Here is a 144,179-nt window from a genome sequence, read left to right as displayed (position 1 = left end):
TCACATCAACCTTGGAAACACTTAATCACATATCGTCACCTCGCCTTTAGCTAGTCTCTGTTTATTCTGTAGCTTTTATTTTGAGTTACTAACACTTAGCATCCGAACCGGTATCTAATACCCTGATGCTACTAGGAGTACTAGTAAAGCACACATCAATATCATGTATATCCAATATACATTTGTCAACTTTGCCAGCCTTCTCATCTACCAAGTATCTAGGGTAGTTCCTCTTCAGTGACTATTCCCCTCATTACAGAAGCACTTAGTGTCGGGTTTGGGGTTCAACCTTGGGTCTCTTCACTAGAGCAGCAACTGGTTTGCCGTTTCATGAAGTATCCCTTCTTGCCCTTGCCCTTCTTGAAACCAGTGGTTTTACTAGCCATCATCAATTGATGCTCCTACTTGATTTCTACTTTCGCGGTGTCAAACATCGCGAATAGCTCAAGGATCATCATATCTATCCTTGATATGTTATAGTTCATCACGAAGCTCTAGTAGCTTGGTGGCAGTGACTTTGGAGAACAATCACTATCTCATCTGGAACATCAACTCCCACTCGATTCAAGCGATCTTAGCACTCAAACAATCTAAGCACATGCTCAACGATTGAGCTTTTCTCCCTTAATTTGTAGACAAAAAATCTTGTTGGAGGTCTCATACCTCTCAACAAGGGCACGAGCATGAAATCCCAATTTCATCTATTGGAACATCCCAGATGTTCCATGACGTTCAAAACATCTTCGACGCCTTAATTCTAAGTCGTTAAGCATTACACACTGAACTATCACGTAGTCATCAAAAACGTGTATGTCAGATGTTCGCAACATCCAAAGACGACGCTCGAGGTTCAACACACCGAGCGGTGCATTAAGGACATAAGCCTTCTGCGCAGCAATGAGGACAATCCTCAGTTTACGGACCCAGTCTGCATAATTGCTACTATCAACTTTCAAGTAAATTTTCTCTAGGAACATATCTAAAACAGTAGAGCTACAGCGCAAGCTACAACATAATTTGCAAAGACCTTTTGACTATGTTCATGATAATGAGTTCAATTAATCATATTACTTAAGAACTCCCACTCAAATAGACATCCCTCTAGACATTCGAGTGACGCACGATCCAAATCCACTAACTGAAGTCCGATCATCACGTGAGTTGAGTTTAGCTTCAAAGGTGAACATCTCCATGTTGATCATATCAACTATATGATTCATGCTCGACCTTTCGGTCTCTTGTGTTCCGAGGCGATGTCTGTACATGCTAGGCTCGTCAAGTTTAACCCAAGTGTTCTGCCTGTGCAACTGTTTTGCACCCGTTGTATGTGATCGTTGAGTCTATCACACCCAATCATCACGTCGTGTCTCAAAATGATGAACTTTCGCAACGGTGCATAGTCGGGGAGAACACAATTTTATCTTGAAACTTTAGTGAGGGGTCACCTTATAATGCTACCGCCGTCCTAAGAAAAACAAGGTGCATAAAAGGATTAACATCACATGCAAATCATAAGTGACATGATATGGCCATGAACTTGTGCTTCTTGATCTCCATCACCAAAGCACCGGCATGATCTCCATCGTCACCAGCGCCGCACCATGATCTCCATCATCGTGCCGCCATCGAGGTTGTCGCGCTATCTATGCTATCACTACTAAAGCTACAACCTAGTGATATAGTAAATGCATCTGCAAGCACAAACGTTAGTTTAAAGACAACCCTATGGCTCTTGCCGGTTGCCGTAGCATCAACGTGCAAGCCGATATTTAACTATTACAACATGATCATATCATACATCCAATATATCATATCATGTCTTTGGCCATATTACATCACATTCATACCGTGCAAAAACAAGTTAGACGTCCTTTAACTTGTTGTTGCATCTTTTACGTGGCTGCTATGGGTATCTAGTATGATCGCATCTTACTTACGCAAAGCCACAATGGTGATATGCAAATTGCTATTTAACCATCTCCAAGGACCAGCTCAGTCAAATCCGATTCAACTAAAGTTGAAGAAACAAACACCCGCCAGTCATATTTATGCAACAAGTTGCATGTCAGTTGATGAAACCGGTCTCTTGTAAGCATACGAGTAAAGTTGGTCTGGGCCGCTTCAATCCAACAATGTCGTTGAATCAAGAAAAGACTAAGGAGGTCAGCAAATTGAACATCAAAGCCCACAAACTCTTTTGTGTTCTACTCGAGATATCATCTACGCATGAGCCTAGCTCATGATGCCACTGTTGGGGAACGTTGCATGGGAAACAAAAAATTTCCTACGCACACGCAATACATATCCATGGTGATAATCATCTACGAGAGGGGAGAGTGAATCTACATACCCTTGTAGATCGCTAAGCGTAAGCGTATATAACACGGTTGATGTAGTGTAACATTTTCTCGATCCAAATTGCAACCCGTCCCGCGATCTCATCACGATCCGTCCCGTGATCCCATCACGATCCATCCCGATCTAGTGCTGAATGGACGACACCTCCGCGTCAAGCACATGTACAGCTCGATGACGACCCCCGCCTTCTTGATACAGCAAGAGGGGCGGAGAGGTAGATGAGTTCTCTAGCACGACGGCATGGTGGTGGTGGTGGTGGATCTATTCAAGCAGGGCTTTGCCTAAGCGATGCTGAAAACCGATCTAGAGGAGAGGGTAGCACGTGGCTGAAAATTATGTGTAAAAACCCTCAAAAACTCTAGTATATATAGGAGAGGAAGGAGGGAGGAGGCTTGCCCACCAAGGGAAGCCTCCCTTGGCTCACCCGAAGCAAGGAGGGAAGAGTCCTCCTCCAATTCCACTTGGAGGAGGACTCCTCTCCCATTTGTCCACCTTTTTTGGATTTTCCACCTTTTTCCTCATGGTCCTTGTTTGGTTGATTGGCCAGTCCACCAGGGGCTGTTGCGCCACCCCAGAGTTCATGTGGCCCACTCCGGGAGTGGTGGTCCCACTAGGTGGACCCCCGAAACCCATTCGTCACTCCCGACACATTGTCGGTAATGCCCGAAACCTTCCTGGAATCCGAATACCAACTTCCTATATATCAATCCTCGTTTCTGGACCATTCAGGAACTTCTCGTGACATCCTGGATCTCATCCGGGACTCTGAGAAACCTTCAGTCACCAACACCTATAACTCAACTATACCAAAACGTCACTGAACCTTAACTGTGCAGACCCTGCGAGTTCGAGAACTATGTAGACATGACCTGAGACACTCCCCGGTCAATAACCAATAGCGGGTCCTGGATGTCCATATTGGCTCCTACATATTCTACGAAGATCTCTATCGGTTGAACCTCTATGTCAAGGATTCAGATAATCCCGTATGCAGTTCCCTTTCTCCTTCGGTATGTTACTTGCCCGTTATTCGATCGTCGATATCTCTATACCTAGTTCAATCTCGTTACTCGCAAGTCTATTTACTCGTTCCGTAATACAAGATCACATGACTAACTTCTTAGTCACATTGCTTGCAAGGCTTATTGTGATGTTGTATTACCGAGTGGGCCCTGAGATACCTCTCCGTCACACGGAGTGACAAATCCCAGTCCTGATCCATGCCAACCCAACATACACCTTTGGAGATACTTGCAGAGCACCTTTATACTCACCGAGTGACGTTGCGACGTTTGATAACACACAAGGTATTCCCCGTTGTCCGAGAGTTGCATGATCTCATGGTCATAGGAACAGATACATTGACATGCAGAAAACAGTAGCAATAAACTTACACGATCATATGCTACATTTATAGTTTGGGTCTTGTCCATCACATCATTCTCCTAATGATGTGATCCCGTTATCAAGTGACAACACTTGTCTATGGCCAAGAAACCTTGACCGCCTTTGATCAACGAGCTAGTTAACTAGAGGCTCACTAGGGACAGTGTTTTGTCTAGGTATCCACACATGTATTTGAGTTTCAGTTCAATACAATTATTGCATGGATAATCAAGGATTATCATGAACAAAGAAATGTAATAATAACTAATTTATTATCGCCACTAGGGCATATTTCCAACACCCGGCGGTTCCTTGCGCCCGCAGCTCCAAGGCGACTACCTTGACACATGCCACCCCGACTCGGCATCGACCACGGCTACACCATCCACACTCTCGGCCACCTTGACAATGGCACAAAGGGCTATCACCTCGCTTGAGAAACTCACCAGCTTCCTCTACAGTCCATGCGTCCGTGACATGACGTCGTACCTGACACTCCCAGTGCGATTGCGTGGGGATGTAATCCTGTCGGCTGTTATCTGCTATTGCAACAAAAGACCTTCCAACGGTGCCAGAAACATGTGCTGACGGGAGACTGTTCTTGTCATGATACTCCTCAGCAACGGCACCAGGAATCCTTCTGCTACGGCTAAGCCTTAAGGGACTTCCTAGGCAAATATGCAAAGGATTTCCCCCCGTGGCCTTGGAGCCTTGCGTTGGTGTTCCCTCGAAGCGGAAAGGGTGATGTAGCACAGCGGTGGTAAGTATTTCCCTCAGTTTTGAGAACCAAGGTATCGATCCAATGAAGGAGTATCACAAGTACCTGCACAAACACAAAAAGCTTGCTCCCAGCACTATGAAGGGGTTGTCAATCCCTTGTAGATTGTTTGCCAAGTGAGAACTGAAAGCAACAAAGTAACAAAGCAAAGTAAAAGCGAAAGTGGAAACGATAGGTGTGAATAGACCCGAGGGCCATAGTGTTTACTAGTGGCTTCTCTCATGAAAGAAAGTAGACGGTGGGTGAACAAATTACTGTCGAGCAATTGATAGAACCGCGCAAAGTCGTGACGTCATCTATGGCAATGATTATATCTATAGGCATCACATCCAAAACAAGTAGACCGATACTTTCTGCATCTACTACTATTACTCCACACGTCAACCGCTATCCAGCATGCATCTAGTGTATTAAGTCCAAAAGAACAAAGTAACGCCTTAAGAAAGATGACATGATGTAGATGGACAATCTCATATCTATGACAAATCCCACCTTGTTACCCTTGATGGAAACTACACGATGTGTGCCTTGCTGCCCCTACTATCACTAGGAAAGGTCACCACACGGTAAGAACCCAAAACCAAGCACTTCTCCCATTGCAAGAATCATAGATCTAGTTGGCCAAACAAAACCCAAGACTCGGAGAGACTTACAAGGATATCAAATCATGCATATAAGAAATCAGCAATGACTCAAATATATATCATAGATAATCTGATCACAAATCCACAATTCATCGGATCTCGACAAACACACCGCCAAAGAGGATTACATCGGATAGATATCCATGAAGATCATGGAGGACTTTGTATTGAAGATCCAAGAGAGAGAAGAAGCCATCTAGCTACTAACTACGGACCCATAGGTCTGAAGTGAACTACTCACGAGTCATTGGAGGGGCGATGATGTTGATGTAGAAGCCCTCCAACTCCAAAGTCCCCTCCGGCACGGCACCAGGAAGGGTCTCCAGATGAGATCTCGCGGAAACGGAAGTTTGCGGTGGCGGAAAAGTGTTTTCGTGGATTCCCTGATTTTTTTCCTGTATTTTAGGGATTATATAGGCGAAGGAGCTAGGTCAGGGGGGCTCTAGGGAGGCCACAAGCCTGCTAGCCACCGCCCCCTGGTGGCGGCTACCTGGCTTGTGGGCCCCGTGTAGCTCTCCTGGCTTAGCCCTCAAGCCCCCTGATCTTCTTCCGTTCGGGAAAAAATCATTTCGGGGATTTTATTTCGTTTGGACTCCGTTCTAAAATCAGATCTGAAAAGAGCCAAAAACACAGAAAAACAAGAACTGGCACTTGGCACTGAATTAATAAGTTAGTCCCAAAAAAGATATAAAAGGTACATAAAACATCCAAAGATGACAAGATAACAGCATGAAACCATCAAAAATTATAGATACGTTTAAGACGTGTCAAGCATCCCCAAGCTTAACTCCTGCTCGTCCTCGAGTAGGGAAGTGATAAAGAATGAATTTTTGATGCTTTCATGCTACCTAGCATAGATGTCCTTTGTAACTCCTCTTAGGTGACGTGAATGTTCAGATCCATTAGATTCAAAACAATAGTTTGCTATTGATGTGGAAACAATAATACTTCAAGCAAACTAGCAAGGTAATCATGAACTTTCAAAATAACAAGGCCAAAAGAAAGTTATCCCTACAAAAGCATATAGTCTGGCTATGCTCTATCATCATTGCACAACAAATTTAAATCATGCACAACCCCGACATTGGCCAAGTAATTGTTTTCACACCTTTACTTTCTCAAACCTTTTCAACTCTCACGCAATACATGAGAGTGATCCATGGTTTTAGCACTATAAGTGGTGTGGAATGTGGTGGAGGTTGCAAGACAAACAAGGAGAAGATGATCACATTAACTAGGCATATCAATGAGCTGTGGAGATGCTCATCAATAGATATCAATGTGAATGAGTAGGGATTTCCATACAAATGATGCACTAGAGCTAAGAGTATGTGAAAGCTCTTAAAGAAAACTAGTGGGTGTGCATCCAACTTGCTTGCTCACGAAGACCTAAGGCAATTTTGAGAAACCTATCATTGGAATATACAAGCCAAGTTATATAATGAAAATTTCCCACTAGCTATATGGTGGTGACAAAACGAGAGAATATCAATCATGAAGATCGCGGTGCTTAATAAGCACAAGTCTGGAAGGATAGTAGCATTGTCCCTTCTCTCTTTTTCTCTCATTTTTTTTGGTGGGTCTTGGCCTCTTTTTTTGGTGGGCATCTTTGGCCTCTTTTTGTATATGGGCTTCGCTGGCCTCTTTTATTTCCCCACATGGGACAATGCTCCATCAATGATGATAATCACACTTACAACTCAAAACTTAGAGCAATGATGACTCTATAAGGAATGCCTTCGGTAGTGTACCGTGACAATGATCTAGCATGGCATAGACATTAATGGGAACATCATGCTAGCTATCTTACGATCATGCAATGGCAATGTAGAAGTGGTGGCACATGTCATGGTGGTAGTTGCATGGAAATATATCTCGGAATGACTTTGAAAAAGCCATAGTAGGTAGGTATGGTGGCTGTTTTGAGGGAGGCTAATGGTGGATTTTGTGCACCGGCGAAAGTTGCACGGCACTAAGAAGATAGTGATGGTGGAAGGTGAAAGTGCATCTAAACCATGGACTCAACATTAGTCATGAAGAACTCATATACTTGTTGCAAAAGTTTTATTAGTAATCGAAACAAAGCATTCAATGCATACCCCTAGGGGAAGGGTTGGTAAGTATAAACCATCGCGCGATCCCGACCGCCACACAAAGGATGACAATCAATAGACTAATCATGCTCAGACTTCATCACATAGCGGTTCACCATACATGCATGCTACGGGAATCACTAACTTCAACACAAGTATTTCTAGATCCACAACACCTTACTAGCATAACTTCAATATTACCACAACCACAACTCAAAACTAATTGAGATGAATCAAACTTCTCTAACTATTCAATGCACATGAAGGTGGAAGTTTTCGTATCCCTTTGGATAACTACCCCTTTTGAGACTACTTTGAAAGCATAGATCAACTACCAAGCCACGCACCGCTGTGCTCTAAAATATATAAGTGAAGCACATAGAGCAAAATCAATTAGCTCAAAAGATATAAGTGAAGCACATGTGAGCTGAATTGTCCACCAAAGGATATAAGTGAAGCTCGACAAAATCACGATGAGTGCATGTCTCTCTCTCTCTAGGTGTGCAGCAAGGATGACTGTGACACAACAAAAATAAAAGACTCCTATGATACAAGACGCTCCAAGCAAAACACATAACATGTGGTGAATAAAAATATAGCCCCAAGTAACGTTACCGATGGATTGAAGACGAGAGGGGGGATGCCTTCCCGGGGCATCCCCAAGCTTAGGCTTTTACGGTATCCTTGAATCTCTTGGGGTGCCTTGGGCATCCCCAAGCTTGAGCTCTTGCCACTCTTTATCTCTTTGTCCATAAGAACTTCACCCAAAACTTGAAAACTTCACAACACGAAACTTAAACAGAAACTCGTGATAACATTAGTATGAGAAAGCAAACCACCACTTCCTTAGGTACTGTAGAAAACTTAAATTATACTTTTGCTGATGTTGGGTTACTGTATTTTCAATCTTCCATGGCTAATACCCCCGATACTATCCATAGTTTCATCAAAATAAGCAACCAACACAACAAAAACATAATCTGTTAACAGCAGACCAGTCTGTAGAAATCTGTATATTTCATATACTTCTGGTACTTCAAAACTTCTGAACAATTACGACAGTCTTAAGAATTTGCGTAGAAATCAGCAGCAAGAAGAATCAACTCAAACTCTCTTACAGAAAAAAAAATGAAAATTCATTTCGTGAGCAGAAAGTTTCTGTCTTTTCCAGCATGACCTAACGATCATCCCCAAGACTAATAATAACAGATTTGCTTGGCACAAACGCAAAAAGAAACACAAAACACACAATCATAACAGAATTATGGAAGTGTGGAAAACACAAAACAGAAAGAAAAAAGATAGATTCATTGGGTTGCCTCCCAACAAGCGCTACTGTTTAACGCGCTTAGCTAGGCATTCAAGGATGCTCTCACAAAAGACAAGAATTGAAACACAACGAGAGCATCCTAAAGCATGTGAAAATCACATCTAACTCTAACATACTTCCTATGCATAGGCGTTTTATAGGAAAACAGATTGTCAAGACAACCAATAGTTGCCATATGCAAGGAAGAAGAAAGAGACAGTAGCAATATCCACATAACGAGAGGTAATTTGGTAACATGAAAGTTTCTACCACAATATTTTCCTTTCTCATAGCAATTACATGTGGGATCATATTCGAATTCAATGATATAGCTATCACATAGGATATTCTTTTCATGACCCACATGCATGCAAAGTTGACGCTCTTCAAAAATAGTGGGATTATCATCTAAAGTCATGACTTCTCCCAACCCACTTTCAATAATATTGCAAATATCATAATCATCATGAGGCTTGAACAAATTTTCAAGATCATAAGAAAGATCATCACCCCAATCATGATTATTGCAACAAGTAGGGGACATACCAAAACTAGCATCCCCAAGCTTAGGGTTTTGCATATTTTTAGCATGATTGTCACTAATAGGATTTATAGTGAAACCATTGCAATCATGCTTTTCATTCAAGGAGCCCTCGTGAATCACTTCATAAGTTTCTTCATCACGATTTTCAGATTCACGCATCTCAAGCAAAACTCCATAAAGATAGTCAAGTGCACTCAATTCACTAGCAATTGGTTCCACATAAGTGGATCTCTTAAAGAGATTAGCAAGTGGATGAGGATCCATATCACTAGATTTTCAGCAAGCGAATATGCAAGCATAATGAAGGCACATAGCACACAAGCAACGGAAAGGCAAACGAGAGAAAAGGGCGAACGAAAAAGGCAAACGAAAAAGGCAAATGTGAAGTGGGGGAGAGGAAAACGAGAGGCAACTGGCAAAAAAGTAAATGCAAGAGATGAGTTTGTGAGACCTACTTGGATATATATCTCCTTCCCCGGCAACGACGCCAGAAATACTTCTGCTACTGCAACAAAAGACCTTCCAACGGCGCCAGAAACACGTGCTGACGGGAGACTGTTCTTGTCTTGATACTCCTCAGCAACGACACCAGGAATCCTTATGCTACGGCTACGCCTTAAGGGACTTCCTAGGCAAATATGCAAAGGATTTCCCCCGTGGCCTTGGAGCCTTGCGTTGGTGTTCCCTCGAAGCGGAAAGGGTGATGTAGCGCAGCGGTGGTAAGTATTTCCCTCAGTTTTGAGAACCAAGGTATCGATCCAGTGAAGGAGTATCACAAGTACCTCCACAAACACAAAAAGCTTGCTCCCAACGCTATGAAGGGGTTGTCAATCCCTTATAGATTGTTTGCCAAGTGAGAACTGAAAGCAACAAAGTAACAAAGCAAAGTAAAAGCGAAAGTGGAAACGATAGGTGTGAATAGACCCGGGGGCCGTAGTCTTTACTAGTGGCTTCTCTCATGAAAGCAAGTAGACAGTGGGTGAACAAATTACTGTCGAGCAATTGATAGAACCGCGCAAAGTCATGACGTCATCTATGGCAATGATTATATCTATAGGCATCACGTCCAAAACAAGTAGACCGATATTTTCTGCATCTACTACTATTACTCCACACGTCGACCGCTATCCAGCATGCATCTAGTGTATTAAGTCCATAAGAACAGAGTAACGCCTTAAGCAAGATGACATAATGTAGATGGACAATCTCATATCTACGACAAAGCCCACCTTGTTACCCTTGATGGCAACTACACAATGTGTGCCTTGCTGCCCCTACTATCACTAGGAAAGGTCACCACACGGTAAGAACCCAAAACCAAGCACTTCTCCCATTGCAAGAATCATAGATCTAGTTGGCCAAACAAAACCCAAGACTCGGAGAGACTTACAAGGATATCAAATCATGCATATAAGAAATCAACAAAGACTCAAATATATATCATAGATAATCTGATCACAAATCCACAATTCATCGGATCTCGACAAACACACCGCCAAAGAGGATTACATCGGATAGATATCCATGAAGATCATGGAGGACTTTGTATTGAAGATCCAAGAGAGAGAAGAAGCCATGTAGCTACTAACTACGGACCCATAGGTCTGAAGTGAACTACTCACGAGTCATTGGAGGGGCGATGATGTTGATGTAGAAGCCCTCCAACTCCAAAGTCCCCTCTGGCAGGGCACCGGGAAGGGTCTCCAAATGAGATCTCGCGGAAACGGAAGTTTGCGGCGGCGGAAAAGTGTTTTCGTGGATTCCATGATTTTTTTTTCTGTATTTTAGGGAATATATAGGCGAAGGAGCTAGGTCAGGGGGGCGCCAGGGAGGCCACAAGCCTGCTAGCCACCTCCCCCAGGTGGTGGCTACAGGGCTTGTGGGCCCCCTGTAGCTCTCCTGGCTTGGCCCTCAAGCCCCCTGATCTTCTTCCATTCGGGAAAGTTTTATTTTGGGGATTTTATTCCGTTTGGACTCCGTTCCAAAATCAGATCTGAAAAGAGCCAAAAACACAGAAAAAACAAGAACTGGCACTTGGCACTGAATTAGTAAGTTAGTCCCAAAAAAGATATAAAAGGTACGTAAAACATCCAAAGATGACAAGATAACAGCATGAAACCATCAAAAATTATAGATTTGTTTGAGATGTATCATTATCCTCTCCAGTCTAACCATGTGCGACGCTCTTGTTGTTTGCAACGCTGCTCCTACGACTGCGGGGATGTTAGAGATATATTTGCTTTACATGTATTGGTAGTTTATGATTTTAATCCTTCTCCTACCTTATCTCTAGGAGAGGCTTCTTGTCCTCCAAGTCTGTACTCCTATATATACTTGTCCGTGAGGCTCAATACAACATACACCAATAGCAAAACCTTTTCCATTGAGTTTTATTAATTCTTTTGGTTTTGCCTTATGTTTTCCTTGATTGTTTTATTATTAGTTTTACTTGGTGTTATTCATTGTTGTGGTTATGTTATGCTTATTGTGTGAATTGTTTGTCTCGTTAGATCATCTGGAGTGCAAGGTTTGCTACTTAGAGTCACTTGAGTTCGAAGATTGTCAATGATACGTCTCCAAAGTATCTACTTGTCCAAACTCTTTTTCCCTTGTCTTGGACTCTAATTTGCATGATTTGAATGAAACTAACCCGGACTAACGCTGTTTTCAGCAAAACTTCCATGGTGTTTTTTTTGTGTAGAAATAATAGTTCTCGGAATGACCTGGAAACTTATGAGGATTTTTATGGAATATATAAAAATATCAGAGAAAAAATCAACTAAAGATACGCTGCCAGTGGGCCACGAGCCCTGCAGGCACGCCCCCCTCCTAGGGAGCGCCTAGCAGGCTCGTGCGGCCCACGTGGCTCCTCCGACTTCATCTCCAACTCCATATAACCTCTCTCGCCCAGAAAAAATAGGAGAGAAGAGTTCATCGCGTTTCACGATACGGAGCTACCACCACCGCCTGTTCTTCCTTGGAAGGGCAGATCTGGAGTCCGTTCTGGGCTCCGAAGAGGGGAAATCGACGCCGTCGTCATCATCAACCATCCTCCATCGCCAATTCCATGATGATGTCCATCGTTTGTGAGTAATCTTATCGTAGGCTTGCTGGACGGTGATGGGTTGGATGAGATCTATCATGTAATCGAGTTAGTTTTGATGGGGTTTGATCACTAGTATCCACTATGTTCTAAGATTGATGTCACTACTACTTTGCTATGCTTAATGCTTGTCACTAGGGCCCGAGTGCCATGATTTCAGATCTGAACCTATTATGTTTTCATCAATATATGTGTGTTCTTGATCCTATCTTGCAAGTTGTAGTCACCTACTATGTGTTATGACCCGACAACCCCGGAGTGACAATAGCCGGAACCACTCCCGAAGATGACCATAGTATGAGGATCCCATGTATTCACCATGTGCTAATGCTTTGTTCCAGTTCTCTATTAAACGGAGACCTTAATATCCCTTAGTTTCCATAAGGACCCCGCTGCCACGGGAGGGTAGGACAAAAGATGTCATGCAAGTTCTTTTCCATAAGCATGTATGACTAAATACGGAATACATGCCTACATTACATTGACGAACTGGAGCTAGTTACATATCACCCTATGTTATAACTGTTACATGATGAATGCCATCCGACATAATTATACATCACCGATCCAATGCCTATGATCTTTTCCTATACTGGTCCTTGCTAAGTTACTTTACCGCCGCTACCGTTACTATCACACTACTTTGCTACTAAAACTTTGTTGTAGATACTAAGTCTTTCAGGAGTGGTTGAATTGACAACTCAACTGCTAATACTCGAGAGTATTCTTTGGCTCCCCTTGGGTCGAATCAATAAATTTGGGTTGAATACTTTACCCTCGAAAACTGTTGCGATCCCCTATACTTGTGGGTTATCAAGACCTTTTTCTGGCGCCGTTGCCAGGGAGCATAGCTCTATTCTCTGAGCCACTTGGGATTTATATCTGTTCATCACTATGAGGAATCCGAGAGATCCAAGAACTAAAGTCTTGGCCTCAACTACGAGGACAGGTAAGGAACTACCATCTAGCTCTGCACTTGATTCACCTTCTCTTATGAGTAAATTTGCGACACCACCACCTACTAGTAATTATGATATGTCGCCTGTGCTCGATGATGCTACTTCTGCTATCCATGATGCTTATGATGATGCTTTGCTTGATAATGATCTGCCACTCGGTGAATTTCTTGATGCACAAATTGCTAGAGTTACTGCTGAATCTGATGATACTTTTGAAACTGATGAAATTATTGAAGTTGAACCTGCTATGACACCTGTTAGACCTAGTTCTCCTAGATATGAATTTCCTAATATACCTAAGGGTTATGTTATGGAGGGAGAGGTAGCTGAAGACTTTCTTGCCTGTAAGGATAGTTATGATCTTGAGAATTTATTACGCAAGTGGAAAGAAAAATCTCTGAATGCTAGAATGAAATATGATCCTAAGTTTGCTACTTCACCCATCTTTGTTACTGACAAGGATTATGAATTCTCTGTCGATCCTGAGTTAATCGCTTTGGTTGAATCTGATCCTTTTCATGGTTATGAATCTAAAACTGTTGTAGCACATATTGTTGGAAATATGCCCTAGAGGAAATAATAAATTAGTTATTATTATATTTCTTTGTTCATGATAATCGTTTATTATCCATGCTATAATTGTATTGATTGGAAACACAGTGCATGTGTGGATACATAGACAAAACACTGTCCCTAGTAAGCCTCTAGTTGACTAGCTCGTTGATCAAAGATGGTCAAGGTTTCCTAACCATAGGCAAGTGTTGTCACTTGATAACGGGATCAAATCATTAGGAGAATCATGTGATGGACTAGACCCAAACTAATAGACGTAACATGTTGATCGTGTCATTTTGTTGCTACTGTTTTCTGCGTGTCAAGTATTTGTTCCTATGACCATGAGATCATATAACTCGATGACACCGGAGGAATACTTTATGTGTATCAAACATCGCAACGTAACTGGGTGACTATAAAGATGCTCTACAGGTATCTCCGAAGGTGTTCGTTGAGTTAGTATGGATCGAGACTGGGATTTGTCACTCCGTGTGACGGAGAGGTATCTCGGGGCCCGCTCGGTAATACAACATCACACACAAGCCTTGCAAGCAATGTGACTTAGTGTAAGTTGCGGGATCTTGTATTACGAAACGAGTAAAGAGACTTGCCGGTAAACGAGATTGAAATAGGTATGCGGATATTGACGATCGAATCTCGGGCAAGTAAAATACCGAAGGACAAAGGGAATGACATACGGGATTATATGAATCCTTGGCACTGAGGTTCAAACGATAAGATCTTCGTAGAATATGTAGGATCCAATATGGGCATCCAGGTCCCGCTATTGGATATTGACCGAGGAGTCGCTCGGGTCATGTCTACATAGTTCTCGAACCCGCAGGGTCTGCACACTTAAGGTTCGACGTTGTTTTATGCGTATTTGAGTTATATGGTTGGTTACCGAATGTTGTTCGGAGTCCCGGATGAGATCACGGACGTCATGAGGGTTTCCGGAATGGTCCGGAATTGAAGATTGATATATAGGATGACCTCATTTGATTACCGGAAGGTTTTCGGAGTTACCGGGAATGACGAATGGGTTCCGGGTGTTCACCGGGGGGGGGGGGCAACCCACCTCGGGGAAGCCCATAGGCCTTGGGGGTGGCGCACCAGCCCTTAGTGGGCTGGTGGGACAGCCCAAGAAGGCCGTATGCGCCATAGGAAGAAAATCAAAGAGAAAAGAAAAAAAAGGAGGAGGTCGGAAAGGGAAGAAGGACTCCACCTTCCAAACGAAGTTGGATTCGGTTTGGAAGGGGAGACCTTCCCCCCTTGGCTCGGCCGACCCCCTTGGGGCCTCTTGAGCCCCAAGGCAAGGCTCCCCCTCTTCCCCCTATATATACGGAGGTTTTAGGGCTGATTTGGGACAACTTTGCCACGGCAGCCCGACCACATATCTCCACGGTTTTACCTCTAGATCGCATTTCTGCGGAGCTCGGGCGGAGCCCTGCTGAGATAAGATCATCACCAACCTCCGGAGCGCCGTCACGCTGCCGGAGAACTCATCTACCTCTCCGTCTCTCTTGCTGGATCAAGAAGGCAGAGATCATCGTCGAGCTGTACGTGTGCTGAATGCGGAGGTGATCGTGGGACTGATCGCGGGATGGTTCGCGGGGCGGATCGAGGGACGTGAGGACGTTCCACTACATCAACCACGTTTCTTAACGCTTCTGCTGTCCGGTCTACATGGGTATGTAGATCAAATACCCCCTCTCGTAGATGGACATCACCATGATAGGTCTTCGTGCGCGTAGAAAATTTTTGTTTCCCACAAGACGTTCCCCAACAGTGGCATCATGAGCTAGGTTCATGCGTAGATGTCTTCTCGAGTAGAACACAAAAGTTTTTGTGGGCGGTGATGTGCGTTTTGCTGCCCTCCTTAGTCTTTTCTTGATTCCGCGGTATTGTTGGATTGAAGCGGCTTGGACCGACATTACTCGTACGCTTACGAGAGACTGGTTTCATCACTACGAGTAACCCCGTTGCTCAAAGATGACTGGCAAGTGTCAGTTTCTCCAACTTTAGTTGAATCGGATTTGACCGAGGAGGTCCTTGTATAAGGTTAAATAGCAATTCATATATCTCCGTTGTGGTGTTTGCGTAAGTAAGATGCGATCCTACTAGATACCCATGGTCACCACATAAAATATGCAACAACAAAATTAGAGGACGTCTAACTTGTTTTTGCACGGTATGCTTGTGATGTGATATGGCCAACGATGTGATGTGATATATTGGATGTATGAGATGATCATGTTGTAATAGATAATATTGACTTGCACGTCGATGGTACGACAACCGGCAGGAGCCATAGGGTTGTCTTTAAACTAACGTTTGTGCTTGCAGATGCGTTTACTATTTTGCTAGGATGTAGCTTTAGTAGTAATAGCATGAGTAGCACGACAACCCTGATGGCGACACGTTGATGGAGATCATGATGATGGAGATCATGGTGTGACGCTGGTCGTAAGTAAGTTCATGCCGGTGCTTTGGTGATGGAGATCAAGAAGCACGTGATGATGGCCATATCATGTCACTTATGAATTGCATGTGATGTTAATCCTTTTTTGCACCTTATCTTGCTTAGAACGACGGTAGCATTATGAGGTGATCTCTCACTAAAATTTCAAGACGAAATTGTGTTCTCCCCGACTGTGCACCGTTGCGACAGTTCTTCGTTTCGAGACACCACGTGATTATCGGGTGTGATAGACTCAACGTTCACATACAACGGGTGCAAAACAGTTGCACACGCGGAACACTCGGGTTGAGCTTGACGAGCCTAGCATGTGCAGACATGGCCTCGGAACACATGAGACCGAAAGGTCGAGCATGAATCGTATAGTTGATATGATTAGCATAGAGATGCTTACCAGTGAAACTATTCTCAACTCACATGATGATCGAACTTGAGATAGTGGATTTGGATCATGTACCACTCAAATGACTAGAGAGATGTACTTTTTGGGTGGGAGTTCTTAAGTAATATGATTAATTGAACTAATTGTCATGAACATAGTCTAATGGTCTTTGCAAATTATGATTTAGCTTGCGCTATAGCTCTACTGTTTTTATATGTTCCTAGAGAAAATCCAGTTGAAAGTTGATAGTAGCAAACTTTGCAGAGGAGTGTCCTCGTTGCTGCGCAGAAGGCTTATGTCCTTAATGCACCACTCGGTGTGCTGCACCTCGAGCGTCGTCTGTGGATGCTGTGAACATCCGACATACACGTTTCTGATGACTACACGATAGTTCAGTGCAAAATACTTAATGTCTTAGAAGCAAGGCGCCGAAGATGTTTTGAGACGTCACGGAACATAAGTGATGTTCTAAAGAGATGAAATTGTGATTTCATGCTTGTGCCCTTGTTAAGAGGTACGAGACCTCCGACAAGATTCTTTGTCCACAAAGTAAAGGAGAAAAGCTCAATCGTTGAGCGTGTGCTCAGATTGTCTGAGTACGACAATCGCTTGAATCAAGTGGGAGTTAATCTTACAGATGAGATAGTGATGGTTCTCCAAAATCACTGCCACCAAGCTGTGAGAGCTTCGTGATGAACTATGACATATCAAGGATAGATACAATGATCCTTGAGCGATTCGCGATGTTTGACACTGCGAAAGTAGAAATCAAGAAGAAGCATCAATAGTTGATGGTTAGTAAAACCACTAAGTTTCAAGAAAGGCAAGGGCTAGAAGGGATACTTCGTGAAACGGCAAAACAGTTGCTGCACTAATGAAGAGACCCAAGATTAAACCCAAACCCGAGACTAAGTGCTTCTGTAATGAGGGGAACAGTCACTGAGTCGGAGCAACTCTAGATACTTGGTAGATAAGAAGGCTGGCAAAAGTCGAAAGAAGTATATTTGATATACATGATGTTGATGTGTACTTTACTAGTACTCCTAGTAGCACGAGGGTATTGCATACTGGTTCGGTTGCTAAGTGATTAGTAACACGAAATGAAAGCTACGACATAAACGGAGACTAGCTAAAGGCGAGGTGATGATACGTGTTGGAAGTGTTTCCAAGGTTGATATGATCAAACGTCGCACGCTCCCTCTACCATCGGGATTGGTGTCAAACCTAAATAATTGTTATTTGGTGCTTGCATTAAGCATGAACATGATTGGATCGTGTTTATTGCAATACGATTATTCATTTAAAGAGAATAATGGTTACTCTATTTGCTTGAATGATCACCTTCAATGGTTTATTGAATCTCGATTGTAGTGTTACACATGTTCATGATATTGGTGCCAAAAAGATACGAGGTAATGATGATAGTACCACTTACTTGTGGCACTGCCGCTTGAGTCATGTTGGTATAAATTGCATGAAGAGGCTCCATGCTGATGGATCTTTATACTCACTTGATTTTTAATCACTAGTGACATGCAGATCATACCACATGAGCAAAGCCTTGTTTTCATTGAGATGAAGCAAGATAGTAACTTGTTGGAAGTGATACATTTTGATGTATGCAGTCCAATGGGTGCTGAGACACGCAGTGGATGTCATTATGTTCTTACTTCAATGACGATTTGAGTAGATACAAGAGTATTTACTTAATGAATCACAAGTCTAAAATATTGAAAAGTTCAATTCTGTTTCGGAGTGAAGTTCGTCGTAACAAGAGGATAAACTGTCTACGATATGATCATAGAAATGAATATCTGAGTTACGAGTTTTGGTACACAGTTAAGACAATGTGGAAATTGTTTCGCAGTTCATGCCACCTGGAACATGATAGTGTGATGATGTGTCTGAACGTCATAGCCACGCATTATTTGGTATGGTGCATGCTGTGATGTCTCTTATCGAATTACCACTATCGTTTATGGGTTATGCATTAGGGACAACCGCATTCACTTTAAATAGGGCACCGCGTATTTCCGTTGAGATGACACAGTATAGACTGAGGTTTAGAGAAATCTAAACTATCGTTTCTTGAAAGTTTGGGGCTTCGACACTTATGTGAAAAAGTTTCAGTCTGATAAGCTCGAACCCAAAGCGGATAAATGCATCTTCATAGGATATCTAAAACAGTTGGGTACATCTCCTATCTCAGATCCGAAAGCAAAGTGTTTGTTTCTTGAAACGGATCCTTTCTCGAGGAAAGGTTTCTCTCGAAAGAATTGAGTGGGAGGGTGGTAGAACTTGATGAGGTTATTGAACCATCACTTCAACCAGTGTGTAGCAGGGCGCAGGAAGTTGTTCCTGTGGCGCCTACACCAATTGAAGTGGAAGCTAATGATGGTGATCATTGAGCATCGGATCAAGTTACTACAAGCCTCGTAGGTTGACAAGGTCACGTACTACTGCAGAGTGGTACGGTAACCCTGTCGTGGAATTCATGTTGTTGAGCAACAGTGAACCTACGAGTTATGAAGAAAGCAATGGTGGGCCCGGATTCCGACAAATGGCTGGAGGCCATGAAATCCGAGAGAGGATCCATGTATGAAAACAAAGTGTAGACTTTGGAAGAACTACTTGATGGTCGTAGGACTATTGAGTAAGGATGGATCTTTAAAAGGAAGACAGACGATGATGGTGATAAGTCACTATTAAGAAAAGCTCGACTTGTCGCAAAGATGTTTCTGAAAAGATCAAACAGTTGACTATGATGAGACTTTCTCACTCGTAGCGATGCTAAAAGTTTGTTAGAATTATGTTAGTAGTTGATGCATTATTTATGAAATATTGCACATAGGATGTCAAAACATTGTTTCTTGGACGGTTTCCTTGAGCAAACATTGTATGTGATACAACCAGGAGGTTTTGTCGATCCTAGAGATACTAGCAAGTATGCAAGCTCCAGCGATCCTTCAATGGACTGGTGCAAGCATCTCGGAGTTGGAATATACACTTTGATGAGATGATCAAAGATTTTGGGTTTGTACAAGGTTTATGAGAAACTTGTATTTCCAAAGAAGTGAGTGGGAGCACTATAGAATTTCTGATAAGTATATGTGGTTGACATATTGTGGATCAGAAGTAATGTAGAATTTCTGTAAAGCATACAAGGTTGTTTGAAAGGAGTTTTCAAAGGAATACCTGGATTGCGCTACTTGAACGTTAAGCATCAAAGATCTATGGTGATAGATCGAAAGCACTTGATAGAAGTTTCAACAAGATGCATGCCTTGACAAGTTTTTGAAGGAGTTCAAAATGGATCAGCAAAGAAGGAGTTCTTGGTTGCGTTGTAAGGTGTGAATTTGAGTAAGACTCAAAACCCGACCATGGCAGAATAAAGAGAATAGACGAAGGTCGTTTTCTATGCCTTAGCCGTAGACTCTAAAGTATGCCATGCTGAGTACCGCACCTGATGTGTGCATTGCAGCAAGTCTGTTAAGAGGTACACAGAGTGATCCAGGATTGAATCACTGATCAGCGGTCAAAGTTATCCTTGGTAACTAAATAGACTAAGGAATTTTTCTCGATTATGGAGATGGTTAAAGAGTTCGTCGTAAAGGGTTACGTCGATGCAAGCTTTGACACTAATCCGAATAACTATGAGTAGTGAAACGGATTCGTATAGTAGAGTAGATATTTGGAGCATTTCCGAATAGCACGTAGTAGCAGCATCTATAAGATGACATAAAGATTTGTAAAGATCGCACGGATCTGAAAGTTCCAGAACCGTTGACTAAAACCTCTCTCACGAGAAAGACGTGATCGGACCCCATAACTATACAGGTGTTGGATTCGTTGGAATCACATGGTGATGTGAACTAGATTATTGACTCTAGTGCAAGTGGGAGAGTGTTGGAAATATGCCCTAGAGGCAATAATAAATTAGTTATTATTATATTTCTTTGTTCATGATAATCGTTTATTATCCATGCTATAATTGTATTGATTGGAAACACAGTGCATGTGTGGATACATAGACAAAACACTGTCCCTAGTAAGCCTCTAGTTGACTAGCTCGTTGATCAAATATGGTCAAGGTTTCCTGACCATAGGCAAGTGTTGTCACTTGATAACGGGATCACATCATTAGGAGAATCATGTGATGGACTAGACCCAAACTAATAGATGTAGCATGTTGATCCTGTCATTTTGTTGCTACTGTTTTCTGCGTGTCAAGTATTTGTTCCTATGACCATGAGATCATATAACTCACTGACACCGGAGGAATACTTATCTCCTATGACCATGCTCTACAGGTATCTCCGAAGGTGTTCATTGAGTTAGTATGGATCAAGACCTGGATTTGTCACTCCGTGTGACGGAGAGGTATCTCGGGGCCCACTCGGTAATACAACATCACACACAAGCCTTGCAAGCAATGTGACTTAGTGTAAGTTGCGGGATCTTGTATTACGGAACGAGTAAAGAGACTTGCCGTAAACGAGATTGAAGCGGATACTGACGATCGAATCTCGGGCAAGTAACATACCGAAGGACAAAGGGAATGACATACGGGATTATATGAATCCTTGGCACTGAGGTTCAAACGATAAGATCTTCATAGAATATGTAGGATCCAATATGGGCATCCAGGTCCCGCTATTGGATATTGACCGAGGAGTCGCTCGGGTCATGTCTACATAGTTCTCGAACCCGCAGGGTCTGCACACTTAAGGTTCGACGTTGTTTTATGCGTATTTGAGTTATATGGTTGGTTACCGAATGTTGTTCGGAGTCCCGGATGAGATCACAGACGTCACGAGGGTTTGCGGAATGGTCCGGAAATGAAGATTGATATATAGGATGACCTCATTTGATTACCGGAAGGTTTTCGGAGTTACCGGGAATGTACCGGGAATGGCGAATGGGTTCCGGGTGTTCACCGGGGGGGCAACCCACCTCGGGGAAGCCCATAGGCCTTGGGGGTGGCGCACCAGCCCTTAGTGGGCTGGTGGGACAGACCAAGAAGGCCGTATGCGCCATAGGAAGAAAATCAAAGAGAAAAGAAAAAAAAGGAGGAGGTCGGAAAGGGAAGAAGGACTCCACCTTCCAAATGAAGTTGGATTCGGTTTGGAAGGGGAGACCTTCCCCCCTTGGCTCGGCCGACCCCCTTGGGGACTCTTGAGCCCCAAGGCAAGGCCCCCCCTCTTCCCCCTATATATACGGAGGTTTTAGGGCTGATTTGGGACAACTTTGCCACGGCAGCCCGACCACATATCTCCACGGGTTTACCTCTAGATCGCGTTTCTGCGGAGCTCAGGCGGAGCCCTGCTGAGATAAGATCATCACCAACCTCCGGAGCGCCGTCACGCTGCTGGAGAACTCATCTACCTCTCTTTCTCTCTTGCTGGATCAAGAAGGCCGAGATCATCGTCGAGCTGTACGTGTGCTGAACGCGGAGGTGCCGTCCGTTCGGCACTAGATCGTGGGACTGATCGCGGGACGGTTCGCGGGGCGGATCGAGGGACGTGAGGACGTTCCACTACATCAACCGCGTTTCTTAACGCTTCTGCTGTGTGGTCTACAAGGGTACGTAGATCAAATATCCCCTCTCGTAGATGGACATCACCATGATAGGTCTTCGTGCGCGTAGAAAATTTTTGTTTCCCACGCGACGTTCCCCGACACATCTTACTAAACTGAATGATATAGCCACCCTATTCACTAATGAGGAAAAAATTCGCTATTAATATATCCTTAAGTTGTTTCCTTTCTCACTAAAGGGTGATGCTAATACTTGGTTTACTTCTCTTGCTCCTCGTTGTGTGGGTAGTCCCCAGGATATGATATACTACTACTTTGAGAAATATTTTCCTGCCCATCAGAAAGAAGTTGCCTTGCAGGATATATATAACTTTGTGCAAATTGAAGAAGAGAGTCTCCCACAAGCTTGGGGGAGGCTTGTCCAATTACTTATTGCTTTTCCTGATCACCCTCTTAAGAAAAATGAAATACTTGATATCTTTTATAATGGACTAACCGATGCTTCTAGGAACCACCTAGATAGTTGTGCTGGTTGTGTTTTGAGGGAACGAACTGTGGAATAAGCTGAAATTCTATTGAATAATATCTTGAGCAATGATAATGCTTGGACTATTCCTGAACCACCTCCGAAGCCAACTCCGAAGAAAAGAGGTATTCTATTCCTGAGTCCTAAAGATATGCAAGAAGCCAAGAAATCTATGCAAGAGAAAGGTATTAAATATGAAGATATTAAGAATCTACCACCTATTGAAGAAATACATGGTCTTGATAACCCGACACAGGTAGTAGAGGTAAATTCTCTCCGTAGATTCAATGAGAACGATATTCCTTATGATAAACCTGCTAGCTTATGCTTAGATGAATTTGATAACTTTGTTGCCAAACAACAAAGTTTTAATGATTATGTTAGCAGACAACTGAAACAAAATGCTCGTATGATTAATCATATAAGTGCTTGTGTGGATAGAAATGTTAATGATCTTAAGCTTACTGGTAAACATGCTTCTATGGTCACTACTCAAGTAGAACAAGTACTTAAGGCTCAAAATGACTTGCTTAATGAATTGAATGATAATTCTGTTAGAGTTTTTACTAGAGGTGGTAGAATGACTCAGGAACCCTTGTATCCCGAGGGCCATCCTAATAGAATTGAACAAGATTCTCAAGTATTTAATACTGATGCACCTAGTCATCCTGGTAATAGGAAGAAAAAGAAAGATGATAGGAACTTGCATGCTAGTAAACCTGTTGCTTTTACACATGAGAATCCAAATGATGTTTCTATTTCTGATACCGAAACACAATCTCGTGATGAACATGAGCCTAGTGATACTATTGATAATGGTGTTCATGTTGATGCTCAACCTAGTAATGATAATGATGTGGAGATTGAACCTGCTGTTGATCTTGATAACCCAAAACCTAAGAACAAGAGATATGATAAGAATTATTTTATTGCTAGGAAGCATGGTAAAGAAAGAGAACCATGAGTTTAGAAACCCATGCCCTTTCCTCCCAAACCATCCAAGAAAAAGGATGATGAGGATTTTGAGCGCTTTGTTGAAATGATTAGACCTATCTTTTTGCAAATGCGTTTGACTGATATGCTTAAAATGTCTCCTTATGCTAAGTACATGAAATATATTGTGACTAATAAAAGAAAGATACCTCATGTTGAGATTTGCACCATGCTTGCTAATTACACTTTTAAGGGTGGGACTCCTAAGAAACTAGGTGATCCCGGAGTGCCCACTATACCTTGCTCCATTAAAGGAAATTATGTTAGAACTGCTTTATGTGATCTTGGAGCCGGTGTTAGTGTTATGCCTCTCTCTTTATATCGTAGAATTCAATTGGATAAGTTGACACCTACTGAAATTTATTTGCAAATGGCTCACAAATCAACTGCTTTACCTATCGGCATTTGCGAGGATGTGCCTGTTGTGGTTGCAAACGTTACTATCTTAACGGACTTTGTTATTCTTGATATTCCCGAGGATGATGCCATGGCGGTCATCCTTGGAAGACCCTTTTTAAACACTACAGGGGCTGTTATTGATTGCAACAAAGGCAATGTCACTTTCATGTTAATGGTAATGGGCACACGGTGCACTTTCCAAAGAAACAATATCGAGTTCATTGCAATAATGCTATTGAAAAATCTTCATCAATTATTATTGGAAGCTTTGAATTCCCTATACCTACTGTCAAGATGTAATATGACATACTTTTTATTGGGGATATGCACACCCCCGTTGAGGTAACCTAGTGATTATTCGAAAATTCTCCGGTTTTATGTGATTCGAAAAAAAGTTTTGTCAAGGAGACTTGATCAACCTCATTGAAGGATTTCTTTTGATGACCATGAGATGGATGAATCTAGAAGTCACAACCTTCTGTTTCCAACTTTTACTTTGTGTTATTTAGTAGAAAAATAATAAATATAGCATTATTTTCCTGTTTTTTGCATTATCCGTTCAATAAAAAATGACCTGAAAATAAAAGTTCTCCAAATGCCGTGAAATTCAAGTATGATTTTTTTCTAGAATATTTACGAATTTCTGAGATAGATAACTAGTGAGGGGGATGCACCAGTGGGCCACGAGCCGAGGAGGCGCGCCCACCCCCTGGGCGCGCCTGACAGGCTCATGGGTCCCACGTGGCCCCCCTCCACTTATTCCAGCACCCATCTTCTTCATCTACATCCAGAAAAAATCATTCAACAGCTCAAACCCGTGTTCTTGCTCATTTTGCTGCATTTTTCGATCTCGTTGTGCAAAGCCCCATTCACCAAACTGTTTTGGGGAATTGTTCCTTGGTATGTGACCCCTCCATTGGTCCAATTAGTTTTTATTCTAGTGCTTTATTCATTGCATATTATTGCTACCTTGGTGACCCTGTTCTTGAGCTTTGCATGTTAATTTTAGTTGGTCCCAAGTAGTTTTGATGCATGATATGGCCTCTAGGCACTTGTAGGAGTAGTTGCTATGAGTTTTGTTAAGCTTTGTTCACTTTTATTTTGAGTCACTAAAAATTTCAGAAATTTTCAGAGAAAGAAAAAGGAAAAGATGAGGAGGTTTCTAAGAGGCTCTTCGAGCCGTGACCCCAAAGAAGATGAAAATGAGAAGAAGAAACCCAAGTACCGGTCCCCCGAGTTGCAGAAGTTTGAGCATGCGAGTGGCCAAGCGATGAGTTCTTACACCCCGCCGGTCTTTATGAGGATTTTTATTACTTGGTGGAGAATGCAGGCCTTACCGCATTTGTCGAAGATAAGTGTTCACAATACCTCCTCCTCACTTATACTTTCGTGCAAAGCTTTAATTTTTATCCAAGGAAGAGTCCTCCTATGGTTTAGTTCAAGTTATATGATATCCCCCAGCGCATGTCACTTCAGGATTTCTGCAATGTTTGCAAGTTACCTTATGTTGGGGATATTCATGAACCTCGTCCACGGGACTTGGAGGCTTTCATTGATACTATTGCTGTAGGAGAGGAGAGAGGGGTGTCTGGCGCTAGAGTTGCTAGTGTACATTTTCCCGTGCTTCGGTATTTCTCATTATTCGTGGGAAAATGTTTGATTGGCCGTGGGAAAGCTGGGGCTCTTAGCTCCCCAGATCTTGCGGTTTTGCGCGAAGCTCTTTATAATGATAGAACTTATAGCTTGGGCGCTATAGTGGCTCAACGGTTGAACACGAACCGACCAAGGGCGCTGTTTATGGAGGTATCTATGGTACCCATCTTGCTAAACGTTTTGAGATACCTATTAGACTGTACGACGAAGAAGATATGCTTCTTCCTAAGAAATATTTAGATTATGATAGCATGGTTCGCCATGATTTTCTTGATAAAGATAATGACAAGAGGATGATTTATAACTTGGTATTTAGCCAGGGTACTCGCGAGACTATTACTTTGCCTGCTCCTTCTTTGTTCAACCTTCATCTAGGCAGGTACATTATTATGCCCTCATACATCCATGCATACTGGGGCATGGCGCCACCACAGGCGCCCGTGCCCGAGCCACCAGTCGAGTGCCAGACGCCAGTTTATCAGTGGGAGCCAGAGGAGCTCACCCAGCAGTGGCACCCTCAGTACACTCCGGAGTACCCGGGAGACGGTTAGTTCCCTCCTTGGGAGTAGACCAACTTAGGCCAAAAACCTAAGCTTGGGGGAGTACGTGTTTCTCATCGACTTTATATTCATGCTCACACATTCATTTTGATAGTCGGTGTTCACACTCTTCCATTGTATCATCCATGCTAGTTTATTTCTTTTTCTTGCATTCTTCTCATGTGTTTGTTTAAAAATGAGAAAAACAAAAAAAACTAGTTCTAAGTATACTTTCGAGCATGCTTACTGGTAATTAAAAAGAAAACACAAAAAGATTTCCCGTTCTTCTTTTGCTTGTTGGGAGCTTTCCCGTGTAAATAGTTTTCTTTTTCTTTGGGTCGAGGTAGAAGACCATGATTAAAATGATTAGTGGCTCTCATATGCATTATTGTTTATCCATCAAAGAGCCATATTACTTTGTCTTCTCCTCTGAATTTGGTTGCAGATTCTAGCTTAGTCCAATGCACGAACACTCTTATTATTATTCACATCATTCGGTCGTGCAAGTGAAAGGCAATAATGACGATATATGATGTAGTGACTGAGCTTGGAAAAGCTGGTATGAACTCGACCTATTTTGTTTTTGTAAATATGACTAGATCATTGTTCCTAATTCAGCATTTTTATGAGAGAAACATGTTTGCAATGACAACTTAGAGATCATAGTTTCTGATGCCATGCTTAATTAGCTAGGAGCTTATAATGCTTTGTCTTGGATGCCAACATGAATTTCAAGATGATTATGATGTAGTATGATAGGATGGTATCCTCCTTTGAATGATTCAAGTGGCTTGACTTGGCACATGTTCACGCATGTAGTTGAAATAAATCAACATAGCCTCTACGATATTCATGTTTATGGTGATTTATATCCTACTCATGCTTGCACTCAACATTGGTTAATTTCAATGCATATGGATGACTGTTGTTGCTCTCTAGTTGGTCGCTTCCCAGTCTTTTGCTAGCCTTCACTTGCACTAAGCGGGAATACTTCTTGTGCATTCACTTCCATAAACTCAAAGTTGTCCCATATGAGCCCAAGATACCTACCTATATGCGGTATCTACCTGCCGTTCCAAGTAAATATGCATGTGCCACTCTCTAAATCTTCAAATAATAATCTGTTTTGTATGCCCGAACCGCTCATGTGGTGACAAGGGGTGGTCAGTATCTTCCATGCTAGGCGTGTTATCCTCAATACGTGTTTATTCACTATCACTCACGAGAAAGGGGCCGGTAATCGGAATGCCCAGTTCCATGCTCAAATCAAATCAAAAATATAATTCCAAACAAAACTCCCCTTGGATTGTTGTTGGTATGGACGGCACCCTAGGATTCGGCTAGTCATGGAGTGTGATTGATCGGTGGTGGGGGAGTCAAAACTTTACTATTCTGTTTGGGAACCGCCTATAATATGTGTAGCATGGAAGATGGTGAAAACTCTTGGTCATCGCGTTGACAATGAAAGCATGCCACCCAAAAATTTTTATCTCTGTGTTAAAAAGCTTGAGCTCTGGCACCTCTGCAAATCAATGCTTCCCTCTGCGAAGGGCCTATCTATTTATGTTTCTGTTGAGTCATCCTCTTCTTATTAAAAAGCACCAGTTAGAGAGCACCTCCATCATTTATATGCTTTGCTATTAATTGATATTGAGTATGACTATGACCGGATCTTCTTTGCCATGAATTAGAATTTCCAGTCGGCCTTTGGTCTTTGAAGGTGCTCTGCATTTATGTTTTGCGGTCTCAGAAAGGGCTAGCGAGATACCATTTGTTCATATTGTATCATGATTATTATGATTGAGGTGTTGACGTTTGAAAATTATTATTATTGCTCGCTAGTTAATTACGCCATTGATATGAGTATACCATGAGACCTAAATGTCATTGCTTATGTGGTTAGCTTATGATCTTGCTGAAAATCTGAATATGAGTTAGATCAAACAGAGTTCGTAAAAGTTTTTCTTTTGTCTTTTTCAGTTTATCAACCGAATTGCTTGAGGACAAGCAAGGCTTTAAGCTTTGGGGAGTTGATATGTCTCCAACGTATCTACTTTTCCAAACTCTTTTGCCGTTGTCTTGGACTCTAATTTGCATGATTTGAATGAAACTAACCCGGACTGACGCTCTTTTCAGCAAAACTGCCATGGTGTTGTTTTTGTGCAGAAATAAAAGTTCTCGGAATGACCTGGAAACTTACGAGGATTTTTTATGGAATATATAAAAAATATCAGAGAAAGAATCAACTGAAGATACGCTGCCAGTGGGCCACGAGCCCTGCAGGTGCGCCCCCCTCCTAGAGCGCGCCTAGCAGGCTCGTGGGGCCCACGTGGCTCCTCCGACTTCATCTCCAACTCCATATAACCTCTCTCGCCCAGAAAAAAATAGGAGAGAAGAGTTCATCGCGTTTCACGATACTAGGTTTGATCCCTAGTATCCACTATGTTCTAAGATTGATGTTGCTACTACTTTGCTATGCTTAATGCTTGTCACTAGGGCCCGAGTGCCATGATTTAAGATCTGAACCTATTATGTTTTCATGAATATATGTGTGTTCTTGATCCTATCTTGCAAGTTGTAGTCACCTACTATGTCTTATGACCCGGCAACCCCGGAGTGACAATAGCCGGAACCACTCCCGAAGATGACCATAGTATGAGGATCCCATGTATTCACCATGTGCTAATGCTTTGTTCTGGTTCTCTATTAAAAGGGGACCTTAGTATCCCTTAGTTTCCATTAGGACCCCGCTGCCACGGGAGGGTAGGACAAAATATGTCATGCAAGTTCTTTTCCATAAGCACGTATGACTAAATACGGAATACATGCCTACATTACATTGACGAACTGGAGCTAGTTACATATCACCCTATGTTATAAGTGTTACATGATGAATGACATCCGACATAATTATCCATCACCGATCCAATGCCTATGATCTTTTCCTATACTGGTCCTTGCTAAGTTACTTTACCGCTACTGTTGTCACACTTGCTATACAAATTACTACTGCTACTGTTACCGCCGTTACCGTTACTATTATACTACTTTGCTACTAAAACTTTGTTGCAGATACTAAGTCTTTCAGGTGTGGTTGAATTGACAACTCAACTGCTAATACTCGAGAGTATTCTTTGGCTCCCCTTGTGTCGAATCAATAAATTTGGGTTGAATACTCTACCCTCGTAAACTGTTGCGATCCCCTATACTTGTGGGTTATCAGTCAAAAAGGCAAGTCATTCGATCATGTTTTTAAGTATGATTTTTATTGCATTAGTCCAACTTGTTCCACCATTGCATCCAAAGTAGGTAATTTGAAACTTGGATCTCCAGTAGTATCATGTGTTTGGCACCCCCACAAACCCTTGTCACTTTTGAACCTGGCAGACGATATTTCATTTTTTCTATGCTTTTAGTAGATAGGGTTGATTGAGTGTTTTCATGAGAGTTGTGAGAATTAAATTATGATCAAGACCTCAAGAATTCAAGATTTTGAAGACCTGATGATGCAATTTACCTCTGGGTGGAAAGGTTGAACGACACCCTCGAGGTCCGAGTGGAGCCTAGGTGTTGCTGGAGAAATGCTAATATTTACGCGGAAAGTTCTACCCTGGCACGCGGAGACGGATGGATACTTCAAGACCCGAGGTTTACCTGCAGAGCCACAAGCCATTATGGGCTCTGGCTTAGTTGGACATCATGGCGACTCTAGATGGACAGTGCTACAAGATGTAGAAGAACGGTAGGATTGGATGGGCACCGATAGTGACCCACACGAACCCTTTTGAAGACCATATTTCGATCATCCAGTTCTCAAACACCATCCAGTGTAAGGACTTCAAAGCAGGCGATCGAATCTTGTGGGGAAAGTGTGCAAGACTCTGCCGAATCTAATCGATTAGCCGTGTCCCCGGTTACACACAAGTTGAGCCTTTGGAACTGAAATTGCAGGAAATCTCGAAACATTTAATATAAATGAACTGGGTCTTGATATTTTTTGGGTATGAGAATTGGTTGGCGGAACCTTCTCATTAACAACCAACTTATAGTAATAATTTAGCTTTTGCCCCTTTGTTGTAGGAAAAATTAGCTTTTCACTGAACTTAAACTTACAGCCCCACCTGCCATATATGCATATAATATAGAAAATGATTTTTACCAGCTCTCTCTTGTGAGTTGTGGGCATATTCAAAATGCTGACCTACATGGCTGCAACGTCTCATGTTGGAGAGTATTGTTCCGACCAGGAGTGAGGACACGTTCTATGCTTGGTGATATGCCCTTGGAGTCGGATGGACTTGCTAGCGTCTACATCTTCCACGGTAGTTTTATCTCATAATTGGCCTTCAACCACTTTATTGTAATAAAAAACTCTATATGAGATTTCGATGTAATCAAGCATTTGTGATTGTACTTTGATATATACGTTGATGTACCCTGTGTGCTAGCATGGTCTTGGGATGGTATAGATACACAGATACTTAACCGTTTTGGGTCGGGTGGCTACATATATGGTATTATAAACATGCTGACCGTAGGACGTAACCTCTAGGATAGGAAAAGCCCTTAGGAAGAAATCATATTACTCTACATTTAAATTCTTATTTTTCTCGTCTGTTCACTTTATGACTCTTCTCCAACTTTCAATCATTTAGATGGTCATCTTCACCCGAGTCCTGAGCACAGAGTTCTGCCAGCCTAATGAGACGATGCCCTCGGGCAAGTGACTCGTGCCGATTGTTAAGGAGTTGAGGATTGCTCTGTCGACAATCACCGGGAGTCCTGTTATGGCTCTACCGACAAACGCTCGCTACAAGGTTGAGGTGCACATACCTCGAAGGACCTTCGGACAACGCACGGAGCCCATCACCTTCACGTTTGTTTCTCCCAACTGGATTATTGGGAGGAACATGGCAGTTCATCGTGCACTTGGATACATCTGGGAGACGTACAAAGGCGACCCATCGGATCAACCATTACCATGATCTCCTGCAAGTGTGCAGATGGAGGGGTCGTGCACACCGTGAACCAGTACTCCATCTGTTCTTTCCTCTAAGACTTGGAGGTGCACATCAGAGCCCTAGAGACGGAGTTGCGCAGGAGCACAAAGAGGATTAGACTGATGTTTCTTGAACATGAATTGGAGGATGCAACCCGCGAAGCCCGCCATGAGCACGAAGATGAAGTGAATGACCTTCTTAATAGGATCAAGCACCTGAAGACTTATGTTGCAACTCTGGAGGAGAAATTGGACCATGGAGAAAACCTTCACCTGGTGGGCGACATCGGCCCCTTCATGAGCAACGAGGATGACTACCAAGAGAGCACCACAGGAGGAAGCACCACCATGAAGTTCTAAGGAGAACCCTTAGTCATCCTCGTTGGTGTGTCCTGCTATGGTGCTCTCCTTGTAGTCATCCTCGTTGCTCATGAAGGGGCTGATGTCACCCTCCAGGTGAAGGTTTTCTCCCTGGTGAGTTTCTTCTCCAGAGTTGCAGCATAAGTCTTCAGGTTCTTGATCCTCTCAAGAAGGTCCTTGACTTCATCTTCGTGCTCATTGTGGGCTTCGCGGGCTGCATCCTCCAGTTCTAGTTCATGAAACATCAGTTGTTTGACCGGCTTCATGCTCTTGCGGAACTCTGTCTCTTAGGTCGTGATGTGCACCTCCAAGTCTTGGACGAAAGAACGAATGGAGTCGTCGTTCACGGTGCACATGATCTCTCCATCTGCACACCTGTGGGAGACCATGGTGAGGGTTCATCCGATGGGGTCGCCTTTATACGTCTCCTTGATGTATCCAAGTGCACGATGAACTGCCATGTTCCTCCAAATAATCCAGTAGGGAGAAATAAACTTGAAGGTGATGTCTCTGTAATGTCAGAAGGTCTTTCCACGTATGTGCACCTCAATCTTGTAGTATGTGTATGTTGGAAGAGCCATAATAGGAGTCCCTATGGAGTCCCGGTGATAGTCAGTAAAGTAAACCTCAACTCCTTGATGATCTGCACCAGCCACTTGCTGAAGCGCATCATCTCTTCACGCTGGCAAAACTCCGTGATCAGGACTGGGGTGAAGGTAGCCATCTAAAAGATTAAAAGTCGGAGAAGAGTCATAAAATGAATAGATGAGAAAAATAAGAATTAAAACATATAGTAAGATGATTTCTTCCTAAGGGCTTTTCCTATCCTAGAGGTTAAGTCCTACGGTCAGCATGTGCTCTAATACCACATATGTAGCGACCCGACCCAAAACGAGCAAGCCTCCGTGTATATGTATGATACGTCTCCGTCGTATCTACTTTTTCGAACTCTTTTGCCCTTGTTTTGGAATTTAATTTGCATGATTTGAATGGAACTAACCCGGACTGACGCAGTTTTCAGTAGAATTGCCATGGTGTTGTTTTTGTGCAGAAATGAAAGTTCTCGGAATGTCCTAAAAATTTACGGAGATTTTTTCTGGAATAAAATAAAAATACCTACGCAAAGATCCACCAGAGGAGGCGTGCCAGTGGGCCACAAGCCCAGAGGACACGGCCACCCCCTATGGCTGCGCCATGCAGGATTCTGGGGCCCACGTGGCACCACCGCCCCCAATCTCAGCTCTATATCTTCCGTTTTGCTTGGAAAAAACGCAGAGAGAAGGTTTCATCGCGTTTTGCGATACGGAGGCGCCGCCACATCCTGTTCTTCATCTGGAGGGCAGATCTGGAGTCCGTTTCGGGCTCCGGAGAGGGGAAATCGTCGCCATCGTCATCATCAACCTTTCTCCATCGACAATTCCATGATTCTCTTCATCGTTCGTGAGTAATCTCATCGTAGGCTTGCTAGACGGTGATGAGTTGGATGAGATCTATCATGTAATCGAGTTAGTTCTTGACGGAGATTGATCCCTAGTATCCACTATGTTCTAGATTGATGTTGCAACTACTTGGCTATGCTTAATGCTTGTCACTAGGGCCCGAGTGCCATGATTTCAGATCTAAACCTATTATGTTGTCGCCAATATATGTGTGTTGTAGATCCTATCTTGCAAGTTGTAGTCACCTACTATGTGTTATGACCCGGCAACCCCGGAGTGACAATAGCCGGAACCACTCCTGGAGATGACCATAGTATGAGGAGTTCATGTATTCACTGCGTGTTAATGCGTTGGTCCGATTCTTTATTAAAAGGAGAACCTTAATATCCCGTAGTTTCCATTAGGACCCCGCTACCACAGGAGGGATGGACAATAGATGTCATGCAAGTTCTTTTCCCTAAGCACGTATGACTACATACAGAATACATGCCTACATTAGATTGACGAACGGGAGCTAGTCACTTATCTCTCCGTGTTATAGCTGTTACATGATGAATCACATCCGTCACACTCATCCATCACCGATCCAATGCCTACGAGTCTTTTACTACTGGTCCTTGATCTGTTACTTTGTCTAGGCTTGTCCCTTGCTACAAAAGGGATTGGGCCACTTTGTGACTAATGTTGCTATTGTTGTCACTGCTGCTGTTACTTGTTACTTTGCTGCTGCTGCTACTACTGTTCCTTACTACCCCGCTGTTACTTTTTGCAAGACTTTGTTGGCGCCGTTGCCGAGGCTAGGTAAGCGGTACTAACATCCCGTCAACCAAGGCTTTTTTCTAGCACCGTTGCTATCATACAACCTTGCTACTGATACTTTGATTGCACACACTAATCTTTCAGGTGTGGTTGAATCTGACACATTCAGCTGCTAATACTTGAGAATATTCTTTCGCTTCCCGTCTTGGCGAATCAACAAATTTGGGTTGAATACTCTACCATCAAAAACTGCTGCGATCCCATACGCTTGTGGGACATCAAGGCTTTTTCTGGCGCCGTTGCCGGGGAAGCACAACTATATTCCCTGAGTCACTTGGGATTGACGTCTGCTGATCACTATGAGGAATCCGAAAGATCCAAGAACTAAAATCCTACCTTCCACTACGAGGAGAGGTAAGGAATTGCCATCTAGCTCTGCACTTGATTCACCTTCAGTTTTGAGTAAGTTTGCGACATCACCTCCTGCTAGAAATCTTGATATGTCGCATGTGCTTAATGATGCTACTTCTGCTGCCCATGATGCTATGCTTGATACTATGCCTGCTATTCCTGATACTGCTTTGCCACTTGGTGCATTTCTTGATGCACATATTGCTAGAGCTGCTGTTAGATGTGATGATACTTCTGAAACTGTTGATACTATTGAAGTAGAACCTGCTACTATGCCTGAATTGCCTGTTATGCCTGATACACGCTATGTTATGGAGGGAGAGATAGATGAGGACTTTCTTGCGTGTAAGGATAGCTATGATGTTGAGAAACTTCTGCGCAAGTGGAAGGAAAAATCTCTGAACGCTAGGATGAAATACGACCCGAAGTTTGCCACTTCGCCTATCTTTGTGACCGATAAGGATTATGAATTCTCTGTCGACCCTGATTTAATCACTCTGGTCGAATCTGATCCTTTTCACGGTTATGAGTCTGAAACGGTTGTAGCCCATCTTACCAAACTGCACGATGTAGCCACCCTATTCACCAGTGAGGAAAAGATCCGCCACTACTATATGCTCAAGATGTTTCCTTTCTCGCTAAAGGATGATGCTAAGACCTGGTTCACTTCTCTTGCTCCTGGTTGTGTGCGTAGCCCCCAGGATATGGTCTACTACTTCTCTGAGAAATATTTCCCTGCCCATAAGAAGCAAGCTGCCTTGCAGGAAATATACAACTTTGCTCAAGTTGAGGAAGAGAGTCTCCCACAAGCTTGGGGGAGGCTCATCCAGCTACTGAATGCTTTGCCTGATCACCCTCTTGAGAAGAATGAGATACTTGATATCTTCTATAATGGACTTACCGATGCTTCCAAAGACCACCTAGATAGTTGTGCCGGTAGTGTTTTTAAGGAACGAACCGTAGAACAAGTTGAGATTCTATTGAATAACATCTTGGGAAATGAGAATGCTTGGACTATTCCCGAACCTCCTCCTAAGCCAACTCCGAAGAAAAGAGGTATTCTATTCCTCAGTCCTGAAGATATGCAAGAAGCCAAGAAATCTATGCGAGAGAAAGGCATTAAATCTGAATATGTCAAAAATCAACCACCTATCGAAGAGATCCGTGGTCTCGATAACCCGATACAGGTAGTAGAAGTAAATTCTCTGCGCAGGCTTGATGAGAGTTATATTCCTTTTGATAAACCTGCTAGCTTATGCATGGATGAATTTGATAACTTTGTTGCCAAACAACAAAGTTTCAATGATTATGTTAGCAGACAATTGGAACATAATGCTCATATGCTTAGTCATTTAAGTGCTTGTGTGGACAGAAATGTCAATGATCTTAAAACTTCTGAGTAAGCATGCCTCTATGGTTACTACTCAGGTCGAACAAGTACTTAAAGCTCAGAATGACTTGCTCAATGAGTTGAATGACAATTCCGTCAGAGTCTTTACTAGAGGCGGTAGAATGACTCAGGAACCTTTGTATCCTGAGGGTCATCTGAAGAGAATTGAACAAGATTCTCATGGAGTTAGCACTGATGCACCTAGTCATCCTAGAAAGAAGAAGAAAGATGATAGGAACCTGCACGCTAGCAACCTTGTTGCTGCTACACCTGAGAATCCAAACGATGCCTCGGTCTCTCATGCTGAAACACAATCTGGGGATGAACATGAGCCTAATGATAATATCAATAGTGATGTTCATGAAGATGCTCAACCTATCAATGAGAAGGATGTGGAGATTGAACCTGTTGATCTTGATAACCCACAGCCTAAGAATAGAAGATATGATAAGAATGACTTCGCTGCTAGGAAGCATGGTAAAGAAAGGGAACCATGGGTTCAGAAACCTATGCCCTTTCCTCCCAAACCATCCAAGAAAAAGGATGATGAGGATTTTGAGCGATTCGTTGAAATGATCAGACCTGTCTTTCTGCAAATGCGTTTGACATATATGCTCAAGATGTCTCCGTATGCTAACTACATGAAAGATATTGTGACTAATAAGAGGAGGATACCTGATCTTGAGATCTCCGCCATGCTTGCTAACTATACCTTCAAGGGTGGAACTCCTAAGAAACTAGGTGATCCCGGTGTGCCCACTATACCTTGCTCCATTAAAGGTAACTATGTTATAAATGCTTCATGCGACCTTGCTGCCGGTGTTAGTGTTATGCTTATCTCTCTTTATTGTAGACTTGAACTGGATAAGTTGACACCCACTAAAATCTCTCTGCAAATGGCCGACAAATCAACCGCTTTCCCTATCGGCATTTGTAAGGATGTCCCTGTTGTGGTTGCTAACACCACTATCTTAACAGACTTTGTTATCTTGGATATTCCCGAGGACGATGCCATGGCTGTCATCCTTGGAAGACCCTTTTTAAACACTACAGGGGCTGTTATAGATTGCACCAAAGGCAATGTCACTTTTCATGTCAACGGTAATGAGCATACGGTGCACATTCAGAAGAAACAATATCGAGTACATTGCATCAATGCTATCGAAAAAACTTCATCGATTCTTTTTGGGAGCTTTGAATGCCCTATTCCTCGTGTCAAGATGAAGTATGATTTGCTTGTTGGGTAGATACACATCCCCATTGAGGTGACCAAGTGACTATTCGAAAATTCTCCGTCTTCTTTTGCGATTCGAAAAAGTTTTGTCGAGGGGATTTGACGAACCCCATTGACGGATTTCTTTCGTTGACCATGAGATGGATGAATCGAGGAGTCACAAACCTCTGTTCCAAGCTTTCACTTTAGGTTGCTTAGAAGAAAAATGATAGATTTAGTTTAGTTTTCCCTGTTTTTTGTTTTAGCGTCCGGTAGAAAAATACCCCGAAAATATAAGTTCTCCGAACGCTGTGAAAATCTAGTATGATTTTTTGTGGAATATTTGAAAAATAATGGGACAAAGAGTCTGTCTGGTGGCCACTCCAGTGGGCCACAAGCCCTAGGGGCGCGGGCACCCCCCTGGCCGCGCCACCCAGGCTTGTGGGGCCCAGAGGCACCCCCTCCACTCATTCTTGCTCTCATCCGCTTCTCCTTCCTCCAGAAAAAATCGTTTCGCAGCTCAAACCCGTGTTCTTGCTCCTCTTGCTGGGATTTTCGATCTCTTTGCTCAAATCACCGTTCTCCGAACTGTTTTGGGGAAATTTCTCCTTGGTAAATGACTCCTCCATTGGTCCAATTAGTTTTTGCTCTAGTGCCTTCTACTCCGCGTATTTTTGCTGCCGTGGTGACCATGTTCTTGAGCTTTGCATGCTGATTCTAGCTGGTCCCAAGTAGTTTTGATGCGTAATATGGTCTCTAGGCACTTGTGGGAGTAGTTGCTACGAGTTTCGTTGAGCCTTGTTCACCTTTCCTTAGAATCACTGAAAATTTCAGAAAAGGAAGATGTTCAGGAGAAACTATCATGGTGGTTCCTCAAGCAAGAGAGGTCCCCATCTTGCGATTCGGGAGCGTGATCCTTACCAACCTAGGGACGCGCACGTACAACCATGTGAATGGCCTTCTGATGAATTTATGATTGAGGCAGGTTTCAAAGATGAGTTTGGTGCATTTGTTCGCAACGTCGGACTCGAAGAATTCATCTCCGATAAATGTGAACAGTATGTTGCTCTCACTTCTTCTTTTGTTCGTAGATTCAAATTCTCAGCTGGCCGTGAGCCATTAGTACTGTTTGATCTCTATAATAAATCGTATACTATGGATTTAGAGGATTTCAGTAGAATTTGCAAAATACCTATTTGGGGTAACCTCAATGATCCTCCTAAATCTTCGGTTAGAGATTTTTGCGCTGGTATTACGGTTGGAGAAACTAGAGACATTACGCAAGCTACCATGGGGAGTATTCATTTTCCTGCCTTGCATTACTTTGCCCTCTTCATAGGCAGATGCATTAATGGCAAGATTGAGCATTGTCACCTGTGCGCACCCGACCTTAGTATCCTTAAGAGCGCAGTGACGGGTGACAAAAGCTTCAATATGGGAGCTATTATAGCAAGGAGGCTGAATAAGAATGCTATTGATGGGGATTTCTTTGCTGGGATCTATGCCACCCGCATAGCAAATTTTCTTGGAGTACCCATCCACGAAGGAGATCCCCCGCTCCATACAGCTTTCCTTGATCGCGTCGCTATGACACGGTACCAGTTCCTTGAGAGGGATGATGAATCCCTCCTATACCGATTGATATTTAACCGGCAGCGTGTTTTCCATATTACCCTTCCTGCTCCTGCTTTCTTTGACTTTCAGGTAAAACAGAGATATTACATAACCAGAGGAGAGGCAGAGAAGTATGAGAGGGAGGCGACAGCTGCTCGTCTCCGTGAGGCAGCTATTCAGACAGTGGCTGCAGCGCTCCCGTATAACCCCTATTATGATTTTGGGTTTGCTAGGACCATCCTTGGGAGTAGACCAACTTAGGCCAAAAGCCTAAGCTTGGGGGAGTACGTGTTCTCACCGACTTTACATTCTTGCTTATGCTTTCACTTTGTTAGTCAGAGTTCACACTTTGCCACTGTATCATCCATGCTAGTTTATTTTCTTTTCCTCGTTTTCTTTTCGTGTGTCTGTCTAGTTTGAGAAAAACCAAAAAGATTTTTTTTCTTCTTTTGCTTGTTGGGAGCTTTCTCGTGTAGATAGTTTTCTTTTTTCTTTGGGTCAAGGTAGAAGATATTCGTTACAATGTTTAGTGGCTCTTGCATGCATACCTATTTAGCTTTCAAAGAGCCATATTACTTTGTCTTCACCTTTGTGTTTGCCTGCAGATTCCATATTTAGTCCAATGCACGAGCACTCTTATTATTGTTCACATCGTTCGGTCATGCAAGTGAAAGGCAATAATGACGATATATGATGAAGTGCCTGAGCCTGGAAAAGCTGGTATGAACTCGATCTGTTTTATTTTTGTAAATATGACTAGCTCATCATGCCTAATTCAGCTTTGTTGTGAGAGAAACATGTTTGCAATGACAACTTAGAGTTCATAGTTGCTTATGCCATGCTTACTTAACTAGGAGGTTATAATGGTTTGTCTTGGATGCCCACATGAATGTTGAGATGACTGTGTTGTAGTATGATAGGATGGTATCCTCCTTTGAATGTTTCAAGTGGCTTGACTTGGCGCATGTTCACGCATGTAGTTGAAACAAAATCAACATAGCCTCTATGATGTTCATGTTCATGGTGATTTATGTCCTACTCATGCTTGCACTCAATGTTAGTTAATCTCAATGCATTTTGATGACTCTTGTCGCTCTCTAATTGGTTGCTTCCCAGTCTTTTGCTAGCCTTCACTTGTACTAAGCGGGAATACTACTTGTGCATCCACCTCCATAAACCCAAAGTTGTGCCATATGAGTCCACTATACCTACCTATGTGCGGTATGTACCTGCCGTTCCAAGTAAATTTGCATGTGCCACTCTCTAAACCTTCAAGAAATAATCTGTTTTGCATGCCCGAACCGCTCATGTGGCGACAGGGGGCTATTGATATCTTCCATGCTAGGCGTGTTACCCTCGATATGTGTTTATTCACTATCATTCACGAGAAAGGGGCCGGTAATTGGAATTCCTAGTTCCATGCTCAAATCGAAAAGATAATTGCAAACAAAACTCCCCCAGGATTGATGTTGGTATGGACGGTACCCGAGGATTCTGCTAGCCATGGAGTGTGATTGATTGGTGGTGGGGGAGTCAAAACTTTACTTTTCTGTTTGGGAACCGCCTATAGCATATGTAGAGTGTAAGATATTGAGAACTCTTAGTCATTGCGTCGACAATGAAAGCATGCCACCCAAAATTATTATCTTTGTTTTCAAAGCTTGAGCTCTGGCACCTCTGCAAATCAATGCTTCCCCTCTGCGAAGGGCCTTTCTATTTATGTTCCTGTTGAGTCATCCTCCTCTTATAAAAGCACCAATTAGAGAGCAGCTCTGTCATTTTTATGCTTTGATTTTAACTGTGTTGAGTGTGACTATGAATGGATCTTCATTGCCTTGAATTACAATGTTTAGTCAGCCCTTGGTCTCTGAAGGTGCTCTGCATTTATGTTTTGCGGTCTCAGAAAGAGCTAGCGAGATACCATCTATTCGTACTGCTTCATGTTGTTTTGATTGAAGTGTTGACACTTGAGACTCATTATTATTTGCTTGCTAGCTGATTATGCCATTCATATGAGTTTACCGTGAGACCTAGAGGTCATTTGCTTATGTGGTTTGCTTGTTATGTTGCTGAAATTCAGGTTGTGAGTTAGACATAGTTGCAACAACAAGATCAAACAGAGTTCGTCAAAGTTTTTCTTTTGTCTCTCTCAGTTTGTCTACTAAGTTGCTTGAGGACAAGCACTCTTTAAGCTGTGGGAGTTCATATGTCTCTGTCGTATCTACTTTTCCGAACTCTTTTGCCCTTGTTTTGGACTCTAATTTGCATGATTTGAATGGAACTAACCCGGACTGACATTGTTTTCAGCAAAATTGCCATGGTGTTGTTTTTGTGCAGAAATGAAAGTTCTCGGAACGTCCTGAAAATTTACGGAGATTTTTTCTGGAATAAAAGAAAAATACATGCGCAAAGATCCACCGGAGGGGGCGTGCCAGTGGGCCACAAGCCCACAGGCCGCGGCCACCCCCTATGGTCGCGCCATGCAGGCTTGTGGGGCCCACGTGGCACCACCGCCCGCAATCTCAACTCTATATCTTCTGTTTCGCCTGGAAAAAAATCAGAGAGAAGGTTTCATCACGTTTTGCGATACAGAGGTGCCGCCACATCCTGTTCTTCATCTGGAGGGCAGATCTGGATTCCGGTTCAGGCTCCGGAGAGGGGAAATCGTCGCCATCTTCATCATCAACCTTTCTCCATCGACAATTCCATGATGCTCTTCACCGTTCGTGAGTAATCTCATCGTAGGCTTGCTGGACGTTGATGAGTTCGATGAGATCTATCATGTAATCGAGTTAGTTCTTGACGGGGATTGATCCCTAGTATCCACTATGTTCTAGATTGATGTTGCTACTACTTGGCTATGCTTAATGCTTGTCACTAGGGCCCGAGTGCCATGATTTCAGATCTGAACCTATTATGTTGTCGCCAATATATGTGGTATTTAGATCCTATCTTGCAAGTTGTAGTCACCTACTATGTGTTATATGACCCGGCAACCCCGGAGTGACAATAGCCGGAACCACTCCCGGAGATGACCATAGTATGAGGAGTTCATGTATTCACTGTGTGTTAATGCGTTGGTCTGTTTCTTTATTAAAAGGAGAACCTTAATATCCCTTAGTTTCCATTAGGACCCCGCTGCCACGAGAGGGATGGACAATAGATGTCATGCAAGTTCTTTTCCCTAAGCACGTATGACTACATACGGAATACATGCCTACATTAGATTGACGAACGGGAGCTAGTCACTTATCTCTCCGTGTTATAGCTGTTAGATGATGAATCACATCCGTCACACTCATCTATCATCGATCCAATGCCTACGAGTCTTTTACTACTGGTCCTTTCTACATTACTTTGTCTAGGCTTGTCCCTTGCTACAAAAGGGATTGGGCCACTTTGCTACTACTGTTGCTACTGCTGTCACTACTGATGTTACTTGTTACTTTGCTGCTGCTGCTACTACTGTTCCTTACTACTCCGCTGTCACTTTTTGCAAGACTTTGTTCGCGCCGTTGCCGAGGCTAAGTAAGCGGTACTAACATCCCGTCAACCAAGGCTTTTTTCTGGCACCGTTGCTATCATACTACCTTGCTACTGATACTTTGCTTGCAGACACTAATCTTTTAGGTGTGGCTGAATCTGACACATTCAGCTGCTAATACTTGAGAATATTCTTTCACTTCCCGTCTTGGCGAATCAACAAATTTGGGTTGAATACTCTACCCTCGAAAACTGCTGCGATCCCATACGCTTGTGGGACATCAATGTACCATCCCAAGATCATGCTGACACACTGAGTACATCAATGTATATATCAAAGTGCAATCACAACTGCTTGATTACATTGAAATCTCATATAGAGTTCTTTATTACAATAAAGTGGTTGAAGGCCAACTCATGAGAAAAAACTACTGCAGAAGACATAGAAGCCAGTGAGTCCATCTGATTCCAAGGGAATATGATGAAGCGTAGAACGTGTCCTCACTCTTGGTTGGAATAATACTTTGCAACATGAACGCGTCCTCTATAATATATGCATATATGGCAGGTGGGGCTGTAAGTTTAAGTTTAGCGAAAAACTGAATTTTTCCTACAACAAAGGGGCAAAATAAAAATTATTACTACAAGTTGGTTGTTAATGAGAAGGTTCGACCAAAGAATTCTCATACCCAAAAATTATCAATAGTCCCAGTTCATTCATATTCATTGTCTTGAGATTTCCTGATAATTTCAGTTCTAAAGCTCAACTTGTCTATAACCAGGGACATGGCTAATCGATTACATTTGGTAGTCTGCAGAGTCTTACACACTTTACCCACAAGATTCGATCGCCTGCGCTGAAGTCCTCGCATTGCATGGTGTTTGAGAACCGGATGATCGAAACATGGACTTCCAAAGGGTTCCTCTAGACATTGTCGGTGCACATCCAATCCTACCATTATTCTACATCTCGTAGCACCGTCCGTCCAGAGTTACCACGATGTCCAAGTAAGCCAGATCCCATAATGGATTGTGGATGTGCAGGTAAACATCCGGTCTTGAAGTATCCATCTATCTCTTTCTGCCTGAGTGGAACTTTCCGCGTGAATAATGGCATTTCTCCAGCAACATCTAGGCTACCACTGAGTACTCCAGGGTGTTGTTCAACATTTCCACCCAGATGTATATTGCATCATGATGTCTTGAAAAATCTTGAATTCTTGAGGTCTCGACCATAATTTAATTCTCAGAACTCTCATGAAAAACACTCAACCAACCCTGTCTAGTGAAAGCATAACAAAATGAAATATCGTCTCCTGGGGCAAAACTAACAAGGGTTTGTGGGGATACCTACCACATGATACTACTCAAGATCCATGTTTCCAATCACTTACTTTGCATGCAATGGTGGAACATGTTGGCTAATGCAATAAAAATCATAGGTAAACACATGATCAAATGACTTGCCTTACTAACGATCTTCGGACTCAAGTGACTCTAAGCAGCAAGCCTCACACTCCGAATGATCTAACGAGACAAATAATTCACACAATAAGCATAATATAATCACAACAATGAATAACATCAAGTAAAAATAGTAATAAAACAATCAAGGAAAACATAAAGAAAAAAAAAGGAAAAACCAAAAGAAAACTCAATGGAAAAAGGTTTACTATTGGAACAACAAACTAATAAATAATTATGCTACAAATTAAACCTTAACAGAAAAAAAACTAGAGTTTTATTAACATAATAGAAAGGAAATTACCTAAAGTTTTATATGCAAAAGGAATCAACATAAAAACTATGGACAGTGCTAAATTCCGGATGTCCTAATTTTAGTGACAGATCCGCATGACTTGCTCATACGTGATTGCTATCATTCCATGCTTGATTGCACTGACTTTTTTCCTTCTCTCAAAAACTGTAGTGAATCGCTAGTGGTTTTTTTTGGTTTTTTGCTGCATAATATAAAATAAAGAAAAGTGCTTGAAAGAGGATTCAAACCTAGGTCTATGCAATAGCTATTGAGCCTAATAACCAACTAAGCCACCTTTCGTTGTTGTCTATTGTACATAAGCATTGTTATTTGAACCTTTTTTTATTTCTGCCATATCAAAAAAAAGATTGGCTTGGTAACTTTGGCATGACGAGCGTGATAAAAGTGGTACGAGCAACATGATAACTATACCATGATAAGGTTGGTAACTATAGTACGAGAAGGTTAAAGCATGGGGCATTTATAATGTATATTATTCGTATATAACTTTGCGATTAACACGAAAGTTATTGGGGTATGTTTTCAAACAACCCACCCCGGATCAAAGTTACCATGTTGTTTGTGGGTGAGTTATCAGTTTGGTTGTGCATATTTTACCATGCTTTTTATAGATAATTTACCATCTATATTTTTCAACAACCATCCTGATACGTCTCCGTCGTATCTACTTTTCCGAACTATTTACCCTTGTTTTGGACTCTAACTTGCATGATTTGAATGGAACTAACCCGGACTAACGCTGTTTTCAGCAGAATTGCCATGGTGTTGTTTTTGTGCAGAAATAGAAGTTATCGTAATGACCTAAAAATTTATGGAGAATTTTTCTGGAATTAATGAAAAATACCTGCGCGAAGATCCATCGGAGGAGGTGAGCCAGTGGGCCACAAGACCAGGGGGCGCGGCCACCCCCCTGGCCGTGCCAGGCAGGCTTGTGGGGACCACGAGGCTCCACCGCCTCCAATCTCAGCTCTATATCTTCCGTTTCGCCCGGAAAAAATCAAAGAGAAGTATTCATCACGTTTTACGATACGGAGGCGCCGCCACCTCCTGTTCTTCATCTGGAGGGCAGATCTCGAGTCCGTTCTGGGCTCCAGAGAGGGGAAATCATCGCCATCATCATCATCAACCTTCCTCCATCGCCAATTCCATGATGCTCTTCACCTTTCGTGAGTAATCTCATCATAGGCTTGCTGGACGGTGATGAGTTGGATGAGATCTATCATGTAATTGAGTTAGTTTTGACGGGGATTGATCCCTAGTATCCACTATGTTCTGAGATTGATGTTGCTACTACTTTGCCATGCTTAATGCTTGTCACTAGGGCCCGAGTGCCATGATTTCAGATATGAACCTATTATGTTGTCGCCAATATATGTGTGTTTCAGATCCTATCTTGCAAGTTGTAGTCACCTACTATGTGTTATGACCCGGCAACCCCGGAGTGACAATAGCCGGAACCACTCCCGGAGATGACCATAGTATGAGGAGTTCATGTATTCACCAAGTGTTAATGCGTTGGTCCGGTTCTTTATTAAAAGGAGAACCTTAATATCCCGTAGTTTCCATTAGGACCCCGCTGACACGGGAGGGATGGACAATAGATCTCATGCAAGTTCTTTTCCCTAAGCACGTATGACTACATACGGAATACATGCCTACATTAGATTGACGAACGGGAGCTGGTTACTTATCTCTCCGTGTTATAGCTGTTACATGATGAATCACATCCGGCATAATCATCCATCACCGATCCAATGCCTAAGAGTCTTTTACTAGTGGTCCTTGCTACGTTGCTTTGCTGCTACTGTTGTCACTGCTGTCACTGTTACTCTGCTGCTACTTCTGTTACTGTTGCTACTGCTACTATCATACCACCTTGCTACTGATACTTTGCTGCAGACACTAAATCTTTCAGGTGTGGTTGAATTGTCAACTCAACTGCTAATACTTGAGAATATTCTTTCTCTTCCCCTTGAGTCGAATCAATAAATTTGGGTTGAATACTCTACCCTCGAAAACTGCTGCGATCCCCTATACTTGTGGGTTATCAAGACATTTTTCTGGCGCCGTTGCCGGGCAAGCACAGCTATATTCTCTGAGTCACTTGGAATTGACGTCTGCTGGTCACTATGAGGAATCTGAAAGATCCAAGAACTGAAATCTGGCCCTCAACTACGAGGACAGGTAAGGAACTGCCATCTAGCTCTGCACTTGATTCACCTTCAGTTATGAGTAAGTTTGCGACATCACCTCCTGCTAGAAATCTTGATATGTCGCCTGTGCTTGATGATGCTACTTCTACTGCCCATGATGCTTATGATGATGCTATGCTTGATACTGCTTTGCCTGATGATGCTATGCTTGATACTGCTTTGCCACTAGGTGCATTCCTTGATGCACAAATTGCTAGAGTTGTTGCTAGATGTGATGATACTTTTGAAATTGCTGATACTATTGAAGTAGAACCTGCTATTTTGCCTGCTAGAACTAGCTCTCCTAGAAATGAATTGCCTTTTATGCATGAGCGCTATGTTATGGAGGGAGAGATAGCTGAGGACTTTCTTGCGTGTAAGAATAGCTATGATGTTGAGAAACTACTGCTCAAGTGGAAAGAAAAATCTCTGAACGCTCGGATGAAATACGACCCAAAGTTTGCTACTTCGCCTATCTTTGTGACCGATAAGGATTATGAATTCTTTGTCGGCCCTGAGTTAATCACCCTGGTCGAATCTGATCCTTTTCAAAGTTATGAGTCTGAAACGGTTGTAGCCCATCTTACCAAACTGCATGATATAGCCACCCTATTCACTAGTGAGGAAAAGATCCGCCACTACTATACCCTTAAGCTGTTTCCTTTCTCGCTAAAGGATGATGCTAAGACCTGGTTCACTTCTATTGCTCCTGGTTGTGTGCGTAGCCCCCAGGATATGGTCTACTACTTCTCTGAAAAATATTTCCCTGCCCATAAGAAGCAAGCTGCCTTGCAGGAAATATACAACTTTGCTCAAGTTGAAGAAGAGAGTCTCCCACAAGCTTGGGGGAGGCTCATCCAGCTACTGAATGCTTTGCATGATTACCCTCTTGAGAAGAATGAAATACTTGATATCTTCTATAATGGACTTCCGATGCTTCCAAAGACCACCTAGATAGTTGTGTCGGTTGTCTTTTTAGGGAATGAAGTGTAGAACAAGCTGAGATCCTATTGAATAACATCTTGTGCAATGAGAATGCTTGGACTATTCACGAACCACCTCCTAAGCCAACTCCAAAGAAAAGAGGTATTCTATTCCTCAGTCCTGAAGATATGCAAAAAGCTAAGAAATCTATGCGAGAGAAAGGCATTAAATCTGAGGATGTCAAAAATCTACCACCTATCAAAGAGATCCATGGTTTTGATAACCCGATACAGGTAGTAGAAGTAAATTCTCTGCGTAGGTTTGATGAGAGTGATATCCTTTTGATAAACCTGCTAGCCTATGCTTGGATGAATTTGATAACTTTGTTGCCAAACAACAGAGTTTCAATGATTATGTTAGCAGACAATTGGAACAAAATGCTCGTATGCTTAGTCATTTAAGTGCTTGTGTGGATAGAAATGTCAATGCTCTTAAGCTTCTGAGTAAACATGCCTCTATGGTTATTACTCAGGTAGAACAAGTACTTAAAGCTCAGAATGACTTGCTCAATGAGTTGAATGACAATTCCATTAGAGTTGTCACTAGAGGCGGTAGAATGACCGAGGAACCTTTGTATCCTGAGGATCATCCGAAGATAATTGAACAAGATTCCCAAGGAGTTAGCACTTATGCACCTAGTCATCCTAGAAAGAAGAAGAAAAATGATGGGAACTTGCACGCTAGCAACCCAGATGGTGATATACCTGAGAGTCCAAACGATGCCTCTGTTTCTGATGCTGAAACACAATCTGGTGATGAACATGAGCCTAATGATAATATTAATAGTGATGTTCATGTTGATGCTCAACCTAGCAATGATAAGGATGTGGAGATTGAACCTGTTGATCTTGATAACCCACAGCCTAAGACTACGATATATGATAAGAACAACTTCGCTGCTAGGAAGCATGGTAAAGAAAGGGAACCATGGGTTCAGAAACCCATGCCCTTTCCTCCCAAACCATCCAAGAAAAAGGATGATGAGGATTTTGAGAGATTTGTTGAAATGATTAGACCTGTCTTTCTGCAAATGCATTTGACAGATATGCTCAAAATGTCTCCGTATGCTAAGTACATGAAGGATATTGTGACTAATAAGAGGAGGATACCCGAGGTTGAGGTTTCCACCATGCTTGCTAATTATACCTTCAAGGGTGGAACTCCTAAGAAACTAGGTGATCCCGGTGTGCCCACTACACCTTGCTCCATTAAAGGAAACTACGTTAGAACTACTTTATGCGACCTTGGAGCCGGTGTTAGTGTTATGCCTCTCTCTCTTTATCGTAGACTTGAACTGGATAAGTTGACACCCACTCAAATCTCTCTGCAAATGGCCGATAAATCAAATGCTTTCCCTATCGGCATTTGCGAGGATGTGTGTGTTGTGGTTGCCAATGTCACTATCTTGACAGACTTTGTTATCTTGGATATTCCCGAGGACGATGCCATGGCGGTCATCCTCGGAAGACCCTTTTTAAACACTGCAGGGGCTGTTATAGATTGCAACAAAGTAATGTCACTTTCCATGTCAATGGTAATGAGCGTACGGTGCACTTTCCGAAGAAACAATATCGAGTACATTGCATCAATGCTATCGAAAAAACTTCATCGATTCTTATTGGGAGCTTTGAATGCCCTATACCTCGTGTTAAGATGAAGTATGATTTGCTTGTTGGGGAGATACATATCCACATTGAGTTGACCTAGTGACTATTCGGAAATTCTCCGTTCTCTTTTGCAATTCGAAAAGGTTTGTCGAGGAGACTTGATCAACCTCATTGACGGATTTATTTCGATGACCATCAGATGGACGAATCGAGGAGTCACGAACCTCTGTTCCAAGCTTTCACCTTCGGTTTCTTAGAAGAAAAATGATAGGTTTAGATTAGTTTTCCCTGTTTTCTGTTTTAGCGTCCGGTAGAAAAGTACCCCGAAAATAAAAGTTCTCTGAACGTCCTGAAAATCAAGTATGATTGTTTCTGGAATTTTTGAAAAATTCTGAGACAAAGAGCTTGTCTGGGGGATGCACCAGTGGGCCACAAGCCCCTCAGGCACGGGCACCCCCTGGCCGCGCCACCCAGGCTTGTGGGACCCACAGGCACCCCCTCCACTCATTCTTGCTCTCATCTGGTTCTCCTACCTCCAGAGAAAATCGTTTCGCAGCTCAAACCCGTGTTCTTGCTCCTCTTGCTGGGATTTTCGATCTCTTTGCTCAAAGCACCGTTCTCGGAACTGTTTTGGGGAAATTACTCCTTGGTAAGTGACTCCTCCATTGGTCCAATTAGTTTTTGCTCTAGTGCCTTATACTCCGCGTATTTTTGCTGCCTTAGTGACCTTGTTCTTGAGCTTTGCATGCTGATTTTAGCTGGTCCCAAGTAGTTTTGATGCGTAATATGGCCTCTAGGCACTTGTGGGAGTAGTTGCTATGAGTTTAGTTGAGCCTTGTTCATTTTTCCTGTGGATCACTGAAAATTTCGGAAAAGGAAGATGTTTAGGAGAAATTATCATGGTGGTTCCTCAAGCAAGAGAGGCCCCCGTCTTGCGATTCGGGAGCCCGATCCTTACCAACCAAGGGACACGCAGGTACAACCATGTGAATGGCCTTCAGATGAATTTATGATTGAGGCAGGCTTCAAAGATGTGTTTGATGCACTTGTTCGCAACGTCGGACTCGAAGAATTCATATCCGATAAATGTGAACAGTATGTTGCTCTCACTGCCTCTTTTGTTCGTAGATTCAAATTTTCAGTTGGCTATGACACATCGGTACTGTTTGATCTCTATGACAAATCTTATACCATGGATTTAGAGGATTTCAATAGAATTTGCAAGATACCTATTTGGGGTAGTCTTAATGATCCTCCTAAATCTTCGGTTAGAGATTTTTTCTCTGGTATAACTGTTGAAGAAACTATAGATATTACGCAAGCAACCATGGGGAGTATTCATTTTCCTACCTTGCATTATTTTGCCCTCTTCATAGGAAGATGCATTAATGGCAAGATTGAGCATTGTCACCTCTGCGCACCCGACCTTATTATCCTTAAGAGCGCAGTAATGGGTGATAAAAGTTTCAACATGGGAGCTACTATAGCAAGGAGGCTGAATAAGAATGCTAATGAAGGGGATTTCTTTGGTGGGATCTATGCCACTAGCATAGCAAATTTTCTTGGAGTACCCATCCGCGAAGGAGATCCCCAGCTCCATACAACTTTCCTTGACCGCGTCGCTTTGACACACTACCAGTTCCTTGAGAGGGATGACGAATCCCTCCTATGCCATTTGATATTTAACCGGCAGCGTGTTTTCCATATTACCCTTCCTGCCCCTACCTTCTTTGAATTTCAGGTAAAATGAAGATATTACATAACCAGAGAAGAGGCAGAGGAGTATGAGAGGGAGGCTAAGGCTGCTCGTCTCCGTGAGGCAGCTATTCAGGCAGTGGCTGCAGCACTCCCGTATAACCCCCAGTATGATTTTGGGTTTTGCCAGGAGCATCCTTGGGAGTAGACCAACTTAGGCCAAAAGCCTAAGCTTGGGGGAGTACGTGTTCTCAGCGACTTTACATTCTTTCTTATGCTTTCACTTTGTTAGCCGGTGTTCACACTTTGCCACTGTATCATCCATGCTAGTTTATTTTCTTTTTCTCTTTTTCTTTTCGTGTCTGTCTAGTTTGCGAAAACCCAAAAAGATTTTCTTTTTCTTCTTTTGCTTGATGGGAGCTTTCCCGTGTAGATAGTTTTCCTTTTCTTTGGGTCAAGGTAGAAGACCATGGTTACACTGTTTAGTGGCTCTCACATGCATACCTGTTTAGCTGTCAAAGAGCCATATTACTTTGTCTTCTCTTTTGTGTTTGCCTGCAGATTCCAGCTTTAGTCCAATACACGAGCACACTTATTATTGTTCACATCATTCGGTCGTGCAAGTAAAAGGCAATAATGACGATATATGATGAAGTGACTAAGCTTGGAAAATATGGTATGAAGTCGATCTATTTTGTTTTTGTAAATATGACTAGCTCATCGTGCCTGATTCAGCTTTGTTGTGAGAGAAACATGTTTGCAATGACAACTTAGAGATCATAGTTGCTTATGCCATGCTTACTTAGCTAGGAGTTTATAAAGGTTTGTCTTGGATGCCCACATGAATGTTGAGATGACTGTGTTGTAGTATGATAGGATGGTATTGTGACAGCCCGATGCCGACGCTCCAGAAGATTCCCCTTTTAATTCGTTGTCGCGGTGTGTTTTATTTTGTTGGTTGCATTCATCACGCATCATGCATCATCTCCATCATCTCTGGTGTGATTGCTTCCCTTGTTGTGTTCATTTTCTTTTTCCCTCTTCTCCTAGCCACTCCTGATCCTTTCTTTCTTTTTCCCTTTGCTTTCATTTATTTGAGTTGCAGATTTAGTGCTCAAATAAATGTTGCTGTGGTGCCCATAAATTATATCTATTGCATAGGGTCGCCATCTTAAATCTCAGTCCAATTGGGGTTGGTTTGGTTAGGGTTTAAAGGTTAGGCAAGTTTGAAATAATTCAAACTTGTCCGAATTTATATTCTGTAAAAAAACCAAACCAATTTTATTAAATTCCCCATATTTTTCTGGCCCCGGGAAAATTTCTCTCTTGTTGGAATTCCAACAAAATCCTTGGATTTCTTTCTTTGCAAGTTGTTGTAAAAGATTTAAAAAAACAGAAATGAGGAAGAGGGAGCCCATCCTGCCAAGGCCCAAGGCCAACCGACCCAACCCTAGCGACAGGGGAGCCTTCCCTCGCTCGATCACCCTGTTCCCCCTCCTCGCACCGTCATCCTCCTCTCGTCCTCGCCAGCATCTCCAACCCGATCCCCCCCCCCTAGGCCGCCGTGCTTGCTGTGCCCCGCCGCCGTGCTCCCCTCGGCCTCGCCCCTCGCCGCCTCGCGAGCTCACCAATGCCCCTCTCGCCGCCCTCGGCCTTGCCTCCAGGCCTCCCCGCCATACCCTCGGCCTCGCCTCCCTGCACGAGCCGGTCGCCGCAGCCGCCGGTGGCCGCCCGTTCCCCTTGCCGAGCCACCTGCTCCAGGTCCCCGGCCTCCTCCTGCCGAGGTAGCACGTCGGCGCCCTCTAGCTGCCGGTTTGTGTTGTTGTTGCCGCTGACGTGCTGCTGTTGTATGCTGTTTGTTGTCGCCGTGTAGCTGCTGCTGTAGATGTCGAGCCAGATGTTACTGTTGATGTGCTGCTACGTGGCCTGCTAGCCGGCTGTGCTTGCTGTTAGTGGGTGGCGGTTGCTGATAATTTTGTTGTTGCATGTTGCTAGCTAGCTGAAGCGTATTGCTGCTGCTGGTAGGTGCTCGTGATGCTGTTGCTCTTGTTGCTGGCTATTTGTTGCTGCCGTAGGTGTTGCCGAGCCGTAGGTTGCTAGCTGCATTTTCTTGTTGTTGTTGCCGCTGCCTGCCCCGTTGCTGATTGCTTTGCTAGCTTGCTATGTTGCCTTGCTTTGCTGCTTGCTTTGCATGCTTGCTGCTAGATAGCTAGTTGTTGTAGATGCTTTTGCTTGCTTGCGTCTTGCTCCTGCTAGATTGCTGTTGCTTGCTGCTTGCTGCTGCCGGTTGCTGATGCTAGTTGCCGTAGCTGCAAGCTGTTATTGTTAGGTGCCTTGCTGTAGATGTTGTAGTTGTGTTGCCGCTGTCGCTGTATGCCGTCGCCGCGTGCACCATCCCCGCCTGCCGTGAGTCATCGACAAATTCGACGAGTACCATGACGTCCTCGACGACCCCCGGACGTCTTCGGAAAATGAGTTCGACCACCGTCGCCGAAGACCGTGAACCACGACGCCGAGCGAACGACTACCGTCGACGAGACCCGAGTACCTCGACTTCCTCTACTTCCACGACGTCCGCTACGAACCGATCCGCTCCGATATGCACGTGTCGAAGGTATACCGATGGGACGTGGCGTGACCATGTGCATGTGATGTATGAGATGTATGTATGTTTGCGTCGTACGTTGCCCGTTGCACGTGTACCTCTTTTGCTGTGCCTCGACACATGGGAACCCGGTCACCGGGATCACCCCATCTTTATTTTAGCGTTCCCGCACGCGCTCCCTATTCGTTGGCATGATATCTCGACGAGTTATCGAGATAGGAACGTTGTCGGGGCTTCGTTTCCGTCTTGCCGCCATGGTTCTCTCTCGCTCGCCGTGGCGACACATGTTTCTTTTCCTTCTTGCCCGTGGTGTTGTAACTTGCATGCATGTGGCATTCATGGCATATAATCTTGTGTTGCATGCCTCTTGTGTCATAGCTCCATTCTATGCTCCGCGTGTTAACCGACTAGGATGACATGTAGGATCATCGCTTCACCCTTGCCATGTTAACTACAATTTAATATTGCCGTGTAAATAACCAGGAGTGAACTAAATAATTAATCGTGGAGTTTTGTCGATATGTAACTCGTTGCATATCGAGCTTCACTTAATGTGTAGATTTTGCGTGAGGTGAATTTCCATGCCATCCCTTGCATCATTGAAATGATCATGCATCATAGTAGGTTGTGCATCATGTTGTGCATCGTGTGGTGAATATTTGTGTGGATGTTTGTTTCCGGTTTGGTCCGTCTCGATAGAGTTCCGCAAGTGTGTCGGAATGTGAGGACCCATTCGACTACGTTGGTTCGACGACTTCTCGGAGTTGTTCTTCTTCCAAGCGGGATCTCAGGCAAGATGACCATTTCCCCAGATACCATTACTATCATTGCCATGCTAGTTTTATCGCTTCTATCGATTATCTCTCATTGCCTACCACATGTTAAATATCAGCCTCTCAACAATGCCATGATTACCTTCAACCTGCTCGACCTAGCAAACCACTAATTGGCTATGTTACCGCTTGCTTAACCATGTTGTTAGCGTTGCTAGTTGCAGGTGCAGTTGCTTCCATGTGATAACATGGGTCCCTTGTCATATCACCATACATTAGTGCTATTTAATTTAATGCACCTATATACTTGGTAAAAGGTGGAAGGCTCGGCCTTTCTAGCCAGGTGTTTTGTTCCACCTTTGCCCCCTTAGTTTTCAGCTACCGGTGTTATGTTCCATAAATGAACGCTCCTAACACGATCGGGGTTGATACGGGGACCCCCTTGATAATTCGTTTTAGATTAAAGCTGGTCTGGCAAGGCCCAACTTTGGTTCTACATTTTCCTAACAACTAATGAACTGCATAGGGTGTAATTAACCCGAGGATAATTTAACCAATCCCTGGGCCAGTGCTCCCCATGAGTGTTGGTCCAAATGGACAGACTGCGGGGCCACCACGGGGCAACTCGAGGTTTGGTACCTGTAGGCTTTTCCATCCGTCATGTCCTGAGAACGAGATACGCGGCTCCTCTCGGGATCGTCGACACGTCGGGCGGCCTTGCTGGATTAGTTTTACCTTTGACGAAATATCTTGTGCATCGGGATTCCGGTGATGCTTTGCGTAATCTCAGAGTTGAGGTTTTCCACTAGGGAATCCGACGAGTTCGCGAGCTTCGTGATGGAGGATTTCTATGCGGCTTGTGGTAATTTGTGATGGACTAGTTGGAGCACCCCTGCAGGGTTAAATCTTTTCGGAAAGCCGCGCCCGCGGTTATGTGGCAACGTGGAAGCTTTGTTTAACACTGGTTCTAGATAACTTGAAGTTAACGTAATTAAAATATGCCAACTGTGTGCGTAACCGTGACTGTCTCTTTCGTGAGTTCCTTCTCCGATCGAGGACACGGTGGGGTTATGTCTGACGTAGGTAGGTGTTCAGGATCATTCATCTGATCATCCGTAGTTCTCGTCCGTTATGCGTAGATCTTCCCCCCTCTTATTTCTTGTACTCGTAAGTTATCCACCTCATACATATGCTTAGCCGGTGCTGCAACCTCACCACTTAACCATGCCTCACCCATTAAACTTTGCTAGTCTTGATACCTTTGGAAATGAGATTGCTGAGTCCCCTGTGGCTCACAGATTACTACAACACCAGTTGCAGGTACAGGTAAAGGTTACTCGACGCGAGTGTGTTGATTGTTCATTTGGAGTTTCTTCTTCTTCTTCTTCATCATCGATCTAGGATGGGTTCCAGGCCGGCAGCCTGGGATAGCAAGGATGGACGTTGTTCTTATTTTCTCGTTTGATTTCATCCGTAGTCTGACCCTCCTCTTGCTCTTGATGATTATGTAATGTACTGATGTGACTCTGATGTAGCTTGTGGCGAGTGTAAGCCAAATCTTTATATATATCTCTTATTTTCAGTACATGTACTTGTAACGATATCGATTCTTGCGACACGACGAGATGCGCTTCTATCCCTGACGAGGCGCCCGTGCCAAATTGAGGATAGGGTCGCATCTTGGGAGTGACAGGTATCCTCCTTCGAATGATTCAAGTGGCTTGACTTGGCGCATGTTCACGCATGTAGTTGAAACAAAATCAACTTAGCCTCTATGATATTCATGTTCATGGTGATTTATGTCCTACTCATGCTTGCATTCAATGTTAGTTAATCTCAATGCATTTTGATGACTGTTGTCGCTCTCTAGTTCGTCGCTTCCGAGTCTTTTGCTAGCATTCACTTGTACTAAGCGGGAATACTGCTTGTGCATCCATTGCAATAAACCCAAATTTGTTCCATATGAGTCCACCATACCTACCTATATGCGGTATCTACTTGCCGTTCCAAGTAAATTTGCATGTGCCACTCTCTAAACCTTCAAGAAATAATCTGTTTTGCATGCCTGAACCGCTCATGTGGTGACAGGGGGCTATCAGTATCTTCCATGGTAGGCGTGTTATCCTCGATATGTGTTTATTCACTATCATTCACGAGAAAGGGGCCGGTAATTGGAATTCCCAGTTCCATGCTCAAATTTAAAAGATAATTGCAAACAAAACTCCCCTAGGATTGATGTTGGTATGGACGGTACCCGAGGATTCGGCTAGCTGTGGAGTGTGATTGATTGGTGGTGGGGGAGTCAAAACTTTACTTTTCTGTTTGGGAACCGCCTATAGCATGTGTAGCGTGAAAGATGTTGAGAACTCTTAGTCATTGCGTTGACAATGAAAGCATGCCACCCAAAATTATTATCTCTGTTTTCAAAGCTGGAGCTCTGACACCTTTGCAAATCAATGCTTCCCTCTGCGAAGGGCCTGTCTATTTATGTTCCTGTTGAGTCATCCTCCTCTTATAAAAGCACCAATTAGAGAGCACCTCTGTCGTTTTTATGCTTTGCTTTTAACTGTGTTGAATATGACTGTGACTGGATCTCCTTTGCCATGAGTTACAATGTTTAGTCAGCCCTTGGTCTTTGAAGGTGCTCTGCATTTATGTTTTGCGGTCTCAGAAAGAGCTAGCGAGATACCACCTGTTGTACTGCTTCATGTTGTTTTGATTGAAGTGTTGTCATTTGAGGCTTATTATTATTTGCTCGCTAGTTGATTATACCATTTATATGAGTTTACCGTGAGACCTTGATGTCATTTGCTTATGTGGTTTGCTTGTGATCTTGCTGAAATTCTGGTTCTGAGTTAGACATAGTTGCAACAACAAGATCAAACAGAGTTCGTCAAAGTTTTTCTTTTGTCTCTTTCAGTTTGTCAACTGAATTGCTTGAGGACAAGCAAGGCTTTAAGCTTGGGGGAGTTGATACGTCTTCGTCGTATCTACTTTTCCAAACTCTTTTGCCCTTGTTTTGGACTCTAACTTGCATGATTTGAATGGAACTAACCCAGACTAACGCTGTTTTCAGCAGAATTGCCATGGTGTTGTTTTTGTGCACAAATAGAAGTTCTCGGAATGACCTGAAAATTTACGGAGAATTTTACTGGAATTAATGAAAAATACCTGCGCAAAGATCCACCGGAGGAGGTGAGCCAGTGGGCCACAAGCCCAGGGGGCGCGGCCACCCCCCTGGCCGCGCCAGGCAAGCTTGTGGGGCCCACGAGGCTCCACCGCCTCCAATCTCAGCTCGATATATTCCATTTCGCCCGAAAAAAATCAAAGAGAAGGATTCATCGTGTTTTACAATACAGAGGTGCCGCCACCTCCTGTTCTTCATCTGGAGGGCAGATCTCGAGTCCGTTCTGGGCTCCGGAGAGGGGAAATCATCGCCATCATCATCATCAACCTTCCTCCATCGCCAATTCCATGATGCTCTTCACCTTTCGTGAGTAATCTCATCATAGGCTTGCTGGACGGTGATGAGTTGGATGAGATCTATCATGTAATTGAGTTAGTTTTGACGGGGATTGATCCCTAGTATCCACTATGTTCTGAGATTGATGTTGCTACTACTTTGCCATGCTTAATGCTTGTCACTAGGGCCCGAGTGCCATGATTTCAGATATGAACCTATTATGTTGTCGCCAATATATGTGTGTTTCAGATCCTATCTTGCAAGTTGTAGTCACCTACTATGTGTTATGACCCGGCAACCCCGGAGTGACAATAGCCGGAACCACTCCCGGAGATGACCATAGTATGAGGAGTTCATGTATTCATCACGTGTTAATGCATTGGTCCGGTTCTTTGTTAAAAGGAGAACCTTAATATCCCGTAGTTTCCATTAGGACCCCGCTGACACGGGAGGGATGGACAATAGATGTCATGTAAGTTCTTTTCCCTAAGCACGTATGACTACATACGAAATACATGCCTACATTAGATTGACGAACGGGAGCTAGTTACTTATCTCTCCGTGTTATAGCTGTTACATGATGAATCACATCTGGCATATCATCCATCACCGATCCAATGCCTACGAGTCTTTTACTATTGGTCCTTGCTACGTTGCTTTGCTGCTACTGCTCTCACTGCTGTTACTGTTACTCTGCTGCTACTGCTGTTACTGTTGCTACTGCTGCTATCATACCACCTTGCTACCGATACTTTGCTGCACACATTAAATCTTTCAGGTGTGGTTGAATTGACAACTCAACTGCTAATACTTGAGAATATTCTTTCGCTTCCTCTTGAGTCGAATCAATAAATTTAGGTTGAATACTCTACCCTCAAAAACTGCTGCGATCCCTATACTTGTGGGTCATCACACCCCCCTCCGCAAGTCAAAAATAGTTACCATGTCTCGGCTAAGTAAGTTGTCAACGCTGATGTGTGTAGATTACCATGCTAGTGGACATGAGTTGCTAGCAAAGGGAAGTTCAACGACTTTTCCCCTCGTAAAAAAATTACCACATTTAAGCTAAGTAAATTATCAGCTCTACTGTGCGTGTAGCACCTTGCAATTAACACAAAAGTTATTGGGGGTATGTTTCTAACAACCCACCCCGCATCAAAGTTATCATGTTGTTTGTGGGTGAGTTATCAATTTGGTTGTGCGGATGCTACCATGCTTTTTATACATAATTTACCATGTAAGTTTTCAACAACCCCCTCCTCCTCCCTGGCTCCACAAGTCAAAAATAGTTATCATGTCTTGGCTAAGTAAGTTACCAACGCTAATGTGCGTAGATTACCATGCTAGTAGACAAGAGTTACCAGGAAGGGCGGTTCAATAACTTTTTTCCCTGTTCAAAAAATTACATCATTTCGGCTAAGTAAATTATCAGCTCTATTGTGCGTATATTACCATGTTAATTTTTCATATAAGTTACCAGTGTATGTTTGTCAATAACTTTTTTTGGGATCAAAAGTTCTCATGATGTTTGAGCGTGAGTTATCAGCCACGATGTGCGTGTATTACCATGTATTTACACTAAAGTTGCAGAGAATATTTACAGCAGTTTATCCCAGGTAAAAACATCTATCAAGATGTTTGTACGTAAGCTAGTAGTGCGTAAATTATCTGGCTCATTACACAGAATTTATCATGGATGTTTCAAAACAAGCTATTTTTTTGTGACACATGAGAAAAAGATCATTGTTCGAATTTTATAAGGAGTGTGACATTTATTTCATTAGAAAATGTTCATCATTATGAAAAATGAAAAGTATAACATGATGGTTCAGTCCTTTAAAAAACTCAAATCAAATGGCTTTATCGACTGGTCAAGATAGGCAAGGTTTTTTTTCAATCATTTAGTAAGGTATAAAATCATGTAGTTTGTGTAACAAATCAGATCAGAAAGTTAGCTTAGATGGTGACGTGCCTTGTGCTCAACCAATAGGTCGCGTGTTCGATTACTTGTAACGCCCCATTTTTTATTTTCACACGTGAGACTGAAAAGAAAAAGGATTGGTTTATTAGCAAGAGAAGATATTTCGGATCTATTGCTATATTCCACTCGACCGGAATTTAGCATTCTCGAAAACTAATATAAAACTCTACTTATGAAGAAAACAACACTTCTTACAAATCAAAGAACAAGAAAAAGAAATTATTAGGAGCAACTAAAACTCCTACTGTTGACTAAGATAAACAAATTAGAACTTGGCAAAAGTATAACAAGAAAACAATTTCCTTTTTAATTAAAAAATAATTTCCGTTTTTAATTAAAAATAATTTTACAATATCCTAAAAATACCCAAATTGCACCTATTCATAAAACAAACTAATATAAAATAGCAGCAAAAATATACACTGACTTTTTTAAAAACTAATGTTATTCACAAAATAGTGATTCAAACAAATTTCATTGAGATCAAATTTAAACTACTCAAATTTGAAAATTGTTGGAACTAATAGAAACTTTATAATATTTGTGACCTAATACAAAAAGATTCACTCAAAAACTTATTAATACATAAAAGATAAAGCAAAAAAAATATTACAATCTTTAAAAGAATAAAAAACAGAAAAAAAAAACTAGTGGACACGGGGCTACATGGCATGCTGCTATTGGCTGAGAGGTGTGCACTGTGGTGGCTAACAGGCGGATGACCGACACTTAAAGAAAAACGGTTTGCAAATTAAGTGATATATTCCTAAGCATAGGGTCTAGATCCAACAGTGGAGGGGGTTTGCCGGCCCTTACAGCGGGGGCTGAGGTGGTTCCGGAGGGGTCGACGGCGGCGGGGCTTCAGGGGTCATCGCGGCAGTGTCTCCACAGGTCCTTTGGCGTCGATGAAGCTTTCAGGTGATGTGGGCGAGCTCGGTGAAGCATCTGATGGTGGAGATGCAGCTCGAGGATCGCGAGGTCGAGGAGGGCGAGCTTAGGAACGATGGCGGCTTGCTCGGGATTCGACGAGGGAATGGGGCGGTGGTGGTGCAAGAGAGAGGGACACTTACGGGGATGCGGAGTGCGGGGCGTAGGGCTTTTCGTCAAGACGGATGGGGATCGTCGAATCCCGAGCACATTCGATGTAGCGGCAGAGCTCCAACGTTGAAGGAAAGGAGGAAGAAGGAAGGTGTCGGGTGGCTTCGGGCGGTCGGTGGGACCCGACTGACAACGAGAGAGGGAGAGACGTGGCGCGGATCGGTTGCCGATGTGAAGGTGATTCAGATCGGGGGAAAGGATTTGGGCTCGATTTGCCTTGTGGGCCGCGTCAGCATTTCCTTTTTTCAAAGCATTTTCCTAATTTTGAATTACACAGAGATAAAAGGAATAAAAACAAAATAAAATAATAACATAACACATACATATTATATATCAATAAGACCAGAAAATAATTCCTACAACATAGACTATTTTCGGGGGGAAATAAGAACTTTACAAAAATCACTTTTTTGAAAATTCAAATAAACTCTAGACTTGTCATTTGAATATTTTCCAAATACCCCCTTGGTTTTATAAATCAAATACCTTTCAAAAATCCCCTGAAATGGGAGGCTCGTGTTCCTCCTCTCATTTTCAAAATATTCTGAGAGGCTTCCACTTTTTAAATTCACATGAAATGAAAATTTAAATGGGTTTCAACATAACACCATAGAGCAATCAACAATTTTAACAAAGCAATTGCAAACAAGATGAGTGGATGCATAGCTAAAATTATAACTTGCCAAAATGAAATTTTGGGATGTTAGAGGCTATGACCTAGGGTATTTGCTCGGGTGGGCCGGTTTTGGGCCCGAGGTAGGTCGGAGCTGTTGCTCCGGGTAGGTGAGGTAGGGTTCAATCTGGGTTGTGCTCGCGGATGGTGCTTTTGCTCTCCTAGAGTGTGCGATGGTTGGTTTTAGTGGCCGTGTTAGCGGTCTGTCGGTGCACATATTGGTGTCTATGACCGCGGGCATTGCATCGTGTGAGCTCGCATGTCTATGGGTTCGGGGATGGCTCGTCGGCGGCCATCGGCAATTTTGGAGTCGTGTCCCCCAGTCCACCTGACCTTGTCTAGGGAGGAATGTGTACGGGCTCCTATGACGGAGGCGCCTACCCATACTTGGGGACTGATGTCGGGCTAGGAGTAGATGCAGTATCGTCGCCCCTCCTTCTCTGGTTGTGTGTGTGTTGTGATGTGCGCGGCGGACTGTATCTCGCGATGGGGTGCGTGAGTAGCGGCCTCGGATGGTGGGCCGCATGGGAGGTGTTGGACAAGGAGCTCGAACGTCGTTCTCTCTTAGAAGGGCGGTGTCCTCATCTGGATTTAGGAATCGAACATCATCGCACTCCTCCTAGCCACATCGTGGCGGCAAGGTGAGTTGTCGAGCGTTGTGGTTCTTTTCTCCGTGTCACGACTCCGGGTGAAGACCCTTGTCTAGTGTGGACTCAGTAGCGGTGACGCTATGCATTGTTCTCCCTCTTAGGGGCGTTCTCGTGGAGCTTAGGTTTTCTAGGTCATGGTGTGGGGTTGGTTCGCTCTTTCGGTGCTCGTTGCTGCCGTCGCCACCTCTCGTCGGCCGTCCTCGCTGCTGGTCATCGTCCTAGTCGTTCATCCTCACCGTTGGTTGTCGTCCTTGCAGCTCCTGCCATTGCCGCTCACCATCGTTGTCAAGAAAAGCTTCAACCATGGAAAAAAAAGCTTCAACCGGTGTCAAGAAAAGCTTCAACCGCTGTGAAAAAAATGTTTCGATCACAATGGGGAAAAACTTCAACCATGGCAGAAAAGCGTTACCCGACGTGAAAAAAGCTTCAGCCGTCGTGAAAAAAGCTTCAGCCATCGTGAAAAAAGCTTCAACTGATGTGAAAAAAATGTTTCGAGCGGAATGGGAAAATTTCAACCATGACAGAAAAAGCTTCATCCGGCGTGAAAAAAAAGCTTCAACCGGCGTCAAGAAAAGCTTCGTCCGCTGTGAAAAAATGTTTCGATCGGAATGGGAAAAACTTTAACCATGGCAGAAAAGCTTCATCCGATGTGAAAAAAGCTTCAACAGGTATGAAAAAAGCTTCCACCATGAAACTTACAAAAAACAAGCATTGGCGAGAGCTACAGGGTGACGGCGAAAGCTACAACTAGTGTTGACGAGAGCTACAAACGGCTATGGAAAACAGCTTCAACCGGTTGCAGCTCCCCTGGCGCAGATCCGAGCAGATCTGACTGAAAGCAAGGGGAGTTTGCAGTGATTCGTGAGTAGTGAAAATAAGAGAAGCCTCTTATGGAAGAAGAATAGAGGAAAGAGTGGTCCAGCACGATGCGAAAGGATAAGATGGGGATGTGCGGTCACGCGACATGCAGTTGGCTTACAAGTGAGAGCTGTGTGAGCGAGCGAGCGGTGCGGCCGGCCCAACATTCGGCCGGCGCACCAACGTAAAATGTTACCCTAGTCAATATGGTTCCTCGCCTTCATCTAGGTCGTCTCGCGCTCGTGGGGACACCTCAGCAAGTTGCGTCGCCTCGTCTCAGCATCGATACCTCATATTCTTCGTTGTGACTTGCATACGTACTCCACCCATCCCAAATTATTATTACTGTTGCTAATTATCATTATTGTTATTATTATTGTTGTTATTATTATTATTATTACTATTATTATTATTATATTTTACGAATACCCGGCCCGTCCCAAATTATTTTCTTAAATTTGTCATGTTATGGATGTCTCTAACATATTTTCATGTTACACATTTGTATTTAAACAAATTTAAGATAAGTAATTTTAAGTAAACACATGGTTAACAAAAACATACAAAATAGCAAATTCATAAAATTAATACTATTTGATAGCTCACTCTCCTTCCGCAAAGTTGGAAAGAGAGCGGTAGTGGTACAAATTTTATTGCGTAGTCTATGACTGAAACTGGAACAAACATTTCTTGTAAGTAAGCGTGCACGTGCAATGCACGTCTAGTAACTTCATGATGCTTTTGCTTTTGTTCTCAGTACCGTTCTTATGTTTGATAAATCCATACTGTCATGGTCTTTCCTAAAAAGTGATGTCAAACCCACAATAGAAACTTTATAACATATTTGATATTTTTCCCAAAAAAGGTGATGCCAAACCCACAATAGAAAAGCTATAGAATTTTTCCTCCTTCGCAGGATTGCATGAAACAGAAATCAGAGAAAACAACCAGCTCAACGATGTTGTCTTCGCACCACTTTCAACTTCTAAACAATCATCTTGGAGAATTGTTGCATGTCATTGTCCTAGAAGACACCCTACTGCTGAAGCAAGAAGGTAATATGCATTTATTAATAATTAGTAGGTTGCCCAAGGATTTTCTTCTCAAAAAACAAATGAATGGTTATTTTCCAAAGCTCACACCAAATGACCACAACCCCATCACCTGGACGACTCCATTTGAGGGCTTCCTTTGCAAAAACTACAGAGCAAATGCTTTGTCCATAAGAATGCATTATAAATTTCGAATATACCATGGAAGTCTCTCCTCAACCACTCTTATGTCAATAGCTTAATAATACTCTTTGCAAGACATCGCAAAGAATTTCAATCCTACTTGTAAAATAAGTTGTCAAACAAAGCATAATACAACCTGCCTACATATATAACTGGAAATTCGTTTGATGTTGGATAATATCATTTATGAACATGCAAGCAAGTAATTTGTACACAGAATAAAAGACATCCTTGTAACTGAGTTTACATAAGTTATTGGAAATCAATGTGTAAACACCACTCACCTACTCTTACAAGCTTTGCACATTTTCAAGTACCCCAGAATTCAGCAAGTGAAAACAAAACTTACAACTCTCACAACAGAACTGTAGTTGGTTAGTGGGGCCTCCCGACTCCCGTTGAGGCTAGCCTTGAAGTCCCTAGCAAGAACAGACATAATCAACACGTACATGCGTCAGGAGAATCCATTGGATCATCCACCAGAAAGACATCACCCCTGCTCTACATGTTTGTCATCCCAGAACCACCAGCCCATCATGAATGAGTATATCGAACGTATGAATCCATGTGTGCATTACATAAGCATAGTTTTACCTGAATCCAAGTCATATATGAATCCAGAAAAATAAAACAACCAAAACTTGGAAGAATATAAACAAACAAATACTCTGAATGGTCAATTCATCAACGTAAGATTGGGTTTGTCCTTCTCAGACTCATGCAAATACTCCGACTGATCAGTGGCTCTATGTACACATTCATTAGTATTGCATCTCAGGGTGACTTTTTTTAGAAGCCATCTCAAGGGTAACTGCAGCAGCACAGATACAGATGAAATCATTTAAAAAAAACTGCAGCTGCAATGCTCCCCAAGCTTGGAGTTATTCAACAACCTAGTCATAAAAACACAAATCATGAAAAGGAAATAGAAAAAAATATACATTTATAAGCATCACATATTTCAATCCTAATAATTGTGTGGAAATATTAGTGAGCTAGACATCAGAGATCTTGAGATAGGGAAATGTGACTTCCCACCAAAATTTAGCAAAAATCAAAGAAATGTTATGGGATAGATTGATAAGATTAGTAAATATAACATATAAATATATTAAGAACGAATTCCAGTGAGACCAGTATTAGCGGAATGGATAGAGATACTTATTTCAGTGAGACCGGTATTAGTGGAATGGATAGAGGTCCCAGTATTAAGAACGAATTTCAGTGAGACCACTATTAGTGGAATGTATAGCCCTGCCATGTATAGTCTACCATGACTGACCAAGCATTAACAATAGTAGTCAAAGGAAACGGAAAATTTGAGCGTTTAGAGGTGTACCTTTCAAACTGATGTCCAACAATGCCAACTTTCAGACCTTGAATAACCAGATGAGTTAGGCAAAGCCACAGATGCGCTCTTCTTCATCAGTGCCTCATTGCCACCAACCTCCTTTGAATGGTTGCCTTGATGCTTCAGCAAAACCAATACAATCTATAAAATAAATCCCTTGCTGCTCACATATTCCCCCCCCCCTCTTTATAAGCATTGAGTTTTCGACAGCCTGAAGAATAGAGACCACTACAAAGAGCCATTTTTTATCATGAATAATCAATTACATATGCACTAACAAACTGCTGCACACAATTACTCGTAGTACGAACAAAAAATAAGATGAAAAAATGCACACCATTTAGAAGAAGCAGAATGTTGACCGCCTTTCCCATAAAATAAATGTTTTCTTTTCAGATAACCAAATCCTCACTCTGATTGTGACCATAACCAAGATACAAGTAAAACAGAAGTTCGGATATCATTATCATTAATATGTCAAGCATGCTAAATTAAATCTAGTTGCTATCGATCAATCATGAGGTGAAATAATTAGAATGGGTGTCACACAAGTGCAGATACGGTACGCATGGGAGTGGCTACTCAGTTCAATAATACTTCATGATCAAATCAACAAATTTAAAGAACCAACTTCCAGTTTCTCCCACACACCATCTATTGTACAAACTGGAGATTAAACCAAACCAGGAACCTCTTCTACTGCATAAACACATGTCCAACATTACTATAAAGGCAGGGTAAATGAGAAGAAACGTGTTGTGCCCTTTTATGTTTGTTCAGAGTTTTAATCAAGAAGGCCCCCAATTTTTCATTATCAACTTCCAAGATACTCACACCAAATGTGTATTGAGATAGATGAGCTTCTCTTCTCTAGCATCATGAATCATTCTTTGGGAGCCCTATAACAAACATGCCTATCATGTGGAACACCTTCCATAGTGAAGGTTTTCTCCGTTCCAGTTTACCCACATTGGAAACATACATCACCGACTTAGTGACTTACAGGTCCTCAGAAAATACAAACTCTGGGTAAAACAATTAGAACACAACCAATTAAATTAAACACAATCCAACAATATTAGCATATTTCAAATATATTCAGAAAAGGAATGCATATACTTATTATCCTGTTGAAAGACTGCCCAATTCATTAATTTGATACATCAGAGTGTTTGGAAGAAAACTTAAACAAAAGGCACTACAATCAAAATATTTCATTGCAGGAGCGGTAAAATTTAATTTGCAAGAACTTTTTCAAAATGCAGATTTTGATGTTCCACACACCATCTATTGTATAAATTTCATGCAAATCGGTATCAAGCTTGTCGTATGATCCTGTTATTTTCATACAAATATGTTTAGATTTTGTCATGGCCCTACTTAAGCGCAAGCTAGTTCTTACTCTGGTTCCAATTAGGCAAACCACCTCGTCTGCCAAATATTTTATAATCTTACAACAAATCACCACCATATTATCCAAGTAGAAGTAAGCCCGTGCCAAATGTACAACATCAAGAGCATTGAACATCCTCTCTTTCAGCCAATCAAATCATCACCACGGCAGCAGGCCCCAAAATAAAATACAGAAATGTACTGAGTTTCGGTCCAAAAATATGTAAACATCACACAACATAATTGTGCAGCATTGACAATATCCCCTTTAGCATGTTCCTCGCCTCATCTCATAAAGGAGAAAAGGAGCAAACCAAAATCCATGGCTCACTGGCCTATATTCATCGGCTACGCCAAAAATGTCCATATGGTTGTCATTCATTGTCGTCAAGCTCTTCTACTGCTATTCTTATCTACAAAGAAAATAACGTTGGAACTAAAGATTAAATTTATGAAATCTTGAAGTGCAGTATTGCCATGGTGACATACACACCCGGGCATGTTCTATTCAGTCAAATACCTATAGCCCTCTAACATTCTGGATATAATTACCTCAACAATACTTACGTAAATTGAAAAGTCTGTACTAATAGATGTTGGTCCTCTTGATGCTAGCTCTGGATGAGTACCAGTGCCATACTCCTGCAGAAGAAGTAAAGAACTAACCAGATTCAACTAACAAAGAGGAGAAGGGCAGATGAGGGAGAGGAGCAAACAAAAAGATAGGCGGGATTAAATCAAAAGAGGGAGTGGATGAGAGAGGGTAAGAGGAAAATTAATGGCGTACATACCTTGGCAGTACAATCATTAGAGTCAGTGATCAAATACTGCCACTTATCATCTCTGAAGAAATCAAGACAGTTCACTTGGTCCAAATGATCCAACGGAGTATAATTCGTACAGGAGAATCGAGCCTCCAAACCTGAAGATGAACAATGTATCCCATGAGGTAGTTAATTCAGGTTTTGTAGCTCAAATTTCAGTTTTCTTTCGGCCTTAGGGCTCTTTTTGTGATTTGTAAAATAAGTATACAATAACCAATATCTTACAAGAACATGTAATATATATATCCGGTATCAATTTCAAAAAAATTATTTATTTGCAGCTTAATGGACATATACATTCTGTCTTGGCTATAATTATTTTGTTAAGTATATATAGCTATAAGTAAATAAACCGAGCTAAAGGCAGTACCTTTTCATATGCATATATGTCTACCAAAGTAAGATAAGTAGACGCTTGCGCCCGACCCAAGTAGGTGCTTGCACGTTCCCAGCAATGTCTGACCCAGGAAGACACTTGCGCGTGCCCAACCATGCCAGGTCCTTGCGCGCGCCCAACACACGCTCGACCGACATTCAAGGGGCCCACGATCACGTAAATTGGAATCCAATCAGAGTGCTGAAACCCGCTGTCTGACTTTAATAAACAGCAAGATATATTTACCCCGTGCATCTTTGGAGGTTCCTTGGTTGATTTTGATAATTGTGAATAGTGAATATGCTGTGCACTATAGAATAATAAAGTTATCAATTTGGCTGACCTGGGAAGCAACTGTATGAGCAATCAGCAACATCAATTTATGTTTCTATCTTGGGAGGGGCTGAAGAAAGGTAGTGAGGAAAATAAAGCCGCTAATTGAGAAAACAACAGGAAATCATCATATTCCTGAAATCCCAAAAAATTCCTTGCTGCTCAAACATATAAAGAAAGCAAATGTAAGGCAACCCATGCCCAGGACTAAATAGTGTAACTATTAACTAACTTTACTTTAAAGTTCTTTTTATATATATTGGTTTGGTTTAGAACTTTTTTTCCTTAAGTCATGTTAGAAAAATGAAATGACAAAAACAGTATTTAACTATTAAACATGAGGTAATTAACTGCTTAATACCTACTACAAAATAGTTTACTTGTGGCTATACTTGTTTATAACTACCGCTACCCACCAAAATGGCAAGGAACTGGGTAATCACTAACTAAATGGAGCCGCAATTTAGCCTTTTGACCAAGCAGTGTCGTAGGTTATTGTTCCAGTCTCACAATAGGGCATCAAATACAGAATATGCACTGATAAGCGAATTGTTTGAAGCATGTACCTGAACGAATGATTATCTCAAGCAGGATGGAAATCTTGGCCTCGAACATGTACATCAATTCTCTACAACAATGTATCCTCACAATTAACCTGAAAAAAACATGTAGAGTTGCTCTTATTAACAAGCATGGATTTAAAAGGACATCAGAAAAATTAAAGCACCATTTCTCTAAAGAAAAAATTTGAACTTCTCCTTTTGCATCGTATCTGGATCGCTCAAAAGTACATAAAGAAAATCAAAGCATGAATTTGGACAAGAAAATCAAAGAAACAAAAATGAGCTAGTGTACTTGTGGATTCGTTGGGAACAGAAAATCGCTGGCGAAGACGCACAACTCTGGCTGAATCCCGGCACTGTGAGAAATGCATGTACTCTCAGGCACAAAGTAAACTTAAGTTGTTCTTAATCACTGCACAGTTATTTTGAAACCATATCACCAGCGCTAAAAGAACATATCAGACTGTAATCTGCGAGTGATTGAAATAAAAATAAAAAACAAGGAACAACGAAATTAAATTCGATTAATTGAGCAATAAAAAAACTATGTAGGGTCAATTTTAGGCACATGGTCTACTTACACTACCTCATCAAATTAGTAGGCGCACCTGAACATCAAAACTGAATATGGTTCGTTGTAGTTTCTCTAGGCTGTTACACTACCCATGTGTTCAACAACCCGATGCATGCTCGAGCTATTTCAGGCTCTAGATCATCACGAACCAAGAAAAAACATGCCGTGTACATCCATTAATTGGTTCAAACAGAAAAGAACCAAAACCACATGAAAATCAGCAGAAGCTCAGACATAAATCGATCTAGAGTCTCGGAACGACACTTGCTAGTGCTTCCTATCAAGTTCGGCTTACACTGTGGCAATCCCCACAGAAATAATTCAACCCACAAGATATTAAATTGTAGCAATTTACTCACAAAGACCAACGTAGCAGGTTCATTCGGAACTAACAAGTTAATTACATGGGGACTGAACAAATGACGGCCTATGCATATCCAGGTCAGGTTACATTTGATATATCCATTTACAATGATGGATAACCATGGCATGATTACGAGAGCGTCGATGGACACGGAGAGCTGAGAGCAGTTGGAGGCAAAGAGAGTACCTTTCGTTACAGGGCTGGCTGGGTTGTTCTTGGTGTTGTTGAAGAGAAGAAGAGTGGTCCATGTTCTCCTCCTCGGCGGAGTTCTGCGACCAAGCCAAATACCTAACCCATCCATGAGAGAAGAGATGCGTGCACCTGCCAAGGAAAGGAAATCCCATGCATCATGTCAGGGAGGGGAGGGAAGGGAAGGGAAGGGGAGTGAAGAAGAGGAAATCGAGAGAGGGGGGATTGACCTTGACGAGCGAGGAGCACTTGAGCGGCGTCCCGGGCAGAGGACGGGAAGCTCCAGTCCATGGAGTCGGGGGGCCTCGACGACATCGCGAATCCGCTGGATCTGGTCGTCGTCTCATCATGCATTGATTGGGGATGGAGCAGGCGACACTCCACTCCATGGCGCGCCGTCGAGGCCCATGGCGACCTTCGAGGTCCCGGGACCAGAGTCGCACGCATGGGCACGGAAGCGACCATCACGTCCAACGAAGAGTAAGCAGGGAAGTGCGGCAGGCTCACTAGAGTGGGGGATCGGACAGCGCCGACGGTGGCGGGGACAGCGGGCGCGCTGGCCCGTGACAGAACTGACAGGTGCGAGCGGCGGAACTGGCGGGGATGGGCCGATCCGGCGGTGCGGGGGAGAGCGCCGAGCGGCGGCTGCGCGAGGCAGGGGCGGGGCCAAGCGGGCGAGCGAGCGATGCGGGCGGAGGCGAGCGGCGACGGGCCGGGCGGGAGGTGCGGACGGGTGCGAGCGGCGGGGGCAACGGCGGTTGCGCGAGGCGGGGCGGACCGAGCGGCTGAATTCGCAACACTTGTTCGCTGTAGGAGGAGGTGGAGCACGGTCAGCCTTTGTTAATTTGGTAACTGCACACCGTCGGGCTGAATGGAGGGTGGAAAGCCGTTAGATTGTAATTAATTTGTTGACTAATTATGTGGTGGTGATTGGTGTTTGTTTTTGTGGGAATAATAGTTGTGTGTAAGAAGTTTTCGTTTGATCTTTTATTAGTAATAGTATAGAAGAGTACAACGTACGGTCTGGCCGCCGCCGGTGCAAAGTTGCTAACGTCTAGCTAGCTAGCGCCGGCCGGCCGGCACCCTAAGGCCGCTCTTCTCCCAGACGCAGTAGTTATTGCCGTGAGCCACCACGTGGAAGTCCGACGGGATGACGCTGCCCGCGTCGAACCTCGGTCCGAGCTTGACGATAACTCTCTCGTCAACCGTCGCCACGTACATGTCGCTCTCCGCCGCCAGGATGCGTAGCTTGCTCCCGGCGTTGATCCCATTGCGGTTCCTCACCGCCGCCAACGCGTTGATCTCCTGCTTCAGGTTCCAGTCGAACACGTGATCATAGAACTGCATGCACAACAAGGGTAATTATATGGCATGAATAGGCGGAAATGTAATTATATGACATACTATCAGAAAATATAGCTCGATCAATGCACGTACGATGCATGGGACTCCAGGGTGGGTGAGGATGTAGGCGTAGCCCATCATGACCTTGTCGGCCGGGAACGGCCATTTCTTCTGCGACGAGCCAGTGTCGTGGTTGTCCACGAACGTGACCGCCTTCTCCGGCAACAAGCCGATCATCCCGGGAGCCTTGCCCTCCTTGTCCCGCATCCTCCACAGCTCGCCCTGCACCGCCGACTGCAGGATGCCCTTGGTCGTGAAGTCGAACGCCATGGCAGGGCCGCCGACGGCCTTCGCCCAGTTCACCAGCTCCAGCCGCTCCCCGTCCTGGTTGACGGCGGGCTTCCCGTCGCCGTCGTAGCTCAGGGAGTTCCATATTTCTGCGACGACGAAGCCGGGGCTCGTGTTCTGGACGTACGTCCTGGCGATGTCGGCGGAGTAGCCCTTGGCGAAGTCGAGGCGCCAGCCGTCGAAGCCGAGGTCGGACTTGAGCCAGTTGAGCCAGTCGGAGAGCTCCTTCTGGACGCGCGGGTTGAGGTGGTCGATGTCGGGCGCGGCGGCGAAGTCGGCGCCGGTGTCACGGTGGCCCGTGCCGTCGGAGAACTTGGTGTCGTCGCTGCAGATCATGCCGGGACCCCAGTCCAGGAGGCCCTCCGGCCCTCCGCCCTTGAAGATGCAGTAGACGCCGCGCCCGTCCTTGTCCTCGGCGCAGCGGTGGTTGATGACGACGTCCGCGACGCACTTGATGCCCTTGGCGCCGAAGGCCGCGATGAGCGACTTGAGCTCCGCCGCCGTGCCGTACTTGGACGCGTCCAGGTCGTAGAGCCGGCCCGGCATGTAGCCTGCACGCACGCACGCACGCACGCACGCAAGGAAACAATAGTTGCAGAGTTAGGAGGCGTGCCATGCATGCACCGAGGCAGCAACGACGCAGGAGAACCGTAGACGATGGTGTGGGTTTGCCTTGAGATGAAACGGAGTGCGAAGGTGGTGGCAGCCAGACGCGTGTGACCCCGGTGCCGGCGATGTCGCCGACCTGGCCCTTGAGCATGTTGTACCAGCCCCCCTGCTTGCTCCACGAGTCCCAGTTGAACCCCTGCATGCATGCACACGAACACACCAGTTATAGTTATTAGCACGAGTAGTACCGACTACTGAGCATGTGCATCCGTTATGATGGGAGTTCCCACGTATGTAAGCACCTGGAAGAGAATCTCCGTCTGTGCATCCACGCCGGACGTGAGCCGGAGCAGCACGACGACAAGCCCGCACAGGGCGGCGATCTGCCTCCCCATAACTCGATCAGGCGCTAGCACTGTACGTGTGTACTTGGCTAGTCAGCTAGATATGGAACTTGCTTTTTGTGAAGCAGACACGTCCCGGGGCAAGGTATTTATAGGGAGACGGCCAGGATGCTCCGGCCGCCACCGGCGCGTGTGCTGTGGATGACCCGAACCGAACGGATAAGGCAGTCGCGCATGCGCGCCGTCTTCCACGGCGCAAAATCGTCTATACGTTGTGCTGGCAAACACTTGTACCAATCCGTTCTCGTGCAACTCGAGGTCGAGGAGGGACGAAGCGGCGAAAGGCGGGCGCCCTATATCCACGTACCCCTATCTCTCTTCAAGACTCGATCGCGTACGACCCAGACACATTTTTCTTGTGGTTTCCTCGCGTTGCATTTAAATGAGTATGCCTGCAGTTGTCCTATGTATTGGAATATATCATTTGTTTTGCACTCAGGAAACCAGTTTTTTTTTTGAGTAATCAGAAACCAGTTAGATTCATGTGTATTATCCATTTGGATAAAAAAATTGAAAAGTCCTGCTACACTGGCGTTAATATTAATAGCAGAAAGCAACGGAAGAACAAAGTGATGTGAAGATCTGAGAATCACCGAACTATTGACCACAAGTCGGTTGTACGTCCGCAAAAAAAGGCTTCTAATGAGGAATCTCTCATAGTGTGTCCCCGAAGGGGCTCTTAATGCATCTAGCTCCTGCTAGTCTCCATTGCCCCATAGTAATTATTATCCCCGAGATAATGTCTCTGATGCTCGGTATTTTATTCTCAAAGTTGCATTTGTTGCGTTCTTGCCAGATAGCCCAACAGGTGACAAGTCTCATCGTGTTGGTTCCCTTCTTCCATTTGCCCTCGTTTTCTTCATGTGATTTTAGCGCTATGGTCGCGGTAAATTGCCGTTTCCGGTCCTACTTTGGCTTGAGTGCGACATAGCCTTTCCATTGACTGATCTTGTTCCATACCTCCTGCAAAGCCGGGCAAGTCCAAAATAGGTCCTTGCAAGTCTCTAGGTTTCTGACGCACAGTTGGCACAAGTATTCATTGGGCCATCCCTGCCGTTGCAATCTATCGTTGCACCAGAGTCTGTCTTGGAGCATTAACCTGGAGAGAATCTTCGTACCTCCCGGCGCCCATGCCTTCCAAATCAGCCTGTCACGGGCGGAAGAAATTCTTCCCTGAAACTTCATGTGGTATGCAGATCTCGCGGAGTAGATGCCGGACTTCTCCATGCGCCAGGAGATGCGGTCCGGTGTGCCGCCCAACAGTTGGACGCCTCGATGTTGCATCAGCCGGTGCAGGTGGAGGAAGTCCTGCACCAGGTGGTGCTTGCTGCCATGTGCGAGATCACCGATCCAAGCTTCATCCGTAAGCGCCTCCCGGCCCGTCCTTTTCTTCCTTCTGCAGTGCTTGTAAAGCTCCGGGAATTGCATCGCCAAGGTGGCCAGACTCAGCCACGTCGAATGCCAGAAGGACGTCGTGCCCCCATCTTCGATGGTGACGGAGGTTGCCGCGATGAACAATGATTCGTCAATGTTGCTACATGGTACTTATGTGCCCACCCACGGCCGGTCTGGGTGGCTCCATGGAATCCACAACCATCGCAGCCGTAAGGCCCTCCCGAATTTGTGGAGGTTCGGGATCCCTAGGCCTCCGACCGTGCTCCGGTTTACCTTGTAGTCAGTTCCCGAAAGCTCGTCATTCTTGCTCCATAGAAAGCGCCGCTGCACTTGTCTATCTCTTTTAACAACTTGGTAGGTATCGGCAAGACGGACATTGCGAAGGTCGGCATGGCTGAAAGGACGCATCGCACAAGGGTACGTCAGCCGGAGATGTGCATGAGATTCCCTTTCCATCATGCGAGTTGCGCCTTGATCCTATCTATGATGAACTGAAGGTGCACCAGCCGCAGCCTATCCAGATAGACCGGCAGCCCAAGGTATCTTATGGGGAAGTGTGACACATTTCCACCGAAGGTTCCTAGCACCACTTGGAGGTCTATGTCGTCGCATCTGATCGGCGTTACAGAATATTTCTCCAGGTTGATTCGTAGGCCTAATTCCTTACCGGGAATTTGGATAAATTTGACAACGCCTCTACGTGTGTTGCTATAGAAATATTTAATAATGAACTTATCAATAACTTTTGAGAATCAAAGTATATGAGAGTGATGCACCACAATCAACCTAGAGGTAAATGGAGTGTGCACCTGCAAAAAAAATGGATTGTGGATGCATGTGATATTGCCTTGTGCCATTCAAGTACATTTATTTATTGTTGAAACATAAAAATAAAAATAAAAATGTGAAGAACTTTCCTGTTTTTGATTATGTGGAGTGCTTACATGTTATAGAGAGTGGAAAGTGGAAATTTAAGTTGTTGCATGGACGCTTGATGATGTGGAGGGCGTGCATGTGGTGAAAAGTGAAAAATTGATTTATTGCATGTGCATTTAAATGGGAGGTTACATGTGTGCCACATATGTGATGAGGTGGATAAACTACATGCTAAGATAAATAAGATAGTGTGCATGAACTTCTTTAGCAATTTAATTCAAACATAAATCATGAGGCAATGCTAATGATATTAATCCCATCTTGAATGATAATCATGTGAGCACATGTTAACGGATAAATCTATGAAAACAACATGTGTAACTTGCACACGAACCAGTAAAAAGGAACGAATATATTGTACCCTTCTAGGTGAAAACTTCAAAGCCATAGCGGTGTCGGCACCGTCATGGTTGTCTTCTTGGCATCGTGGTTGTGATTCATCGCGATGTTAGGGAAGTCGATGAAGCAGTTGAAATAGTAGACATAGACAAAGTGTACAGTCTAAGTAGTCGATGTAGTGGACGTAAAAGAACAATAGGGAGTTGCCCCCCCTGGCGGAAATAACAGGTGCGAGAAGAATAATGGTGGTGCATGTGCCAGGAGGCATAGCATATGCTATATGATCACGTGATAGCTATGGTTGTCAACGCTTGCAATATATATGGACCTTGGCTAAATCAATAATATATAGTCCACTAGATTATTCACAAAAATAATAATAATAGTCCACTAGATCTAAGCTTGGCTCATTCATCAAACACGACGACTACATGGGATGCGCGACGTAGAAGGGGCGCGCTTGTAACATCCATCTTCTCATGCTCTAATAGGATGTGAAAGAAAGCTTTGTATGTGTTGATCTCAAGTGTACCCTACCATGCCATGAAACCACTGTTGGAATTATGCCCTAGAGGCAATGATAAATATAGTTATTATTATAATTCCTGTATCAAGATAATCGTTTATTATCCATGCTATAATTGTATTGAATGAAGACTCATTTACATGTGTGGATACATAGACAAAACACTGTCCCTAGCAAGCCTCTAGTTGGCTAGCCAGTTGATCAAAGATAGTCAGTGTCTTTTGATTATGAACAAGGTGTTGTTGCTTGATGACTGGATCACGTCATTAGGAGAATCACGTGATGGACTAGACCCAAACTAATAGACGTAGCATGTTGATCGTGTCATTTTGTTGCTACTGTTTTCTGCGTGTCAAGTATTTGTTCCTATGACCATGAGATCATATAACTCACTAACACCGGAGGAATACTTTGTGTGTATCAAACGTCGCAACGTAACTGGATGACTATAAAGATGCTCTACAGGTATCTCTGAAGGTGTTCGTTGAGTTAGTATGGATCAAGACTGGGATTTGTCACTCCGTGTGACGGAGAGGTATCTCGGGGCCCACTCGGTAATACAACATCACACACAAGCCTTGCAAGCAATGTGACTTAGTGTAAGTTGCGGGATCTTGTATTACGGAACGAGTAAAGAGACTTGCCGGTAAACGAGATTGAAATAGGTATGCGGATACTGACGATCGAATCTCGGGCAAGTAACATACCGAAGGACAAAGGGAATGACATACGGGATTATATGAATCCTTGGCACTGAGGTTCAAACGATAAGATCTTCGTAGAATATGTAGGATCCAATATGGGCATCCAGGTCCCGCTATTGGATATTGATCGAGGAGTCTCTCGGGCCATGTCTACATAGTTCTCGAACCCGCAGGGTCTGCACACTTAAGGTTCGACGTTGTTTTATGCGTATTTGAGTTATATGGTTGGTTAGCGAATGTTGTTCGGAGTCCCGGATGAGATCACGGACGTCACGAGGGTTTCCGGAATGGTCCGGAAACGAAGATTGATATATAGGATGACCTCATTTGATTACCGGAAGGTTTTCGGAGTTACCGGGAATGTACCGGGAATGACGAATGGGTTCCGGGAGTTCACCGGGGGGGCAACCCACCCCGGGGAAGCCCATAGGCCTTGAGGGTGGCGCACCAGCCCTTAGTGGGCTGGTGGGACAGCCCAAAAGGGCCCTATGCGCATTGGAAGAAAAATCAAAGAGAAAAGAAAAGAAAAAAGGGGGGGAGTCCTTCCCCCCTTGGGGCTCCTTGAGCCCCAAGGCAAGGTCCCCCCTCACCCACCTATATATACGGAGGTTTTAGGGCTGATTTGAGACAACTTTTCCACGGCAGCCCGACCACATACCTCCACGGTTTTTCCTCTAGATCGCGTTTTTGCGGAGCTCGGGCGGAGCCCTGCTGAGACAAGATCATCACCAACCTCCGGAGCGCCGTCACGCTGCCGGAGAACTCTTCTACCTCTCCATCTCTCTTGCTGGATCATGAAGGCCGAGATCATCGTCGAGCTATACGTGTGCTGAACGCGGAGGTGCCGTCCGTTCGGCACTAGATCGTGGGACTGATCGCGGGATAGTTCGCGGGGCGGATCGAGGGACGTGAGGACGTTCCACTACATCAACCGCGTTCACTAATGCTTCTGCTGTACGGTCTACAAGGGTACGTAGATCACTCATCCCCTCTCGTAGATGGACATCACCATGATAGGTCTTCGTGCGCGTAGGAAAATTTTTGTTTCCCGTGCGACGTTCCCCAACAGTGGCATCATGAGCTAGGTTCATGCGTAGATGTCTTCTCGAGTACAACACAAAAGTTTTTGTGGGCGGTGATGTGCGTTTTGCTGCCCTCCTTAGTCTTTTCTTGATTCCGCGGTATTGTTGGATTGAAGCGGCTTGGACCGACATTACTCGTACGCTTACGAGAGACTGGTTTCATCGCTACGAGTAACCTCGTTGCTCAAAGATGACTGGCAAGTGCCAGTTTCTCCAACTTTAGTTGAATCGGATTTGACCAAGGAGGTCCTTGGATGAGGTTAAATAGCAACTCATATATCTCCGTTGTGGTGTTTGCGTAAGTAAGATGCGATCCTACTAGATACCCATGGTCACCACGTAAAACATGCAACAACAAAATTAAAGGACGTCTAACTTGTTTTTGTAGGGTATGCTTGTGATGTGATATGGCCAACGATGTGATGTGATATATTGGATGTATGAGATGATCATGTTGTAATAGATTATATCGACTTGCATGTCGATGGTACGGCAACCGGCAGGAGCCATAGGGTTGTCTTTATACTAACGTTTGTGCTTGCAGATGCGTTTACTATTTTGCCAGGATGTAGCTTTAGTAGTAATAGCATGAGTAGCACGACAACCCCGATGGCGACACGTTGATGGAGATCATGGTGTGGCACCGGTGACAAGAAGATCGTGCCGGTGCTTTGGTGATGGAGATCAAGAAGCACGTGATGATGGCCATATCATGTCACTTATGAATTGCATGTGATGTTAATCCTTTTATGCACCTTATTTTTCTTAGAACGACGGTAGCATTATGAGATGTTCTCTCGCTAAAATTTCAAGACGAAATTGTGTTCTCCCCGACTGTGCACCGTTGCTACAGTTCGTCGTTTCGAGACACCACGTGATGATCGGGTGTGATAGACTCAACGTTCACATACAACGGGTGCAAAACAGTTGCGCACGCGGAACACTCGGATTAAGCTTGACGAGCCTAGCATGTGCAGACATGTCCTCAGAACTCATGAGACCGAAAGGTCGATCATGAATCATATAGATGATATGATTAGCATAGGGATGCTTACCACTGAAACTATGCTCAACTCACGTGATGATCGGACTTGAGCTAGTGTAAGTGGATCATGAACCACTTAAATGACTAGAGAGATGTACTTTTGAGTGGGAACTTAGCGAATAATTTGATTAAGTTAAACTCTAATTATCTTGAACATAGTATAAGTCCACTTTGAATATATTTGTGTTGTAGATCATGGCTCACGCGACAGTCACCCTGAATTTTAATATGTTCCTAGAGAAAGCTAAGTTGAAAGATGATGGAAGCAACTTTGTAGACTGGGCTCGTAATCTTAAGCTAATCTTACAAGCTGGGAAGAAGGATTATGTCCTTAATGTTGCGCTAGGAGATGAACCACCCGCTACGGCTGATCAGGATGTTAAGAACGCTTGGTTAGCACGTAAGGAGGACTACTCAGTAGTTCAATGCGCAGTCTTGTATGGCTTAGAACCGGGACTTCAACGTCGCTTTGAGCATCATGGAGCATTTGAGATGTTCCAGGGGTTGAAGTTTATCTTTCAGAAGAACGCCCGGATCGAGAGGTATGAGACCTCCGATAAATTCTATGCTTGCAAGATGGAGGAGAACTCGTCTGTCAGTGAACATGTGCTCAAAATGTCTGGGTACTCAAACCGTCTAGCTGAGCTGGGGATTGAACTCCCGCAAGAGGCTATCACTGACAGAATCCTTCAATCACTGCCGCCAAGCTATAAAGGCTTTGTGTTGAACTACAACATGCAAGGGATGAACAAGTCACCCGGTGAGTTGTTTGCGATGCTGAAAGTCGCAGAGTCTGAACTCCGTAAAGAGCATCAAGTGTTGATGGTGAATAAGACCACTAGTTTCAAGAGAAACGGCAAAGGCAAGAAGGGTAATTCAAAGAAGAGCGGCAAGCCTGTTGCCAATCCGACGAAGAAACCCAAAGCTGGACCTAAGCCTGAAACAGAGTGTTACTATTGCAAGGGTATGGGTCACTGGAAGGGCAATTGCCCCAAGTATCTGGCAGATAAGAAGGCAGCCAAAGAAAAATCAGGTATATTTGATATACATGTTATTGATGTGTACTTAACCGGCTCTCGTAGTAGTGCCTGGGTATTCGATACCGGTTCTGTTGCTCATATTTGCAACTCGAAACAGGAACTGCGGAATAGATGAAGGCTGGCGAAAGATGAAGTGACGATGCGCGTAGGAAATGGTTCCAAGGTTGATGCAATCGCCGTCGGCACAGTTTCACTCTAGTTACCATCAGGATTAGTTATGAACTTGAATCATTGTTATTTAGTGCCTGCGTTGAGCATGAACATTATATCTAGATCTTGTTTATTGCGAGACGGTTACTCTTTTAAGTCAGAGAATAATGATTGTTCTATTTCTATGAGTAACATCTTTTATGGTCATGCACCCAATGTGAGAGGATTGTTCATATTGAATCTTGATAGCGATACACACATACATAACATTGAGACCAAAAGAGTTAGAGTTAACAATGATAGCGCCATATTTTTGTGGCACTGCCGCTTAGGTCATATTGGTGTAAAGCGCATGAAGAAACTCCATGCCGATGGACTTTTGGAGTCACTTGACTTTGATTCACTTGACACGTGCGAACCATGCCTCATGGGCAAGATGACTAAAACTCCGTTCTCCGGAACAATGGAGCGTGCAAGTGACTTGTTGGAAATCATACATACCGATGTGTGTGGTCCGATGAGCGTAGAGGCACGCGACGGATATCGTTATTTTCTCACCTTCACTGACGATTTGAGTAGATATGGTTATGTCTAGTTAATGAAGCACAAGTCTGAAACATTTGAAAAGTTCAAGCAATTTCAGAGTGAAGTTGAAAATCATCATAACAAGAAGATCAAGTTCCTACGGTCTGATCGTGGGGGTGAATATCTGAGTTTCGAGTTTGGTGCTCACTTAAGACAATGTGGAATTGTTTCACAGTTGACACCGCCTGGAACACCACAGCGTAATGGTGTGTCCGAACGTCGTAATCGTACTTTATTAGAGATGGTGCGATCTATGATGTCTCTTACCGATTTGCCGTTATCGTTTTGGGGTTATGCATTAGAAACAGCTGCATTCACTTTAAATAGGGCACCATCAAAATCCGTTGAGACGACACCATACGAACTGTGGTATAGCAAAAGGCCAAAGTTGTCGTTTCTTAAAGTTTGGGGATGTGATGCTTATGTCAAAAAGCTTCAGCCTGAAAAGCTGGAACCCAAAGCGGAAAAGTGCGTCTTCATAGGTTACCCAAAAGAGACAGTTGGGTACACCTTCTATCTCAAATCCGAGGGCAAAGTGTTTGTTGCTAAAAACGGAGCTTTTCTCGAGAAGGAGTTTCTCTCGAGATAATTGAGTGGGAGGAAGATAGAACTTGACGAGGTTGTCGAACCTCTCATCCCTCTGGATGGTGGCGCAGGGCAAGGGGAAACCTCTGTCATTGCGACGCCGGTTGAGGAGGAAGTTAATGATAATGATCATGAAACTCCGGTTCAAGTTTCTGTCGAACCACGCAGGTCGACGAGACCACGTGCTGCTCCAGAGTGGTACGGTAATCCCGTCTTATCAATCATGTTGTTGGACAACAATGAACCTACAAATTAAGAAGAAGCAATGGTGGGCCCAGATTCCAACAAATGGCTAGAAGCCATGAAGTCCGAGATAGGATCCATGTATGAGAACAAAGTGTGGACTTTGGAGGTACTGCCTGAGGGCCGCAAGGCTATTCAGAACAAATGGATCTTTAAGAGGAAGACGGACGCTGACGGCAATGTGACCGTTTATAAAGCTCGACTTGTGGCAAAGTGTTTTTCAGAAGTTCAAGGAGTTGACTACGATGAGACATTCTCACCCGTGGCGATGCTTAAGTCCGTCAGAATCATGTTAGCAATACCTGCATTTTTCGATTATGAAATCTGGCAGATGGATGTCAAAACGGCGTTCCTTAACGGTTTCCTTAAGGAAGAGTTGTATATGATACAACCCGAAGGTTTTGTCGATCCTAAGAATGCTAACAAGGTGTGCAAGCTCCAGTGATCCATTTATGGACTGGTGCAAGCATCTCGGAGTTGGAACAAACGCTTTGATGAGGTGATCAAAGCATTTGGGTTTATACAAGTGGTTGGAGAATCTTGTATTTACACGAAAGTGAGTGGGAGCTCTGTGGCGTTTCTAATATTATATGTGGATGACATATTGTTGATTGGAAACAACGTAGAGTTTTTGGAGAGCATAAAGGATTACTTGAATAAAAGTTTCTCTATGAAGGACCTAGGAGAAGCTGCTTACATTCTAGGCATTAAGATCTATAGGGATAGATCAAAACGCCTGATAGGACTTTCACAAAGCACATACCTTGATAAAGTTTTAAAGAGGTTCAAAATGGAACAGTCCAAGAAGGGGTTCTTGCCAGTTTTACAAGGTACGAGATTGAGTAAGACTCAGTGCCCAGCAACTGATGAGGATAGAGAGCATATGCGCTCCGTCCCCTATGCTTCAGCCATAGGCTCTATCATGTATGCAATGATGTGCACTAGACCGGACGTTAGCCTGGCCATAAGTATGGCAGGTAGGTTCCAGAGTAATCCAGGAGTGGATCACTGGACGGCGGTCAAGAATATCCTAAAGTACCTGAAAAGGACTAAGGAGATGTTTCTCGTGTATGGAGGTGACGAAGAGCTCGCCGTAAAAGGTTACGTCGATGCAAGCTTTGACACAGATCCGGACGACTCTAAGTCGCAAACCGGATACGTATTTATTCTTAATAGGGGTGCGGTGAGCTGGTGCAGTTTCAAGCAAAGCGTCGTAGCAGATTCTACATGTGAAGCGGAGTACATGGCTGCCTCGGAGGCGGCTAAGGAGGGTGTCTGGATGAAGCAGTTCTTGACGGATCTTGGAGTGGTACCAAGCGCACTGAATCCAATAACCTTGTTCTGTGACAACACGGGTGCCATTGCCTTAGCAAAGGAACCACGGTTTCACAAGAAGACCAGACACATCAAACGACGCTTCAACCTCATCCGCGACTACGTCGAAGGGGAGGACGTAAATTGTAGCGACCCGACTGAAAACAAGTCAAGCCTCTGTGTTTCTGTGCCATCCCTGGATCAGTATGATGGCACACACAGTACATCAATGTATATATCAAAGTGCAATCACATGTAAATAACGTAAAACTGATATATACCTTAAATATTTCAGCGGAAGCAGTCAAGGGAGTGGAGTGCCAATAAACACCAACAGCAAGTTGAGTGTAGACCGTAACCCTGAATCGTACTCTTACTCGTCGAAGAAAAATATCTGCAACATAAGACGTTGCAGCCGTGTATGTCAGCATATTGAATATGTCGGCAAGTCACATAAGAGAGGGGTGAAAAGTAATCATCTATACTATATGCAGATATGGCTGGTGGGGCTATAAGTTTTTAGCGTAAAGCAAGTTTTCTCCTACATCAAGAGAGGGCTAAAAGCAAAATGTTACTACGTTGTTTGTTGTTAACGAGATGGTTCCGCCAACCAATTCTCGTACCCGAGTTGTCAATAATTACCCTCATCAAATATATTTAATGGTGTTGAGAAATCCAGATAACTTCAGTTCCTTTGGCTCAAGTTGTCCATGACCGTGGACACGGCTAATCGATTAGGTTTGAGTACTCTGCAGAGTTTTGCACACGTTCCCCACAAGATTTGATCGCCTCCGAGTATGTCCTCGCACTTCAGGGTGTTTGAAGACCGGATGATCAAAACATGGTCTTTCAACGGGTCCCTCTGAATCCCTGTCGGTGCCCATCCAATCCTACCGTTCTTCTACATCTGCTAGCACCGCCTGTCCAGAGTCGCCGCGTTGTCCAACCAAGCTAGAGCCCATAATGACTTGTGGCTGTGCAGGTAAGCCTTGGGTCTTGAAAATATCCGTCCGTCTCTTTGAGCCTGGATGAAGCTTTCCGCAGGATGTCATGGCCTCTCCAGCATCCCGGGTCATCCACTGGGTTCTCCAGGGAGCCGATCAACCGTCCTTCACCCAGAGTTGCATTGCGTCCGAGATCTTGAAAATCTTGTCTTAACCGGTCTTGATTATTTAATCAACCTCGCATCACTCGTGTTATGCACTCAACCGAAATCCCGTCTACTCAAGCATAGCAATATGAAATTTGTCGTCCCGGGGCCAAGTATCGGGGATGTTGTGTGCCTACCACATGATACTACAATCTATACTAAAATTTCCAAGTACCTAAGCAGCATGCAATTGGGCATAGGATGGTAGAACTACGATGCATAAAACATAGGTGATAGTATGATCAAAGTGACTTGCCTGGTATTACTTGATGAAGATAGCCGCTCTCAAAATCCTGATAATTCTACTCGCCACACTCCGAGCAATCTATCGTAAATGAATAGCATTCAATAAACATTCATGCAAAAAAGAAAGAACCAAGAGAACATAAGAACAAAGCATGTCTTGGTGCAAAATAACAACGTACTAAGGTTTAATAAAAAAAGATAGGGCCTTATGGTGTTGTAAAAGGTACGATGAAAGGGGTCAACTCAAAAGAGTCAAAGGATGATCAACTATCGCTATATAAGCTCGACTTGCATACACTATGGGAGATGATCAAAAATATTGGGAGAACAACATGAATGTTGTTTGACAAATAGTATAAGACATAAGAATTTTTTTGTAGAAAGAATTTCTTGAAAATGGAGCACTACAACGCAAGTTATAGCGAATTGAAGTATGAATTGAATTTGCATTAAAAAGGTCAAGAGAAGCTGAACTGAAGTACGATGGTTACGTACAAAAATATATGACATGAGTGTTTAGGGGTAAAAGGAATCAATTGAAAAGGTGGTACGATTTGCAAGATAAGATCAAATGAATGTTCGAATACAAATTTGAATCGCTCAAATTTGTAAGGTTCAAAGGTCGAAACTAACTGGATATAGGAGATCAATATGAGCATGTAGAAAAAAAAGAATAACTAGATTTGAAATAGCGGATCAAAAGATACAAATACTTCAATATAACATTGAATCGGCTTAGAACGATGTGAACACTTTTGGGCACTAATAGATAAATCTGATTTGATCAAAATTATAAGTTGAAAAGTTAAAACTAATGATACAAACAGGAAGATTACTTTGATACGAATCAGACGCAATTGGATTCATCTAAAACGGAGCTACGGATAAAAAGATATGATCAAAAGAAGTTTGAATATGAATATGAACAAATTTCTAAATTTGAAAATTTCAAAAAGTTGATATGATAGGTTCACAGGATAGGTGGGATCAAGACGAAACTCTAGGCGTTGGTTTCATCTAATTCGGATATACGAGTAAAAAGTTATGGCTATTTGAAAAATCGGGGCCAAGCTGTTTTACGGAAGAAAAGTGCTACGTCTAAAAGAATTCTAGTACTAATGTGGAAATACGAAGACTAATTAATATATCTAATTACTCTACCGTATACTAGTGTAGGAATACTAGTCTAGAAATAATAAACTACGGGGTATAAAAAATACGAAGAGAAATACCTTTAGAATGCAGAGTAAGAATTAATTCCAATGAGGAGACGACTTCGAGAAATCCCGCTGAAGAGAAGCAAAAATATTTTTATTTAATAAATCTAGTTAAACCAAAAGATTGACTTAACCCGAAATAGATGATTTTTGGATGCTCCTACGGGTCTATACTTATAGGTGGAAGGGAGGTCTAATGGTCCATAGATAAGCAATGTGGGACTAAACATATACGTAGTGTAGGGAAAATAGAAAAAAGAGGGACAAAGGTGTCTCATGGGCCAAAGAAATCGGTCGGCCACATGACTAGTACGGCCAAGCGCGGCCTTTGTTTTGTTTTGTTTTTTTGTTTTTTTTGCGAACGAACAATTTTTTTTTAAACAAAGAAAAAACGTATAAATGAAAAAGAGAGAACATTTTATATAGACATATTATATATCAAAAAATTTAGAATAAAATTTTCTAAAACATGAACATGTTTTCAAAACAAAAAAAAATACTTTTAAAAAAAAATATTTTTTTGCAATAACTTTAAAATGAAAAGGAATTTGAATTTCAAATAAATTGCAAATACTTAAAATTTGAATCAAGACATAGTCTCTCATTTTGGAGGGTCATTTTCCTCCTCTCGTTTGATTTTTTTTTAATCAAAGGGTTTTGAAAATATTCAAACTCAAAATTGAAAAGGGATTCAAAATATAAAATTTTGGGAAAGTCATTTTATTCCCTCTCATTTTTTTGAGAAGTTTCAAATTCCACTCAAGTTTCAATCACTCAAACAAACAAACAAACAATCAATCTAATAATTATATTAATATTCCAAAATTTATAATTTTGGGATGTTACATAAATATATGCAAAGTGCACACGGATCTGAATGTAGCAGACCCGCTGACTAAACCTCTTCCACGGCCAAAGCATGATCAACACCAGAACTGTATGGGTGTTAGATTTATTACAATGTAATTCGCATGATGATGTGAGGGCTATATTATTGACTCTAGTGCAAGTGGGAGACTGTTGGAATTATGCCCTAGAGGCAATGATAAATATAGTTATTATTATAATTCCTGTATCAAGATAATCGTTTATTATCCATGCTATAATTGTATTGAATGAAGACTCATTTACATGTGTGGATACATAGACAAAACACTGTCCCTAGCAAGCCTCTAGTTGGCTAGCCAGTTGATCAAAGATAGTCAGTGTCTTCTGATTATGAACAAGGTGTTGTTGCTTGATGACTGGATCACGTCATTAGAAGAATCACGTGATGGACTAGACCCAAACTAATAGACGTAGCATGTTGATCGTGTCATTTTGTTGCTACTGTTTTCTGCGTGTCAAGTATTTGTTCCTATGACCATGAGATCATATAACTCACTAACACCGGAGGAATACTTTGTGTGTATCAAACGTCGCAACTTAACTGGGTGACTATAAAGATGCTCTACAGGTATCTCTGAAGGTGTTCGTTGAGTTAGTATGGATCAAGACTGGGATTTGTCACTCCGTGTGACGGAGAGGTATCTCGGGGCCCACTCGGTAATACAACATCACACACAAGCCTTGCAAGCAATGTGACTTAGTGTAAGTTGCGGGATCTTGTATTACGGAACGAGTAAACAGACTTGCCGGTAAACGAGATTGAAATAGGTATGCGGATACTGACGATCGAATCTCGGGCAAGTAACATACCGAAGGACAAAGGGAATGACATACGGGATTATATGAATCCTTGGCATTGAGGTTCAAACGATAAGATCTTCGTAGAATATGTAGGATCCAATATGGGCATCCAGGTCCCGCTATTGGATATTGACCGAGGAGTCTCTCGGGCCATGTCTACATAGTTCTCGAACCCGCAGGGTCTGCACACTTAAGGTTCGACGTTGTTTTATGCGTATTTGAGTTATATGGTTGGTTACCGAATGTTGTTCGGAGTCCCGGATGAGATCACGGACGTCACGAGGGTTTCCGGAATGGTCCGGAAACGAAGATTGATATATAGGATGACCTCATTTGATTACCGGAAGGTTTTCGGAGTTACCGGGAATGTACCGGGAATGACGAATGGGTTCCGGGAGTTCACCGGGGGGGCAACCCACCCCGGGGAAGACCATAGGCCTTGAGGGTGGCGCACCAGCCCTCAGTTGGCTGGTGGGACAGCCCAAAAGGGCCCTATGCGCATTGGAAGAAAAATCAAAGAGAAAAGAAAAAAAAGGGGGAGTCCTTCCCCCCTTTGGCTCGGCCGACCCCCTTGGGGCTCCTTGAGCCCGAAGGCAAGGTCCCCCCTCTCCCACCTATATATACGGAGGTTTTAGGGCTGATTTGAGACGACTTTTCCACGGCAGCCCGACCACATACCTCCACGGTTTTTCCTCTAGATCGCGTTTTTGCGGAGCTCGGGCGGAGCCCTGCTGAGACAAGATCATCACCAACCTCCGGAGCGCCGTCACGCTGCCGGAGAACTCTTCTACCTCTCCGTCTCTCTTGCTGGATCAAGAAGGCCGAGATCATCGTCGAGCTGTACGTGTGCTGAACGCGGAGGTGCCGTCCGTTCGGCACTAGATCGTGGGACTGATCGCGGGATAGTTCGCGGGGCGGATCGAGGGACGTGAGGACGTTCCACTACATCAACCGCGTTCACTAACGCTTCTGCTGTACGGTCTACAAGGGTACGTAGATCACTCATCCCCTCTCGTAGATGGACATCACCATGATAGGTCTTCGTGCGTGTAGGAAAATTTTTGTTTCCCATGCGACGTTCCCCAACAACCACACATGGGCCATTGTGTTTTTTCAGGAACTACATGTTATATAGTCTAAAGCCCAATTTATATTCAACAGTATCACATTCCTTCATTTGAACACGGAAATTGCTTTTGAAGCTCGGCCAACATGCTGGCCTTTAAATTTAAAATTCAAAATTCATGAAAATTCATATTTTTACATTTTAAGAAATTCTGAAAAATACAGAGATAAGTGAGGGTGTAATGCACATGTGTGTAAATTTTCACAAAAATACGATGAAATGAGGCCTCTACAAAATGAAAAATCTGGGAATTTCAACACGTGATATTATTCATCGTGCGAGGCCATGAATTTGTCTTTTTTGTGTAGATTGTATTTCAAGGTATTTTGATCCTAAAAATTTACGCACATACACCTAACATCCTTTTTTTACTTGCATATGTTTTCTAGATTTTTTTGAAACCAAAACGCTTGAAATTTGATTTTTTTTCAAAAATTTCAAGCTCCATGGAGCTCGGCCTCCAAACGTCCTTTCTCATTTGAACATAGCTATACCATTGTGCTCATTCAGTCTGCCAATGCATAAACTCGCATGGGCACGCATGGACATGAGTACACATGCATATAGTCGTCGTATTGCTTTAAGATTCAAAAACTTGTTCGGTCTTAAGGCCTTTCATGGTTGTAGGATGGGGTCCATCCATGCATGCTTTTGGCAACTTTTTAGAGAGTTGCATGCACCATCCATCCCATCTTTTATTGAAAATATGCCCTAAAGGCAATAAGAAAGTGATAATTGTTATATTTTCTTGTTCATGATAATCGTTTATTATCCATACTAGAATTGTATTGATTGGAAACTCAAATACATGTCTGAATACATAGGCAACACACTGTCCCTAGTGAGCCTTTAAAGGACTAGCTCCTTGATCAAAGATGGTCAAGGTTTTCTGGCCATAGACATGAGTTGTCATTTGAAAACGGGATCACATCATTAGAAGAATGATGTGATGGACAAGACCAAAACTATGAATGTAGCGTATGATCGTGTCAGTTAATTGCTATTGTTTTCTGCATGGCAAGTATATGTTCCTATGACCATGAGATCATGCAACTCACTAACATCGGAAGAGTACCTTGTGTGTATCAAATGTCGCAACGTAACTGGGTGACTGTAAATGTGATGTACATGGTATCTCTGTGGGTGTGACGGAGATTGTGATTTGTCACTCCGTGTGACGGAGAGGTATCTCAGGGCCCACTCAGTAATACAACATCACAACAAGCTTGCAAGCAATGTGACTAAAGAATTAGTCACGTGATCTTGTATTACGTAATGAGTAAAGAGACTCGCCGGTAACGAGATTAAACTAGGTATGGAGATACTGGCGATCGAATCTCGGGAAAGTAACATACTCATGGACAAAAGGGAATTGTATACGGGGTTGATTGAATCCTTGACATCGAGGTTCGACCGATATATATCATCATAGAATATATAGGAACCAATGTGGGCATCCAAGTCCTGCTGTTGGTTATTGACCGGAGAGTGTCTCTGTCATGCCCGCATAGTTCTCTAACCTGCAGGGTCTACACACTTAAGGTTCGGTGACAATATAAGAATTAAGTCATTGTGTTGGTGACCGAAGGTTGTTCGGAGTCCTGGATGAGATCCCGGACGTGACAAGGAACTCTAGAATGGTCCGGAGGTGAAGATTGATATATAGGATGAAGGTCATCGGAGTCCGGAAGTGTTCTAGGGCACACCGAGGAAGTGACGAAATACCGAAAAGAGTTTAGGGAGGCCCCAGAAATTGTTGGGGGGCTCATGGGCCAAGGAGAGGGGGCACCGCAGCCCACTAGAGGGTTGGGCGCAGCCTCGCACCCCCGCCCACTTCGATGAAGGGAGGGAGGCCTCCTCCTAGGGCGCCGGCGATCCCAACTTGGGTGGCAAGGCACTCAAGTGGGAGGGGCCACCCTAACCCTAACCGTCGCCCACCTTGGCCGCCGGCCCCTAGGGGAAACCCTAGGGCGCCCTCTCCTTCTCCCTTACCCCTATATAGAGAGAGGTAGAGAGAGGGCAGCACCACAACATCTTGCCATAGGGCTGCTCCTCCTCTCCCTCATAGTTCTTCTCCTCTAAACATCGTGCGGCAAAGCCCTGCTGAGCTGTCATCACCATCACCTCACCACGCCGTCGTGTTGTTGGAGGACTCGAGCTGCTACTTCACCATCACTCGCTGGATCAAGGAGGTGAAGATCGTCACCAAGGTGTACGTGTGTTGAACGTGGAGGTGCCGTCCGTTCGGCACTTGATTGGGAGTTTGTGGAACGGATCGTGATCGGATCGCGAAGACGTACCATTACATCAACCGCGTTCTTGAACATTTCCCCTTAGCGATCTACAAGGCTATGTAGATTCAATATCTCCTTTCGTAGATGTGCATCTCCTAGATCGATCTTGGTGAGCGTAGGAAATTTTTGTTTCCCATGCAATGTTCCCAACAGTGGCATAACAACTAGGTCTATGCGTAGATGACATCACGAGTTGAACACAAAGGAGTTTGTGGGCATTGATATTCATATTCCTTCCCTCCTTAGTCCTTTCTTGATTCAGCGGTATTGTGGGATGAAGCGGCCCGGACCAACTTTACTCGTCCACGTACGAGAGACCGGTTTCATCGAATCACATGTAACTTTGTTGCATAAGATGGCTGGCGGGTGTGTGTCTCTCCCACCTTAGATGGATCGGATTCGACAAAGGCGGTCCTTGTAGATGGTTAAATATCAACTTGCATATCACCATTATGGTTTTGCGTAGGTAAGAAGCATTCTTCCTAATTACCCATTGTAGCCACGTAAAACATGCAACAACAAATTAGTCTAACTTGTTTTTGCAGGGTATATTGTGATATGATATGGCCAAAGACATGATGATATATATTTGATGTATGAGATGATCATGTTGTAATAGTTAATGTCGACCTGCATGTCGATGCTACGGTAACCTGCAGGAGCCATAAGGTTGTATTTAATTATTGTATGACCTACGTGTCAATCATTAAGCGCTATGTAATGCTTTACTTTACCTTGATGGCAACACGATGATGGAGATCATGGTGTTGTGCTAGTGACGATGGAGATCATACCGGTGCTTTGAATATGGAGATCAAAAAGCACAAGGGTAACTCCAAGAAGAGTGGCAAAGCAGTTGCCCCTCCCGTGAAGAAACCCAAGGTTGGACCTAAACCAGAAACTGAGTGCTTTCATTGCAAGGGGACTGGTCACTGGAAGCGGAATTGCCCCAAGTATCTCACCGACAATAAGGCGGCCAATACCAAACAAGGTATATATGATATACATGTTATTGATGTGTACCTCACCAACTCTCGTTGTAGTGCCAGCGTATTTGATACTGGTTCGGTTGCTCACATTTGCAAATCAAAACAGGAACTACAGAATAGAGGTTGGCGAAGGACGAAGTGACTATGCGCGTGGGAAATAGTTCCAAGGTTGATGCGATCACCGACGGCACACTCGCTCTTCAATTACCATTGGTATTAGTGATGAACCTGAATAATCATTGTTTAGTGCCTGCGTTGAGCATGAACATTATATCTGGATCTTGTTTATTGCAAGAAGGTTACTCATTTAAATCAGAAAATAATGGTTGTTCTACTTATATGAGTAATATCTTTTATGGTCATGTATCCAATGTGATCGGTTTATTATTATTGAATCTCGATACTGATAGCACACATGTTCATAACATTGATGCCAAAAGATGTAAAGTTAATAATGATCATACCACTTTTTGTGGCACTGCCGCTTAGGTCATATTGGTGTAAAATGCATGAATAAACTCCATGATAATGGACTTTTGGAGTCACTTCATTTTGAATCACTTGACACATGTGAACCATGCCTCATGGGCAAGATGATTAAGACCCCGTTTTCCGAAATAATGGAGCGGGCAAGTGACTTGTTGGAAATCATACATACTGATGTGTGCGGTCCGATGTGCATTGAGGCGCGCGGTCAATATCGTTATTTTCTCACTTTCACCGATGACTTAAGTAGATATGGATATATTTACTTAATGAAACACAAGTCTAAAAAGTTTGGAAAGTCCAAGCAATTTTAGAGTGTAGTTGAGAATCATCGTAACAAGAAGATTAAATTCCTACGATCTGATCAAGGATGAGAATATCTGAGTTATGAGTTTGGCACTCACTTCACACAATGTGGAAATTTTTCATAGTTAACACCACCTGGAACATCACAGCGTAATGGTGTGTCCTAACGTCGCAATCGCACCTTATTGGATATGGTGCATTCTATGATGTCTCTTGTCGATTTTTCGTTATCATTTTGGGGGGTATGCGTTAGAGACAGATGCATTCACTTTCAATAGGGCACCATCAAAATCCATTGAAACGACGCCATATGAACTGTGGTTTGGCAAGAAACCAAAGTTGACGTTTCTTAAAGTTTGGGGATGCGATGCTTATGTCAAAAAGCTTCAGCCAGAAAAGCTGGAACCCAAAGCGGAGAAATGCGTCTTCATAGGGTACCCAAAAGAGACAATTGGGTACACCTTCTATCTCAGATCCAAAGGCAAAGTTTTGTTGCTAAGAACGAAACTTTTCTTGAGAAAGTGTTTCTCTCGAAAGAATTGAGTGGGAGGAAGATAGAACTTGATGGGGTTGTTGAACCTTTACTTCAATCAGATACTAGCACAATGCAGAAAGATGCTTCTGTGGAGCCTACATCAATTGAAGAGGAAGCTAATGATGATGATCATGGATCTTCGGATCAAGTTGATATCGAACCTCGTAGGTCGACAAGAGCATGCACTACTCCTCAGTGGGACGGTAACCTGTCTTTACAGTCATGTTGTTGGACAACAATGAACCTACGAGCTATGGAGAAGCGATGGTGGGCCAGGATTCAAACAAATGGTTAGAGGCCACGAAATCCATGATAGGATCCATGTATGAAAACAAAGTATGGACTTTGGAAGTATTACCTAAAGGGCGAAAGGTCATTAAAAATAAATGGATTTTTGAGAAGACGGACGCGGGCGGTAATGTCACTGTCTATAAAGCTCGACTCGTAGCAAAGGGTTTTTCACAAGTTCAAGGAGTTGACTACGATGAGACTTTCTCACCCGTAGCGATGCTTAAGTCCGTCAGAATCATGTTAGCAATAACTCCATTCTTTGATTACGAAATTTGGCAGATGGATGCCAAAACAGCGTTCCTTAACGGTTTCCTTAAGGAAGAGTTGTATATGATGCAACCGGAAGGTTTTGTCGATCCAGAGAATGATGAAAAGGTGTGCAAGCTCCATCAATCCATTTATGGACTGGTGCAAGCATCTCGGAGTTGCAATCAACGCTTTGATGAGGTGATCAAGGTGTTTGTATTTATACAAGTTTATGGAGAAGCTTGTATTTACAAGAAAGTGAGTGAGAGCTCTATAGCGTTTCTAATATTATATGTGGATGACATATTGCTGATTGGAAACAATATAGAATTATTGAGAAGCGTAAAAGAATATTTGAATAAGAGTTTTTCAATGAAGGACGTAGGAGAAGCTGCTTTCATATTAGACATCAAGATCTATAGAGATAGATCGAGACGCTTAATAGGACTCTCACACAACACATACCTTGACAAAGTTTCGAAGAAGTTCAAAATGGGTCAGTCCAAGATAGGGTTCTTGCCTGTATTTCAAGGTGAGAAGTTGAGTAAGACTCAATGCCCAGTGACTGTAGACGATAGATAAAAGATGAGTGTCATCCCCTATGCTTTGGCCATAGGCTCTATCATGTATGCAATACTGTGCACAAGACCTGATGTGAGCCTTGCCATAAGTATGGCGAGAAGGTTTGCAAGTGATCCAGGAATGAAACACTGGACAACGGTCAAGAATATTCTAAAGTACCTAAAAAGGACTAAGGAAATGTTTCTCATGTATGGAGGTGATCAAGAGCTCATCGTAAAGGGTTACGTCCATGCAAGCTTTGGCACTGATCCGGATGATTCTAAGTCTCAAACTGGATATGTATTTATTCTCAACGGGGGAGAGGTAACCTGGTGCAGTTCCAAGGAAAGCATGGTAGCTGATTTTACATGTGAAGCGGACTACATACACTACAGGAATCAGCTTCTTTGTCGTCTGCCATCACAGACGGCAAAGACTAAATCCCGGACGGCAAAGACAAAACAGCAAACGGCAAAGAATCTCACGGCCGGCAAAATTTCTGTGTCAGCCTACGACGGCATAGGACCTTCTTTGTTGTCTGCCCCCCAAAGCGGACGGCAAAGCTCTTTGCCGTCAGCTTTCCTTAGGAGCAGTCGGCAAAGTGCTCGAGACGGCAGCCGACAGGCGTTGCCTTCGTTAGGGGTTAACGGAGGCTTTGTCGTCTGCCTCCCCCTTAATCTTTGTCGTTTGCCTCCCCCTTTATCTTTGCCGTCTGCCTCCTCCTCCTCCTCCCCCCCACTCTTTGCCGTCTGCCTCCCCTTCATCTTTGTCGTCTGCCTCCTCCTCCTCCCCCCCTCCACTCTTTGCAGTCTGCCTCCTCCTCTGTGCCCTCTTCTTTGCCGTCTGCCCACCCTGGAGGCAGACGGCAAAGAGCCTATATAGACACCCCAGGATGCACAGCTGGGTGCCATGTGGCACCTTTGCCATCTGCCAGCTGATGGCACAGGTCTTTGCCATCAGCTGGCAGACGGCAAAGAGCCCATATAGTAACTGTTTTTTTTGTTTTATATTATTTCACGGCATATATATATATATATATTTGAAAGCACATTTATATAATTCACCACACATATATGATATATAGTTCACCACACATATACTTGCCAACACATATATATAATTCACCACACATATATGATATACATATAAATCAATGTACATCCCCATATATTGAAAGAACCAAAATACAAAGTATTGCACTGTTTATCCATATATGCATATACATATAGTTCGACATTGTTCATCAACTCAAATGAAAACTAGATGATATACATATAAAGTTCATCCATCGACATTGTTCAACTCCACGAATGCCAGCTTCCATGCATGTAGTATATCCAATCTGCAAAAATGTGAATAAGAAAGTCAGAAGAAGAACAAAATATGATGTTTTTCAGCTAATTATGTCATTCATTTTTAGCGGAAAACAAGCTAAGAATATAATATTCATGAGCTAACCAAGGTTCTTATGCCATTTTTAGCTTATTATGGCATTTTGGAGCTAAGTGGGTTAATTAAAGCAAGGATAATATGAAAGAGGAGAAGAAAGAGGAGGAGGAGGAGAAGAATAAGAAATCAAGAAGAAGGAGGAGAAGGAGGAGAAGGACTAGAAGGTCCTTGGCCTTCTCCTCCTCCTCCTCCTCCTCCTCCTTCTCCTTCTTCTCTTCTTCTTCTTCTTCTTCTTTCTTTTCATTTTTCCTATTTCTTATCCTCTTCTCCTCTTGTTGGAGCTAAATTACCTAATTATGTATTTTTGGACCTAAATGGGTTAATTATCCCATTTTAGAGGAAAACAAGCTAAGTATATAATATTCATGAGCTAACCAACGTTCTTATGCTATTTTGAGCTTATTATGGTATTTTGGAGCTAAATGGGCTAATTATGTCATTGTTGGGGAAATTAAAGCAAGGATAATATGAAAGAGGAGAAGAAAGAGGAGAAGAAAGAGGAGAAGAAAGAGGAGGGGGAGGAGAAGAAGAAGAAAAAAAGAAGAAGGAGGAGAAGGAGGAGAAGGACTAGAAGGTCCTTGGCCTTCTCCTTCTCCTCCTCCTCCTCCTCCTTCTCCTTCTTCTCTTCTTCTTCTTCTTCTTCTTCTTCTTCTTCTTTCTTTTCATTTTGCCTATTTCTTCTCCTCTTCTCCTCTTGTTGGAGCTAAATTACCTAATTATGTCTTTTTGGAGCTAAATGGGCTAATTATCCCATTTTAGAGGAAAACAAGCTAAGTATATAATATTCATGAGCTAACCAAGGTTCTTATACCATTTTGAGCTTATTATGGTATTTTGGAGCTAAATAGGCTAATTATGTCATTGTTGGGGAAATTAAAGCAAGGATAATACGAAAGAGGAGAAGAAAGAGGAGGAGGAGGAGAATAAGAAGAAATCAAGAAGAAGCAGGAGAAGGAGGAGGAGGAGAAGGACTAGAAGGTCCTTGGCCTTCTCCTTCTCCTCCTCCTCCTCCTTCTCTTTCTGTTCTTCTTCTTCTTCTTCTTTCTTTTCATTTTGCCTATTTCTTCTCCTCTTCTCCTCTTGTTGGAGCTAAATTACCTAATTATGTCTTCTTGGAGCTAAATGGGCTAATTATCCCATTTTAGAGGAAAACAAGCTAAGTATATAATATTCATGAGCTAACCAAGGTTCTTATGCCATTTTGAGCTTATTATGGTATTCTGGAGCTAAATGGGCTAATTATGTCATTGTTGGGGAAATTAAAGCAAGGATAATATGAAAGAGGAGAAGAAAGAGGAGGAGGAGGAGAATAAGAAGAAATCAAGAAGAAAGAGGAGAAGGAGGAGAAGGAGGAGGAGGAGAAGGACTAGAAGGTCCTTGGCCTTCTCCTCCTCCTCCTCCTCCTCCTTCTCCTCCTTCTCCTTCTTCTCTTCTTCTTCTTCTTCTTTCTTTTCATTTTTCCTATTTCTTCTCCTCTTGCTGGAGCTAAATTACCTAATTATGTCTTCTTGGAGCTAAATGGGCTAATTGTCCCATTTTAGAGGAAAACAAGCTAAGTATATAATATTCATGAGCTAACCAAGGTTCTTATGCCATTTTGAGCTTATTATGGTATTTTGGAGCTAAATGGGCTAATTATGTCATTGTTGGGGAAATTAAAGCAAGCATAATATGAAAGAGGAGAAGAAAGAGGAGGAGGAGGAGGAGAAGAAGAAGAAATCAAGAAGAAGGGGGAGAAGGAGGAGAAGGAGGAGGAGGAGAAGGACTAGAAGGTCCTTGGCCTTCTCCTCCTTCTCCTCCTCCTCCTCCTCCTCCTCCTCCTTCTCCTCCTTCTCCTTCTTCTCTTCTTCTTCTTCTTCTTTCTTTTATTTTTTCCTATTTCTTCTCCTCTTGTTGGAGATAAATTACCTAATTATGTCTTCTTGGAGCTAAATGGGCTAATTGTCTCATTTTAGAGGAAAACAAGCTAAGTATATAATATTCATGAGCTAACCAAGGTTCTTATGCCATTTTGAGCTTATTATGGTATTTTGGAGCTAAATGGGCTAATTATGTCATTGTTGGGGAAATTAAAGCAAGGATAATATGAAAGAGGAGAAGAAAGAGGAGGAGGAGGAGAAGAAGAAGAAATCAAGAATAAGGAGGAGAAGGAGGAGGAGGAGGAGGAGAAGGACTAGAAGGTCCTTGGCCTTCTCCTCCTTCTCCTCCTCCTCCTCCTCCTCCTCCTCCTTCTTCTTCTCTTCTTGTTCTGCTTCTTTCTTTTCATTTTTCATATTTCTTAGGCTCTTATTGGAGCTAAATTACCTAATTATGTCTTCTTGGAGCTAAATGGGCTAATTATCTCATTTTAGAGGAAAACAAGATAAGTATATAATATTCATGAGCTAACCAAGGTTCTTATGCCATTTTGAGCTTATTATGGTATTTTGGAGCTAAATGGGCTAATTATGTCATTGTTGGGGAAATTAAAGCAAGGATAATATGAAAGAGGAGAAGAAAGAGGAGGAGGAGGAGAATAAGAAGAAATCAAGAAGAAGGAGGAGAAGGAGGAGGAGGAGGAGGAGGAGAAGGACTAGAAGGTCCTTGGCCTTCTCCTCCTTCTCCTCCTCCTCCTCCTTCTCCTCCTCCTTCTTTTCTTCTTCTTCTTCTTCTTTCTTTTCATTTTTCCTATTTCTTAGGCTCTTGTTGGAGCTAAATTACCTAATTATGTCTTCTTGGAGCTAAATGGGCTAATTATCTCATTTTAGAGGAAAACAAGCTAAGTATATAATATTCATGAGCTAACCAAGGTTCTTATGCCATTTTGAGCTTATTATGGTATTTTGGAGCTAAATGGGCTAATTATGTCATTGTTGGGGAAATTAAAGCAAGGATAATATGAAAGAGGAGAAGAAAGAGGAGGAGGAGGAGAAGAAGAAGAAATCAAGAAGAAGGAGGAGAAGGAGGAGGAGGAGGAGGAGGAGAAGGACTAGAAGGTCCTTGGCCTTCTCCTCCTTCTCCTCCTCCTCCTTCTCCTTCTTCTCTTCTTCTTCTTCTTTCTTTCTTTTCATTTTTCCTATTTCTTCTCCTCTTCTCCTCTTCTCCTCTTCTTGGAGCTAAATTACCTAATTATGTCTTCTTGGAGCTAAATGGGCTAATTATCTCATTTTAGAGGAAAACAAGCTAAGTATATAATATTCATGAGCTAACGAAGGTTCTTATGCCATTTTGAGGTTATTATGGCATTTTGGAGCTAAATGGGATAATTATGTCTTTTTGGGGAAATTAAAGCAAGGATAATATGAAAGAGGAGAAGAGAAACTTACCGTAGTGGTCATCAAGGAGGAGAAACACCACGGTTGCTCGCGGCGGCTTCGTTTGGAGACGGTTAACCTGGAGAAGGGTCGTGCGATGCCGCTCGGGAGTTATTTTGTAGAAAAGATATTTTGCAATGTCTCAGTTAGCATGATTACACTCAATTATTAATACTAGTTTATAATGAAACTCATCGTGCCAATCGAAGAGAAGAGGGGCATCGGCGGAGGGGCTTGACCGCTCTTCTCGCACAGACCATGAAGAGTGGGTCGTATTAGTTAGTGATGAAACATACATTACACACATGATTTGGCTAATGTGAAAAAAAAACATACCACAAAAATCTCGTATAGGGCCCGTTGACCCGCCTCATTCCTGGCCCTCTCCTCCTCAAGCAATCGTGTCGTGGTCTGGTCCCTCTCATCAAGAGCAGCCTGAAGAGCAGCCTGGCTTGCCAATCTCTCTTTCTCAAGAGCAGCCTGGTTTGCCGCTCTCTCTTTCTGAAGAGCAGCCTGAAACACTATTCCTCGTTACCACAGTAATGATCTATGGTGACACACATAATGAAATGGATGAAAGTGTTCTTAGTCCGTACAACTAACCTCGATGGCAAGTTCGACTGGCCGTGGACGACGCGTTATCTCAGGACAGCTCCTCGACTCGCGCGCCTTGATCTCCGGAAGAGTGAGTGGACAACGTATTATCCCATCTCCAATGGCTATCGAGCCATGGGGCCTCCCGCCACCAGATATCATCACCAGCTCTGGATCCAAAGGTTCTTGGCTAGGGTTAAAGTCATCCCCTTTCGTAGCCTTCCCCGCGTCCCTGTATGCGACGAGCTTCTGGTGGGATGATATGTTGGTGAAGTTATTGGGATCATCCAGGTCAGACTTAGAGAATGCCTTCGCCTTCTTGTACGAGGCAGTATGGGCCATGCCATAAAGGTCGTACAAGTGTGGCATCTCAATCTTATTGTGATGCGCCTAAAAGAGAGGAACAAAATATTAGCATCAAGAATGAATTGCATGAATCATGAAGCAAATCACATACCCAGTTTCATCCAAACTGAAGTAAGTTGGCGCTGCCTTGATGGTGTGGCACACCAACCATTTGGCTACGCCGATCCTTCGCATTCTCGTGGACGGCTCGCCAGCTGCCTGTGCACCACGCATCAACCAACGCCTCCCAACAATCCATCTTATCCGCACACCATCTCGGGGGCACCTGTAAGTTATTAGAAAGAATTTTCAGCGCTATGCCTATAAATGAAATCAAGAAAACTACGTAGAAGGACTTAAGAATAGGTAATTACCTTCATGTATTGCTCCTTCTTCAAAAACTTTCCGCGGCAATCCTTCTTCTGCTTCTTAATACCACGCGTGGCGTAGTAATCTCGAATAGCCTGCGGCCGAGCCTCGTGGCGCAAGTTCTGTAGTAACCGCCTACACTCGGCCTCGAGAACCCTGGCCGCCTCCTCCTCATATCCATCCTCACACCTATAGAAGGTCTGCAATCAAACGTGAAAACATCGATTAGTACAATAATTAGCTATATTGTTAATTTTAGATTCTGTAAAAGGATAATTTACCCAAAAGCTCTTGATCACCATCTCGGCCCTCGTGTGGCACAAGACACCATCTTTAATCTCCTTCGGCGGGGCCTGCGCAGCCTGGTAGTGCTCCCAGGTAAATCCTAGTGTAGGAACCTGACCCTCACCAGGCAACGTGACAAACCCCGGGAAATTTGTCCGGCAAAGCACACCAAGGACGGAGTTCGTCCTGCGGACTCCAAGAGGGTGTACCCATCCCCTGAAGTATGATAAGGTCAACGCATTAGATATTTGAACAAACTTGAAGGCAAAAGCTAAAAAAGGGTAAATGTACTTACCTATCTCCTTCAGGTTTAATCACCGGCCTCTGCTCGCGGGTAGCCGGGGCGACCGGGAGACGTGTACTACCACGCTTGTACACGGTGGCCCCATCCACCTGCACATCGCCCTCACTATCCGTAAGCTCATCCCCGCCATCCCCGCCCCCTAAGCCACCCGGACCCTCGGTCCAATCCGGCAACTCGGTACGATCCGGCCAGGTCTCCCATCCGGGCCTCTCCAAGTCGGGTGAAGCCTCCGGAACCTTAGTCTCCTCCGGCTGCTCCTGGGCCGAATGCACCTCGACCCGAGGCTGCTCCTGGACCGGAGTCTCATGGGACGAATGCCCGTCAACAACAGGCTCCTGGAACGGAGTCCCCGTAGCCTCCTCCGCAAACGGGTCGACCATACTAGTCCTATGCTCGGGTGAATGAGCTGGTGGCGGTGGCGAGGACGGCTCAACAGTCCTCCTGGATCTTCCGCGGCCACCACCTCTCCCTGTACCCTTCCCCTTCTTCCCTACCCTACCAACACCTCTCCCAGTGGGCAATGCCGCCGACGAAGAAGAACCCACGGGTGGTGTCGACAGACTGTCTGCCAAGGCTCTACGGAGAGATAGGGGTGGAAGGGAAGTACCACCCCTCGTGCGGGGCGCCTGGGAAGAACCCGTCGAGCGATCTGGACCAGCGCCCACCATCTTTCCACACCTGGTGACCTGCCATGATAAAGATTAAAAGAAATTAGTACAACATAAAAAAATTGAATAACTGACATGAATAATAATATGTACATGAATAATAAAGATTAAAATATATATAATTTAAGTTGTGAATCTTACAAATTAATAATCATCATCAATAAATGCATCATCATCATCACTATCACGCATGTCTTCATAAATGACGTGCTCGTCGGGTTCAACGGCGTGAAGTTGTGAAAGGCCTTCCTTTAATCGTTGAAGCATTGACAGGTCATCCGCATCAGTAACCTCTACGAGTTCCAGGTCTTCTGGTTTCGGCTCAGGGCTGGAGTCGGATTCATTGTCGTTGTCTACTTCCATGTTCTTGGGTGAAGCACGGCGGTTCTTGAAACGTTTCTTGGAAAGACGTGTTTCTTGGAAGAATTCTCCATCATATGTGTATGGGTTAATGTGAGGTTCATAATCCTGTTCATTTGGGAGAGGTGGTCTCACATGTGGCGGCACTTCATAAACAACATACCAACCTTCCAGATTCTTATCCGTTTGGCATGCCCACGGTAGATAGAAAACTTGGGTCGCCTGTTGAGCCGTAATATAGACATCGGGAACATCTAAATGGGTGTTTGGATTGATTTCGACTAGTCCTATATGTTCATGAGTCCTTCTAGTCTTTTTCGGCTGGAACCAATAACATTTGAAGACTACGACGTTCGGTGGGTTTTCACCATAGAATTGAAGTTCATAAATTGCTTCAACTCTTCCATAATACTCGATAACACCTTCGCCGATAGCAGAGACACCACAATTTGTAGATTTCCGGTCGGGCATAGATAGCGCTTTGCCAAAGGTACGAAAGAGATACCCGTTGATGTTGTATTTCTCAAATGAACGGACCTTATAGTCAAAACCATTAGCGACTTGTCTTAATTCGGCGTCCATAGACTCTGAATTAGCCTACAAGTTTAATATGAAACGGTTGTTGCATTAGCCGCAAGTTAGACCAAGAATGAAATGGTCCGTTATTGATAATTACCGTTTGTTTGAACCAAGAGATGAAACTGGGATAGCCGCCTCCTATCTTTGACAGAAGCTCATACTCTTCGACGGAATCATTTTCGATCACTGCTCCATCCGATAATTTGATGACGTAACAGCCGTTTGAAATATCCGGGAATAAGAGCAGTTCAAATGAATTAGAAGTTACGGGAAAATGTGCTGAGAACTCACTCGATGTACGGCCGCACTTCTGTTAGGTTGTTGAAGATATACAACGAAATGTTCCACCATTCTTCGACATCCAACGTTATTGGTTTCGAAGCACCGGCTGGTGCGAGCTTCCCTTTGAATAGGCTGAGGTTGGACCCACCTTTTTTAGGGTTTGCATCATTGTGCCGAGGCTTCGAATTATGCAAATGATGATTTTTGGCTTCGTAGTGTGTTGTCACAAAGTTTGCCACCTCCTCAGTAATGAATGCCTCAGCCATCGATGCTTCAATTCTACACTTATTTTTACATTTATCTCGAAGGGTCTTCTGCATCCTCTAAGTTGCATAGCACCAACGATCTTGCATGGGCCCACCCAATCTTGCCTCGGTCGGTAGATGTAAAATCAAATGCTGCATTGGATTAAAGAAGCCCAGTGGAAAGATCTTCTCTAACTTTCACAACAACTCCGGTGCAAACTCCTCCATGTCTTCTACCACGCCAGGCGACAATTCTTTTGCACAAAGAACACGGAAGAAATAGCTCAGCTCCGCCAGTACTAGCCATTCATCCTCAGGAATAAAGCCACGTAACATCACCGGCATTACCCGCTCTAGCCATATGTGCCAATCATGACTCTTGAGACCAAAGATTTTTAATTTTTCAAGACTCGCTCCCCTCTTTAGATTCGCTGCATACCCATCGGGGAACATCAAGTGCATTTTGACCCACAAGATAATTTCCCTCATAGCTAGCCTTCCAAGATTGAACCACGCCTTTGGCTTCGACCACTTCTGCTTTCCTTTGCCTTCTCGCATGTTTTGTAACGGTCTATGACATAGTGTCTCTTGATCGACTCTAGCCTTAATATTATCCTTTGTCTTCCCATCTATGTTGAACAATGTACCAAAAATAGCCTCTCCAATATTCTTTTCAGTGTGCATCATGTCGATATTGTGTGGAAGAAGGAGGTCTTTGAAGTAAGGCAGATCCCAGAAGCATGGCTTGTGAGTCCAGGCGTGTTTTGAATTATACCTCTTGAAATACCCTGGACGCTCTGGATCAGGCTCGAGGGCATTTAACTGATCCAGGATCTGTTGGCCTGTGAACGCAGGTGGTGCTAGGTTTTTGACAACTTTACCTTTGGTAAAGTTCTTCTTGTCTTTTCTGAACTGATGGTCAGGATCCAGGAACTATCTATGCAAGTCAAAGCAAGAATACTTCAGACTCTCCTGCAACCAATGAAACTGAAGAGCTGCCTTGCATTGGTGGCACGGGAACCTTCCATGCACACACCATCCAGAGAATAGCGCATACGCTGGCAAGTCATGCATAGAGTACATGTACCACACATGCATTTTGAAGTTTTCTTTTCTAGCGGCATCGTATGTCTTGACCCCATTATCCTAAGCTTCTTCCAATTCATCCTTAAGCGGTTGCAGGTACACATTCATATTCTTCCCCGGATAATTGGGCCCTCGAATTATCAACGTCAGAAATATGTTCTTTCTTTGCATAATCTGCCCGGGGGGGGGGGGGGGGATTGAGTGGAATGACAAATACAGGCCAACAACTGTATTGGGTTGCCGTCATGCCGAAGGGATTAAAACCATCAGTGGCGGCGCAGACTCGAGGATTCCTTGGATCTGCCGCTTTATCCTGATGCAATCCATCGAAATGTTTCCACGCTTCCCCATCCGATGTGTGTACCATCATCTTATTCACATCCGCATCTAGTTCGGTTCTTTTGCCCAATTTGTGCCATGTCATCTGTCTGGCTGTCTCTTCGACCATGAAAATACGTTGAAGTCTTGGTACGATTGGCATATACCGAAGAACACTAACTGCGATTTTGGTCTGCCTCTTCTCACCCATACCGTTGTCTACCACAAGATACCTGCAAGACTCGTAATTGGGACAATAGGCCAAGTGTGCATACTCCTTCCTAAATAAGACACATCCTTTCTCACATGCATATATCTTCTCATAGGGCATCTTAAGTACACGAAGTATTTTGTCCAACTGGTACAGGTTTGCAGTCATGACATGGCCTTTGGGTAGGAAACGTCCAAATAGTGTCGTCATCGCGTCGTAGCATTCTCTTCCCAAGTTGAACTGAGCCTTCAGAGCCATTACTTGTGCAATTGCATCCAGCTGACAGAGCTCAGTGTGCTCATGGAGAGGACGTTTTGAAGACTCCAACATTTCATAAAAGGCCTTTGCAGATTCCTCCATCTCATCTTCCGAATCCCGAGCATCATCAAAGTCTTGCACCATGTCTTCGATCCCGGTACCATGCTCGTCCGTGCGACGACGGACCACCTCAGCTCTTGTGTGTTGTATAGACTCACCATGAAATGTCCACACCGTATAATTAGGCTTAAAACCCCTCCTCTGCAGGTGTTTAATCATTACAGCCTCTATCGTCTTTTTATAGTTGTCGCATCCAGGACAGGGGCAATAGTTTCTTTCCTTGCCATTTGCGAATGCGGCTTTCACAAATTCCTTTGTTTTTACAAACCATTCTTTCGTCATCTCTTTTTGACTAGGGTGACCGGTATACATCCAAGCACGATCACTCATCTTGCGTAGCTACTAAAGACAGAAGAAATATATTTATATATAATTTAGCATTTATATTCATCGGTTAATCAGGTTCGCCATTTTTATTACGTCCAGGAAACCTACACGCTAATAGGTAAAGATAGGTCCTAATCCCACCCGAGTATGTGTAGATTGGGTTCGTTTTCCCATGCTCTGCTCCGGATCCAACGCAAAATTTCGGCAGCACCTCCCCGCTGTTCTCCTGATACACGTCTCCACAATAAACAGAGAGGATGTGCATCCGGAGAACAACGGGGGAGGCACTGACGAAATTCCGCATTGGATCCAGAGCACAGCATACGGGAAATTGAACCCAATGTACACATACTCGGGCTGTCCATGGATAATGTTGGACAATTCGGAAGGATGGCGGTTATAAATATGCAAAGACATGCATATTTATAGATGTCGCCCTTTCGAACGGGAGACGCATACTGGTCACGCATACTGATAAATTAATTGAATTACCTAAATCTAGAAAGTTTCATCCGGAAACCGAGCCACAGTAAATGAAGGGGCGGGGAGGAGATGAAATTTGTACTGACCCACGAATGCAGGGGCGGAGCTCGTACAACGCACGGGCAGGTCTTCGCACAGCAGACCTCACAGCGACGAGACAACTATCACATGTAAATCCACCCGATCAACACAAATATTCCAATTATGTCATTTTAGAGGAAAACAAGCTAAGTATATAATATTCATGAGCTAACCAAGGTTCTTATGCCATTTTGAGGTTATTATGGCATTTTGGAGCTAAATGGGCTAATTATGTCATTGTTGGGGAAATTAAAGCAAGGATAATATGAAAGAGGAGAAGAAAGAGGAGGAGGAGGAGAAGAAGAAGAAATCAAAAAGAAGGAGGAGAAGGAGGAGGAGGAGAAGAAGGAGAAGGAGGAGAAGGTATTTTTCTTCTCTTCTTCTCTTCTTCTTCTTCTTCTTTCTTTCTTTTCATTTTTCCTATTTATTCTCCTCTTCTCCTCTTGTTGGAGCTAAATTACCTAATTATGTCTTTTTGGAGCTAAATGGGTTAATTATCCCATTTTAGAGGAAAACAAGATAAGTATATAATATTCATGAGCTAACCAAGGTTCTTATGCCATTTTGAGCTTATTATGGTATTTTGGAGCTAAATGGGCTAATTATGTCATTGTTGGGGAAATTAAAGCAAGGATAATATGAAAGAGGAGAAGAAAGAGGAGGAGGAGGAGAATAAGAATAAATCAAGAAGAAGGAGGAGAAGGAGGAGAAGGAGGAGGAGGAGAAGGACTAGAAGGTCCTTGGCCTTCTCCTCCTCCTCCTCCTCCTCCTTCTCCTTCTTCTCTTCTTCTTCTTCTTCTTCTTCTTCTTCTTCTTCTTTCTTTTCATTTTGCCTATTTCTTCTCCTCTTCTCCTCTTGTTGGAGCTAAATTACCTAATTATGTCTTTTTGGAGCTAAATGGGTTAATTATCCCATTTTAGAGGAAAACAAGCTAAGTATATAATATTCATGAGCTAACCAAGGTTCTTTTCTTCTTCTTCTCTTCCTCTCATATTTTTCTTCTTCTTCTTCTTCTTCTTCTTCTTATTTTATTTTTTCTTTTTTCCTCTTATTCTTCTCTTCCTCTCGTATTTTTCTTCTTCTTATTCTTCTTATTCTTCTTATTTTCTTTTTTATTTTTTCCTATTATTCTTCTTCTCATTCTTCTTCTTTTCTTCTTCTTCTCCTCCTCCTCTAGCTCTTCTTCTTCTTCTCCTCCTTTTTTCTTCTTCTACTTATTCTTCTTCTACTACTTTTTCTTATTTTCTTCTACTAAACAGGAAACTAACCTAAGACTAAACATAAACGCAAACTAAACTAAAACTAAACCTAAACTAAAACTAAAGCTAAGCCAAAACAAACCTATAACCTATAACTAATTAAACAAAACTATTACAAAAAAAAGCTAAAAAACTGACCTCGATCCGGTGGCGCGGGAAGGAGAGGCGCGGGGAGGAGGGCCGCAGGGGGGAGGGGCCCGAGGAGGGCGTGGGGAGGAGGGCCGCAGGGGGGAGGGGCGCGGGGAGGAGGGCCGCAGGGTGAGGGGCGCGAGGAGGGCGTGAGGTGGCGTGGCGGCGGCGGCGCTGGGGTGGGGTGGGGCGGCGGCGCTGGGATGGGGTGGGGCGGCGGTGCTGGGGTGGGGCGACGGCGCTGGGGTGGGGTGGCGTCAGCGGCGCTGGGGGGTGGAGGTTGCGATGGAGAGAGAGGGAAGAGAGAGTGGGGGAGCGGGTGGGCAAGACGACCGTTAACGTTAGGGGGTCCATCCCCTTTGCCGTCTGCCGCAGACGGCAAAGTTAGTTAGGCTGACGGCAAAGGGGTGGGTGGGGCGGGGTGGGGTGGGGAGAGAGAAGAGGTGGGGTGGGATAGGTTTGCCGTCTGCCTTCACTACCTTTGCCGTCTATTGACGGGCGGCAAAGCCATGGCCGATGGCAAATATTCTTTTTACCATCAGTGAGCCCTTTACCGTCCGCTTTAGGTCAGCTGACGGCAAAGAGGGTCTTTCCCATCAGCCAGCAAACGGCAAAGCCCTGGCTGATGGCAAATTACTGTTTTCCAGTCGTGATAGCTACCTCAGAGGCGGCTAAATAAGGTTTCTAGATGAAGGAGTTCATGACAAATCTTGGAGTTGTGCCCAGTGCACTCGCTCGAATGACTCTGTTCTATGACAACACTCGTGACATTGCTCTAACCAAGGAACCAAGGTTTCACAAGAGGACAAGACACATAAAGCGACGCTTCAATTCCATCCACGATTACATCAAGGAAGAGGACATAAGTATTTGCAAAGTGCACACGGATCTGAATGTTGCAGACCCATTGACTAAGCCTCTTCCACGAGCGAAACATGATCAACACCAGAACTGTATGAGTGTTAGATTCATTACAATGTAAATCACATAGTGATGTGAGCTAGATTATTGACTCTAGTGCAAGTGAGAGACTGTTGGAAATATGTCCTAGAGGCAATAATAAAGTGGTTATTATTATATTTCCTTGTTCATGATAATCGTTTATTATCCATGCTAGAATTTTATTGATGGGAAATTCAAATACATGTGTGGATACATAGACAACACACTGTCCCTAGTGAGCCTCTAAAGGACTAGCTCGTTGATCAAAGATGGTAAAGGTTTCCTGGCAATAGACATGAGTTGTCATTTGATAACGCGATCACATCATTGGGAGAATGATGTGATGGACAAGACCCAAACTATGAACATAGCACATGATCGTGACAGTTTATTGCTATTGTCTTTTGCATGTCAAGTATATGTTATGAACATGAGATCGTGCAACTCACTGACACCAAAAGAGTATCTTGTGTGTATCAAACGTTGCAACATAACTGGGTGACTATAAAGGTGCTCTACAAGTATCCCCGAGGGTGTCTGTTGAGTTGGCATGGATCAAGACTAGGATTTGTCACTCCATGTGACTGAGAGGTATTTCAGGGCCCTCGGTAATACAGCATCACAACAAGCTTGCAAGCAATGTGATTAAAGAGTTAGTCACATGATCTTGTATTACATAATGAGTAAAGAGACTTATCGGTAACGAGATTGAACTAGGTATGGAGATACCGACGATCGAATCTCGGGCAAGTAACATACCGATGGACAAAGGGAATTGTATACTCGATTGATTGGATCCTTGACATCGAGGTTCGACCAATATAGATCTTTGTAGAATATGCAGGAACCAATGTGGCATCCAAGTTCTGCTATTGGTTATTGATCGGAGAGTGTCTCGGTCATGTCTGCATAGTTCTCGAACCCGCGGGGTCTACACACTTAAGGTTCGGTGCCGATATAAGCATAATTGAGTCATTGTGTTGGTGACCGAAGGTTGTTCGGAGTCCCGGATGAGATCCCGGACATGACAAGGAACTCCGGAATGGTATGGAGGTGAAGACTGATATATAGTATGAAGTTCATCGGAGTCTAGAAGTGTTCTGGGGCACACCGAGGAAGTGACGGAATACCGAAAGGAGTTTCGGGAGGCCTCGACAATAGTTGGGGGGCTCATGGGCCAAGGAGAGGGGGAACCACAACTCACCAAAGGGTTGGGCATAGCCCCACACCCCTACCAATGTCGGCTGAAGGGAGGGAGGCCTCCTCCTAGGGTTTCGGCCAACCCAACTTGGGTGGCAAGGCACCCAAGTGGGAGGGGCCACCCCAACCCTAGCTGCCGCCCACCTTGGCCTCCGGCCCACAGGGGAAACTCTAGGGCGCCCTCTCCTTCTCCCGTCCCCCTATATATAGAGATCTATAGAGAGGGCAGCACCACGACATCTTGCCACGGCGCAGATCCTCCTCTCCCTCGTAGTTCTTCTCCTCTAAACATAGCACGGCGAAGCCCTATTGAGATGTGATGACCATCACCTCACCACGTCGCCGTGCTGTCCGAGGACTCGGGCTACTACTTCACCATCGCTCGCTGGATTGAGGAGGTGAAGACGTCACCAAGTTGTATGTGTGTTGAACGCGGAGGTGCCTCCTACGTGTAAACTGCGTTAGATTTTTATCCCCGAAGAGGAGAGGATGATGCAGCATAGTAGAGTAAGTATTTCCCTTAGTTAAGAAACCAAGGTTATCAATCCAGTAGGAGAACCAAGCAACACCGACACCTGCACACACAACGCAAACCTTCGCACCCAACGCAGAGAGAGGTTGTCAATCTTTCGGCGGTTCAGATGCGAGATTAAATGATATATGATAGATTGATAAATAAATAAAAGATAAAAAAGTGCAACAAGTATTTTTGGTATTTTTTATAAGTAAATGAGATTGATCTTATAATAAAAGTAGACCTGGGGGCCGTAGGATTCACTAGTGGCATCTCTCTCAACAAATTAGCATACGGTGGGTAAACAAATTACTGTTCGAAAATTGATATAAAAGCAAATAATTATGACGCCATCCAAGGCAATGATCATGATATAGGTATCACATCCAAACTAAATAGACCGACTCTTGCATGCATCTACTACTATTACTTCACGCACCGACCCCTATCCAGCATGCATCTAGTGTATTAAGTTCATAAGAACGAAGTAATGCATTAAGAACGATGACATGATGTAGTCAAGACAAAAGCATATAATAATTCATCCCAACTTGTTATCCTTAATGGCAACAACACATGCATATCAACTCCCCTTCTATCACTAGGACTGAACATTGCGAGATCGAACCCATTACCGGGCACCTCTTCCCATTGCAAGAAGATCTAATCTAGTTGGCCAAACCAAACCAAAACTTCGGAGAAGAAATACAAGGCTATATTAAATCATGCATAAAAGAGATCAACAAAGAACTCAAATAAAATAAGGATACATTTGATCATCAACTCACAATTCATCGGATCCCAACAAACACACCGCACAAAGTCATTACATCGAATGGATCTCCATGAAGATCATGGAGACCATTCTATTGAGATACAAAGAGAGAGAGAGAGAGAGAGAGAGAGAGAGAGAGAGAGAGAAAGAGAGATCTAGCTACTACCTACGGACCCGTAGGTCTGTGGTGAACTACTCACACATCATCGGAGAGGCGGCAAGGTTGATGTAGAGACTCTCTGTGATGAGTTCCCCCTCCGGCGTAGTACCGGAGAAGGCCTCCAGATGGGATCTAACGAGAACAGAGGCTTGTTGCAGCGGAAAAAGTATTTCATGGACTACCTTGAGGGTTTTGGAATATTGTTGAACTTATAGTAGAGGAGGTAGGGAAAATGCAGCGTGGAGGGATGCTACTTCCCAAAATTTGACACGTTGACGGAGACTTGCTTGCGTTGGTTTTTCCCTTGAAGAGGAAAGGGTGATGCAGCAGAGGAGCAGTAAGTATTTCCCTTAGTTTGAGAACCAAGGTATCAATCCAGTAGGAGAATCTCGTCAAGTCTAGAGTACCTGCACAAACAAAAAAGAGCTTGCACCCAACGCTATAAAGGGGTTGTCAATCCCTTCAAGATTATTTGCAAAGTGAGATCTGAAGGCGGAAAGTGCAACGAAGTAAAAAGTGTAAGGCTGAAAATATGGTGTGGAGTAGACCCGAGGGCCATAGTGTTCACTAGAGGCTTCTCTCAAAATAGCAAATATCACGGTGGGTGGACAAATTACTGTCGAGCAATTGATAGAACCGCGCAAAGTCATGACGATATCGAAGGCAATGATCATACATATAGGCATCACGTCCGAGACAAGTATACCGATACTTTATGCATCTACTACTATTACTCCACACATCGACCGCTATCCAGCATGCATCTAGTGTATTGAGTTCATGACGAACAGAGAAACGCCTTAAGTAAGATGACATGATGTAGAGGGATAATCTCAAACCAATGATGAAAACCCCATCTTTTTACCCTTGATGACAACAACACGATGCGTGCCTCGCTACCCCTTCTGTCACTGGGTGAGGTCACCGCACGGTATGAACCCAAAACGAAGCACTTCTCCCATTGCAAGAATCATAGATCTAGTTGGCCAAACAAAACCCACAACTCGAAGAGAATTACAAGGATATGAAATCATGCATAAGAGAGATCAGAAGAAACTCAAATAAGATTCATAGATAATCTGATCATAAATCCACAATTCATCGGATCTCGACAAACACACCGCAAAATAAGATTACATCGGATAGATCTCCATGAAGATCATGGAGAACTTTGTATTGAAGACCCAAGAGAGAGAAGAAGCCATCTAGCTACTAGCTATGGACCAGTAGGTCTATGGTGAACTACTCACGCATCATCGGAGAGGTCATGGTGTTGATGAAGAAGCCCTCCGTATCCGAATCCCCCCTCCGGCAGGGCACCAGAACGTGCCCCAGATGGGATCTTGCGGAGACAAAAGCTTGCGGCGGCGGAAAAGTACTTTCAATGATCTCCTGATTTTTTATGGAATTTTAGGAAATATATAGGCGCAAAACCTAGGGCAACGGAGCCTCACGGAGCCCACAAGCCAGGGGGCGCGACCTCCCCCCTGGCTACGCCGTGAGGGCTTGTGGGGTCCCTGGTAGCCCCCTGCCCTGATTCTCCGGCTCTCCGATCTTTTCTTGTTCCGGAGAAAATCTTTTTGGCAGTTTCATTCCGTTTGGACTCCGTTCAAAATCCTCCTCTGAAAGGGGTCAAAAACATGGAAAAAACAGGAACTGGCACTTGGCACTGAGTTAATAAGTTAGTCCCAAAAAATATATAAAAGGCATGCAAAACATCCAAAGTTTGATAAGATAATATCATGAAACCATCAAAAATTATAGATACGTTGGAGACGTATCAAGGGACCCACACAACATGAGGGCGCCCTCCCCCTGGGTCGCGCCCTGGTGGTGTGTGGGGTCCTATGGCAAGATCTTCCTTGGCATCCAAGTTCCAGGTGATCCTGATCTTCAGTAAAAAATCCTCGAAAAGTTTCGTGATGATTTGATCTTATCTGATATTGATTTCTTGTGAAACAAAAATAGGACAGAAAAACAGGAACTAGCACTTGGCACTAAGTTAATAGGTTAGTCCCCAAAAATGATATAAAAAGGTATAAAATGATAATAAAAACATCCAAGAATAATAATATCATAGCATGGACCATAGCACCGAGTGCACTAGCACCAGACGGCTAGCCATAGGCAGCAATCGGCCTTTCCATCCTGTGAGCCACACCCTAATCCTATCTCGAATGAAGTAGATGTGCACTAGCCTTCTAATCTGTGCTTAACGCACATTTAGCTAATATTCCCCCGCTCCACCCTCCTAACATGACTAAAGAAGCGATTCACAAATTTGTCTTTATAATTTTCTCTCGTGCGGAACGAAGAGAAGTTAGTAAATATATTGGAAAGTTCTTGATCGAGTAGTTCATCTAAAAGCATTTGAGATCCTCCTTGCGGCAAGGCGTGACCAGGCCTGTTGAATATATGAGAAAATTAATATGAGATTTAATTCAAATAAATGGTAAATAAATCATGACGACAAGAACAAAGATTGAACTAATCATGCAGACTAGCATAATAGATAACTAGATTAAATCTATGACACAAACTAGACATAGAAATTCTAGTATAATCTCAAACAGAGAGGATAAGATTGCATATTGTGCAGTGGGAGCAGAACCACCAACATTGGTGTTGTTGGACATGTCGTTGCTCAAGAGGTTGCTGAGATCGGGTAAGAAGTCATCGTTGCGAGGAGTCACATGAGTACGCTCCCAAAAAACCTGATCGCCCCTCTCTCGTACATCAACACGAGAGGCAGGGTTCCGGAGACCTGTTGTCTCTTATTGCGACGCACACCGGAAGGAGGTATGGAGAAAACTTGGATGGCGGCGTCTGAGATCGTGACATGCGTGTAATGGACTCTCCGTTCCTGATCAGCAAAAATAAGCACATAGGAATGTGCTCGCCTCAGCTGGCGCATGATGACGATGCGAGGCGAGGTGAGGCAGGCGAGGCGAGGTGAGGCAGGCGAGGCCAGGCGATCAAGCTAGGAGTGTAGGTATTCTCTTCTCATGCGCGTACAAGTGCTAGAAGTTCTCACATTATAAGGAGATGGAACTTTCTCCCAACTACCGGTATGTGATTAAACTTTAGCCCCACTCACATCGCACACAGTCAAGAAAAATAGGCCATGAAAATTTCAAACTTAAGTTAGGTTTTGAGCCAAACACCTACTAATATAAATCCAACATGGGTCGTGCCGGCCAATAAACTACGTCGATAAGCTTGCCTCCCTATGTGGACTCAGTTTCGTAAGAATACACCACGTGTTTTGATCGCTAGCCGTCAAAATACAACATCGGATCAACTCCAACGTTGAAGCTTAGAGCATCTACAACCGGACGCCTCAAACACCCCTTCATATGTCCGTAAACGCGACTAATGAGTGACCGGATAGGAGAAAAAAAACTGATCCAACCAAATCCTTCATAACATTCTTATACGTCGGGGCTATCCGCAAACCATCATAACTGATACAGTATATTTCTCCATATGTGGTTTTGGTAATTGCTGGCAATCCCTATGGACTAACGGTTGCCTTAAGTTATATTTGTAGGATTTGTCCATGGGCACTTCTTGAAGTCCATCTGTCGGTTTCAAGGAGTTTATATGATGACCAAGGTGGTATTCAAGGTGTGTTTCCATGGGCTTGCGTTAAGAGGAAGATCTCATACAACCCATGGAGGATGACGTCAAGTGGTGATCGTAATCAAGATTGCGGTGTGCAAGTTCAAGCAGATAATCACGAAGATATCATGCTTGAATCTTGCTGTCCATTGTGGTGGCAATGGACTTGTGAAGATGTGCTGAAGAGTGGCTCACCCATAGTGAGTATGGGGGAGCAATCAACTAGTCTTCATCAAGCCAACGCAATTAATAAAGGTGGTCCATCTTGAGGAAGTCAAGATCATCATATTCTAGCTCAAGCGGACTATGTGCAAGGTATAGGTTTGCCCTTGATAGGTTTTTCTATTTTAGGATAGATTGTCATAGTGTCAAGGGGGCTCTCAAGTGAGTTGCTTGATCATATCGTTTTGCATCCTTGCATCATATTTCTTGGTTTTTGTTTGGTGTTTCTCTTTGTGAGTATTAGAGCTTATGGTCATCTTGATGACAAGCTCGAGTTCATCGAAAACAGAGTTCATGTGCATCCTCTATGATGTTTTCGTTGTTGGAGTTTTTGTCGGTTTTTCATTCATAGAGGTTTCGCATCTCTTTATCATTGGCATTTTCATAACTGCATGTTCGTTAGATTTCCAATCGTTGTTGGATAGAACTTGCTCGTATGTGAAAGTTATGGTAGTTACAGTGCCAGAGTTGTTTTTCTCTAAATACGCGGTAGTACCGCTTGGGCGGTACTTCCGCTGTGTACTATCGATGCTACTTCCGCTTAAATATTTTATGTGGCTTCTTCGGGGTCTTTTTACATTTTGAGCGGTAGTATCGCTTGGGGGAGCGGTAGTACAACTGGGACACGCGGTAGTACCGCTCCGGCGGCACTACCGCCCCGAGATATTTGTCGTTTGCACATTTTTCCTAGAAACTTCCGTTCGAGTGGAAGTACCACTCAGCTGAGCGGTACTACCTCTTGTGCACTGAGTGAGTGCATAATGTTCGATTTGGGGAGGCCTATATAAGGGGTCTTCTTCCCCGTTGGTTTTCTATCCGTTGAGCTCGTGCTCTTCCCTCATTGTTGACCTTCTTTGAGCTTGCTAACTCTCAATCCCTCCAATGATTCTTGCTAGCTCTTGAGGGAAAAGAGAGAGGACATCCAGATCCACATTTCCACCAATCAGTTTCTCCTCTATGTGAGGGGAACCCCTTGGATCTTGATCTTGGAGTTCTTTGTGAGCCCCTTGTTCTTCCTCTAATATTTCTTCATAGCTTTTGTTGTTGTGGAGGGATTTGAGTGTGAGGGACTTGACCACTTTGTGATTTCTTGCCATTGCATTAGTTGCATCAGTTTGAATTCTCCACGATGATACGTGGAAGTGAATTTTGAGGAACTGCTTACCCTTGGGTATTTGGTACCCAAGAAGTTGTTCTTCGTTGATGCTTTGGCATCCTAGAAGCTTGGTGGTGCCTTGGAACTCAATCATTGTGGTGTAAAGGTCCGGGCAAGCATTGGGGTCTCCAACTAAGTTGTGGAGATTGCCCCGGTCATTTGAGGACACCTCGAAGCCATATGCCATTGTGGTGAAGCTTCGTGGTGTTGTTGGGAGCCTCCAATTAAGTTGTGCCATGACTCACACACATCATTTTGGTTGAGCCCATTCTTAAGTTGTCTCTTTTACATGTTGCTCAACCTTATATTTTGTCCAAGTGATATGCTTATTGTCTTATCTACTTGCTTGCACTTGTTGTGTTTTTTATTAATTTTGGGGGAGCAACAATCCTATTTTGTGCACTTGCATCAAAAATAAAACAAATCTTATTAGTGCACAAATCATGGGGAGCTTCTCTAGTTTCTATAAAGCACTCTTTTGCCCATATCATAATATCATTTATTCACGTGGTTCGAAGGACCAAGTGATTGTGTTTTCCAATTGGTATCTTTTGATTGCTTGCTTGCTTCTCTCTTTTGTATGTATTTGTGACATACGATCCTTTTTGCAATCTTTGGGTCCTCGATATAGTTCGTTTTCCTCCAACTACTTTTCGTTGTATATGTGTATTTCTTTGCACTCATTCGTTGAGAAGTACACACTTTTTGGAGGACCACCTATTACATTGGCTTTCTAAACTTTTCGTCCATTTTGGCAATCGACGCCAATGGGGAAGAAGTTTAGAGAGTTTAGCTTTTATTGCTTAAGCATTTGCATCTCGAACACATGCATTATTGCTTTGCATGTCTTTGCATATGTGTGCTTGGTTATGCTTATTAAGCATTTGCATGTCGAACACATGCATTATTGTTTTGCATGTCTTTGCATGTGTGTGCTTGGTTATGCTTATTTCCTTATATAAACTATCTTGAAGTGTTTGCCATCAATTACCAAAATGGGGGAGATTTTTAGAGTATATTTATCCATATGTGGTTTTGGTAATTGATGGCAATCCCTATGGACTAATGGTTGCCTTAACTTATATTTGTAGGATTTGTCCATAGGCACTTCTTGAAGTCCATATGTCGGTTTCAAGTAGTTTAATGATGACCAAGGTGGTATTCAAGGTGTGTTTCCATGGTCTTGCGTCAAGAGGAAGATCTCATACAACCCATGAAGGATGACGTCAAGTGGTGATCGTCATCAAGATTGTGGTCTGCAAGTTCAAGTGGATCATCATGAAGATATCATGCTTGAAGCTTGTCGTCCATTGTGGTGGCAATGGACTTGTGAAGATGTGTTGAAGAGTGGCTCACCCATAGTGATTATGGGGGAGCAATCAACTAGTCTTCATCAAGCCAACACAATCAAGAAAGGTGGTCCATCTTGAGGAAGTCAAGATCGTCATATTCTAGCTCAAGTGGACTATGTGCAAGGTGTAGGTTTGCCCTTGATAGGTTTTTCTATTTTAGGATAGAGTGTCGTAGTGTCAAGGGGGGCTCTCAAGTGAGTAGTTTAATTGTATCGTTCGTTGAGAGCTCAAACCATTTGCATCCTTGCATCATATTTCTTGGTTCTTGTTTGGTGCTTCTCTTTGTGAGTATTAGAGCTTATGGTCATCTTGATGACAAGCTCGAGTTCATCGGAAATGGAGTTCAAGTGCATCTTCTATGATGTTTTCGATGTTGGAGTTTTCGTCGGTTCTTCATTCATAGAGGTTTCACATCTCTTTATCATTGGCATTTTCATAACTGCATGTTCTTAAGATTTCTAGTTGCTGCTGGATAGCACTTGCTCGTATGCGAAAGTTATGGTAGTTTCAGTACCAGGGTTGTTTTTTTCTAAACACGCGGTAGTACCGCTCGGTACCATGGTAGTACCGCTTGGGCGGTACTTCCGATGTGTACTACCGCTGCTACTTCCGCTTAAATATTTTCTCTAGCTTCTTCGGGGTCTTTTTACATTTTGAGTGGTAGTACCGCTCCGGCGGCACTAGTGCCCCGAGATATTTGTTGTTTGCACATTTTTCTTGAAACTTATGTTCCAGCGGAAGTACCGCTCGCCTGAGCGGTACTACCGCTTGTGCATTGACTGAGTGCATAACGGTTCGATTTGGGGAGGCCTATAAAAGGGGGTCTTCTTCCCCAATAGTTTTCTATCCGTTGAACTTGTGTTCTTTCCCCATTGTTGACCTTTTTAGAGCTTGCTAACTCTCAATCCCTCCAATGATTCTTGCTAGTTCTTGAGGGAAAAGAGAGAGGAGATCTAGATCCACATTTCCACCAATCACTTTCTCCTCTATGTGAGGGGAACCCCTTGGATCTTGATCTTGGAGTTCTTTGTGAGCTTCTTGTTCTTCCACTCATATTCCTCCATAGCTTTTTTCGTTGCGGATTGATTTGAGTGTGAGGGACTTGACCATTTCGTGTGTTCTTGCCATTGCATTTGGTGCATCGGTTTGAGTTCTCCACGGTGATATGTGGAAGTGAAGTTTGACAAGCTTATTACCCTTGGGTGCTTGGTACCCCTAGAGATTGTTCTTCGTGGATGCTTTGGCGTCTTAGAAGCTTGGTGGTGCCTCGGAGCTCAATTATTGTCGTGTAAAGCTCCGGGCAAGCTTCGGGGTCTCCAATTAGGTTGTGGAGATTGCCCCAGGCATTTGAGGTTACCTCGAAGCCATATTCCATTGTGGTGAAGCTTCGTGGTGTTGTCGGAAGCCTTCAATTAAGTTGTGGAGATTGCCCCAACCTTATTTGTACGGGTTCGGTGACCGTTCTCAAGGGTCCCTTAGTGGAATCACGACATCTTGCATTTTGCGAGGGCGTGAGGAGATTACTGTGGCCTTAGTGGCATCTTGGGGAGCATTGTGCCTCCACACCGCTCCAAACGGAGATTAGCTCCCGCAAGGGTGTGAAATTCGGGATACATCGTCGTCTCCGCGTGTCTCGATTATCTCTTACCCGAGCCTTTTACTTATGCACTTTACTTTGTGCTAGCCATATTGTTTCTTGTTATATATCTTGCTATCACTTAGTTGTTTATCTTGCTCGGCATAAGTTGTTGGTCCACATAGATGAGCCTAGATGTTTTAGGTTTTGTGCTTGACAAATTAAACGTTAGTTTTATTCCGCATTTGTTCAAGCTTAAACCATAATTATTTTAAAACTCCTATTCACCCTCCCCCCTCTAGGCGACATTCATGTCCTTTCAATAACCATCTCAAATATAGGAAGGATATGATGCTTTTCGGACGCGTCTGATCGGTCCGCCGCGTAGGACATGATCTCAACCCTGACCATCTTTTATTTTTCTTTATTTATTCTTTTCTTTCTCTCTTTTTTTTTCTCTCCACCAACTACGTGCAAGTGACTGGACATATGTGAATAAAATATGGAGTGTGATTGCGCGGACAGACAAATAGAAAACACATCCGGTCACTCACTGGGTGCGTCTACGGGTGTTTTAGAGTCATATTTTCTATGTCCGTGTGTACATGCTCTTAGGCCCCTGCCAATGCTCCACCTTGTGCAGGTGCTAAGAGTGCCATGTAGGTGAAAAATCTAATGTGACAACGTAATTAAAATGAAAGAGATGAGTATGATGACCCCAAAAAGAAACAACGCCAAACACGTAAACCTAGACAAAACACTCCACCAATGCATGAAAAACTTTAGTTACGAAATCATTAAATAAGAAGGCTTAGCCTACTTCCAATGCTCCACCTTGTACAGGTGTTAAGGCTGCCGCATAGGCAAAAAATCGAATGTGTCAAGCTAATTAATAGGAGAGAGATGAGTGTGATGACCCCAAAAAGAAACAATGCTAAACGCGTGAACATAGGTAAAACACTTAAATGAAAGAAATGCACCAATGCATACACAACTTTAGTTGTAAAAGCATTAAATAACAAGGCTTACATACAATAAGCTAAGGAACTATGCATTAGAGACTTTAGTTGCTAAACTATTTAATGTATTTAGCACCTCATCTTATCACCAATGCATTGGAAGTGGGCCTTAGCTACAACAAGCTAAGCACCTATGTATTGAAAATTTATACTCCTAGTTATTAAACTGTTTAATGTGCTTAACACTTCATCTTAACATTAATGTATTGAAAATGGCCTTAGCTCATATAGCTGCTTGATCTCATCCAAATTCCACAGAGCTCGAGCTACTCCGTTGGTCGTCAAAGTTATCATCTGCTCTCTTGGCACATGCGTGGAACTCTGGAGGATTTCCTAACCTAAGAATGCAGCAGCTAGCGGAGGCGTTACCTTGTACCGGTCGTCGCCATAAATAGCATCTAATCCACAGACTGCAGATCCAGTAGTCGACATAGTATTACGCATGTAAGCCAAACGGCCATGGAGGTAGTGGTTAAGTTTCCACCACCGCCCGCCCGCCGACAGGCCGGCGTTTTCTGACCCGGAGGCGGTTCTATCTTATTTGTAGGATAACGGCAACGGCTCTGTCTGAATATAAGCTTTTATTTTTTGTATTTTTGAGATCATTGTCTGAATATAAGCGGCGCCGCTTATCTGGATAAGCTTAGTCGTTCGGCCGGGCCACGTAGAGTTGTTGCGCATTTGCAGGGGCAGTGCTATGTCTCACATATAGCAAGACATACCGAGCTTTTGCGTCAGGCGGATCTCTATTTTATTTTTTTGGGAACAGGGCAGATCTCTAAATGAGCAGGCTCCGGCGCGCGGGAGGCCACGACCTCGGTTTTTTCGGGTTTCCATTTTTTTGTCTTATTTTCTAATATTCTCTATATTTTAAAATATGCTAAATAAATATATTAACAAAAGCAATTTACATAAAAACATTTGAAGAAAATGTTAACCAAGCATTACATTTTTTTAAATGTGTATACAAACAATTTAAAAGATTTCTGAAAAAGTTGATCACGTATATCGAAAAATGTTATTCAAGCATTTGGAAAAAATGTTAGACAAGTATTTGAAAAATGCTAATCAAACATTTGAAACATGTTAAATTTTATAAAAAAGATATTGACCATGTAATCAAAAAATATGAATCATATATTTAAAAGGTATTAATCCAGCATTTGGAAGAAAAAAATATGTATAGATAAAATGTTGACCATGTATTTAGAAAATACTAACCAAGCATTTGAAAAATGTTAAATGTATATAATATGTCTACTCTATATGAAAAATGTATAAAGAAATGTAAAATGTTTGTGAAAAAGGTACTTCATCATGAATTTACAATATATTAATCAAGAACTTAAAAAAACGAAGTACTTGAAAATTATTAATCAGAAAAGCTAAATATATGAAATATGTATAGAAAAAACTGTTAAACATGTATTCAAAATTGTTAGTCATGTATTTTAAAAAGCTTAAGTAAGCCTTCTTTAACACGGCGACTATATCTTACTTACCCCGAGACGGAAGGATCTCTCGCACACGCTTAAGAGGAAATAATGAAGAACTAGGAGTGGCCAGGGGACCATGGTCCTCCTAGATGATTGCAACGGTGCTAAACACTGGGCTCACACCGCGTTCGAGTTGAATCAATAGGGTGCGACTTACTTGAGCCGAAATAAGCCTGGTTTTCATTGTTTTTTCCTGGTTTAGTTTTTTCCCCTTCATTATTATTCCATTTTCTCCGGAAAAAAAATCTATAGTTTTTTATTTGGTTTCCGCATTTCTTCTCTATGTTTTTTCCTTTTTTTCTTTGTTCTTTCTTGGTTCGTGATGTTTTTCTTTTCTTTGTCTGTTTGTCAATTTTCACTATTTTCCAGTCTTTTGCATTTGTTTCTTCGGTGTTATTTTTCATTTTGTGTTCCATCCATTTTTTTCTATCTCATTTTTTGGTTTTTTTTGTTCTCATTCTGCAATTCTTTGTATGACAAGAACATTTTTCTAATACATGTATACCATTTTCCCGATACAAATTCAAAAAAATACATGGTCAACATTGCTTCTATACACATTTCAACATTTTTTAAATGATTCATTAACGTTTTCAAATACAAGATTAACATTTCCTAAATAGATGGTCTACATTTTTCCTCTACTCACGTTTAAACTTTTTCAAATGCTTGAATAGATTTTTTTCAAACACAATATTAACATCTTTTTAACACATGGTCAACAGTTTCCTACTAATATAACATTTTTCCAATAATTTTCCAACATTTATTCAATTGTTCTATTACATATTTTATATACATGATTAAAATTTCAATTATTTTTAATAGATGGTCAATATATTTTCCAAACACATTTGACATTTTTTAAAAACTAGTTCAACATTTTTTATAATTCCTTATGAATATTTTTATCCACGATCAAATTTGCTCTTCATTTCTTTACTCATGGTCAACATTTTTACATAAACATTAAACATTTTCAAATGCTTGATTAACATTTGTCAATTGATTGTTTACCATTTTTTTAAATGCTTGACTAACATTTTTAAATACATGATCCAAAAAATTCATACACATTGTATTATATTTATTTAGAATATTGAAAGTCTAAACAAAACGAAAAAATAAATCAAAAAATGGAAACCCAAAAAATTGAATAAAAAAGAAAACAAAAAACGAGGTTGTGGCTCCCGCATGACTAGCCTAGCACAACTCATGCCAACCTTCAGCGACGGTTCCCTCTGTCTCGCGTGAATCAAGACATAATGGCGTCCCTTCTTTAACACCCCCGACTCCCAACATGTGCATGTTTGTTTGGGCTCGAAAGAGCACATGGCGCGGCTATACATCGTTCAAGGCGAGTTGGATATAGCCTCATCTAAGGCACCGCCTTATTGGGCAAACCCAGCTCGCGTGTGGCCATTTTCAAGTTTTTTTATTTTGACTTTTGTTTTAACTAAAACATTTTATGCGTTAAAATATTCTAATAAATACATTACAATTTGTTTTACATAAAACATTTGAAAACATGTTAAACAAGCATTTGGAAAACGGTTAAATGTGTATAGAGAAAATGTTTCTCATGTATTAAAAAAATGCAAATGTGCATGAATATGGATCATATATTAAATAAATATTTACCAAGCATTTGAAACAAATGTTGATCATGTATTAAAAAATGTTATTCTTGTATTTGAAATGTTAATCTAGCATTTGAAAATGTTCAAAATTAATATAAAAAAGGTTTGACCATCTATTCAAAAACAAATCTTGTATTTGAAAACTTTAAATCCAAAATTTGAAAAAAAATAAAATGTATATTAAAATAATGTTGACCATGCACTCAAATAATTTTAAACTTGTATTCGAAAAATGTTAAACATGTTTTAGAAAAATGTATGAGATATATACCAAAAATATACAGTACGTATGGCAAAAGTAGAAATCAAGTTTTCAGAAAATGTTAATCACGTAATTCAAAAATGTTAAAAGTGTAAGCCAACCATATTTCTGAAGTACACAAAAAATGTTGATTGTGTACTGAAAATAAAATAAACCGTTGGTAAATGAGAAATATATGTAGAGAACTAAAGGAAAATAAAGGAATGAAACAAGGTAATGAAAACTTAAGGAAAACAAAGAAAAAAAAAGACAAGAACCCATGAAAAATCAAAGAAAAAAAGAAAGAAACTAAGAAGAAAAAAACTATAAAATTAGAGAAAAAACTATTGAAAAATGAATAAATAAGTAGATAAACCAAAAAATAGTGGTCGCTTGTTATTTGTTATCATTCGATTTCTTTATTATTATTACTAGCAAATGAGCCCGTTCGTTGCAACGGAAGAGAAATTAACACGCACTCTTAACTCAATAACCACGACTCAAGACCTTAATAGCCCACGTCTTTGAGTTCCAAATGACATCACATTTATGTTGCTGATGGTGGCCTCGGTGCTCACAAAGAGAAAACACGTTTGAATGTCGTCAGTTCTAAGGTATCTCTCTGTCTTTCTGTGTGTCTCTCTCTCCCTCTCAGAGAAAAAATTCAGTATGTTCAGTATGCTTAGATACAGAGGGAGTACACACCAACTCGAGGCATGTTTAATGAGCAAATCAAGAAATAAAAGCAGGAAAGAATATTGAGTACAGGTATTCTAAACAATTTAAATTTATGTCTTGTGAACTTATATTATTAATGAGCATATAATAAGTAAACATGGATATAATCTTACTTGATGTTTCAAGTTGCATGGTCTCTCTCCTCCTCGGTGATGCCCACAAATATTTACATTACGATTAGAAAAGCAAAGTGTGTTTTATTAATTAATGATAGCATATGCATAAGAACATTATTTTTGTCTTACTGATATATGTGTTTGCATTTGTAATTCAAGTGAAGTCTTAATTTGGTTGCAACCGTATTAGACAGCTCCATCGAAAACAAACAATTTATAAGTACATGCATGTTGCATGCCAAATGTTCAAGATTGCGTATCAACATCAATATTCTTTAAAAAAATCATTAGCAAAACAGTTTAGAACAATATGAAAAGTCAAAGCTAAGCCATTGGTTTACATAAAGCTTGAATAAGCAACATTGTACATTTTTTATAGATCAGAAACATTTTTTTTGCGGGTGACATCAGAAACATTTTATATATACATGTTTAATATTATCCAATTTCATGGTTAACGTTTTTAAAATATATTTAATTTTGATGTCTATTTTTTTATACACAGTCCACATATTTTGTATGCATCATGAATGTTTTTTATATACATGTTTGACATTATCCAAATACACGATTAACATTTTTGAAAAGATATATTTTTTATGTCTACTTTGTTCTATACGCATTGTATATTTTTGTATATGTTTTTCCTATACATCGGAAACATTTTTCTATGCAAAATTTTTTTAAATACATGACCAATATTTTTTAAAATAAAATGAAAATATATTATTTATTATCCATACGCATTGTACATTTTTTGTACATATGGACACTTTTTTGTCTATAAGTATGACGTTTCTTTAATCCATAATTAATATTTTTGCAAAGTTTATCGAAATAAAGCCAAAAGAGAAAAAAATATGAGAAAAAACGTAGAAGGAAGTGCAAAAAGGAAGAATAAAAGTGCAGTAGGCCGGGCTAAGACGGTCCAATCGGGCAGCTAGCGAGACAATGGACATCATGCACCCGCCGGTACCCAATGAGAAAAGGTGGGAGAGAAATGGGAGATCATGGGATCGGGGTTTCCAGAGTGAAACGGCGAGCACCGCGTTCTCTTGAATTAAAAGCAAGAGCTGAATTGGTGTTTTCATTTACTCGTGGCATAAGGGGGTAATCAATGCAAAATTTAAGGGTATTTTCTATGACGGATGACCATAAATTATATTTGATTTATTATTAGGTAAGATAAAAATATTCTTTTCTTCTTCTGCTTCTAATTTTTGTTTGCTTTTTAGTTTTTATTTTCTTTATTTTTTATTTTTCCGTGTAATATAAAGGTTTCATTGCGGTTTAAAAAATATTCATCGTATATTAAAAAAATGTTCATGGTATACTATAAAACTGCTTCATGCATCATAAAAATGTTCATAGCATATTGAACAAAAGCAGATAATAAAAAATGTTCACTGTGTTTCTTAAATTTATTCAACATATATTACCCAAATGTTTGATGTATATTTGAAAGTTGTTCAACATATATTAAAAAATGTGCAATGCGTTATCGAAAATTATTCAATGTTTATACTCATTTTTTCAAAAACAAAATCATCATATATTAAAAAAGTCATCACATAATACTAATAAGTTAATCATGTATTATGAAAATGTGCGTCATATATTAATAAAATGTTTAACGTATGTTACAAAATGTTCAATGTATATTTTTTAAATGTTCAAACCAAAATACATCAGAAACCGGTCTTGTATAGTATTGGGTAAGAAACAAAGAGAAAACACAACAAATAATTCTTTTTTGAGTTTGGGGAGGGGGTGGTTCCCACACCTGAATACATTGATCAAAGCGGGCTAGATTCCAAGATAGTTACGGACGCACATCTCGTTGCACGGGAGTGAGATTGGGGGAAGGGGGGACTAGTAGGAGAGAGCATCTAGCGAGGAGACAACATGTGAGGGTCGAGCAACCAAAAGCCGCCCGCGTCATAGCACCACGTGCTCCTAGCAACAATCGCACACCATGAGCTGGATGGTTGGTGTCATTGTAAAATGACCGCGTTCCGGTGTTTCCAGAGTTGCCAACAACACAATAGTACAAACTCCACTTCCGATTCGACGACAGAGGCCGCGGTCGAAGCTAGATCCGCCAGGTCACCGGGGGTGATGCCAAGCACATGCATTCTCACCCCCCGCGAGAAGTTGACGACAAACGGGAATGCGAAGAGCTTATGATCAGTTGTTTCCAGCGGCACCAAGCACAACAGACATCTCGCGTCCTGCTCAGTAACAATACTTTTTCGAGCGAGGATGTCGCGTGTGTGTATGTGATGTTAAACTAGGATCCAGCAAAAGAACTTCACATGAGAGGGGGGGTCGTGACTCCCAGGTCACGGCGTCATAGCTAGCCGCCACCCCACCGGACCGTAACAGCTTGTAAGACGAGCTGGAGGATAGGGTGCCCCGAGGGGACGAGACATGAAGCAAAATGTCGTACATCAGTGTCGCCGCTCACAGACAATGCTCCCCAGGGTCCTGAAACGGCAGCGAGCTCGCGCTCGCCCACCCTCACGAGACGGGGAACCAGGAAGACATCCATGCCACGACCTCGCACTTGCCACATCGTCGGATCCACATCCGTTGTATGCAAGAAAAGGGAAGAGAACACCGTGGCCAGAGCCCCACGGGGGAGCTAATTGTCTCGTAAAGTGGACAAATATGACCTCTAGACTGAAAGAACTTGCAAACTGGACCGTCTTAAAAAAAAATCGCCCAGCTGACCCTTTTGTGTGGCGCCCGACGCGTAGGCGCTACACTACACTGTGTGACGCCTAAGTCATCGGCGCCACACATCCGTCCATGCTGGCGCTGCATGCCCCACCCCTCGGCAGTGTGACGCCTAAGGCTCGGGCGTTGCACATTTGGCATTATGGCGCTGACCCCTTAAGCGCCATACCTTCAGTTATCCAGCCACGGGTGGCCACCTCCCCATTTGTTTTTCCCCAACAGAGCGTGGCGGCGGTTGCTTCATCCCCTCCTCTCAATCCCCTATTGCAAATCCTTCAGATCTGTTGATTCCTTCCATGGATTTATCCCCCAAATTGGTCTAGGAGGTAATCTCTTCCGTTTCCCATCTTTCTATCCAAATAATATTGCAAATTTTTCAGATTTGTACTAGTTTGGATGAGAGCCATGTTTTGATTGGATTTGAAATATATATGAGGAGTGAGTGGTATTTTATGAATCCTAGCTGAGTAAATGAGTATATTTGGTATATGACTATTCCTATGAGTAGATGGTGTGGGTTTTATGAGTACATGAGTACATGACTATTTTTTTGAAGATGAGTAGATTCCTATGAGTATTTTTTTTGTAATATGTAGAAGAGTGGATGAGTAGATTACTATTCCTATATGTAGATGAGTAGATGACTATTCATATATGAGTAGGATGAATAGATGACTATTCATATTCCTATATGTAGATGAGTAGATTCATATTCCTATATGAGTAGATGAATATATAGATTCATATTCCTATATGAGTAGATGACTATTCATATTCCTATATGAGTAGATTCATATTCCTATATGAGTAGATGACTATTCCTATTTCTATAGGAAGATGGGTAGATTCATATTCCTATATGAGTAGTATCATCATTCTCATCATCATCATGCTCATCATTCTCCTCTAGCAATGGTTCATGTTGGATCTTCGAATTTTGGGTCCTCGATTGTTGTGTCAAAATAGGTTTAGTGTTGGCCTCTTCGTTGATGCGTGGAGGACTAGCTTCAACAATCGGAGAGGCAACCCCGTTCAAATCCAAGTGCAAGTTAGGATCATTATGTTTTATGGCAAATAACTCTAGAGCCTTATCTAGTGATTCGGCCACTGTATCCTTGTATGCAAGCCATTGCTCGGAGTTGACACGCATGGTCTTTCAACGAATGTGCATTCCGAATGCCACATTACGCCTACCATCAAACTCGACAACATCACTTGGGTCCATCCAATTCAAATTCTTTCGGACTTGTTCCAACAATTCAGCATAGCTAGGACAACAATCGTACACCATGTCAAGCTCATCCGGGTCCGGATGAATATTGCCTTTTAAAAAGGCATCCTTGTCCACGTGATGAACATAAACACATATTCTTCCCACCCCTAAACAACACAACATACAATATTTTCTATAAGCAATCATCCAAATACTACAAAATCTGCTTAATAAAAATAAAACCTATACCTAACATCCAAACAACCATAATCCTAACCACATCTTACCCCTAACCCTAACATAACCGTAATCCAAACATCCAAACAACCCTAATCCTAACCCCATCATACCCCTTATCCTAACATACAAACAAATGCAACAATATCATATACATCCCAACTTTCATGAAGAACTAGGGGTTCCTCACATTTGCAAAAAAGTGACCAAATGAGATTATTTTTGGGATGAGAAGAAGGGGATCGGGGGGGGATTACCTTATGGAAGGGATTGGAGACGAAATGTCCGGACCAAACCTTCAAATATGTTGATTTGGAGAGGGATTTGAGGAAGGGGCGACTTGACCTCGAACTGAGAACTCTCTGCGGTAATGGGGGTGAATGACGAGGGGGTGGGGGAGGGGGCGGCCCGTGGCTGGATAACTGGAGGTGTGGCGCCTAAGCGCTCGGCGCCACACTGCCGCATGTGCAACGCCTGAGCCTTAGGCGTCACACTGCCGGGGGGTGGGGTCTGCAGCGCCAGCGTGGAAGGGTGTGTTGCGCCGACGGCTTAGGCGTCACACAGTGTAGTGTGGCGCCTACGCGTCGGGCGCCACACAAAAGGGTTAGCTGGGCCAAAAAAATCAAAGACGGTCTAATTTGCAAGTTCTTTCAGTCCAGGGGTCATATTTGTCCATTTTGCCAACTATCCCACCACAAAGAACATGCCCGCCCGTCCCCGACGTCCACAATGGAGAGCGGTCGGTAGAGTGGAAGCAGCTTCTCCAACAAGCGCTGGTGCTCCCCGGGAGACCGCTTGTCGCGGATCAGGAGGAAGTGGACGCCAGCGCCATCCAAAACCCAGGCCGCCCAATTCGATGGAGGCGTTGCATGCAGGTGATGAATCATCTTCAGTAGAAGACATTTGTTTTGGGTGGCGAGGTCTCTCGCTCCAAGATCAACCTGAGACTTGGCCTGACACACACGCTCCCATACCACCACACCCTACACGCCCGAGGCACGCTCCACCACGTTCCACAGGAAGGAGCGGCGGAGGCTATCCAAGTCTGGGATGACATCGAGTGGAAGGAATAGAGTAGCCATGTCGTAGGTGGGTAGGGCGTCGAGGACGACGTTGAAGAGCACGAGGTGACCTGCCGGTGATAAAAGGCACACAACCCATGTGGCAAGGTACTTGTCCACCTTGGAAATCATGGGTAAGAAGTCCGCAAACCGCAACTTCTCCCACGACAAATGGAGCCCAAGGTATGTCTCGGGGCATACACCTAAAGCACTCCCCAGCTCACCCACGACCTACTCCCAGACCCCAAAACTCGACGTGCCCGGGGACCAAAGTGCTTTTGGTGAAGTTGATCACCAGCCTCGTGTCGGGGAACGTCGCATGGGAAACAAAAAATTTCCTACGCGCACGAAGACCTATCATGGTGATGTCCATCTACGAGAGGGGATGAGTGATCTACATACCCTTGTAGACCGTACAGCAGAAGCGTTAGAGAACGCGGTTGATGTAGTGGAACGTCCTCACGTCCCTCGATCCGCCCCGCGAACAATCCCGCGATCAGTCCCACGATCTAGTACCGAACGGACGGCACCTCCGCGTTCAGCACACGTACAGCTCGACGATGATCTCGGCCTTCTTGATCCAGCAAGAGAGACGGAGAGGTAGAAGAGTTCTCCGGCAGCGTGACGGTGCTCCGGAGGTTGGTGATGACCTTGTCTCAGCAGGGCTCCGCCCGAGCTCCGCAGAAACGCGATCTACAGGAAAAACCGTGGAGGTATGTGGTCGGGCTACCGTGGAAAAGTCGTCTCAAATCAGCCCTAAAACCTCCGTATATATAGGTGGGAGGGAGGGGGCCTTGCCTTGGGGCTCAAGGAGCCCCAAGGGGGTCGGCCGAGTCCAAGGGGGAGGACTCTCCCCCCCCCCCCCAAACCGAGTTGGACTAGGTTTGGTGGGAGGGAGTCCCCCTTCCTTCCCACCTCCTCCTTTTTTTTTCTCTCTTGATTTTCTTCTCCTTGGCGCATAGGGCACTTGTGGGCTGTCCCACCAGCCCACTAAGGGCTGGTGTGTCTCCCCAAAGGCCTATGGGCTTCCCCGGGGTGGGTTCCCCCCCCCCCCCGGTGAACTCCCGGAACCCATTCGTCATTCCCGGTACATTCCCGGTAACTCCGAAAACCTTCCGGTAATCAAATGAGGTCATCCTATATATCAATCTTCGTTTCCGGACCATTCCGGAAACCCTCGTGACGTCCGTGATCTCATCCGGGACTCCGAACAACATTCGGTAACCAACCATATAACTCAAATACGCATAAAACAACGTCGAACCTTAAGTGTGCAGACCGTGCGGGTTCGAGAACTATGTAGACATGACCCGAGAGGCTCGTCGGTCAATATCCAATAGCGGGACCTGGATGCCCATATTGGATCCTACATATTCTACGAAGATCTTATCGTTTGAACCTTAGTGCCAAGGATTCGTATAATCCCGTATGTCATTCCCTTTGTCCTTCGGTATGTTACTTGCCCGAGATTCGATCATCAGTATCCGCATACCTATTTCAATCTCGTTTACCGGCAAGTCTCTTTACTCGTTCCGTAATACAAGATCCCGCAACTTACACTAAGTCACATTGCTTGCAAGGCTTGTGTGTGATGTTGTATTACCGAGTGGGCCCCGAGATACCTCTCCGTTCACACGGAGTGACAAATCCCAGTCTTGATCCATACTAACTCAACTAACACCTTCGGAGATACCTGTAGAGCATCTTTATAGTCACCCAGTTACGTTGCGACGTTTGATACACACAAAGCATTCCTCCGGTGTCAGTGAGTTATATGATCTCATGGTCATAGGAATAAATACTTGACACGCAGAAAACTGTAGCAACAAAATGACACGATCAACATGCTACGTCTATTAGTTTGGGTCTAGTCCATCACGTGATTCTCCCAATGACGTGATCCAGTTATCAAGCAACAACACCTTGTTCATAATCAGAAGACACTGACTATCATTGACCAACTGGCTAGCCAACTAGAGGCATGCTAGGGACAGTGTTTTGTCTATGTATCCACACATGTAAATGAGTCTTCATTCAATACAATTATAGCATGGATAATAAACTATTATCTTGATACAGGAATTATAATAATAACTATATTTATTATTGCCTCTAGGGCATAATTCCAACACCTCGTGGCTTCCGTGAACTGGTCTAGGATTCGGTGAAGCCGAGCCGCACCAGCCACACACGCCTGCATGATGATTAAGGTGACGTCGACATACTGTAGCACCACCGTCGGTTCCTCGGGGAGAAGAGGGTGACACAACACACTGTCCTGACGAATGAGCTACTCAAGGTCTTCGGCGATGATCAAGAACAGGTAGGGGGAGATCGGGTCCCCTTGCTAGAGGCCACACTTGACCCAGAACCACCTGCCCGACAACCATTAAGAAGGATGATCAAGCGAGAGGAGCAAAAGAGGTGGTCCTCTGGAACCCCCGCGCCTCCATGATCGTACGCAGACTCGTCCAGTTGATGGAGTCGAAGGCTTTGGCGAAGTCAAGATTCAACACCACCATGGGGGCACCTCGTTGGTGGCAGGATTGGATCAGCTTGAGGGCATATACGAAATTCTCAGAGTTACTCTTCCGTCGAACAAAGCCAAATTGATCCTCGTCGGTGAAGTGGGCGATCTTTTTGTTGGGTTCTACTGTAGGTGCATGGCATGCGAATTAAAATTTTCCTATACACAGAACATCCAAGAACATCCTACGGAGATGGATCATAGATCGTTACCACTAGACACGTAGTGCCGCGCAGCGGAAGTAGAGTTGGTGTAGGGCGTTCGCGTGGTGTGTCTCTTCCTCGTCCGATCTCCGTCGAACAGTCGGTCACCAAATCCTCTCCCTCGCACAGCCGCTCGCCGGATCACACGTACAGGTTCGCCGGAGCAGTGCAAGTGCACCACCTGTAACGGTATCCATGCATGCAAGAGGAACACCATGCGTCGGACTGCTAGGTCCGGATCACGTAGTCGTCGGCGGCGAATAGAGGTGGCTAGTTGCAACACATGCAAATCCCTAATGGCGGTGCCGAAGCGATCAACTTAATAAGTGTGACACACCTCCACTATTTATAGGCATCCAACGCGGGCTCAACTCTTGGGCCTCGCATGGATCCTAAAGCCCACAAGTAGTTCCTTACCTTAAGCGTGCAACCCCTTAGGTTCTCGTTCACTTGGTTGCGAGTCACATCACATCCGACTCGTCTAGTTGGTAGCGGCCTCTAGCAAAGCGTGTCAACTCCAAGTGCCTGATGATGCTGGTAAGACGAACCTCTACTTCATAGTTTTGTTCCCTTTGCCACACGGTATATGTTGTCGTGCTCAAGGCGACATGGTCATCCTTGTAGCAGCACGACCACTTTCTCGTTCCGGTGAATCCGACCAACATTCGGATTATCTCATAATCCTCATCACGTGGTCATGCTTATCTAGGTCAGATCACCCGAGGGGCCCATAGTATATCTCTCCTGACCAGAGGGGCAAATCCCATCTTGCTCGACCATGTCTCACAACATGGGTTTGGACAAGTACGAAACATACCTTTGTAACTACCCAATCATGGAGTAGTGTTTGGTCGGCCCAAAGCAAGTATGTCACCATCCCGAGTACATGTGCCAGCTCAGGTCTTAGGACATAGAACGTATATTGTACTACAGACTCACAGATGACCTATTGTTGCGTTTCATAGTTGGGTCTGTCCAACTCAGACCATATCTCGACTCGGATCCGACTTCTTCTAATCTGACCAGATCTTTCTGAGTCCATATTATTCGGCTAGCATCCAATGCTATATGGTTAGTGAGACCGAACCATCTACCGTGTCATATGCTAATCCGAATTATTATGCCTCCACACAACCCTTTCAATTAGGGACCATTCAGGACAGTCATCATACAATACATAGTCTCACAAACAAGTCAGATACTTGTTGATACACATCATTGACAATGTCCAAGGACCATCTTTATTCATAAACACATAGGAAATATCATCATACATGATTGCCTCTAGGGCATATCTCCAACACTGTCATTGCAGGATGGGTGGTGAGCCGCATGCACATGATCTTGACATAGCCATTTTATAGAGAGATGAGGAGGAAGGCAACGGGCAATGGAACGTCGGCCCCTTTGGAGAGCAGCGCGATGAACACTCGATCTATCCCATTGAGCTGCGGGGCACCGTCATGTAACTCGTTGAAAAGGTGCTCGAGATCGTGTGAAACCACCTCCCAGACAGCCTGGTATAAGGCAGTCCCGATCCCATCGGGACCTCGCGCACTGGTGTGGTCGAACGCGTCAACGTACGCTTTGATTTCGTCCCACTCGAAGAGTGCCACCAATGGTGCCCCATCCACATGACTGGCGTTGGCATACATCATTGCCACGTCGAAGCGCCAGACGGGCCGGCTGGATCGGCCCAATAGCTGGGAGTAGTAGACCAGCAGTGCCACGGCCTTCCCTGTATGGTCCAGCACATGCACCCCTTCGACTTCCACCGTGCTCATGGTGTTCCGTCGACATCGATGCGAGGCGGGGGCATGGAAGAAGTGTGTGTTCTCGTCGCCGTCACACAAAACCCTGTACTTGCCGCGCTGCCGCTGGTGCATGCATTGCCTCCGGATGGAGGCAGCCAGGGCATGCCTTGCATCGCGGCGAAGGACCGCCTCATGTGTGGATAAAGCACGATATTCTTCGTAGAAATCAAACAGATCAATCAGGAACCTGCGGTAATTATTGAAAGAAGAGATGGACACGTGTTACTTTTTTCAAACCTTGGACGCAAACCTGAAAGCTTTCTTGCGAGCGACGAGAACCCCAGTAGTGCCCGTGCAACGGACCGAACCAGCGCAAGATGGGAGAGTGGTGGGAAGGAAAGCAGGGTCAAGAAGCCACGCATTCTCAAAGAAAAAGCGGATGGGGCGGATTTTTGGTGGACACAGAGACAAGGAGCGGGACGTGATCGGGAGTGGTGCGGGGGAGCGAAGCGAGGGACGTTTTTGAAAGCCTGTGATTCCACACGTTATCGAAGAATGCACGATCAAGATCCTTTTGATACATGTTGGCGTCACAGAGGGGGGCTCCATAAAATTTTGATTTCTTCATCTCAGGAAAGAAGACCTGATTAAAACCGTCCACACTTCCTGGACATAAGAGTTTAGAGTTGTATTGAGATTGAACATAGGATGAATCGTTTTATTCTCAATTCCTTGTTTGACGCATGATAGGAATTATGTGAGAGAATTTTAGAAAAAACTACATTCACTTGTTTAGTTTGTGGCAATTGACGATGGAATAGATAAGAAAAGTTAACACAAGTCATAATGAAGGATCAAAATTGACCCATTAACAAAATTTCCTTCCAACTCACACGCCTTCCTCTATTAATAAAATGATAGGAAATGAAATATCAAGTCCCATGATTGTTTCCTTATGAATTTTCAATCCCTCTAACTAAACAGTAGACTTAAAATCTCATACCCCTTAAATTCTCATTTCCTAACTTCAATTACCCCAACCAAACACATTGTAAGTGACCTAAAACGTCGTACTGCAAGCACCCGTTCATAAAAAAAACACCTCACGCGTAAGCCTGTCAAGCCGGCGCATGATCTCTTGCCAAATTCAGTCGCCTTTCTCGATTTAACTTCTATGTAAGAGTATCTACAGCCGGACTTCTCAAATGATCTCTGGTATGTCTGCATGCAAACGCGTCCGGTTAATGAGTGGACAGAAGAGAGAAAAAAATGATTTAATTGGACTCTCCATATCATTTCTATACGTCAATGTTGTCCACAAACCCTCATATCCATCTGAAATATGGGAAGGATATGAGAGCTTGCGGACACGTCCGGACGCGTCGGATCAGTCCGTCACGTAGGACGCAACCGCACCTTGGACCATTTTTTTATTCATTTTTTCTATCTCTTTTTACCTCTTCATCAATCATGTACAAGTAATCGGACATATATAAAGAAGAAAAATGAAAAGTGTGGTTGCGCGGAACACGTTCGGGTCCGTCACTAATTGGGTACGTCCGCGGAGGGTAGTGACCTGGATATTCACGCACCCCCACAAGACAGGACGCGCCACAGCGATGCTTGGGCTATACGGACGAGACACACACACAAGGGTCGATCCTCGCGCGTGCGGCATCCTCGTCGGACGGATCCCCTCGGATGGCGACTCCGAGTCGTCATCGCGAGCGGCAGCTCCAACCAAGAGCGACGCGATGCCTCCTACGTGGTGCGGAACGCGAGCTAAAATCTTTGGACCCCGTAAGCAGAAAAGAGGATAAGAAGATTTGTCCTGCGATCCCCACGTTTCATCCTGCTAATCGAGCGAACACACACAGCGCACCGAGGAGACGAAAATGACTGTGATCACCGGAGCACGGCGCGCGTCGTTCTCGTCCGGGAGCCGGAGCTAGCTGCTAGCCACGGCATCCAGGCCAGGACGTAGCGGCACGGCCCCGTGCGGCCCCAAACCCGCTCACGCCTCTCCGCGCCACCACACAGGGACAGATGCTCCTTCACAAATCTCGGGATTTTTGTTGCCCGCCATTGTGGCGCGCCTATCTCTTCCTTCTTTTGGGAGTTCTGGGGAGCCCGGACACCGCCGTATTTGGCATGCGAAAACGAATTTTTGTCAAAAAAAAAAATCATTAGCCGAATGTTATTGTTAAAAAAAACCATGTGGTATGAAATGCGAGAAGAGACCTTCATTTTTCGTGGCGGCAGGCGCGCCGGGTGACGCGTGACACCTGCCGCCACGGGCCGAGGCGGCTAGGCCCCGCTGCCACCCGGCGAGGCGCCCGGCCGGGCAGGTGGCATCTGCCGCCAGCGCTTGAGGCGACCGGCCAGATGATGTGCATGGCGTACAATTTGAGCATGCATGGCCGTGATGGGCAGCCAGCGATTGAGGCATGCATGTACGCGAGCATGGGCAGCCTGCCGCCTCGAGTGCTGGCGGCAGGTGCCACCTGCCCGGCCGGGTGACGGCGGGGCCCAGCCGTCTCGGCCCGTGACGGCAGGTGCCACGCGTCACCTCGCGTGTCTGCCGTCACGAAAAATGGGGGTCTCTTCTCGTATTTCGTATCGCGTGTGGTCTTTTTTAACAGTAATATTCGGCTAGTGGTCTTTTTAAATTAAAATTCTGCGAAAACCAGTTCAAATATCCGTGTTTTCATCCAGATAATGATAAAATGTCAGGTTTTATCCGTCCATCATATAACTGCAGCCGTTCGACCGATGCGGGGAGGTTATGTATGTGTGGCTGCGAGTGCGGCGTGGACTCCCTGTTTCGGCGGCGAGCTCGACCGCCGGCGACCTGTGCGGGCGCGCGTTGAAATTCCGGAGGAGATTCGGATCGAAGATGGCGTGTACACACTGGAAGCCGGAGTTGCACGCATCTGCTCTCGGCGTTGCGAAATGGTGGCCGGATGGAGGAGATATGGATTTGGTCGTGCCGCCGACTCCACACGACCACCGAGGCACTGACCACAGGTAGTGCGTCGCCGTGTGCCAACTCCAGCCACTCGCGAGTATGCAGTACAGCATAGGATCGACAACTAGGGTATGCAGGATAGCATGGGATAGAAACAGTGACATGGATAACCCATTACGGTGTGTGGTTTATAAAACATCATACTACCTTCGTTTTTAAATATAAGCTTTTCAGATACTTCCTCCGTCCGGAAATACTTGTTCTAGAAATAGATGTATCTAGATTTATTTTAGTTATAGATACATCCATTTTGTACATTTCTAGGACAAGTATTTTCGGACGGAGGGAGTATTTAATAAAAAGACTACATACAAATATATATAGACATATTTTAGAGTGTAGATTTTTTTATACAATCCTCTAATAAGTCTCTATAAAGACTTATATTTGAAAAACAGAGGGAGCAAAAGGTGACGCGCCCACATGTGACATGCGTCAACATGGTTCATACATTTTCATAATCATCAATCTTGCTATATCAAACATATGATATTAACGAAAACTTTTTAATTTTTAAACTTAAATAAGTTTTATCTTTTAAATAAAAAATCCAATTAAAAATTGTTTTTCATCGTTAAATCTGTCTCGACGCAATCTTTAAAACTAGGTCCCATATTAATATGTTTCGACGATCTTTTTTAGGTTAAAAGTTGCCGTGATGTTTACACTAAAATTGTCATAGCGTTTACAATAAAGTTAGCACTGCATGTTTCATCTAGCTTTTTGTTCTAGATTCAAATCTACAATTGTATTTCAACTACTTTTCATGATATTTTTTATTAATTGATCATGAAAAAATTTAGTAATGAACCACGATAAATTTAATTCATGAATAGTGACAATTTTTAGTAATTCATCATGACAAATCGAGTTTATAGATCATCACAATTTTAGTATTTTGACCATCGTAATTCTAGTATTTTGAACATGAAACATATTTTTTTGTATGAACCATGACAAATTTTAGTGCATGTATCATGAAAAATTTAAGTAATTCATCATGTCAATTTTAGTTTATGGTTGATGGCAAATTTAAGCAATTGACCATGCATTTTTAAAGTAATTGACATTATATTATTATTTTTACTTATGAACCATGTTAAAATTATTTCATGGATCATGGCAAATTTTAGTAATTCATCGTGACAATTTTAATTTCTTAATTTTTTATAGCATGTCAAAATTACTTTAAACACAGAAAAAAGTAGTTGAAATACATCATAGCAACTTTAGTTTAGTTACCGTGGCAATTTATGTGCAATAGACATGGCAACTTTTAACAAAAAGAGTCATGAAAACATATCGATATGAGATGTAGTTTCAAAAATCTGGTCGCAACAGATTTAATGGTGAAAATGTTTTTTCAATCAGAATTTTTACTTAAGAGATAAAACAATTTGAAAACTGAAAAAAACGAAAAATTCATGGCATCATCAGTTTTGTCACTTGTAAATGCATGCGGTGACATGACCCAATATGTAGTCACGAGGCGTGTGGTCGCGGGTTTCTGCCGTCACACGTGTGGTGGTTATCGACATCTATTGTTAATCATAAATTATTTCTTCGCAGAAATCATAAATGTTTCTTATCTTATATGTATTTTTATAAGGATATCTTCTATATACCTAAGAAAGTTATCCCACTAACTTATTTATCTAAATATGCAAACATTTCACTGCATTATACAATTATGAATAGGATAAGACCCACCTTAAGGCATCTCCGACACCGGCCAACAAACTTCCTTACGCATCCGCGGAAACTGATGCCGGAGACTGCCATTCAACGTTGTCTGCATATATTTCGACAACTATTGAATTAACCGGATAAAATTCATGCAAACATGAAGAATTTGCTACAAACCGGACAAAAACATTTATTCTTTGGACATATTTTCCTCGCGTGCCTAACAGAAGCAACTCGCCACTTCTAAACGAGCTGGCTTGGAGCGACAAATTGCTGAACCACACGCCGGTGTGGAGCGACAACTTGCTCCATCGGGATAGGTGCAGGAGGTGGAGCCGTGAGTTTCCTAGCTCATATCCAACGGGCTCGGCAGCCACCCAGTCGACTTTTATGCCGGAGAACTGCTCCTATTGCTCACTGGATGCCGTCGAAAGGGTGAAAAAAATAGTGAAAGAAGGAAATGAGGAGTGGAGGAGTGGTACAATTCTTGCCCTCCGTTTGCCCTCCTTTCAATAGCGAGCGAGTGTGAGGTGATTGCCCAGCATTGTGTTTAACGTCGGCTGCTGATGAATGTACATGTGGTCGGAGTAGGTTTATCAGCACACGCGCATGTTTAATAGATGTGTTTCAATGAGGCGAGGAGGCGTGTTCAGCCGGGGATGCAGCAGGCGTCGCCCTCGGACGGCGTGCAGCTTAGATGTCAGAGCTACTGAGAGCCTGCTTCCGCTCAAGGCCGGCTTCAATGTTGAGAGTCAGCTCCATAACAACATGAATGCGGGCAGCTGACGTAGCGTGGGAATGCACGCAAGCGAGGGAGGAGGATTTTCGTTGGGTTAGGACGTTCAGAAGCGGGTATGGGTGTTGTCAGGACGCATGCAAAGCCCCCTAGTTTGTCTCCAATTTATGAAAAAACACGCCCGAACCACTCGGCGGACCGATGTACGGATGTAGGCCCGTCTTGGATGGCTTCCACTGTCCGAATGTATATAAACGGTTTGAGAATCAGCGTTAGAGATACCCTTACCATGCAATCATGCATGAATATTGTTATTATACATAATGAAATGTAGCAAATCTTATGTATTTTTAATTCTGGTTCTCATGTTATCAACCTAAATTTCATCAACAAATTCCGATGCCGGGTGACCTCTAGTTTTAAGTCATAGGTAAACATAGTTATGACAGCTCAGACTAGGAACAAGGCCCAATTTTGTTTCCTCAGACCAGGATGGGCTGAGTCCTTACATTGAGCCGATGCTATATCTTGCTTTCTGCGACATTTAGCACAGAGGTTCTTATTTATCAAGCGCAACTATCCAAAGGCTACCCCTTGCTGGAAGCCCCGCAAGGGTCATTTCATTGGCACACGAGCGAGTCAAGTACTGCACACCAGGGGAAACAGGTCCCAGGCATGAGGCCGAACTTCTTTGCTGATTGTAGGAATTACCCGTGATGCGAGGTCCAAATCAAAGGAGGTTTCTTAAAGCATCCCCAGGTATGCTGCCGGCATGGCTCTGTCCCCGGAGCGCCTAGCATCCGCCACATGACCCATGTTGGGCGCTTTCACTCGATTTTGATTTTCATTTCCTTGCGTGTTTTGAGGTTTTACATTTTTTTGGCTTCTCGGATTTTGCCTGATTATTTCTATGTTTGAATCAAACAAAAATTTGAAAACATATTTATGCTTCATGAAAAACAAAAAGATAAGCACTTCCATGAAAAACACATATTTGCTTTCCATGGAAGCACATATGCTTCTCAAAAGGAAACACAAATGATGCTTTCATGACAAGTAAAGATTTGCTTCCGTAAGAAGCAGATTTTTCCTTTTTTTTTCTTGAATACATTGTGCTTCCATGAGAAGTACACCTCCGTCCTGGTTTATTGACCCTCCTCGTATTTTGTGTCAAATTTTGATCACAAATTTAAATAAAAAAATTAGTGCATGTCGTAAAAGTTTATATCCTTGGATTAATATTTGAACATAGTCTACAATAATATTTTTGTTATGTATAACTTATATTTTATTGGTTAAAATCAAGGTAAAAATATGACCCTAAATATGAGGGGGACTCATAAACCGGAATGGAGGTAGTACAAATTTTCTTTCACGAAAAACATAATTGTTTTTCTTGGAAAGGAAAAATATATGTGCTTTCACGAGAAGCATAGTTTTGCTTCTCATGAAGCATAGATATCCTTCCATGAGAAGCATAGTTGTGCTTCTCGGGAAAAACAATTTGTGCTTCTCGAAAAGAGAAACAAAAAGTGAAACCCAGAATCATGCTTTCGAGCATCGGTTTTTTCTTCAACTCTCTATTTTGGTTGCCATTTTTTTAATTTTATTCTTGTCTTCATGATTTTTTGTCAAAATCTATTAACATGAGATCTAATTTTAAAGATCTCAAGGTGAAAAATCCAACGATGAAAACAATTCAGCATTTGGACGCATGGTTGAGATACAACGTTTTGAAAAAACGAATCTACAAAAATAAAGGAAAACACCCATGTTGCTACACGTGGTGCTCAAAAAGGTGGTTTGACCTTTGCAAAGGGGTATCCCTTAGCTGGTGATTTCGGTATTTATCACGTAGGTCGACAACTATGCACCCCCTTGCTTGCTACGTGAATTTAGCCGGCCCAAATAGCCGAGGTCTCCCTTTTGGTACATAGTAGGTTTTTCTTTCTTTTCTTTTTCCATTTTCATAAAAAAATATTTCCTTTTTTGTTTCATTATTTTGTTAATATGAATTTCTTTATTTATTTTCCTTTTTTATTTTGCGATCATCTTTCAAATTCATGATTTATTTCTGAAATCATGAACATGTTCGGCAATTTCTAAACATAGTATGATTTTGTTAACATTTTATTTAAATCATAAACATTTTCTAGAATCACAAATTTTTTCAAGTTCACAAACAAGTTCCTTACATATATTCAAATAAAATAAAATCCTGAACATTTATTTTACAAATTCACGAACATTTGAAAAATCTTGAACAATCATTAGAATCAACTATACTTGTCACAACTCATGAACATTTTATAAATTATAATTTTGCTTTTAAAATCATGAACAATGTTACAAATTCTCCTTTTTTCCTGATATTCATGAACATTTTTTATCAAAATCATAAACTGACTTTGTGTTGAATTCATGGTCATATTTTGAGATACAAAATCATTATTAATTCCGGAATATTGATTTCAAAATCATGATTTTTTTGAATTCTCTAACATTTCAAATTTGAGAACATTTTTTTGAATTCGAGATCATTTTTAAGATTCATGAAGATTTTTTAATTTTGTTCTTAAGCTTAAAGATTTGTTAGTTGAAAAAGCTGAACAAACGTTAGGGAAAAAGATGGAGAAGCCCCCCTTATGAGCCGGTCCAAAAGCATGCACGAGGGAGGGGGTGCACATATGCTCGTTCTCTATCACGCATGTCGCGAAATAGCTGGTCCCATGTATCACTATCCAACGTCAAGCTTACTCGGCGAGACTCTTTTCGCGTGAGCTTTTTTCTCCCTTCTCTTCCATTCAATTCGTTCTTAGTCTTCTCTCTCCTCATTAGAGGCACTTTTCCCCATCTATTCCTTTCACATTATGCCATAGAATCCTCCTCCTCCATGCACGAGTGGTATGGAAAATATATCGTCGTCTTCTTCTTCCTTTCTCCTCCATTCATGCTCTCTAGTCGTGTTCCAATCGACTAGTTTGATAGCTTTTTTGAGCTACAACGTGGATCGAAATGTTTTGTGATGTAAGTTCGTGATATGCACAACGAGTCCCCTATCTCTTGGTTGTTTTGCTAGGGTTGTAATGAATCCCCCATCTCTTAGTCTTGATACTTCTTCATGTTTGCGAGGGATTGACTCGGCGCGGAGGGAAAGAAGTTGAAATCAACCGCTCTGTAGTTACTAATCCATGTGAGTAAATCAGCTAGCGATGATTATAAGCACTAGAGCAAGTCAAAAATGTGTTGCAGTTTTACTCAGATTTCACTTGGCTAAAAATCAACTTTAACAAGTCATTCTTAGTCCCAATCAATGTAACTAATCAACAAACCAAGGCATTATTAAACATTCTAGGTTGCAAACAAGGAGAAATGCCTTTCAGATATCGCGGACTTCCAATGGGAACTAACAAGCCAAAAATTGAAGATTTGAGTCCAATGATGCAAAAAATTGTCAGAACACTCCGTGGATTCTCAACCATGCTCTCATATGATTGTAGAATTCTTTTAATCAAGTCTCTATTTCCTGCTCTTGCAATTTTTTATATGAGCACTTTAGCACTACGAGTTGGGGTAATTGAACAAGTCAACAAATATGTGAGAAACTTCTTATGGAGGAAGTTCGGAATGGAAGATAGAGGTACTACTTTGATTGCATGGTCAAAAGTATGTAAACCAAATGCGCAAGGAGGACTCAGAATTTTGAACATCGCTCCACATAACAGACCTACCCATGATAAACATATAAAAATTCTTGAACAAGACAAACATCGCCTGGGTCAATCTAATTTTGGGGAAATACTATCATTCCACTAATCACATGGAAAACCCAGTGGGATATTTTTGGTAGAAAGACCATGTTAAGATCATACAAGAGTTCAAGACCTTATACAACCACACTCCTCGCTCAGGAGAAACAATTCATTTCTGGAAAGACAAATGAACACATGAAAAATTGCTGCAAAAATCCCTGAGCTACACTCTTTTGCTCAAGATAACTAGCAATCAATTAAAAATTATGTACAAGCCAAGACTGGATAACACAATTCCACCTCCCATTGTCTAATGAAGCATATGATCAATTCATCCAGCTAGATAATGTAATCCCAACATTGCAGCCACACCAACTAGACAAATGAAGCTGTTTTGGTATGATAAACAAGTTTTCATCCATGCACATTTACCACCAACTTTTACAAAAAGAAGGAGGAGTACCCTATCTTTAAAATGATTTGGGGTAGTTCTAGCACACTAAGGCAGAAAATATTCTTTTGGCTGGTTGCACATTGTAGAATCAATACCAGACGGGTTCTCTTAAGAAAAGGAATGCAACTTCATAATCCACATTGTACGAATTGCAACCAAAGGGTAGAAGAAACAACCATGCATCTTATTTGGGACTGCAACTTTGCTCAAGACTGATGCAACCCAATTCTCACAAATACACAAACATGAACTTCTGTTTATGAAGATACCACATTGGCCAGACAACAACTACCAAAGCAATATGCAATAGAAATCATCATCTTGGGATGTTGGAATATATGGATTCAAAGAAATAACATAGTCTTTAGGGGGACATATTCAAAGAGTGCAAGGTTGGAGATATTTTCTTAGACAAGATCTTAAGCTTCTAAGGTTCAAGATCAAAGAGAAACACTTGGACAGTTTCACAAGTTGGATAGATAATAATTTGTAATATAATGTTTTTTCCTAGAACTGGAATTGGTTAATTGTGACCATCTAGATTTGTATTTACTTTAGTAATTCATACATAAATAATGTCGTAGAACATTTTGTTATACGGTGAGAGGTTTCAAAAAAAGCACTAAAGCAAGTAAAATGCGCGCAACCATCATTGCCCCTCCCTCATCGGATATGGACAAAAAAATTGTAGCAAATAGTTGTGAAGTTGTCGTGCTAAAGCCTAGAAGGACCAACACACCAGAACAAGAACTAGTGTTAATGGACAGAAATGTAAATAGGAAGGATCCAACCTGCAAACACACGAACACAGACGAATGAGCTCGCGAGATCTGCGGGAGACACACCTTGACACGCCCTCTGATGATGGTAGATGCACCCCACATGAATGAGGCTACGCGTGGAAAACCTTATTCCATTCTCCATCACACCGTCTTCCTGAGAAGTGCCCAAACCCTAAACAAACTATAAAAAACTTAAAACAAAGGTCAAGACCAACTGTGCCTTCATGGCTCTAAGGTCAAAGGAGACAAGACAGATCGATGATGTCACCACCGGGAGGCGAGGAAATCCTACCATTGGGCTCAGTCATGGAAAGGCATTTTTTACTTTAATGATGTGTCATAAGTTATCTTGTCATCGGTCTAGTGTTTATGTATCACTATCTATTGTTATTTGTGTGTAACAAGGCTTTTTGTATGCATATATGTGGGTAAGTCTCGTTTGATCTCTTTGTTGGCAGTGATATCACGCCTTGATGTGGTATATATAGGAGAGTGAAGTAAATGCCCTATTTCCTACCTTTGATGATACTTTTTTTTGTCTTTGTATGAATTATTACTTTTGGAAAGGGGGTAATATGTTCAGTTGGCAGTGCAGTATGATTTCCCCATTCTAGTTATGTAATATTTATGTTTGTGTACCAACTAATGTTGGAAATATCCCCTAGAGGCAATAATGAAATGGTTATTATTATATTTCCTTGTTCATGATAATCGTTTATTATCCATGCTAGAATTGATATGATTGGAGACTCAAATACATGTGTGGGTACATAGACAACACTGTATCCCTAGTGAGGCTGTAATGGACTAGCTCATTGATCAAAGATGGTCAAGGTTTCCTGGCCATAGACATGAGTTGTCATTTGATAACGGGATCACATCATTAGGAGAATGATGTGATGGACAAGACCGAAACTATGAATGTAACAGATGACCGTGTCA

The 144,179-nt window shown here is 43.1% G+C and overlaps 1 protein-coding gene across 1 annotated transcript; it reads right to left on the bottom strand.

Moving 5' to 3' along the window:
* Positions 1–70,428: 70,428 nt before the first annotated feature.
* On the bottom strand, positions 70,429–72,215 carry LOC123399456 (alpha-amylase isozyme 3A-like). The gene is made up of 4 exons (XM_045093865.1): positions 72,070–72,215; positions 71,792–71,963; positions 70,904–71,709; positions 70,429–70,807 (listed from the first exon to the last, which is right to left on the bottom strand). Exons 1-4 carry the CDS (start codon positions 72,160–72,162, stop codon positions 70,529–70,531), a joined length of 1,350 nt encoding a protein of 449 aa, XP_044949800.1. The 5' UTR covers positions 72,163–72,215; the 3' UTR covers positions 70,429–70,528.
* Between the last annotated feature and the right edge of the window lie 71,964 nt (positions 72,216–144,179).

This window comes from Hordeum vulgare, chromosome 5H (assembly GCF_904849725.1).
Source record: "Hordeum vulgare subsp. vulgare chromosome 5H, MorexV3_pseudomolecules_assembly, whole genome shotgun sequence".
In the NCBI taxonomy this organism is placed as follows: Eukaryota; Viridiplantae; Streptophyta; class Magnoliopsida; order Poales; family Poaceae; genus Hordeum; species Hordeum vulgare.
This window is presented reverse-complemented; position numbering and strand designations above follow the sequence as displayed.

Bases quoted from the DNA above. Each gene is read 5' to 3' on its own strand.
- LOC123399456 (XM_045093865.1), bottom strand. From the start codon at position 72,162: ATGGGGAGGCAGATCGCCGCCCTGTGCGGGCTTGTCGTCGTGCTGCTC. The intron at 71,710-71,791 runs GCTGCCTCGGTG...GCGTGCGTGCAG, and splicing joins TACGGTTCTCCTGCGTCGTT to GCTACATGCCGGGCCGGCTC. The intron at 70,808-70,903 runs GTACGTGCATTG...TTGTGCATGCAG, and splicing joins ACCCTGGAGTCCCATGCATC to TTCTATGATCACGTGTTCGA.